Source organism: Marmota flaviventris, chromosome 10 (assembly GCF_047511675.1).
Source record: "Marmota flaviventris isolate mMarFla1 chromosome 10, mMarFla1.hap1, whole genome shotgun sequence".
In the NCBI taxonomy this organism is placed as follows: Eukaryota; Metazoa; Chordata; class Mammalia; order Rodentia; family Sciuridae; genus Marmota; species Marmota flaviventris.
The window spans coordinates 470,001-587,234 of record NC_092507.1 but is presented as its reverse complement, the minus strand read 5'-3'; the positions used below and the strand labels follow the sequence as shown (position 1 = coordinate 587,234).

General features: G+C 54.0%; 11 protein-coding genes and 3 long non-coding RNA genes across 21 annotated transcripts in view; 10 read left to right on the top strand and 4 right to left on the bottom strand.

Moving 5' to 3' along the window:
- Positions 1 to 267: 267 nt before the first annotated feature.
- On the top strand, positions 268 to 2,341 carry Fndc10 (fibronectin type III domain containing 10). Its single transcript, XM_027947448.2, has one exon. The coding sequence runs from the start codon at positions 268 to 270 to the stop codon at positions 940 to 942; it is 675 nt and encodes a 224-aa protein (XP_027803249.2). The 3' UTR covers positions 943 to 2,341.
- A 4,342-nt stretch (positions 2,342 to 6,683) lies between these two features.
- On the top strand, positions 6,684 to 7,967 carry LOC139707198 (uncharacterized). Its single transcript, XR_011708708.1, has 2 exons — positions 6,684 to 6,892; positions 7,478 to 7,967. It is a non-coding gene; the product is annotated as an uncharacterized lncRNA (long non-coding RNA).
- Positions 7,968 to 12,630: 4,663 nt separating this feature from the next.
- Ssu72 (SSU72 homolog, RNA polymerase II CTD phosphatase) lies at positions 12,631 to 37,876 on the top strand. Its single transcript, XM_027947498.2, has 5 exons — positions 12,631 to 12,981; positions 17,705 to 17,848; positions 35,264 to 35,403; positions 35,998 to 36,116; positions 37,472 to 37,876. Exons 1-5 carry the CDS (start codon positions 12,902 to 12,904, stop codon positions 37,571 to 37,573), a joined length of 585 nt encoding a protein of 194 aa, XP_027803299.1. The 5' UTR covers positions 12,631 to 12,901; the 3' UTR covers positions 37,574 to 37,876.
- Positions 24,955 to 25,502, bottom strand: LOC114102203 (small ribosomal subunit protein uS17-like). Its single transcript, XM_071617243.1, has one exon. It carries the CDS (start codon positions 25,479 to 25,481, stop codon positions 25,005 to 25,007), a length of 477 nt encoding a protein of 158 aa, XP_071473344.1. The 5' UTR covers positions 25,482 to 25,502; the 3' UTR covers positions 24,955 to 25,004.
- A 998-nt stretch (positions 37,877 to 38,874) lies between the features above and the next one.
- Positions 38,875 to 43,777, top strand: Tmem240 (transmembrane protein 240). Its single transcript, XM_027947655.2, has 4 exons — positions 38,875 to 38,978; positions 39,178 to 39,284; positions 43,201 to 43,409; positions 43,481 to 43,777. Exons 1-4 carry the CDS (start codon positions 38,922 to 38,924, stop codon positions 43,627 to 43,629), a joined length of 522 nt encoding a protein of 173 aa, XP_027803456.1. The 5' UTR covers positions 38,875 to 38,921; the 3' UTR covers positions 43,630 to 43,777.
- Positions 43,778 to 44,309: 532 nt separating this feature from the next.
- On the bottom strand, positions 44,310 to 63,456 carry LOC114102205 (ATPase family AAA domain-containing protein 3A). Of its 4 annotated transcripts, none has more exons than XR_011708707.1 (17): positions 63,141 to 63,456; positions 60,134 to 60,210; positions 59,451 to 59,552; positions 59,070 to 59,129; positions 58,514 to 58,583; positions 57,604 to 57,769; positions 57,310 to 57,379; positions 55,108 to 55,263; positions 54,561 to 54,617; positions 54,201 to 54,326; positions 53,854 to 53,978; positions 53,070 to 53,121; positions 52,712 to 52,782; positions 51,481 to 51,648; positions 50,113 to 50,221; positions 45,110 to 45,242; positions 44,801 to 44,885 (listed from the first exon to the last, which is right to left on the bottom strand). XR_011708707.1 is itself a non-coding variant. In XM_027947502.3 (16 exons), the coding sequence occupies exons 1-16, from the start codon at positions 63,343 to 63,345 to the stop codon at positions 44,718 to 44,720; spliced, it is 1,782 nt and encodes a 593-aa protein (XP_027803303.1). In that variant the 5' UTR covers positions 63,346 to 63,456; the 3' UTR covers positions 44,310 to 44,717. The 4 variants fall into 4 exon arrangements, 2 of the variants coding, with proteins under 2 accessions (XP_027803303.1, XP_027803304.1); XR_011708706.1 differs by lacking the exon at positions 44,801 to 44,885 and adding an exon at positions 44,892 to 45,000 and having other exon boundaries at positions 45,040 to 45,242; XM_027947502.3 differs by lacking the exon at positions 45,110 to 45,242 and having other exon boundaries at positions 44,310 to 44,885.
- A 2,656-nt stretch (positions 63,457 to 66,112) lies between these two features.
- Positions 66,113 to 70,517, bottom strand: Vwa1 (von Willebrand factor A domain containing 1). The gene is made up of 4 exons (XM_027947766.3): positions 70,388 to 70,517; positions 68,744 to 69,301; positions 67,437 to 67,715; positions 66,113 to 67,349 (listed from the first exon to the last, which is right to left on the bottom strand). Exons 1-4 carry the CDS (start codon positions 70,458 to 70,460, stop codon positions 67,012 to 67,014), a joined length of 1,248 nt encoding a protein of 415 aa, XP_027803567.2. The 5' UTR covers positions 70,461 to 70,517; the 3' UTR covers positions 66,113 to 67,011.
- On the top strand, positions 67,058 to 69,017 carry LOC114102328 (uncharacterized). 2 transcript variants are annotated; one of them, XR_011708705.1, is made up of 4 exons: positions 67,058 to 67,143; positions 67,444 to 67,724; positions 67,984 to 68,088; positions 68,606 to 69,017. It is a non-coding gene; the product is annotated as an uncharacterized lncRNA (long non-coding RNA). The 2 variants fall into 2 exon arrangements; XR_011708704.1 differs by having other exon boundaries at positions 67,984 to 68,092.
- Positions 70,518 to 77,118: 6,601 nt separating the features above from the next.
- Positions 77,119 to 79,156, bottom strand: Tmem88b (transmembrane protein 88B). Its single transcript, XM_027923701.2, has 2 exons — positions 78,881 to 79,156; positions 77,119 to 78,078 (listed from the first exon to the last, which is right to left on the bottom strand). The coding sequence occupies exons 1-2, from the start codon at positions 79,154 to 79,156 to the stop codon at positions 77,869 to 77,871; spliced, it is 486 nt and encodes a 161-aa protein (XP_027779502.2). The 3' UTR covers positions 77,119 to 77,868.
- A 3,663-nt stretch (positions 79,157 to 82,819) lies between these two features.
- Positions 82,820 to 85,753, top strand: Ankrd65 (ankyrin repeat domain 65). Its single transcript, XM_027947449.2, has 3 exons — positions 82,820 to 83,287; positions 83,387 to 83,921; positions 84,466 to 85,753. The coding sequence occupies exons 1-3, from the start codon at positions 82,983 to 82,985 to the stop codon at positions 84,931 to 84,933; spliced, it is 1,308 nt and encodes a 435-aa protein (XP_027803250.2). The 5' UTR covers positions 82,820 to 82,982; the 3' UTR covers positions 84,934 to 85,753.
- Positions 85,754 to 89,224: 3,471 nt separating this feature from the next.
- Positions 89,225 to 92,938, top strand: Mrpl20 (mitochondrial ribosomal protein L20). The gene is made up of 4 exons (XM_027947590.2): positions 89,225 to 89,370; positions 89,457 to 89,567; positions 91,469 to 91,546; positions 92,541 to 92,938. Exons 1-4 carry the CDS (start codon positions 89,284 to 89,286, stop codon positions 92,712 to 92,714), a joined length of 450 nt encoding a protein of 149 aa, XP_027803391.1. The 5' UTR covers positions 89,225 to 89,283; the 3' UTR covers positions 92,715 to 92,938.
- Positions 92,939 to 95,520: 2,582 nt separating this feature from the next.
- Ccnl2 (cyclin L2) lies at positions 95,521 to 104,357 on the top strand. Of its 3 annotated transcripts, XM_027947585.2 has the most exons (11): positions 95,561 to 95,865; positions 96,199 to 96,273; positions 96,410 to 96,519; positions 97,705 to 97,825; positions 99,146 to 99,210; positions 101,551 to 101,650; positions 101,828 to 101,932; positions 102,017 to 102,158; positions 102,822 to 102,930; positions 103,019 to 103,111; positions 103,333 to 104,357. In XM_027947585.2, the coding sequence occupies exons 1-11, from the start codon at positions 95,578 to 95,580 to the stop codon at positions 103,685 to 103,687; spliced, it is 1,563 nt and encodes a 520-aa protein (XP_027803386.2). In that variant the 5' UTR covers positions 95,561 to 95,577; the 3' UTR covers positions 103,688 to 104,357. The 3 variants fall into 3 exon arrangements, with proteins under 3 accessions (XP_027803388.2, XP_027803386.2, XP_071473343.1); XM_071617242.1 differs by lacking the exons at positions 95,561 to 95,865; positions 96,199 to 96,273; positions 96,410 to 96,519; positions 97,705 to 97,825; positions 99,146 to 99,210 and adding an exon at positions 101,084 to 101,158; XM_027947587.2 differs by lacking the exons at positions 101,551 to 101,650; positions 101,828 to 101,932; positions 102,017 to 102,158; ... (1 more) ...; positions 103,019 to 103,111; positions 103,333 to 104,357 and adding an exon at positions 99,739 to 100,703 and having other exon boundaries at positions 95,521 to 95,865.
- Positions 104,358 to 108,045: 3,688 nt separating this feature from the next.
- Positions 108,046 to 109,748, top strand: Aurkaip1 (aurora kinase A interacting protein 1). 2 transcript variants are annotated; one of them, XM_027947589.3, is made up of 3 exons: positions 108,046 to 108,633; positions 108,889 to 109,304; positions 109,434 to 109,748. In XM_027947589.3, exons 1-3 carry the CDS (start codon positions 108,582 to 108,584, stop codon positions 109,533 to 109,535), a joined length of 570 nt encoding a protein of 189 aa, XP_027803390.2. In that variant the 5' UTR covers positions 108,046 to 108,581; the 3' UTR covers positions 109,536 to 109,748. The 2 variants fall into 2 exon arrangements, with proteins under 2 accessions (XP_027803390.2, XP_027803389.2); XM_027947588.3 differs by having other exon boundaries at positions 108,052 to 108,633; positions 108,889 to 109,334.
- A 2,133-nt stretch (positions 109,749 to 111,881) lies between these two features.
- Positions 111,882 to 117,234, top strand: part of LOC139707197 (uncharacterized) — a 5,737-nt gene continuing 384 nt past the window's right edge. The window contains exons 1-2 of the long non-coding RNA XR_011708703.1: positions 111,882 to 111,971; positions 114,281 to 117,234. The exon at positions 114,281 to 117,234 is cut by the window's right edge and continues 384 nt beyond it. This is a non-coding gene — a long non-coding RNA (uncharacterized lncRNA). The remainder of the gene's footprint in view (positions 111,972 to 114,280) is intronic.

Sequence of the window (117,234 nt, the reverse complement as noted above, 5' to 3'; positions counted from 1 at the left end):
AGACCCGCCCTCCGGCGCCCGCGGGCCGCGGCCCGGCGAGGGTTAAGGGGGGCGTGGCGTGGGGCGCCCCGCCTCCGCCGCCGGGTCCGAGCGCGCACGGGGCGCGGGGGCGGGTCGGAGCGGGCGGCGGCGGAGGGCGCGGCGCCGGGCGAGTGCGGGCAGCGGCAGCAGCAGCAGCAGCGGCGGTGGCGGCGCGGCCCGCGTGACCCACCGCCGCGCCCCGTGCGCCCGCGAGCCCGCGCCCCGCCGCGCCGGCCCAGCCGCAGGATGCGCGCCCCGCCGCTGCTGCTGCTGCTGGCCGCCTGCGCGCCGCCGCCCGGCGCCGCGGCCGCCCCGACCCCGCCAGGCTGGGAACCGGCCCCCGATGCGCCCTGGTGCCCCTACAAGGTGCTGCCCGAGGGCCCCGAGACGGGCGGCGGGCGCCTGTGCTTCCGCAGCCCCGCACGCGGCTTCCGCTGCCAGGCGCCCAGCTGTGTGGCGCTCTCCTCGGCCGGCCGCTCGCTGCGCGCGAACGTCCTGCGCAACCGCAGCGTGCTGCTGCAGTGGCGCCTGGCGCCGGCCGAGGCGCGCCGCGTGCGCGCTTTCGCGCTCAACTGCTCGTGGCGCGGCACCTACATGCGCTTCCCCTGCGATCGCGTGCTGCTCGGCGCCTCCTGCCGCGACTACCTGCTGCCGGACGTGCACGACAGCGTGCGCTACCGCCTGTGCCTGCAGCCGCTGCCGCTGCGCGCCGAACCCGCCTCCGCCGCCGCACCGGAGCCCGCCGAGTGCGTGGAGTTCACCGCCGAGCCGGCCGCCATGCAGGAGATCGTGGTGGCCATGACGGCGGTGGGCGGCTCCATCTGCGTCATGCTTGTGGTCATCTGCCTGCTGGTGGCCTACATCACCGAGAACCTCATGCACCCGGCTGTCAGGCGCCCCGGCCTGCGCAGGCAGGCCTGAAGCGCAAGGCGGTCTGCCCATCTGGGCACAGCCTGCCCAAGTACGCCTGAGACCCCAGGCCCTACGTCTGCTCCCCTCCCTCCTCCTCATTCCCGCTCCCTCTTTAAGATCCCCACGGAGGGCCTGATGGAGACGAATAGGGAACCAGCCGGTCCAAAACAGGTACCTTTGCATCGTCACAAGACCTTCTCAGTCGGGCGTCTGCTTTCCAGACTCTGACTCCGAACTGGCCCTTGGGCCTGGGATGGGGTGCCAGCTGCATCCAGGTCTCTAGGCTTTCCAGAGGCCTTTACCAGGGGACCCAGGACATATAGCCCCTTCCAGCAAGAGCCAGTGGCACCTGGGATCATCACCCTGAACCTCCATCCTCTGCCAAGTCGTCGAAGACAGGCCATGGTCATTGCTTGGTCGCTTTGTGCTTTACAGGTTGGGGGAGTGGCCCCTTGGAGCCCGTGTTCCCCCCTGCCCTACCCCAATGGGCTTAGGTTAGCTTTGTGCCTTAGTTCCTCAGGCCCACCGCAGGAGCCAGCCACCACCCCACTGCTGTCCAGGGGGTCTGTGGCTCTGAGACTGGCTGGCTTTGCATGCTTCTGGCCAGAGTCCCCCTGGGGACACCCCCCTTCAAGCTTTGCGGAAGCCTGGGGCAAGGGTAATCAGGCCTCTTAGTGTCTTCTGTGGGTCTGACCAGCCAAGAGCCACGATGTAGCTCAGCAGGCCAGGCCCAGCATTGGGTTGCTGCATCCAGGGGTGAGTGTCCTCTAGGTGGGGGAGGCTGGTGATTCCCCAGGGCCAGGCCCCCCTTTCCTTCTATGTACTGCCTCTGATTAGGACTTTCTGTGGGGAGTGAGGGCAGGTGGTTGGAAGGATGGCATTGGACCCCAAGGGTAGAAGGACAGCTGCCAGCCTTGCCCAGCCGGATCTGCCACAGTGGTCTGGATCCTAAGCCTCAATCAATCCAGGAGACCTCAGTGGCCACAGTGTGACCAACTGCAGTACTCCCAGCTCTTTTCATGATTGGGGGTTGAGAGTCCAGGATCTGACCCCAGTGATGCTGCCCATCCACCCACCATGGACACAGGCTGGGCTTGCCCACCTCCTGGCAGATCTGAGCACCTGGCTGAGGTCACCCAGCCACCTGGTGTGGTTGGCACCCATGGGAGGGTGGCACTGCCTGGCTCTCCATGAGCCCCTGGCTCTTATCACCTGGACTTGACCCTTGCACCTCCTGGCCACTATGGCTAATTATCTTCCTACCCCAGGGACCACCAGCAACCATGGGCCCTGGCTGGTGCCCCTGCAGCACCCCACACCCTACCTCTGTCTACGCTCTGCCCACACCCCGCATGGCGCTGGTCAGGTTCCAACCTGGCGCCAATGTCTAAATGTCCATCATTCTCAGACCAAAAATACTGTCTTGTGTGTTTATTTGAGATGGGGAGGGAAGTGGGGGTGGGAAGGCTGGGACCTCTCCAAGGTCTTTTAGCATCAGTCTGGTGGCAGCTTCAAACCCTTTTCCTGCCTGAGGCTGGGCCCCAGGCATGGTGCACAAGCATGCTGAGGGCTGTCACAGCAGGAGGACAGGCATCCCACAGCCTGTCCTCCCCTGCTCCCCAGACCTTGGGAAAGCAGGCTGGCCAGCTGTGTTGAGTGGGGGAGGGGAGGTAGCACCTGCCGCAGTTAGAAATAGCCGGTCTCACCGGTGACCCACTTGAGCTGTGCCAAGCAGCAATTAGGTGCTCTCCTCATCGGGGCCTCCCTGTACAGTGCTGGAGCTGGGGTGGGGCAATGTGAAGGCAGAGGAGGGGCCTGGGGCTCCCATGGGAGCCCATCCTCTCCTTGGGGCCTGCACAGCCCTTCCCGGTCGGTCTAGACTGTCCTTGAGCCACACTGCTGCTGGAGGAGAGGCTGAGCTCTGCAGAGTGACTCATCCCCAGGGGCCAATGCAGCAAAGTGTCTAGACAGCCTAGCAGAAGTGGGAGGGGGTTCTGGAGAGCTGCCTCCTATCTTGGCTCCCTGGGGCCCAAGCCACTTTCAGCCACAGATGTTAGGAGGGGGAGCCCTTGGCAGCACCCTGTCTGAGGCACCCCAGTGTCCCACCCCCAGCTCACAGGTACAATCAGGGTCCCAAGCTTTGGGAGTTGAAGTTGTAAGAAGCCTCCTCAGGCCCTTGACCTGGCTTAATCTCCTGCCAGCTAAGTCCACAGGCCTGCCAGTAATACTTGCAGTGCCCAGAGGCCACTTTGGGTTTGCACAGATGGGCTTGAGCAGACCTGCCACTGCAGGAAACAGTGAGCAGGGTCCAGCCTGAAGCTGGTGTCCCAGCCAGCAGCATCTGCTGCTGAGCTCACAGGCATTCCCATGGGCCCCTCCTTTCCCAGGGGTCACTTCTTGGGCAGGTCCCACCATCCTCCCAAGAACACCCTGGTTCTTCCTGCACCCGTTCCACCTGAGAGGCTAGAGGTCCACCTCTGAGTCTACTGGAAAGTCCTCCAGCCCCATCCTCTAGTGGCCTCTTTTCCTCTCCCTGTCTCTTCATTTCTTTTCTTTTTTTTCATTTTAAACAAGAAGTTTATTTAAACAAGACGGTTGACTTGAAGGGAAAACTATCTAGGAATCTTTTTTAAGAGTAATTTACCCCTACTTAAAGACAGATTGCCCTACATGTAACAGCTACGTTCAAAAAAGTTATAAAATTGTCCTTGGTTTCACAATGATAAATGAAAAACATTAAAATTCTCCAATCGAACAAGGTATGCAAGGATTTTTATGTTGTTCAGGTTTTTTTGTTGTTTGTTTTTTGTTAAAACAGTGAGAGCAAAATAACTTACTGGAATATAAAGATAAGAGCTGAATGAGCATGCCACTAATGGAGAAAGGGGATGTTTTCACAGAACCAGTATTTTTCCCCATCCCATCTCCATTTGATGTCAATCAAAACATATCATTGGCCATTTAGTTTTAAAAAAAAAAAAAGCAATATGCTTGTGCACAGACACCAGTTACTTTATGTACAATAAAGGAATGGGGAAGGGGAAAATGAAAGAATAAAGAAAACTATACTGTAGTAGTCAGGATGTGGTGGAACCAAATTGCAGTTTTCTAATTGAGAATGTATTCTGTAAGAACAGAGTTCTGGAGTGAAGTAGCAGGTTCCCTTTTCAGTAGACACACATCAATTGTGTCTTCATCCTCCATTTCCAACTGTGCAGGTGTCTGTTTCATTAACTGGCTGCCCATCAAATCGGAACCTGATCTGCCTCATGACAAACCCTGTCGTTCACAATATGCTTTCTTTAGTTTACTAAGTTAATCTTAAACTGCACCACAGAACCATCCTGCCCCGCCACCTTCAAGTTAACATGATCGTTGTTCTCAGTCTTGACTCCCTCCTTGGGCTTTTCGTCGGACATGGCGGGCGCCGGGGTCTCCTCAGCTGCCGCTTCACAAAAGAGGTACCAGGTCCACACCGAACGAGCACACAAGCAGCTCCAGGAGCGGCAGAAGAAGGAGGCGGCAGCGGTGGACGAGGGAGAGGGCTGTCTCTTCATTTCTGACAGGACTGGGGATGCAGCTCAGGGTAGAGCACTTGCCTGGACTGGATCCCAGCATCACAAACGCAAAAAACAAATCTCTCTCCTCCTGTTTTGTCCCTCTCTCTGTCCTGTGTCTCCTGCCTCTGTGGTGATGGCCATCATGTCACTCTCCTTGTCACACCTCCATGGCTTCCCTGTCCTAGAGGTGACCTCAGAAGGTTCTGGCATCACCTCACCGGTGCCCAAGCTTCGTAACCTTGCACTTTCCCCCAAGGACTACAGTGAGTGGTTCCTGTGGGCTGCCAGGGATTTCAACCTGGCTTTGCCTTCTGGGAGCCCTGCAGCTGGGCTGCACGTGGAGTGTAGTGACAGAGTGCTCACAGCACATGCAGTTAGAAATAGCCGGTCCTGGGCTTGATCCCCAGAGCCACACAAAGCCACGCAACCTTTCAGTGCCTGTTTCCTCGTGTGTGAAATGGACACAGTAATCAAATTCAACTTACCAGCAGGTGGAGAAGAATTAATTGCAGCCATTATTCATGCCAAAGACCCCTGAGCTGCATCTTTGTCTGGCTCCTAGCTAGATGTGTGGCCCTTCTTGAAATTCTAGTACAATGTCTCCAGTGTTTTAATCCTTCTATGTCCAAAATAAAGCCTTGCCCATCTCCTGAACCTGGTCACAGTGTGTGTCCCTATCTAAGCCAACTGGAACCACCCACAGTCATGCTATGCACACGTGCTTGGTGCCAGATGACAGCAGTGACACCAGGATTCTGTGATGCAGGATTCCCTCCAGAAGTGCCACGTGTTCAACAGTCCAGCAGCCCCCAGTTACCAGGGACACAAACATCACCACATCCTTTCAGAGACCACAGTTCTACCCACAACAAACCCAGCTACTAGTCCTTGTAGATACTGAACATGAGAAATGTGGCCAGTGCAGCTGAGAAGCCACATTTTAAATAAACTTAAGTTTAAATAAGCATATGTGTTGATTGGGTGCTGGGTCCAATAGCACGTTTTAGATGATTGTCTTTATTGTTTCTCTGTGTGTGTGTTGCCTGGATTTAACTCAGGGACTCACACATACTACCACCGAGTTATAACCCCAGTCCTTACATTTTAGACAGGGTCTCACTAAATTTCCTAGGCTAGCCAGGAACTTGTGATCCTCCTACATCAGCCTCCCAGGTCACTGGGACTATAGGTGTGTACCACCTGTAACAGGTTTATAATTTTTCTTCTATATTTCTTATATTAAGAAATCTTGGCATAGCCAAAGAGCACAAAAATGTTTCCTTACACTCTGCTTCTGGTGGCCACCCTCATACGTGCTGTGAAGTGGGGAGTCCACTGTTTCAATATGTGATGGAATCAGGCTCATTCTGGGTGGATCGGGCTGGCAGGGGAAAAAAAAAACACAGAAAATACCTTTTTCAGGGTCCAGGACAGCTTTTCAGCCTGAATCACGCTCCCGTCCCGGAGGGCATGGAGAGCAAGGGAGGCAAGAGGCAGGCAAGAGAGCCAGCACACCTGAAACCCCCCTATTCATTGGGGAGAAGCCATTCATAGAATATTCCACCCAAATAAGGCAGGGGATTGGATTTCAGAGGGTGGAACCTTGCTTGGGGATGTCTGTGGTCAGCAGTTTGACTGACATCTTGAAAAGCCATGCCCACCTCAGGTAATGTGTGGGATCATAGGCAGAGCCAGAGAAAAGGCACACATACGTCGGACAGCCCAATCAGGCGGCAACGTAAGCCCGGTTCCCTCACATGCTCAAATGCACATAGCTCACACCCACAGCCCGCGGATGGCTTGCACCAGTCGACACATCACCAGCCCCATCCACAACACCACCCCTCGACTCTGGTGCTGGGGTACTCCCTATCATGCAGCACACGCCCACCAGCACACTCTGGTCCATAGCTGTTACACATGGCAGGTCTGTCATCCCTCACTGCCACTAGGTTATCTTTAATACCTGTAGGAAGGGTTTCCCACATTTGCTCTTTCAGAACTTGAGAGTTCTGCTTCCAGCCAAGATGAAGTAACGGATCAAAATTACCCTACCACATGAAACAACAAAAACCTCAGAGTTCCAAGTGCACAGGACTAAGGGGGTGGAGGGGTGGCCCTAAAGGACAGGCATGAGCTGAGTGCTGTGGCCCTGACTTACTGACCACAGGAGGTTTTCTTCAACTCAGGCAAAGAGTGGTCTCTCAGGATGGGGAGGACGGCACCAGGCTCCAGCAAGCAGGGACAGCTAGTGCAGAAGCCGACTGGAGGGAAGGAGCCCTGGGGGTGCCTCCGTGTGCCTGCGGGTGGGTACCCGTGTGTCTGAAAGTCCTCAAAGTCCATGAAAGCCAACACCAAGAGCTGGAGCAGGAGGAAGAGTGCCTACCAACAGCTGGAAGGTGAAGGCTCTCTGGGAACTCTGCTCTCACACACAGGGCTGCCTGAGGCTCAGGGCCACTCGTGTCCCACGGTTTCTGTCCTTTTCGCTGTCCCATCTTGGTTTCTATTTGTGTCTGCTGCGTTGCGACTGTCTCTTCACTGTACAGAAGCCTTAACCCCATCCAGCGCTTTCTCTCAGACACTGCAGCATGACCCACACAAAACAAGTCAATAAACTGTGCTTCGTGATACATTTAAAAACTTCTATTTTTGATAGGTATTGATGAGAATAAAAGTCACAGGGAGAAATTATTTACAAACCATGATCTCAGATCTACATATGTATGAGAAACGTGTATAATTGTATATATTTTAAAAAATAATACAATGATAAATGCACAAAAGAAGACATAGAAATAGTGAATAAGTACATGAAAATATGCTCAATTTCATTAAAAGCACACTATTGAGGTACCATGACATATTATTCAAATATCTAAAATAGAAAAGACAAGCCATGCTTGGGCACTGCTGGTGGAGTACAAAATGCTATGTCTAGCTTGGAAAGCACCTTGACAGTTTCTTTTGCTCTTCTTTTTCTGCAGTACCAGGGATTGAACCAGGGGCACACACATACCAGGCAAGTGCTCTATAACCAACTCACTGTTAAGGTCTGTAAACAAGTCAGGATGGCGCCTGGCATTTTGCCAGAGGGAGTGGTTTGTGAAGTAACGCCAGGGAGCCATTAAGTGTGGAGATTCCTTATTGGTTGACTGATGTATCTAGTTTATGTTAATTAGATAAGCTGTGTGGAATGTATAAATACTGCTCCTGTCCTGCAATAAACGGCTCCCACTCCTGCTGTATCAACGTACACAAGTTGTTCGTCACCCCCCGGTTATTCTGCTGCAGCCGGACTGCAGCAACTCACACCCCTCATTTTTTAAAAAATACTTTTTAGGGGCTGGGGTTGTGGCTCAGTGGTAGAGAGCTCGCCTAGCATGCACAAGGCACTGGTTTGATCCTCAGCACCACATAAATGTAAAATAGATATTTGTGTCCACCTAAAACTTAAAAAATAAACATTAAAAAATACTTTTTAGTTGTCAATGGATCTTTTATTTTTTTTATATGTGGTGCTGAGGAAAGAACCCAGGGTCTCACACACACCAGGGAAACGCTCTACCATTGAGCCACAACTCCAGCCTCCATCCCTTCATTTATTTATTTAGGTACTGGGGATTGAACTCAGGGGCACTCAACCACTGAGCCACATCCCCAGCCCTATTTTGTATTTGTATTTAGAGACAGGGTCTCACTGAGTTGCTGAGCGCCTTGCCATTGCTGAGGTTTGGCTTTGAACTCACAATCCTTCTGTCTCAGTCTCCCAAGGCACTGGGATTGCAGGCACGAGTCTCCACACCCAGCTTTCTCATTTTTGAGACAGGTTCTCAATGTTTTGCAGGCTGACCTCAAACTTGTAATCCTTTGTCCCATGCAAAATCCCGCTCCGCTGGGATTAAAGGTGTGTGCTATTGCACCCGGCTGATAATTCTTTTTCTTTTTGACAGTACTGGGTATTTAATCCAGGGACTTCAACATGCTAGGCGAGCTGCATCTCTAGCCCCTTAGCAGGTTTTTTTTTTTTTTAATTTTTTTTTTTTAGTTGTAGTTGGACACAATCTTTATTTTTTTATGTGGTGCTGAGGATCAAACCCAGGGCCTTGCATATGCTAGGCGAGCGCTGTACTGCTGAGCCACAATCCCAGCCCTAGAGTTTCTTTTTTAAAAATGTTTTTATGGCTGGGGATGTGGCTCAAATGGTAGCGTGCTCGCCTAGCATGCGTGAGGCACTGGGTTCGATTCTCAGCACCATGTAAAAATAAAAAAATAAAGATATTGTGTCCACATAAAATTAAAAAAATAAATATTAAAAAATGTTTTTAGTTGTAGATTGACACAACACCTTTTATTTATTTTTATGTGGTGCTGAGGACTGGACCCATTGCCTCACATGTGCTAGGTGAGTGCTCCATCCCTGAGCTGCATTCCCAGCCTTTTAACAGTTTCTTAAAATATCAAATGTGCACTAACCACCATGATTCAATATTCCACTTCTAGATATCAATTCAGGGAAATGAAGCATGTGTTCACACACATATATGTTCACTGCAGTCATAAAATATCTATCTGTGGTAGCCAAATACTAGACAAAGTGCAAATGCCCACCAACAGGAGAGTGGGTATGTCCACATCACAGGGTGCAAACAGCTCAGCAACGACAATGAACCAACTATTGATAATGGATGATCTGGGTACTACTGCTGAGGGTCAGAAACCAGAGAAAAGAACACATTTTTTTTTTTTGTGGTGGTACTGGGATCAAACCCAGAGCCTCATGCATGCTAGGCAAGCCCTCTAACACTGAGCTATAACCCTACTCCGAAAGAATACATAGTATGTTATAATAATTCTAGAAAAATGAGAATAATGAAATTATGGCATTTGCCAGTAAAAGGATGGAACTGGAGGCTGTTATGCTAAGTGAAATAAGCCAATCCCAAAAAACCAAAGACCGAATGTTCTCTCTTATAAGGAAGGGGATGCTAACACACAATAAGGGGGGGGGGGCAGAGGGAAAAACAGAAGTTCACTGGATTAGAAAAAGGGGACTGAAGGGAAAGGAGGAGGATGGGAATAGGAAAGACAGTAGAAAGAATTAGACATTACTACCCTATGTTCACATATGATTACATGACCAGTGGAACTCCACATCATGTACAACCACAAAAATGGAAGGTTATACTCCATGTATGCAAATTATGGCAAAATACATGCTCCAGTCATGATAACTGAAAATAATAAAAAAATTAAAAACTTAATTCTAGAAAATGCAACCTACAGCAACAGGAAGATCAGTGGTTGCCTGCGAGACACGCGGGTTGCATGAAAGGGAACACAAGAATCACAAGGAAGGATGAGATCTTCCCAGAATAATAGATGCATTCTTACATCTGTTTCACAGACGTACACATATTTCCAGAAACTTGTCAAGGATTGACATGCTTATTTCAGCCTTTTCCCCGATGGTTTTTATGGGGGGCTGCTAGGGAAAGAACCCTGGGTTTAACACAGAGCTGCTTCTCCAGTCCTTTTCTTTCAGGAGACAGGGTCCAAGTTGTCCAAGTCAGCTTGAAACTTGTGATCTTCACGCTTTAGCCTCCTGGGTCTCTGGGATTATAGGTATGTGCCACCATGGCCAGCTCTAGATCATCTCTTATCACCCGCCAAACAATCCTTCGATTTATCAAATATACCAAAGGATCTTCTCTAGCAGCCCTGTCTGTGTTGTTTTGCAGTACTGGGATTGATCCCAAGGGTGTTCTACCACAGAGCTACACCCTTAGTCCTTTTTCTGTCTTGAGAGGGTCTCACTAAATTACCCAGGTTGGCTTTGAACTTGCAATCCTCCTGCCTCAGCCTCCTGAGTTACTGGGGATAATAGTTATGTGGCACCTAGCCCAGTACCCCCTCCTGTATCTTCGTTCTTTTATTGGTACTTCATGGTCACAAGGGAAGGCCATATGCTGGGGGTTGTGGAAGGATCCTAAAGGGAAGAATGGGGCTTGTCTATGCTGGGGCCCTAGGATTCCCATGGTCTTCAGTTCAGCCAGGATTCGGCTGCCTGCCTGCTTAATTAATAAGCAAGTGATTATTATTTTTTTTAAAACATCATTTGCTTATTTCCTATGAAGATGAGCAGCAGAATCTGTCCAGCTGAGATCCAGGCGGGTGCCCTGGTTGGTCTGCAGGTAATACTCCCACCCATAAATGACTGATATGCTTTAGACTTTATGATCTGCATTCAAAATATTCAAATAAAACAGCAAAGGCGGGGAAGATGCCCTAATTCATCCTTCAACCTGCCAAATCCTACAAAGCACATGCTTCCTTATATCATTTCCCTAACTGTACCCTGGAGGTCCTTAAAGATTTTTAATACTGGGCTGGGGATGTGGCTCAAGCGGTAGCACGTTTGCCTGGCATGCGTGGGGCGCTGGGTTCGATCCTCAGCACCACATAAAAATAAAGATGTTGTGTCCACCGAAAACCAAAAAATAAAAACATTTAAAAAAAAAAAAAAAGATTTTTAATACCTGGGGCTGCAATTAGTTCAGTGGTAGAACTCTTGTATAGTATGTGTGAAGTACTGTGTTTGATTCTCAGCACCATATAAAAATAAAGATAATGTGTTCATCTACAACTAAAAAATTACAAAACATTGACACCTGACTTATTATGAGGGCACATGCTTGTGATTCCAGTGACTGGGAAGGGTGGGGCAGGCAAATGGCAAAAAATATCGAGGCCAGTCTCAGAGACATAGTGAGACCCTCTATCAAAATAAAATATGAGGGTTGGGCAAATACCCCTGGGTCTATCCCCAGGGGGGAAAAAAAAAAGAATTTGAACACCTGGTTCTCAAACACTTTCTTCCCCCAAACACCAAGAGCAATTATGGGAAACTTCTTTATCAAGGCTAGTTCCCCAGCACGTGGGGTTGAGTTCCTGGGCCTCCTCTCCAGAGAGCCTGTTTGCCACCGGTGTGTGCCTCCAGTTCCACCTTCCTGGGATATGAAGAAACTGGCCACCTTCTCCTCATCCTTGTTTCAAGCATGTGTTTTGCTCCAGAGGAGTTCCGGCATTCCACTGGGGTCCACGATGCAGTGCCATGGCATCTCTTCGTGGCAGTCGCTTTTAGCTATCACTGACGGTCTTATCCAGGTCTGTTCTACAGAGGATCACCACCCATCCTCGGCCCTCTTCGTTCTGTCGCACTTCCACAGCAAAACACCAACCCACTGCGCACTTCCTGCTGAATGCTGGCAGCAGGAGAACTCCGACCTGTTTTTTTTTTCTTTTTTCTTTTTTTTGGAGGGGGGGGTGGAGGTACTGGGGATTGAACTCAGGGGTACTCGACTCCTGAGCCACATCCTCAGACTTTTATTTTTCGTTTAGAGACAGAGTCTCACTGAGTTCTTAGCGCCTCGCCGTTGCTGAGGCTGGTTTTGAACTCGCCATCCTCCTGCTTCAGCCTCCCGAGCCGATGGTATCACAGGCGTGAGCCACCGCACCTGGCGACGGGTCTGGTTTTACCCTAACAACAGGTCCCCCAACCTCCAGCAAGCTCACAGCGTCTGCACAGACCCAACACGAGGACCCTGGCGGTCTGCCCTCCCAGCCGGACCTTTCACGGGTCATCTCCAGTTGTATCAGCTGCTCTTTTCCTTCCTTCCCAGCACAGGGGTCTCGCTATGTTGCTCAGGTGCCAAAATCCTGTCCTCAAGCGACCCTCCAGCCTCAGCCGGGACGACAAGCCAGCCTTCCGAACACGCCGGTGCCCGGGACGGGTTCTCGGAGCCGAGCGACGGGCGACTGCGTGGCAGCCTGGGGCCTGGAGGACGAGGAAGTTCTCCTAGGGCGGAGGCGGCGCCTCGGGGGCGACGTGAGGACGCACGAGCTCCGGGGCCTAGGACGGGCGGCTGCAGGGAGGCAGGAGTGAGAAGCAGGGCCCGATGGGGACCAGGGGAACGCGCGGAGCCCTCCCAGAACCGAAAACCCCCGACGTGTCGGTAGGCGCGGTCCCGACTCTTCACTCCCGACGACGGTGGCGAGAGCCGCTGACGTCTCGCGAGGGGGTGGCGTCTCGCGCGTCACTCTCGGCGCCGTCGCGGGAGTGTGACGTCACAGGCCGAGCGGCCTGCCGGCCCTGTGTGTCGGGAGCGCCGGCCTCCGTTGCGCACGTCCGGAACGCGCTCGGGGTTAGACCCGCTGTCCGACGCCGTAGGCTGCTCACGCCGGTGCTCCCTCAGAGAGAAACGGGCGCCCGAGGGGCGGGGCCGAGGGGAGGTGTCCGCACGCGCGACGTCGGCATCGCGGACTTCCGGTCGCCGCCATCTTGCTTGCGCGGAAGCCCGCGGCTGGGTGGGAGCCCGGGAGCGGGTTCGGCGGACGGTGCGGCCTTCGCCATGCCGTCGTCGCCGCTGCGGGTGGCGGTGGTGTGCTCGAGTAACCAGAATCGGAGCATGGAGGCGCACAACATCCTCAGGTAGTGGGTGCTCCGCCCTGGCCAGCGCACTCCCTTCCCGACCCCCGTCCCCACCAGTGCTGGCGGCGCGCGGCTCCGAGGCCCCGCGGACGGCGTCGGAGCGCGTGGCTCCCGCTCGGGCGGTCGGCGCGGGGACGTCCGTTGCGGAGCCGGAACGCTCGCGGCCGTCCGTCCGCCCTGACGAACCCGGAGGGCGGGTGCCGCCCGCCTGAGCTCGCCTCGGGCCCGAGGGCGGCGGCCGGCGTCGGGGGTCCGGAGCGAGGCCGGGTCTGGTGACGCACCGCGTCAGCTCGCGGTGGGACGAGTCTGGAAGCAGTGGTGGTCCGACTCGGCGTCTCGAGCGCGTGGGCGCTGCTGTCCACGTCTGCGGGTCTGCCCGGCCTCCCTCCCCGCAGCCTCCGGGCAGCGCGGGGACGCGGCGGGAGTTGGGGTCGGTGGTCCTGGCCTACGTCCCGTTACCGGCTCACCTTTCCTGGCCCTTGTGCATGTTAATAAAAGCTTATTCCTCCCCGACACAGGTTTTTTCGTTCAGCCGCTGAGAAGATGAAACATTGATCTCTTGTTTTAGAGTTAAAGTTCGGTATCAATGTCAACTGGAATAGTAGAGCGCAGTTGAAATCCTTTTTTTCCCGAAGTTACTTCATGTAAACTTTTATAAATATGTCTATCGTTTAGTTGTAGTTAGACACAATATTTTATTTATTTAAGATTTTAAGGGAAAAAAAGCCGCCGTTCCCTTGTGATGCTCCAGCCTGTGCTCTCCTGAGTGCCCTCTAAAAATCGGAAGGCCCCTTACGTCTTTTAGAGAGGCTGAAGGTAACAGGTGTAATCTGCTAATCTTGAGTTTAATTCTCCTACAGTTTACCACGCAGTCCACAATGCTCACTTAGTGTCTTTTTCTCTTTTTTCTGTAGATGGTGGTATGCTTTGAACCTAACAAATCCATGTGAAGACTGTTTTTAAGCCAGAACTGTGATAGAATTACATTGAGTTGTGTCTTCATGTATTTATTTATATATATGTTGCAGTTCTGGGTGATCAAACCTAGGGCCTCACATGCCAGGCAAGCATTCTACCAGTGAATTATGTCCCATCCTTTTTGTAAATTAGGTTTTGGGATAGGTTCTTCTGAAATTGATTAGATTGTCCTGGAACTTGGGATGATCCTGCCTCAACCCACATATTTGGGATTACAGGCATGTGCACCATGCCCATCTGGTACATTTAAGTAAAAGAGTGCAAAGTCCACACCCCTGGAAAACTATCCAAGGTTGATTAGGAGACCTCCTTCACTGATGATTCATTAACAATTTTGTTAATGAATTGAGACTTAGCAGCTGTGTTAAAGCCTATAGCCTTGCCAGAGGCAGGCAGTGAAGATTTAAGTCTGGAATGGCACCAGGTGCAGAAGAGCCCCTCCAAATAATCACCAGGTGGAAGTAAATTTTTCTGTTGCTTTTACCTGCTTCGACATCCTTCATATTTCCTTGTGAGTGAGTAGATGCACAATGGAGTGAAAGATGAAGAGAATGAAGATTACTTAGTACCACTTTGGGGTACTTCCTCCTGGGTATCTTTTTATATGTGTGCACACGTTTAGGGAGATGAAATAACTTGAGTAATCTGCTTTCCACTGATATATCGAACATCACTGGCTTTCAGTATTCATTTCTTCATTGTGATATATTAAGATTTATTCATATTGAATAACTGGGGTGGTTATGAAACTTATAGGGCTCCTGTCCAGGCGTTAATTTTATTACAAATCTCTCAACAGTGCATTTGGGCAATTCTGTCTTATTTATTTATTGGTACTGGGGATTGAACTAAGGGGTACTAAACTACTGAGCCACATCCACAGCCCTTTTTGGAAATTTATTTAGAGACAGGATCTCACTGAGTTGCTTAGGACCTCACTAAGTTGCTGAGACTGGTTTTGAACTTTTGATCCTCTTGCTTCGGCCTCCCAAGCTGCTGGGATTACAGGACAGTGCCACCACGGCTTTTTTTTTCCCCCTCTTCCTTTGCTGGATTGAATTCAGGGTGTTCTAGCACTGACACAGGGTCTCATTAAGTTGCCAAAGTTCATTTCAAATTTGTGGTCCACCTGCCTCAGTCTCCTATACTGAATCACTGGGATCAGAGGCATATGCCACCATACCTGGCTTTTTGTTAGATGCTAGAAGAGCTCATGAAAAGTTGTCTGTCTGTTTAAAGCACTGGTGATTGAATCCAAGGGTGCTTTACCACTGAGTATCCCCCTGTCCCCCCCCCCCTTTTTTTTTTTAACATTTGAGGCAGGGTCCTACTATCTTGCGAGGCTAGCCTAGAATTTTCAGTCCCTTGCTTTAGCCTCAAGAAATTGTTTTGAGGTAAGATTTCGCTTCATTTCCCAGGCTGGTCTCAAACTTCTGGGTTTAAGCCATTCTATCACTTCAGCTTCCTGAGTTCTGGCCGTACAGGTGTGTGCTAACATCATTAGTAGGAAGTCACATTTCAGAAAGTTTGTAAATATAAATAAATCTTCAACTTTGAGTGGGCTGGGGATGTGGCTCAGTGGTAGAGTACTTGCCTAGCAATAATGAGGTCCTGGGTTCAGTTGTCAGTATTGGAAAAAAAAAAACTGGGGATGTGGCTTAGTGTCTCTGGGTTCAATCCCCAATACTAAGAGAAGAATTCGATTAGTGCAGAATATTAGAAAAATACTGCAGGCCAAGTTTGTTAATTTGAGTATTTCCTTAGAATTCTGTACAATGTTCATTTTAGCTTTGTGATAATGATAAAGAGTTTTCCTTAATTGAACATTTTTTTCACAATAGCTTCTCTTGTGTGTGTACTGGGATCAAACCTAGGGTCTCATGTATGCTAGGCAAGCAGTCTACCACTGAGTTATATCCCCAGCCTTACAGTGACTTTTTTTCTTTGCACTGGGAGTAGAACTCAGCCTCTTCACACTTGATAGGCAAGCACTCTATCCCTGAGCTACATCCTCCACTCCTTTATGATATATTGATGTTTTTTTTTTTTCTTTTTTTGCAGTACTAAACAGTAAACTAGCCAGGCCCTGTGGTGCACACCTATAATCCCATTGGCTTTGGAGGCTGAGGCATGAGGATCGTGAGTTCAAAGCCAGCTTCAGCAACAGCAAGGCGCTAAGCAACTCAGACCCTGTGTCTAAATAAAATACAAGATAGGGTTGGGGATGTGGCTCAGTGGTTGAGTGCCCCTGAGTTCAATCCCCAGTAACCCTCCTACCCCCCTGAAAAAAAGTGCTACCCTTTGAGGCATAGCCACAGGAGTTGCTCCAGACCCATATACAGAGTCCCATTGTATGCAGCTTATGGTCAGAAGTTCTATCCTAGGTAACTTAGGCTCTGGGTTCAGTGCAGCCTCTGTGTTCTAGTCTACACAGGGTGCCCTGCTCCCTGTGTTTCCTAAGGCAGGACCTTGAGCTCAAGTCCTGGCTCTGCCAGGCCTTGGTTCCAGTCATTTTAGGGTAATCTTGTTTTTATGGGTTCATGTGTTCATAGTAAACATGCTTATTTTACAATTTCAATCCTTCCCCCATTGACTTGGAGACAGGTCCCTGCCTCCTAAAGCCCTATCCCAGCACAAAGCCTGTCTTAGGCAATAACCTGGTCCTGTTGGTTTAGATGAGCGAATGGCCCCAGACAAAGAGCTGAGGCAGGGAGGATCCTGACTGGGGTGGCTGAGGGAGAGGAAAGTGTTGCTCTGGGCCCCAGCACATGATAGGTGAATGCTCTACCTCTGAGCCCCCAACCCAGCCCCTGTGCTTTACTTTTAATTTTATTTTTTGAGTACTAGGGATTGAACTTTGGCACTCAGTCACTTGAGCAATTCCCAGCCCTATTTTGTATTGTATTTAGTGACAGGATCTCACTGAGTTGCTTAATACCTCGCTTTTGCTGAGGCTGGCTTTGAACTCTAGATTCCCTGCCTCAGCCTCCCAAGCTTACAGACTTGCGCCACCACACCCAGCTCTGTTTTATTTTGAGGCCCATAACCTCCTGGGTAGCTAGTGTTACAGGTGTATACCTCTGTACCTATGATTGCTAGGTTATTTGAGACTTCCTTTGTTGCAGAGGACTCTCATGGATGTTTAGGTCCGGTGGATCAGCCAGCATCAAGGGCACTGGGACTTTGCAGGGACAGTCTCCTAGGAGCAGATCAGTTTGGGAAGGGGTGCTCACAGCAAGCAGTCAAGTCTGTCCAGGTGTCTTACAGATCCTGAGAAGTGAATCCTGCAAGAGGTCAAGGCATTGGGCAGATGGCTCAAGGGTTCCAATGCACAGTTAGTCTTTTGAGTTTAGAGTAACAGCTTTCAAAGCTGTAGTGTTTGCATGTAGCCCTATAATGGCAGATTCTGTTCTGTAGCAATGAACTATATTCCCCGTTCTTTTTTATTTTCGTGACCAGATCTTGCTAAATTGTAGAGGCTTGCCTCCAACTTGAGTTCCTCCTGCCTCAGCCTCCTGAATTGCTAGAATTATAGGTGTTTCCACATTCCTGACTCAATTTTAAATAACGTTAGGTTAATATTTTAGAAACTTAATTCTCTAATGTCCACAAATGAAGCTGCTTAGTCTGTTCATTTCCATTTTATACCTACTCAGTTTTAGAATCTTGTGTCTGAATCCAACTGATTCCCTTTCTGCTTTGTGTCTGAATCCAACTGATTCCCTTTCTGCTTTGTGTCTTCCAGCAAGCGGGGATTCAGCGTCCGGTCCTTCGGAACAGGAACTCACGTGAAGCTCCCAGGACCAGCACCTGACAAGCCTAATGTCTATGATTTCAAAACTACATATGACCAGATGTACAATGATCTTCTAAGGAAAGACAAAGAACTGTATCCCTTGGGTTGCCCTTAGAGAACCCAGGGGGCAGCTGCAGGCAGGTGTGATTGGTGACAGGCATGTTGCTCTAACCCCCTCTCGTAGGGTCATGTTTGGGTGAAGTAGGCCCCTTTCTCTTTTTGCTGCCCACTGGCAGGTCCCAGTGCTAGGTCCATTTGAGGCAGTGACCATGGAAAGCATACTTACAGACAGATGTGAAACCCACATGGACATGGTGAGGCAGAGGCCCTGACATAATGTGAACAAAGGCGGCTAGGTGGAGAGATAGCACCACAGAGTACCTTGCACTCACACTGCAGGGCTCTAACTGCCCCCCTTTCAGGTGGGTACATGCATGTGCACTGACATGTAATCTGGCTGCTTTTAACGTCTCTCTGGTTCTTGGAGGACCAGATGAAGAAGGCCAAGTTTTCTACCAAATAAAGTATGTTAGGAGCAGATAATCTCAGGGCACTTCATTTCGGGGAGACAAAACAGGCTGGATCTGCTACTTAAGACTCATGAAAAGAATGGTAATTAAATTGGTTTTTATAAGTGACACCATAGCTATATAATGTTAAGTTGATCCATATACTTCTTCTTTTGTTGTTTTGAATTACTGGGGTGAACTCAGGGTGCTCTACCAATGAACTACATCCCCAATCCTTTTTTTATTTTTTATTTTGAGACGGTCTGGCTAAGTAGGCCAGGCTGACCTCAAACGTGCCATCCTCTGCTTCAGCCTCCTGAGATTACTGCTGAGATCACATACATGGCCATTATGCCTGGCAGTGCCCTGGGTTTTTTGTTTTAGTACCAGGGATTGAACCCAGTGGTGCTTAACCAATGAGCCACATCCCTCCCCCCTTTTTTTTTTAACTTTTTTTTTTTTTTAGTTGTAGGTAGTCATAATCCCTTTATTTTGTTTATTTTTATGTGATGCTGAGGATCAAATCCAGTACCTCACAAGTGCTAGGCAAATGCTCTTCCACTGAGCCACAACCCCAGCCCTCCCAGTCCTTTTTTATATTTATTTAGAGAGGGTCTTGCTGAGTTGCTTTAGGACTTTGCTGAATTGCTGAGCCTGGCTTTGGACTCACGATCCTCCTGCCTTAGTCTCCTGAGTCACTGGGATCATAGGTGCGTGCCATTGTGCCCAGCCTGGCCTGGGTTTTTGACCAGAGCATCTTGTGAACCTCCAGGCTGATTTAAAATTTCCCAGAACTGAGGATGTAGCTTAGTGGATGAGTGGCTACTGAGCATGTGTGCTGGGTTTGATCCTCAGCACCTTTAAATATCTGGACCTTCTTTTGTTATGCTTTTTAGTTCTCAGAATGGAGCACAAACATATTCTTTTTTTTTTTTAGAATTTTTTTTAATATTTATTTTTTAGTTATTGGTGGACACAACATCTTTGTTTTGTATGTGGTGCTGAGGATCGAACCTGGGCCGCACACATGCCAGGCGAGTGCGCTACCGCTTGAGCCACATCCCCAGCCCATCACAAACATATTCTAAGGAAATGAATATAAGTATCAAACAGAAAACTTCTTATCTTTACATTGGTATTAGAGTATTTAATAAACTGAAAAGTGAAACTGGGTGTGCTGGCATCTACCTGTGTTCCCAGCTCCTCGGGAGGCTGGGGTCGGAGGAGTGCTTAAATGCAGGAGTTTGGGGCCAGCATTGGCAACATAGCCAGTTCCTAAGTCAAAAACAACAACAAAAAAAATAGTATTTAATAAACTGAAAATGTTTTTTGTAGCTGGGAGGGTCCTGGAAGTTCTAGCAGAATGTAAATCCTGGTAATCACTGTATCTTCTGCCCTCCCTGCTCTCTTCTCTTCCAGCTAGTTGAAAGGCTGTTGGTGGCAATATTGGGTGAAACATGGGTATTTCCTGCTGGTGCCACTGCCTGGCCTGCGGAGCATTTGGGCATATGGAGTGTATGGTCCTGGGAGCTTCCAGGCAGAAGACCCAGCAAGGGTCTCAGAGCACATCCGGTGCTTCTCCTTGCTCAGAAGCAAGGAATCTGCATGAGGAGAACTGTCCCTAGGGGTTTTCAATGTTCTCTGTCTCCTCTACCCACATACTTGGATGAGGAGGTGGCCAGGCTGTCTCGGAAGAGCACCTCCCTGAAGTCATTTGGTGAGAGCGGCTGTCCCCTTTTTTTTTTTTTTCCTCTCAGCCTCACTAAGAAGCATAAGCCCCTTTCTGAGAATCTCGTTTTAGTTCTGGGTGCTTCCCTCAACTCTGGGAAAAGCTCAAGGTTTTTGTTACTTAAACACAAGTGTGCCATTAATCTTTTCCTGAGACCCTCTGCTTTTGAAAATTGTCTTCAACTGGCACCATTCATTTTTGAAACTCCTGTGCTCAATGAGAGAAATAAAAACAGGTAATGCACATGTTCACACTAACTTAATTGTTACAAATTCAGCTCTTTCATGTAGGAACCAACTGGCCTGGGCTCCTAGGTGGAATATCACTTAGCACACTTTACAAGGACCAAGGCTAGCTTCAGCAGCAGGTTCACTGGGGACCTGGTGAGGGAGCGATGCGTGTGCCTAGTGGTTCAAAGGGAGCTGCAGCACCACCAGGATTCGGAATCTCCTCCATAGGTCAGTTAGTCCAGAAGATGCTACACATGTGCTTTCCTCCCCCTACAGGTCTAGGGATTGAGCTACTTCACAAACAGCCTGTTTTATTTTGGGGCAGGGTCTTATTAAGTTGCTGCTGAGGCTGGCCTCAGATTTGCAGTCCTGCCCTTAGCCTCCCAAATAACTGGGATTGTAGATACGTGCCACCATACCTGGCTATATGTGGGCTTTTCATGGATTGCGGGGTGGTAGAGCTGGGGAAGCTCGTGGCCACCTTTGGAGCTTAGTGAAGTATTCACCTTGGGAACCTGTTTTTGTTTTGTTTGTATTTGGGGGGTGGGTGGGGGTTACTAGGGATTGTTGAAGTAGGGGTGCTTAGCCACTTGTAGCCACTTAGTTACAGTCCCAGCTGCTTTTTTTTCCTTTGTACTTGTAGATGGACAGGTGCCTTCATTTAGTTATACCTGGTGCTAAGGATCGATCCCAGGGCCTCTCACGCCAGGCAAGCACTCTGCCACTAAGCCACACCCCAGCCCAAGGAGACAGGATCTTGCTAAGTTGCTCACTTAGTTGTTGAGACTGACCTACAACTTTTGATCCTACCTCTGCCTCCCAAGTCACTGAGATTACAGATGTGCACCACTGTGCCTGGCTTCTGGGACTTTGTGTAGGAGAGTTGCCTCCTGTGGTCACCCCTTGGGATGAGGCCACCTTTGTGGGCTTCTTTGGGGCCACATCTCCATTTTCTAGGTTGGAGTAGTAGGGGCCAGATGATGCTTTTCTAAGTTCCTCCTAACGCTTGTGGTCAGGAGATGAAGGACACCTCCATGAAGTTCACTGTGGATGTTGGTGTGAAGCTGGGGTGGGCAGTGGCATCCTTTCTGATACAGGAATGGCACAGCTCTGGTAGGGCTCCTTTTCCACAGTGGGAATGGCTCAAGTGCAGGACAGCCTCTGTGTGGGTGGTATGTCTGCTTGAGGGGCACTCTGGTAGCATTACTTGATTAGGACCAATGTGATACATGCAAATAAAAGCTAAACACACATCTAGCAGAATAACCTGTCAGTTTGCAGAAGTGATGCTGGTTGTCTCCAGTGCAAAGCTAGAAGGGTATTTCAAGATGTGACCCAAAGATAAAACATGGCGTTCTGCCTCCACTGCTTCAGTCGGTGCCCCAGGCTTAAGTGCACTGGTATCAGTAGGACACCAGTTTCCAGACCCTCTGTACTTAAAAGGACTCCAAGGTAGCTGGGCATAGTGGCCACATCTGTGATCCCAGCAACTTAGAAGACAAGCAGGGGAATGGAAAAGGTCTGTGAAGTGTTTAAACTTTCGAGGGAGAGGAGGATGTGACTTGCAACAAAGCTGGGACTGGATTAGAATCCAGGGGTGCACCAAGGGGCTGATGACTGCTGTGGCCAGGACCTCACATTCCTTGTGTTCCCACTTCACAGAGTTCTTGATAATAGAGTAAATGAGAGCACACAGTTGCTGTTTTTGCAGTACTGGTGAGCGAGCACAGGGCCTCACATGCTAGCAAGTGCTCTACCCCTGAGCTCCATTCCCAGGCCATGGAGGGGCTGTGTTTTATCCTTCAGTAGATCTTGGCCAGTAGTTCTGGTGTTGAAGCCCAGGTGCCCCTGGACTTGGGGTGTGGTTGTGTCTGATAGACCCACCAAGTGTAGGTAGTTGGGCCTGGCAGGGCCTCAGTCAGCAGCAGTGCCCTGCAGTGTCTCATCCTCTCCTGACCACAGGGCTGGCTGGAATCTGAGGCTGCCCCTTCCTAGGATATTGAGACTTTGACCAGGCTGAGGACAGACCTGAGTCAAAGTAGTTTCTGGAAATTACATTACTTTTGCACCATTGAAAGCTAACCCATCAAAACAGCGGCTGTGAGGACATAGTAGGGCACACCAGTGATCCTAGTAACTGGGGCAGGAGGATTGTGAGTTCAAAGCCAGCCTCAGTCACTTTGTGAGGCCTTAAGCAACTTAGAACCTATCTAAAAAAGGGTTGGGGATGTGGCTCAGTGTTTAAGCACCCGGGTTCAATCCTTGGTATTAAAAAAACAGCCCATCTTCACAATTTGTTAAATACTTGAGCATAAAACAGTGGTTTTGATTTTGGTTTCCACATGTAGAACTGCTCCTGAAGGATTGAGACTCGATGCCTTCCTGTACATCTTGTAAACCTACTGGTGGGAATTAGGGTAGTAGGGCTGTATTTGCAGCACCAAATGGAAACCTTATTGAGCCAAAACTTAACTGGTGGTTTTGCTCACTTCTTCCTGATGAAGCCACACTTTGTTGGTTAATAGTTTCACCATTTTCCCTTTGGGAATTGCCCGCTCCTGGTATGGGTACATGGATCAGAGATAGAAAAATCTAAGTCCTCTGACCTCCAAAGACAGACAACAAAGAGTTCTAAGCAAGGCTCAGGTAGTCCCAGCTGCTCTGGAGGGTAAGGGGGGAGAAATATTTGCAGCAGCATGGGTGGCACAGCAAGTCCCTATCTCAAGGGGGAAGAAAATGTTCAGTGTCTTATATTCTGATTGTCATTTTAATGAGGGCAACAGTGTATTTTCTTTCTTTGGTACTAGGGATAGAGCCCAGGGGCCCATTACCACTGAGCTATATTCCCATTCACTTTTTATTTTTTATTTTGAGACAGGGTCTCCCTAAGTTGCTGAGGCTGGCATTGAACTTGCAGTCCTCCTGTCTCAGCCTCCTGAGTAAATGGGATCACAGGTATACACCACTGTGTCCAGCAGTTTAATTTTTTCCCCCTTGTAGCTGAAAATGGAACCCAGAGCTTTGTATATCAAGGCAAGCCCTTTAGCACTGAGCTATGTCCCAGCCCAGCAGTTCATTTTTGTAAAGAGTCACATTCAAAGTGTGCCATTCCATAGTTTTATTATTCTTGATGGTGGAATAATCACTGCAGTTGACCCCCGCTTTCCCCAGTGCTGGGGATCAAACGGGGACCTTGCACATACTGAACATGTGTGTTGTACTGCTTAGCTTAACCACCCCCCAACCCCTGATAACTGCTGATGTGCTTTCCCTCTGGATTTGCCTACTGTGGACATTTGGCATGAAGGCAAGCATATAACACATGGCCTCTTCAGGTGGCCGCCTATTACTGCTTTTGATGTTCCCAAGGCTCACCCATGCTGTGTGGCATGTACTGAAACTTTTTTTTTTTTTTTGTACTGTGGATTGAACCCAGGGCACTTCACCAATGCACTACATCCCAAACCTTTCCGTTTTTTATTTTGTTACAGTTTCTTGCTGAGTTGCCCAATCGGGCCTGGAACTTACAATCCTTTTGCTTCAGCTGCCTCATTTGCTGGGATCACAGGTGTGGCCACCGTGCCCAGCTAGAATCATGTTGAGTACCAAGCGTTGGGGAGCTTGGTGTCCCACTGAGGGGACACCAAGTCCCCTCAGTGCTGTTCTGAGCTCCCTCAGAGGTTTCTGGATTTTTCTTTTATGCTAGGGTCAGGTTTCAAAGTTAAGTTGGCTCCAGGGCCTTTTAATCTCTAGCTCAGTGAAAACTGGTTTATCAGACTTAATTGCAGCATGTCTGGTAAAGACATGAGTTGTTTCTGCTTGTAAAAGTGCGTAGTGGCCAATGAGGCCAAATGAAGTGCCACTGGACCCGGGAATGGAGTCAGCAAGGGGTCAAGAAGCTGGAAGAGGGGCTACAGGGCCTTTCTGGAGCATGGTGGTTGCAGGGAAGCTACCTGGGCAGCTCCACTCCTTCCGTGACAGTCCTATTGGCCATTCCAGAGGCTGTGTGGTACGTTCCTAAGATGGAAGAAAAGGGTCTTCTGTACACTTTTTGTGTGTGCGCGTGTGCTTGTGGGGTGCTGAGGATTGAACCCAGGTGTGCTCTACCACTGAGCTGCACCCCCAGCCCTTTTTAGTTTTTTTTGAAACAGTCCTTAAATTTTGTGGTCCGCTTTCCATGTAGCTGGGATTACAGGTATGCCTTGGGGGCTGCTTTCGTAAGTTATTTTATTAAAGCCTTTAGTAGATGCTTTATGATTTACAAAGCCACTTTCCTTAAAAAGCAAGTAAAAATGTGGCTCTGAATGTTATAATGTGATTTTAATTCCAAGCCTCAGTTGTTCCCTAAACATTGAAGTGTAGGAACAACTAGCACTTTTTCTTGGGTCAGGGCTATGTGCTTGAAGTGGAGGCTGAGCACATGAGCTGGCATTCCGACATTCCTTTTTGTTTAATCCTGTGGGTCTCTTGTAATTCACCTTTGGAATGTATATTGGTTTTTAGCTATTCATGTATCTTTCCTCACATCCTTTCAGTTCATTTTTTAGGGCCTGGGTTAATTTAGGTGTATACCCACTTTCTTTCTGTGTATATCTTCATATCTTTAGGTAAAAGGTTTTTTGTTGTTGTTGTTTGTGGTGCTGGGGATTGAACCGCGGCCTTGTGCATGCGAAGCAAGCACTCTACCAACTGAGCTATAGCCCCAACCCTTAGATAATTTTTTTCTTTTTTTTAAACAAAATAAGTTTATTTTGCTTTGGAGGGTGGGCAGGCATCCAGTCTTAGAACTTCTGGAACTGCTTCTTGGTGCCAGCTGCCTTGGTGACCTTGAGTACATTGAAGCGCACCGTCTTGCTCAAGGGCCTGCACTCGCCAACTGTGCCGATGTCACCAATCTGGACGTCCCTGAAGCAGGGGGACAGGTGCACAGACATATTCTTGTGGCGCTTCTCAAAGCGATTGTATTTGCGGATGTAGTGGAGATAGTCCCGGCGGATCACAATGGTCCTTTGCATCTTCATCTTGGTCACCACACCAGACAGGATCCGCCCTCGGATGGAAACATTACCAGTGAAAGGGCACTTCTTGTCAATGTAGGTGCCCTCAATGGCCTCTTTTGGTGTCTTGAAGCCCAGACCAATATTTTTGTAGTATCGAGGGAGTTTCTCCTTCCCAGTTTCTCCTAGCAGGACCCTCTTCTTGTTTTGAAAGATGGTCGGCTGCTTTTGGTAGGCATGCTTTGTCTGAATGTCCGCCATCTTCCCGGCTGCCTGAAAAAAAAAGAGTAGATAAAATGTTTAAAAAAAAAAAAATGCCAGGATCCTAAGTTTCCACTGCTTTGGTCTCATCCTGGGTACCCTCGTTAGGCACAGCATTTTGGAGGGAGTGTCCCTCTCTCTTACCTTCTATACCATCACTCATTTTGTAAACTAGGACCAAGGATCTGTTCTAAAACTTGCTCTTCAGAGGTCTCACCAAACTCCTCTTTGAAACTGTTCAGGGCGGTACTGGCTGGCAGTCTCCAGATTCCTGCCCTCTGGGTGTTCTCCCTGAAGAACCCCCCCTCCACCCACACAGTTGGTACTGAGCTACTCTGATTTCCCCTTTGACTTAAGTCCTGGGTATGTCCCCCTTGCTGAATTGCTGATCGGGTGGCCAGCCTAGCACACTGACCTGTGATCCTCAGGCCACTCATTTCTCATCTTGTTTTTGCTCTGGTTGGTAGCTGTGTTTTTGGAAACCAAGCATGGTGGTACACACCTAGAATCCCAGCTTCCATCCCTGGGCTAAACCTCCTGTATCTCAGGGGGGTGGAAAAAAGGTTTGAAAATGATATTTGACATGACTGTTCTCTGACTCGGGTACCACTTCCTAGAGGAATGCTCATCTAGGTTTTGCCTACACATTTACTTCATGGTTTTGTAAAAACACTCTTTCCTGAAGAAAAAACTCGGGTCTTGGGTGTTTTGGGTGAGGTCAGAGGTGGTGTTTGCCTGCTCATCTCATCTGATCAGAGGTCAGAAGTGGAACAGAGCTTATTGGCTAAGGTGGTTGCTGAGTCTGGACATGACATTGCCACACTGCCTGTCCACTAAGTATAAGGTAATGCTGACAGTTTCTCAGTGCCTGGGGACAGGAGGCACAAGGCCATTGTAGATGGGGGAGACCTCCTGACCACAGCCTCTGAGGCACCGTGTTGAGCGCCAGCTGCACTTGAGTGCCTAGTGGCTCTTCCAGCTTATGCAGCCTGTGCCGCAGGAAATACTGCTCGTCAGGATGAATTTCCTTCAGGTAGCCATTGCTTCCGAGCTTTTGGTGTAGCAGCCCTCCCAAAGGGACAGGAGCTGATGGCTCTTTGCTTCATGATGTTGATGCATTCTCCCTCCATATGTGCCCAGCCCTCTTGTGTCCCAGGGATGGAGAGTGGGTGCTGTCTCCCACCTGCCTAGACATACTTGGCCTCCCTTGTCCAGGATGTCATGGCCTACTCCAGCCACCCACACACTGGTCTTTCTCTTCTTGCCTGGGTGCTGTGCTGAGCTGCAGCCCATGCAGCGTGTTCCTGCAGCACTCCTGCTCAGTGGCATCATGATCATGAGTATCCTGTGTGACTTCAGCACCCACCCTGGAAACAGGCCAGCTGAGCTCCAGCCTGGCTTTTGAGGCCTTAGCTGTTTAAGGCACTAATGTGACCCTGTGTGCCGTGCTTTGGTGTCTGACTGGGAGAGGTGGGCAGCCTCCAGGATTCCTGTATCCTCATCCATCACTTGGCCATGAGAGGACAGCTGGCCCTCTGGTCTAGCGTGGCACGGCCACCCGGTTTGCTGTAGCAGTGCTTCACACCTGTGTCCCCTTTCGTAAGGGCCAGGCTCTGCAGGCCTGCTGGGCAGAGGAGCCAGCACAGGGCTCTAGGACAGTACCCACCTTTCTGTGAAGGAGTGTGGCTCCTTCAAGAATTTGATTAAGAGGAAGGGCAGCGGAAGCTGTTAGGAGCTGTGGTGGTCAGGGAATGGTATGGGCATGGGACTGAGAGGGATGGACACCAGGGGAGCCAGAGAGTTGCTCTGATGTCTCAGTGACTGAAAGTCTGCTTTGGCACAGCGTTTCCACATTGCACAATGGGCCAGCGCACCGTTCTTTGTGCCACCTGCATCATTTTGGCAGTGATGGGCACCTCTCTTCTGAATGACTCTGCACCCCACCTGTGGCTTGCCAAGGGTCTCAGCAGCCACGTGGCATCAAGCTCCACTGGGCTTTGTTTTGCCTGGCTGTGAGCTTGCCTTGCAAGTGCACTAGGAGCCAGATGCTCCAGTTGTGAACATCAAGAGTTCCCCTGTGCGAGCTGCCTGTGAGCCCTAAGAATCTCTCTGGTGCAGGTGAAGGCAGCTGAGTGCCATCCCAGCCCCATTCAGCACTCCAGGTGCATCATCACCCCAAAGAGAGAAACATTCAAAATCTGTCAGGGAAAGCTCTTGCCCAGACATGCTTTTGGTGTTCTTGGCACTTCAGTACCGAGAGGCCCTATCTTGAGTGTGGCCAGGCCTGGAGGACAGGCTTGGGGAAGGCCAGCATCCCTCTTTCTTGCTCTGATGCACTAAGCTCAGAGGTCTGCTGAGGTCAATCTTGTTTCACTGTCAGCTTTCCTTTAAAGGCCCTTACTGCCTAGGTCCCTAGGAGCAGCCCTGTGGGGACTGCTGTGACCACAACTCCTGTGGATGCGCTCTTCCCTTTTTCTTTAGGCAGCTCACCTTTGGGCACACAGCATTCTACAGCGGAGTGCACCTGGGGTAGCCAGGGAGGTTGCTGTGCACTTGGACTGTGCTTGACTTGTGTGTGTGATGCTGGGGATCGAACCCAGTGCTTTATGCATGCGAGGAAAGCACTCTACCAACTGAGCGTTTTTGTCCTGTAGATGCTTTTGGCTTTTTCTCTGAAGGTTGCCTCTGAAAATTCTTTTTTCTTTTCTTTTTTTTTTTTTTGGTAATAAACCCTAAATAAAAAAATAATTAGTATCTTCTGGGGGAAAAAAACAATTAGTGTAGTGTTTTACCTTTAACCCAGAGTGCACATGTATCCCCATCACTAGTGGAAGTCCCAAGCCCTGCCCCAGGCCCCTGCTGGCCAGCAGGATGCTACTTAGGTGATGACCCAGGCGGCATCTGCCCAGCCACACACCTCTGTGCAATGGGCATGGTGCTGTACTGGTCATGTTGAGGCCTCCATCTGTCTACCAGCTGCAGCACAGGGTTATCTGGGTTTGAACTCCTTAGGACAATTTAAGTCCTGTTCTGAAGGAAAGTTTAAAAGGTTAGGTAGGTTTTACCAAAACTGACTCAACGTTAAGTTTCTTTTTCTTTGAGGCATATAATGATGCTAACCCTAAACAGAGTGGAGAGAGGGCTGAGTATGTCAAACAAAAGATAGTATTTTCCATTGTATTTCCTTTCTATTTTGGTACTGGGGATTGAACCCCATAGGTGCTTTACCAGTGAACCACATCTCTACCCCTTCTTTATATATATATATATATATATATATATATATATATATATTTTTTTTTTTTTTTTTTTTAAATAGGAGAGAGAGAGAATTTTTAATATTTATTTTTAGTTATCGGCGGACACAACATCTTTGTATGTGGTGCTGAGGATCGAACCCGGGCTGCACGCATGCCAGGCGAGCACGCTAACGCTTGAGCCACATCCCCAGCCCCTTCTTTATATTTTCTTCAGAGACAATCTTGCTGAATTGCTTAGGGCCTCACTAAATTGCTGGGGCTGGCCTTGAACTTGCAGTCCTCCTGCCTTGGCCTCCTGAGTTGTTGTGATTATTTGGTGTGCACCACCTCGCAGGGCTATATTTTTTGTTTCTTTAAACTTTTTTTTTTTTTCTTTTCTTTTCTTTTTTTTTTTTTTATGCTAGGTCTTGAACCCAGAGACACTTTACCACTGAGCAACATCTGCAGCCCTTTTTATTTTTTATTTTATTTTGAGATAGGGTCTTGCTGAATTGCTGAGGCTGGTCTTCAGCTTGTGATCCTCTTGCCTCAGCCTCCCTAGTTGTTGGGATTACAGGCATGAGCTACCATGCCTGGCTTGATTTATTCTTTTATTTATTTCTTAATCAGCCAATTTCTTTGTTAAAATTTTATTACTTTTTTCTGTGTTTTCCTGAAAACATCTTTCATTGATTTTGGCCTAATAAAAATAACTGCAATGGTGAATGTCCATAATCCCACTGCTTAGGTAGCTGAGGTAGGAGGATCATGAGTTTAAGGCCAACCCGAGCCCTTTTAAAAAAATGCTTTATTTTATTTGTAAATATTTATGTTTTAGGTATAGGTGGACATGATATCTTTATTAGTTTTTAAGTGGTGCTAAGGATCAAACCCAGTGCCTCACACTAGGTGAGTGCTCTACCTCTGAGCCACAACCCCAGCCCTGCTTTGCTGTTCTTGTGATTTGGGAATAGGCTGTCATCAGCTTTTGTGATGCCTTGCCTTGTACCTTTGCTCCTTGCCTGTAGGATCCTCTCGTCCTCCCACGGGGCCCAGGGCAGCTGACAGAGGCTTTATAGAGCTATGGGTCATATACTTGGAATGAATGTGCTGCCCGTCATCTTCCTAACTTTTGTTTTTGTTTTTCCGCCTGAATTAAACCCTTGTTCTGACAGTGGTGCTGTTTGCACTTCCTGCAGCTACTGTGGCCCACAGTCTGCAGCTGTTCTGGGAAGATGGTGAGGCTACAGTGCTTTGCTTCCTGTTGCCAGCCCTGCAGGGAGCATGCATGAGCCTGTTTGTGGCCATTTCACTAACATGGAGTTCCCATGCAGAATCCCCTCAAGTCAAAAGGGCCAGAGACTAGAGCTTGTGGGTTTTTTTTTGGTGGTGCTGGGGATTGAACCCAGTGCCTTGAGCATGCAAGGCAAGTACCCTACCAACTGAGTTATATCCCCAGCCTGTGGGTTTGTGTTTAATGAGGGCTAGTCAGGCTGATGGTGTTGACACTGAGTCCCACAAGTTTTGTTAAAACATGACTGATAGTAGTGGAGTACCATTTCTGAGTCCTGCTTTTGAGAATTCTTTCCCCCAAGGGAGTTCCTAGTGGGCTCCCACTTAGGAATTCTTCTTTGTGCCTTTTTTTTTTTTTTTTTTTTTTGATCTTTATTTTATTTATTTGTGGTACTGAGAATCGAACTCAATGCTTCACACATGCTAGGCAAGTGCACTACCATTGAACCCCAGCCCCTATATTTTAATTTGATCAAAGTTGAAGTTGTGATGATAAGATTCAGAACTGCAGGTTCTTTGACTTGTCCCTGGGTGGGAAGGCACATGCACAAAGTGGATTCCTTGTGCAAACCTGCAGGCTCATCCACATGATTGTATTTGTTTTTGTGCCAGATAATAGAATCCTGGATTAAGTGTGACAGTTTGGGGAATGGTCAGCTACAAGGACGGTTGAGACGCTGGCAGAGCAATGGTTCCCTGCCTGCTTTGTTCTTGGCTCTCTCCTCTCCTTCAGCCTTCCTCTGTAGGTGATCTCTGCTCTGAGTGTGGCCATGGCAGAATGAACCTCCAAGGCTCCAGCAGGTGACTGGACCCAGCTGAGAACTTGGACTGAGTCCTGTGCTGGTGCCATCAGTTGTGAGTTTCAGGGCTGGTGTCTTACCTGCAGACCATGAGGGTCTCGTCTGCTTAGACAGCGTGGGCCTGCAGGTCTGGCTGTCTCGAGCAGGTGTTCTGATAAGGTACCCCAGTCAGTACAAGCGGGAAGGTCAGCCCCTTGTGGTTCTGGGGTGGCCAGTTCTACTCCCATTCGATGGGTGCTTGCAACTGCTGAGCACAAGGAGCCCACAGTTGATGTCCAACAGGGTGACTGGAAGTCAGCTTCCCTGTGGTGAAACAGTGTTAAGTCCTTTAGCTTCACTGGTGGTTACGGCCAAGTTTGATGTCAGCTTTAAAGTTATCTTGAATTAGAACTGAAGAGGTATGTGGACTCAGTAAAAGCAAATATTCAGATGATGGGTGCTGAATGACCCTGGAAGTGGGCCTGTGACGTGCCAGCCTGTCTTCTAGTTCTATGGGCATGGAGCATCCAGGGGATGCATGGCAGTATGTTGGCAGTCCTGTGACCTGTGGGGCTGCTGCTCTTTTTGTTTTTTATTTTATTTCTTTTCTTTTTTTTTTTTTTTGAGGAAAGCCCCTGAAGAGCTCCAGTTCTACCTTTGGTGTCCCCTGGCTCTGCTCACTGTGCTATTAGTATCTACCGAGCACAGGTGTTGAAGGGTTCATGCTCGGCATGGACTGGAAGGCTTGACTTGTTTCTTTGGTGGTGAAGGCCTGAGAGAGTTTTTAAATGATCCTGAATTTATTGTTATCAAGATAACATTTCAAGTCTTTTGGGGCCCTCAGAGTGAACCTAGTGGGAGCCTTGCTTCCCACAACCTCCCAGGCCAGGCAGGGTCCTCTCTGAAGGCTGCCAGGGGCAGTGTAAGGTGCTGTCTGTTCAGGAGAAAGCTGGATGATGGTCCCTGTTGTCTCCTCTGCAAACAGATGAGGGCCAGAGCGCACAGCTCCCAACCTTCAGAACCTCACTCCGTGATCTAGATTGAGCTACTGGGGTCAAATGCTATGGCAGACTTCCCTCAGCCTTCCTAAAGCTTCCAGGGCTTTGCTGGGAGCCCCGAGGCTTGGTCAGGAGTCTTCCCTCTCCATGTTGGGTGAGCACCAGCCCACACTTTCAGGGGCCATTCCTTTCTTTCTTAGTGAGGCCAAGGCGTTGGTAGGTGGCAGCTGTTTCCAGTTACCAGGTCATATGCAGCATGGGTGGAAGAGTGGGCTGCCCTACCCTGACCTCATCCTGTGTGTCTGCCCCCTGAACCCATTTTTTCTGCCCAGTGGTGTGGTTTTACTTCTTAGAAGTGTGTTAGCCTGAGTTAGGGGTGCAGCTCTGGTAGTGCGGCTGCCTTGAGCTCAGATTGAGGCTCAGTCTCCAGCAGAAGAACCTAGGTATTCACTTCAAATTGGGTGCCAACGTGCTTGATGCTTCTTACTGAATGTGGGGACACAGATGTCCTTTCCCACCAGGGCCTTCCTGTGATCGCTGCCCTGGAGTGCTCTAGGGCCCTGGACCCAGTGGTGGGGAGTTCCATGCTAGTGACCCCCGCCCCTGGTGCCAGGTGGACTCTGCTTTTGTCTTGGTGGGGTTCGTGGTGAGTCTGCCTTTACAGGTGCCTGCATTTGTCAGTGCTCACCCTCAGCGCTGTGTAGACCTTGTCTTCCCCAGATTTGTAGCTGACAGGGTGCGCTCCCTGGTGGCCCTTTGCTCAGTGGGCATCTCTCCATGAAACCTTGTCAGAGCTGCCTCACTTTGGCCTTTATTCCAACAACAGACTGTCTTGGTTGCACTCAGTTCTTACTTGTACACCCTTTTTTAAAAAAAAATTTTCTTTTTCTTTTCTTTTTTTTTTTTTTGGGGGGGGGGGGGTACCAGGGATTGAAGCCAGAAGCTTTCAACCTCCAAGCCATATCCACAGCCTTTTTTATATTTTATTTAAAGACATGGTCTCACTAAGTTACTCAGGGCCATGCTAAATTGCTGAGGCTGGCTTTTTTTTTTTTTTTTTTTTAATATTTATGTATCTTTTAGTTTTTTTGTTTGTTTGTTTTTTTAAGGTGGATACATTAGTTTGTTTTTATGTGGTGCCAAGGATCGAACCCAGTGCTTCATGCATGCTAAGCGAGCACTCTACTATTGAGCTACCACCCCAGCCCCTGAGGCTGGCTTTTAACTCATCATCCTCCTGCCTCAGCCTCCCAGGCCGCTGGGATAACAGGCTTGCACCACCGCGCCTGGCTTGTACACCCTTTTTCTTCCTTACCTGCGCTTATTGTTCCTGTGGGACCTGAAGTGAGCTTAGGGTAGACTTGGTCAAATGTGCCCCTTAGGCTCCTCCCAGGCATCCTACAGGACTTGCAGAACCCGCCTCAGCTTTGCCTCTCTCCGTTTGCCAGGAGCTGGCTGAATTTATTGTTATCAGGATAACAATTCTTCCCATTAAATAAATGCGGCCTCCTCTTTGACCCCTAAACTAGACATTTTCTCCTTAACAACATGAATCTTAATTTCATTTGTTGCCGCACAATGAAATTTGTGTAAATAGTTAGGCGATAGGCTAAGGAGGAAGGAAATTCTGTAAGGGTTCCTGGGAGACCTTGCAGGCCTGGTGGAGGAGCATGCCGACAGCAAAACAAAGCCTCAGGGCAGCCCACCAGAGCCCTGCTGTCCAGGTGGCAGGACTGTAGAGGCCAGGTGCAAGAGGAGCTTGCCCTACAGCTGCCTCCACACACCTGGGCCCTGCCTGTGTCCCTCCTGTGGGCTTGTCTCCTATGCCCATGTTCTAGAAGTCACACCAAACAAAACCGGGCCTTTCTCAAGCTGGTTTCCTTCCACAGACCTTCAAGGGCTTGCTTCCGAGCCTTTGATGGCTGTGTTTCTGCAATAATGGGTGTAAGTATAGTAGCAGAGCTACTTGGGCAGCATGGACAGGGGAAGTATGCTGCCTATCAGAGATGTGGATCCAGGGCAGCAACCCAGTCCAGGAGCAGATGAAGATGTCGGGAACCAGAAACACCTAGCAGGTCATGGTCAACTGTCTTTGGAAGTTAAACTGCTTAGATTGACCACTTATACATTTTTTTTTAGTAGCCAGTGGACCTTTATTTTACTTGTTTACATGTGGTGCTGAGAATTGTGCCCATTGCCTCAGACATGCAGGGCAGGCCCTCTACCACTGAGGTATAACCATAGCCCAACCACTTACAACACTAAAAGCTAGTTTTAGCTGGGCGTGGTGGTGCACATCTATAATCCAGTGATTCTAGATGCTGAGGCAGCAGGATCACTAGTTTGAGGGCAGCCTCTGCAATTCAACAAAACCTATCCCAAAATAAAAAATAGGGGTGTGGAGTGTAGCACAGTGGTAGAGCACCCATGGGCTCAATCTCCAGTACTACTACTACTAATAGTAGTAGTAATAATAAATAAAAGCTGTTTTTATTCTCCAGAGATAAGAATTACGTTTTAAGCTATGGGCTTGTTTAAATGAGTTGATAACTAAATGTATCACTCAGAATTCCTAAACTTTGGGCCTAGGTGTAGCTCAGTGGAAGAACACATACCTAGTACTGGGTTTCACTACCAGCAGCAGAACCCCTAGAATTTCTGAATAGTCAGTTTGCTAAAATAATTAACAAGGTGCTTGCCCTCAATGCAGTGGTGCAGATGAGCCCTTAGAACAAGGGCTCCATAGGGGAGGTAAGCTCTTGCCCTGCAGACCCCTGTCAGGCACCATTGGGAGGTTGGAACCGCCCTGCCTCAAGCATGGTGGACCTGGGAGGGTATGGGTCCAACTCCTTTACTGTCCCCTTGGGCTTAACTGGGCGCTGCATACTTCCTGGGCCTTGTTAGGCCTTTGCTATCTCTGTCTCCACTTGGATTGTAGCTGCTTTCTCCTGGACCTCTTACCTGTTGATTCTGTCAAGGGTTTTCTAGGCCTTCCTGCTACTGAAGCTTCCTTTTGGAAACCAGGGGTTTCCGATGTTTTTCCTGACATGACTGAGCTGCACCTGGGACTGGTTGGGCTGCCTCTGCTGAGGCTCCAGTTTCAGAGGGAACAAGCACTGCACTCTAGGATGGGGGTTAGAGCAGGAGAAAGTCACCAAAACACTACAGCTAATGCTGAAGGACAGCTCAAAAGGGGGTTCCATGTGACAGTGAGGAATGCCTCCTGGGAAGGGGTGAGCATAGGCCTCTGCTTCTGCCGGAGGGTTCAGTCAGAATGATGGGGCTGGCTGGTGCAGGGCTGCAGAGCTTGGGGCTTCCAGGGGTGACCCTGCCTCTTCTAGGACTAATGGCTTTGGTACAGCCCATTCAGTAGTACCCTGCTGACCCTAGGGGCCACAAGCAGGAAGGGCTGTAACCCTGGCACATTTGGGTTGAACAGGCTTTATCTAGAGCTCCTTAACTCAAGCATCTAGCTATACACAGAATGGTATTTTACACATGTTGGACAGAAATAAGAGAATCAAGCCTCGTCCAGAAAGGTTCCAGAACTGCAAGGACCTGTTTGACCTGATCCTCACCTGTGAAGAGCGGGTCTACGACCAGGTGGTGGAAGGTGAGAGCAAGGCCTGGGGCCACGGGCAGAGCCAGAAGCAGGGCTGTGTGCCACCTGCCAGCCAGGCTGACCCTGCATGCATGGGAGCTGTGCCCTGGGCACAGGGCTGCTGATTGTTGGCTCCTCCCGCAGAGGCAGGCCAGGCTATGGGCTCTTAGGTAATAGCAGGGGACAGTGGGTGCTTCCCCACTGACCTGCACAGCCCTGTGATGATGGGCAGGGTGACCAAGGAAAGGAAGAGGAAAGTGGGTAAGGGCACGTGTTTGTGGCCCTTATGCTAAAGTTCATCAGAGCAAAACCACCCACATGGCTGCTGACCTAAGCAAAAGATGCCTGGCACAGAGATGCAAGATGCCTGGGCAGGAGGAGGCCTTGGGTTGCATTTTGTTTGCTGATGTTTCCTTGAATCATGGCCTCTCTCTCGTGAGGTTCTTCCTCAGGTAAAGTCCCCGGGCCTGCCTGGCTGCTGTATCCTCAGTTGTACAAACCCTCAAGTTCAGGAGACCGACCAATGCAGGGCCCAGTACTCCAGCACATCTGCCACCTGGTTTCTGTTGAGAACCTCTGACATCTGTGTCACTTTGTCCCAACCAGATCTGAACTCCAGAGAGCAGGAGACCTGCCAGCCAGTGCACGTGGTAAATGTGGACATCCAAGACAACCATGAGGAGGCCACCTTGGGAGCCTTCCTCATCTGTGAGCTCTGCCAGTGTGTAAGTACCAGTTTCTGTCTGAGCTGTCCCTGCCAAGGAGAAAGAGGCAAGGCCCTCTCCTCCTGCCCAGGACAGGGCAGGGGCTTCCCATGGCTCGCCATGGCTGTGTGGCTCAGTTCCGGGTCCAGTTACAGCCAGTGCTGAAATGTCAGCAGAAACAGAGGCATGCACAGAACTGAGATCTAACCACGCTGCTTTGGCTGAAGCACCCACCCTGGTGTTCTGGTTCATCTGACAGAAGCTTGTGAAGACAGCTGTGTCCAGCAAGAGCCTCCAGCACGCAGGCCTTTTTGAAGATGGGGTGCCTCACCTCTCCCCTGTGCTGGATCTTGGTTCCTAAGTGCCCAGCAGAACCCGTGGCACTCCAGGTTCAGGTGGGGTCAGAAGTGCACCCCCAAGGCACCTCTGCAGCAGATGGGCAGGAACCTGTGTCAGGCAGGCCAGACATCTGTCCTTTCCTGTGACCCCTGGGTATTCTCCTAGCACTCAATGGCTTGTGCAGCCTCTATGATGGGACCTTCCCAGAGGGAGAGCCATGTGCCTGGTCTTGTCTTGTGCCCTTTGGGAGCTGTGCGTGTAGGAAATGATGGCTTAGCCAAGAGAGGTCAGTAGATACTGGGCTGGGAGTCCATTTGCTGTGTGGGACCCAGGTTCCTGCCCTCTGGATGCTCAGCTTGGCACAGCCTCCACTCCCAGCCTGCCCTATGATCCATTGTGGTTGCTGGAGCTCCAGTGGTTGTGCTTATGATCTGATCAGTATGCAAGAGCAAGCTGAAGAGCAAGACATGTCCCAGAAGTTGTGCATGCAACTTCTCCTTGGGCACATCGTCAGCTGAGTCACAGGGGCTAGCTAGGGGACTAGGGAGATCAGCCATCATGCCAGGGCAGCTGTGCTCCGGTGCCAGCCTGCCTCACTTTAGGGAAGGGGTTCTTCATTAGGGTACCTCTGGCAGTCCATGCCTGCATTTATGATTCTCACAGCCAGGAGGAAGGCTCTTGGTGACTCAGGTGTGCCCCAACTGGGAACAGGACCAGCTTCCCTGCTCAGTGACTTTGGGGAGGTACCTTCCTTGCCCTCTTGTCTTGCAAGTTGAGGACTCACTGGCCAAAGAGTGTGCTGAAGCACCAGGCTGGGTCCCCAAACCTGCCCCACTTCTGAACCTGCTCTATGCTCCTCCCAGCCTAGGGTTCTGAAGTGATCAGTGCAGAGGCCCCTCCACAGCAAGGCGCCACCAGGTAGAGTTAGGGTCAGGATGCTCCGTCCTGGAGGCCTGGTGCTGGGGAACCTGCCAGTGTCTTTGGCTCTGGGCATGGGCAGGGGAGGTGCCCCTTGCTCAGGGCTATGCTCTTTGCAGATCCAGCACACGGAAGACATGGAGAATGAGATTGACGAGCTGCTGCAGGAGTTCGAGGAGAAGAGCGGCAGGGCCTTCCTGCACACAGTCTGCTTCTACTGAGCTCCACCTCCTTCAGGCTCCTCCTCCCAGGTGTCTTTACTCGGAGGCGTTCTTGGTGGACGGTGTATGGACTGTACAGATAGGATGAAAAGGTACACAGAACCGCCAGATTAAAGACCATTCTCAACCCCACTTCTCTTTACCAAAAGTTACTGCCCACTGCCCTAGGGTGTGCCTGTTGCTCTGCCTTGCTCTCTTCTCCCCCAATTGCTGGATTGTACAAATATCTGAATAAAGCAACGAGCTGTATCTTAAAGAAAAGAACCTGGAATTACCCAATAAATAGATGCTGCTAGTTGTCAATGCTTTGTCCTGATTTCTTGGCCAGACCTTCCTCTTGCAGAGGTATAGGCCCCTGAGGACCTCCTGAGGGAGAGGGGCTGGGGAGTGCTGCTGAAGGCAGGACACACCAGCAAGATGGTGTTCTCTCAATGGCTCCCACCCCCAGAGCTGCGATCAATTGTCCTGGGTGTCAAGACTGTCCACCAGTTAGGTTTACTTCCAGATGACCCTACTGGCTGCTCTGGGTCCTGGAACGAAGGGTAAAGGCCGTCTAGTGTCATGTTGGGCCGGGCAAGCGGTTCCTGAGCTCTTGGGTCAGCCTTGTGTTGGGCGGTGGGTAAGGGTTTGGGGACCCTGAGCCTGGTTCCCCAGGGTCGGGGGCAGCCAGAGCAGAGCTGTGGACACAGGGCCTCCAGACTTGACGCCAAGACCATGCCAGAACCCATACTCCCACAATTCGTGAGCCTGGGGTCAGCCTTTCCTGCCCCCGCTCCCAGCCCGCCCCCGGCTCTCTGGCCCTACCTGCTACCACGTGGCCTTGGCTTTGAGTGACCTCCGGGCTCCCTGGTGACCTTGCCCCCCCAACTCCAGCCAGCATGTCAGCATCACCTCCCAACCCGCTAGTGGCGCTATCCTGTCCGACGCGGCAGAAGCCAACCAGCCTGCCCTGCGGCTCTCACCTGGGAACCAAGGACGGGGCATTCGCGGCGAGTCGGGCAGGGTCCCACGGCGTCACGCGCCCGGCGCCCGCGTCCCTTCCGCGCGGCAGGGGCGGGGGCGGGGGGGCGGAGACAGCGCGCGGGGCGGAGGCAGCTCTCGCGGGGCGCAGGAGGCGGGGGCCGCGCCGACCGCGGAGCGCGTAGCCGAGGGCGGAGCGCAGCGCGCCGCTGCCGCGACCCCAGCGGCCCGTCCTGCCGTGCGCCGCGCCTGCTCCCGGGCCGCGGGCTGCGGCGGCGCGCGGGCGGCGCTGACCTCTGCGGAGGCGGCAGGGGCTCAGCCTCGGGCCGGGGCCGGGGGGGGCGCCGGGGCCGGGGGGCGGCGCTCCGGCCCGGCCCGGCCCCGCCCGATGTCCATGAGTGCGAACACCATGATCTTCATGATTCTGGGGGCGTCGATCGTGATGGTGAGCGGAGGGGCTTCCCGCGCGCGCCCCCTGCGCCCCGCCCGCGCGCGCGCCTCCCCCGCCTCGCCGCCTTGTTTACCGGCCCGCGCGGCCCGCGCCGCCCTCCGCCGCCCCGCGCGCCCTCCCCGGCGGCGCTGCCCCCTCCCAGGCCCTCCGGCCCGGCCCACTCCTCGCCCTGACCGGTCATGGGTTCTTCCAGGCCATCGCGTGCTTGATGGACATGAACGCGCTGCTGGACCGATTCCACAACTACATCCTCCCGCACCTGCGGGGCGAGGACCGCGTCTGCCACTGCAACTGTGGCCGGTGAGTGCGCCCCGGCGCGGGGCACGGCACGCGTGATCACACATGTGCGCGGGGCCGGGGGGGCCCGCGCGGGCCGCAGAGCCGCGCCAGGCAGCGGGGCCCACCTCGGCCTACCAGCTGCTGGGGGAGGGGCTGCCCGCCGGGAACCGGGACTGAGGACCCCCCCCACCAGCCGTCCCCTGCCCTAGAGAGCCTGTAGAGAAAGGGCCGCCAGGGGGTGGCGGAATGGGCCGCCGGCCTCCTGGTCTAGGGCCTGGAGGCTGGAGAACAGCAGCCCAGTGTCCAGTGTGGTGGCCACCGTGGAGGCCCGGCCCAGCTCGGCCCAGCCCAGCGGGTCCTCCTCAGCGCCGCTGTGTGCGCGCGGACCTTCCTGTGAGCCAGGGCAGGCAGGTGGAGGAGGTCAAGGTGGGGAGGGCCGACACTGAGGAGCTCCTGGCACAGCCCCTCCGAGTGGAGAGGGGGAACTGAGGCAGGGGTGGGGCTGAGGCTTGCTCAAGGTCACAGTGAGCCCCTGCCACATGCCCCTGAGTGGCCTGTGCTCCCGTGCACGTGTAGTGATGGAGTCTTCCTGCCCATGCATGTCTGTACGTCCATGTACGAAATAAACATCTTCTCATGAGCCGCGCATGTGTGTACCGTCTGTGCATATACATGTGCGTACACACAGTGCACACACCGCATGCACTCATCCCAGAGAGGCCCTCCCGCGGTGACTGTTGTCCCTGCTGGACAGACGAGGAAGCGGACAGAGGTTTTAGAGGATGGACTCACCCAAGGTCATGCAGCCAGGAGGGGATGGGACTCCGACCACAGAACCTGCCCTCACCCTGCCTTGCAGGGCTGTTCCTAGGCTCTGTGGACATGTGAGGGTGGCGGGGGGGGGGTGGGGGGGTCGGGGTGCCAGGGCAGTTGCATGTCTCCCCCAGTGTGTCACATGCCTCCGGGTGCAGACAGGCATGTTGCAGGACAGCGAGTGTGCCCTCGCATGTGCTGGACACAGTGGGAGAGGTTGCTGGTGGGCACATGCTCCCTGAGAAATCTGGGTGCCACCTGGTGTGCCTAGTCTGCCCAGCATGGCCCACAGCGCAAGAGAGGCACGAGGGCACACCCCCTGCTTGTGGGCAGTGCCCGTGGTGGAGCTGAGACCCTCTCAGGTGGACAGTGTGCATGCCCTGGCCCAGACACTGAGCTCTGGGAACACACACTTAACAAGTATAGGTCATCAGATGTGCCCAGCGTGGCTCTGCCTGGGGCCGCACACGGAAGGGCTGCCTGGGTAGACAGAGGGCGTTGTTCAGAGTGTGTTTGCCCAAGGTGTGGGTATGCCTCTCGGGTAGCCTCCAGGACACATGTGGACTCATGTGGAAGAGGCGCCTGCAGAGTGGAGGCTGACTCGAGGCCTGTATTGCAGACCCCCGCCCCACTAGGCACACGGAGCGTCTCTGCGTGTGTACATGTATGTGCTTTGTACACATTTCTACCTATAGGATATGTAAATTCATACAAAGTACTCTTGTATGTTGACAGCATATATATGTGTATGAAAAGCACATGTATATAGAACAATATACAGTGCCGAGTGCTCAGAGGAATGTCAGATCGTCTCTGTGTGGGTGCAGCGACTATGTGCAGATTACAGGTTTGCATGTGGGGTATCCATGTATACACCATGTACACGTCTGCCACAACAGATTCTACCTGTGTACACACCGTGCAGAAAAAGCGTATACACGTTTGTGTCTCGTACATGCCTCTACATGGAATTTCATACAGAGGACATGTATGTGAATTCTGTGCAGCATGCACATTAGCAGGCAGCGTCAGTGCCTGTGCACATGGATCTGTGCACAGGACAGCACCCCACAGAGAGGCCGGCTCTGTGTACGTGGAGTGATGTGCATCCATGTGTGACATGCCACGCTCATGCCGGCGTGTGCTCAGTGCATGGATGTGGGGCTTGTGGGATTGTGGGACCCTGGTCCACAGTATACACACTGCGCTCTGTGCATGTGGCCAGTGTGTATACACGACATGCGTTGGGCCCTGGGTGGACACATGCAGCATGTGTGGCGCAGGCGGGTCACATGTCTGTACCTATCACAGACACATGTGCACACAGCATATCCCTCTGCCTTCATCTGGGAGACCTGAGCGCCCACCTCCATGGCTGGACCTGGAGTTAGGAGGAGGCCCAGGGTCGTGGAAGGGGCGATGCAGATGCCCAGGCCAGCAGCAGTCCCAAGCCCAATTGTTGGCACCCTGCCTGGCCCTGCTTTCAGGGTTCCTGGGGGTTTCCTGCCCAGCCACCTGTGTTGGGGGGAGTCAGAGTTCTTTCAGTGCCCCGGGGACCCTAATGGGTCAGGAAACATTTCCTCCCAGGGACTGGCCCAACCCCATGTTCTCTGTTACCATCAGTGATTTTCCATCATGACGACAGATAATGTCTATTAAGCTTGTAATCAGATGAGTGACAGCTGCCAGGTCAGTCATGGTCACTCCTCACAAGTGGAGCATGGTCCAGCAGCCCAAGCCCTGCCTACTGGGACTGGCCAGTGTGGATGAAGGGGCTGAGCCCCAGGAAGAGCAGGAGAGGTTCTGAGCGGCCTGGCTGGGGGCTGCCCCTTCCCTGCCTCTGGGTGGGAGGTGGACAGCATGGGCCCTGCTCAAGGAAGATGAGTCAGTTTTCTTTTGGGGGGAAGGTCCCTCTGGGTGGGGGAAGGAGGGAAGACCAGGCCTGGGCAGGAAGACTGCAAGGCTGATGGGCAGAGCCACAGGGTCTGCTGCAGCTTGTTGAGGGGAGGAGGGGGAGCAGGTTTGGGGAGCCAGGAGCTATTTTCAGCATGCGTTTGAGGTGTCTGTAGATCCCACGTGGAGACGCGCAGGCAGCTGAGCGCCCAGCAGACATGGAGGTAGCAGGGAGGAGAGTGGCTGTGAGGTTTGTTTGGCCGGCAGGAGCAAAGGACGGGGCCACAGACAGGACGGCTGGGAAGAAGAGGGTGCCACCAGAGCATGTTGTCCTGGCACTCTGGGCCCCAGGGCCACCAACCCCCTCTTCCTGGCTAGGATGTTCAAATCTGCTGTCATGGGGACCAGTTCCCCCTGCAGGTCCACCACTGGGAGTTCTGGGGCTGGAGGGCTCCCTGGAAGTGGGGCAAGCCACCAGAGGAAGAGAGGAAGCTGCGGTAGTGCCACCTACAGGCTTTGGAGAGCAGAGCCCCAGTCCTCGAGAGCCCAGTGCCTCCTGGGGGCATGGTGTGGCTTGTTTGAGGAGACCAGGGCCATGGTGGGTGCCTGGTTCAAGGGGAGGGGCTCTGGCGTCCATCCCACGGCAGTGAGTGGGCAGTGATGGACATGGGTGAGGATGTAAGAATGGGGTGTGGGGCAGAGTCCTCAAGACCTCCAGCACGGAGTGAGGCAGGGAGGCACAAGTTAGGGACCAGAAGGGGGGGGGGGGGCGCGGGAGTACCCCCGAGGGCATGGAGTGTAGACTGCTCTTAGGCCTGTGTATACAGGCCAGGGACCAGGTCTGGTGGGCACTGGCCCTTGGGCTCTGCTGGGCCTCGACAGTCCCCACAGTCAGCATGTGGACCAGGGCTCATGCCTGGGGCCCTCAGGAAAGAGGGAGGTGCTGGTTGAGGGTACATCCCCTAGCCAGACCCTCCCTAGACATCGTTACTGGCAGCAGGATCTTGGCCTCCCACCTGCCCTGACAGTTCTGCCTGGCAGCCTGGGGCTGGGGGGGCGGGTCTGATGACTCTTCCCAACCAGCGCACAGGGATGGCTTCAAAGAACTCCCTGAGGTGCCCCGTGGGAGTCACACCACCTGCCTCGGGGACCCCCAGCCTGCCCAGCGTGGACCCGGGGAAGCCAGGCCAGGTTTGGCGGGAGAGGTGCCAGCCCGCCCTGCCGCCCGCAGGCACCACATCCACTACGTGATCCCATACGACGGGGACCAGTCGGTGGTGGACGCCTCAGAGAACTACTTTGTGACGGACAATGTGACCAAGCAGGAGATCGACCTCATGCTGGGGCTGCTGCTGGGCTTCTGCATCAGCTGGTTCCTGGTGTGGATGGACGGCGTACTGCACTGTGCCGTGCGTGCCTGGAGGGCCGGCCGGCGCTACGGTGAGTGCCTCCCACCCGCCGCTGGGAAGCCCCGGCCCAGCCTGGCCGCCTGACCGCCCTGTCCCCTGCAGATGGCTCGTGGGCCTGGCTGCCCAAGCTGTGCAGCCTGCGGGACCTGGGCCGGAGGCCGCACAGGCCCTTCGAGGAGCCGGCGGGGAACATGGTGCACGTGAAGCAGAAACTCTACCACAACGGGCACCCGAGCCCACGGCACCTGTGAGCCGCGCCCAGGACTCAGGGCTGCTGTGCAGACCAGACCGACCCCGCGGAGGCCCAGCTGGCCGGGCGGGACTGCGGCCTCAGGCCCGGGGTGTCCTGGCCTGTGGCTGGCCGGGTTGTGGCTGCAGGGCAGGTCCAGCGGAAGGTGCTGTCTCTTCTTTTTATAAAGGGGGTGGGGTGGGGGCTGGGGTGGGGCTGGCCACCGGGCCTCAGGGCAGGACAAAAGGGCAGGCTCTGTCCTAGAGGGGCTGGGGGCCAAGGGGGGTGGGTCCTCAGTAGGGACAGGCAGGGACAGGTCTGGCCAGGGTCAGGACTGGACTCAGGCCACATCTGATTGAAAGCTGCTGTTTCCTGTGCACTGTGTTGTCCGTCCATCCATCCGTCCGTCCGTCCGTTTGGTCTGGAGTGGGGGGAGGCGCCAGGGACTACGCCGTCAGCACACGGGAGCATGTGCATGGGGCGTGTGCGACTGAGAGTGGTACAGGAGGGAGGACAGGCCCTCGGCAGCTATCAATAAGGGTGGGGCCTGGGCACCCCAGCACCTCACTGTGAAGCCCACCCTGCCTGGCCAGTAAACTCTCCAGAAAGCTCCAGCCTCTGCCTCTTCCGTCACCTGAAACCCCAAGGGCTGCAGAGGGGCCCCCACAGCCCGCCCCTCATATCAACCATGAGACACACAGCAAGGGTCAGTCAGTTTTATTAGATTTTGGAAAGAAGGGCCCCCCGCCTGCTGGAGGGGGCAGCAGCTTGGAGCACCAGACGTCATGGACCGGTGGCTATCTGGCTCTGGATCCACCCCACTAGGTCAGGGCTGGGCTAATTCTTGGCACAAACATGTGCAGGGCAGCATCCAGGCCAAGGCTGAGCCAGTGACCTCACTGCCCCTCTGGTCCCCACAGGCCCCGGTCCTGCTGGCCAGGCTGTAGCCCCCAGCCTTGGGTACCCAGCTCGCCTTGGAGGCCCAACCCTCCCCCAGCCAGCACCCCTGGCAGAAGGGCAGACTTGGGGCCAAGGCTGAAGGGGAGCTGGTGGGAAGGCACTGCAGGCCGCGTGGCTGCACTTCCCAGAGGGTGGGCCAGGCGTTCCAGCCTAGCTGGCCTGCTGTGGACTCAGGTGCGGGGACTCGCCAACCTGGGGCCTGGGGCCCTCCAGAGTCAGCCACTGCATCTTCTGCTGGTGCTGCTGGATGGCATCCTGGACCCGGGCGTCCATCATGGCCTCGGTGAGCACCCCATCCTCAGAGGCATACGCCATGGCCTGCAGGAAAGAGGCCAGCAGCCTGCACAGGGGCAACTCACTCTGCAGTGGCCTCCCAAGGGCCCCAGTGTGGCCTGACCCATGTCTACAGGGGCTCTGCACATCCCAGCACGGCCTCTGTGCTCTGAGACACACACCCGGCTGACCCACAAGCCCCTCCCAGGCAGAACAAATGCGAAACCCGCAGGCGACTCTGGGCACACAGGGGAACCCTGAGTGGTCACCTCTGGACAGGCTGCCACTCCTGCACTCCCTATCCTAAGGACATCACGGGGGTCCAGCCAGCAGGGGTCAATGGCGTCGCCGTAGTCACTGCACTTGGGTGGCTGAGGCTGCAGCTCGCCGGCAACAATAGCTCTAGAAGCACCAAAAGGGTCGGTGGGCCCCAGGGTGCGGCGGCTCGGCTGAGGGGTCAGGCCAGGGTGCAGGGACCTCACCGCACTGTGCTCGGGAGGGAAGGGGAGCTGGGGTGCCTGGAGGAAACTCAGGGCAGTCCCAAGCAGGGAATCCTGCCTCCAGGCCACCTGAGTGGGACCCTCACCCACAGCCTGGGCCCTCCTCCCAGACACTGGATTCCCCCCAGGGGCAGGCGTGCTTGGCTGGCGCTTGTGGGGCCGTGACTGCATGGTGCCACGAGGGCCGGAGTGCACAGGGCCCCTGCCTCACCTCCACCTGCTGCGGGAGCAGACCCCACCTTGAAGCCAGACCACCAAGTTGGGGAGGGAGCAGAAGGTAAGGTGGAAGCTGCACATGAGACTGGCAGGTGGACAGGGCACAGCCCAGCCCTGCTCAGCATGGAGCCTGCTGCGTGGCAGGACACAGCGACCATGCTTCACCCAAGGCAGGGACCTGCTGCACGGTAGGACAGACGGCAGCACAAGTCACGCTGCTGTCCTGACTTCCTTCGAGTCTATACTGGCCCAAGAGACACGTTCACCAGGGTACAGAAGCGCATGCCTGCAGCGGCCAAGGCAGGAGGCCGAGGCAGGAGGCCAGGAGTTCCAGGCAGCCCGAACAACACGGTGAGACCCTGTCTCAGAGACGAACAAACAAGCCAGGTGCAGTGGCCACACCTAGAATCCCAGTCACTCGGGAGGCTGAGGCAGGAGGATCACGTGTTCACCACACCATAGCAAGCCCCTGTCTCTAAATTACAAAGTTTTGAAAAGGGCTGGGGAAGCAGCCCGGTGGTTAAGTGCCCGGGGTCTGATCCCTAGTATGGAGGAGGGGAAAAAGAAGGAACAATGAAGCGAAATGGAGAAGAAGTGCGGCCACGTGGGATGCTGACAAGGAGGGTCCCTGCTGACTCCTTCCTCAAGACCAGTGCCACCCTGACACCTGGGCCAAAGACACCCAGGGGTGCAGCAGGCCAGCAGCGGCAGACCAGTGGGCATGGCCCCAGGGATGCAAGGGTGTTCCCGTGGGAACACTGTCACGCACACAGCAGAAGCCAAAGCAGGGCCAACACGTGGCACTTGGCCAGCTCCCTCCTTGCGGTCCTGAGGTGGCGGGGATGCTCCACCACTGAGCCACATCCTAACACTTTTTATCTTGTACTTTGAGGCGGGATGCCACCAAGTGGCCTAGGCTGGCCTGGAACCTGCCATCCTCCTGCCTCAGCCTCCCTTTCCTAATAAAAACACCCCACAGAGAGGTACAGAAAGAGACTTCTCAACACAGTGGGAGCACAGGTCAGGAGCCTGCCAGCTCCCCCAAGGCAGGCCGGCACACCACCACTGAGCCCCTCCACAGCACAGCACTGGAGCCCTCCCTGGCAACTGGGCAAGAAGAGTGGGCTGAGCCAGAGAGAAAGAAGCCAGTTGCTTCTGCTCCCAGACGCTGTGACCCTATGGGTGGCAGGGCTTGGGGGCCACTGAGACCACACAGCCCCAGCTCCTGCGAGGGCTCCCGCCCAGCACCATCCTGCACACATGCACTCGCCCGCAGATGTGTCCTAAAAACCAACCCATCAGAACTATCAGGACACAAGGTCAACACACACAGCAGCTGCAGTTCTGCACCCTGACAGAAATTCCAAAAGGAAGTAATTCCATTTATACAAATATAAAAAGGAATAAAATGCTTAGGAATTAATCAAGGAGATGAAAACCTTTACGGGAAAACCGCACAATACCACCAAATGGGACTGAAGAACACAGGAGGTGGTGCAAACAGCCAGGTGCGGAGCTCAGGCTGAGGCCAGAGGACTCAGGTTTGAGGCCAGCCTGGGCCTCTTAGCAAGACCCTGTCTCAAAATAAAAAACAAAGGGGCTGGGTTTGTGGCTCAGCGGTAGAGTGCTCGCCTAGCACGTGCGAGGCCGTGGGTCCAATCCTCAGCACACATAAAAACAAATAAATATACTGTTTCTAACTAAAAAATAAACATTTTTAAACCTAGAGCTGCTCAAGTATCTTTCTTTTGAGACAGGGTCTTGTTGAGTTGCTCTGGCTGGCTTTGAACCCAAGATCCTCTTCCTTACTGTGAAGACCCCTCTGTGAGGAAAGGGCGGTCTTCTCAAAACGGACGCTTGGAAAACTGGGTATCCGCAGCCAACGACACGAGGCTGCACGTCCAACTCACGCCCTCACAAAGCCAGAGCTGGGGTACAGCTCTGTGCCAGAGCGCTTGGCTGCTGTGCACAAAGCCCTGCATTCTTGCCAGTTATGCACCAAAGAAAAAGACCAGAACTATAAACCCCAGGGGAAAACCACAGGGCAGGAGTGGCCACAGTGGTACCAGAAGACTGCTAGTTCAAAGCCAGCCTCAGAAATACACAGACCCTGTCTCAAAATAGAAGAACGAGAGGGCTGGGGATGCAGCTCAGTGTTAACAGCACCTCTGGTGCAGCCGCTGGGACCTCCCCCTAAAAAGGAAGAACACAGTGACGGCGGGAGTCCGACAGACTGGACTTGGCATCGTCCTGGACGAGCCAAAGGCAGCAGAGCGAGAGTCGGCCTCTCCAGCACTCACCAGAGCAGATGAAAGGTGTGCCCTGAACAGCGGGGGAGGGGCTGAGACCCAGAGTACCCCAACAGCCAAGACTGAACACGGCCACCCGATCCCAAGTGGGCAGGGGACCTGAAGAGACATGTCTTCAAACAGGCACAGGTGGCGACTAAGCACCAAAAAGGATGCTGGTGACCAGGGAAGAGCAACTGAAGCAGCTCTGTGGTGCCCCCACGCCACCCAGAGAGGAAGCCCAAGCCACAGCCATGCCTATAATCCCATCAACTGGGGAGACCCAGGCAGGAGGTACCAAGTTAGAGGCCAATCTGAGCAGCTTAGAGAATCCCTCAGCAAGTCAGCAAAACCACCTCAAAATAAAAAAGAGAAGGAAGAGGAGTGTGGCTGAGGGACAGAGCACCCAGGTCAAGCCCTGGATGAATGAACACCAGGGCCACCAGCACAGGGCAGAGCTGCCCTGGCAACTGTGGGCACACCAGGCCCTGAGGAGGCAGGACACCCGCAGTGTGGCCACACACTGAACGCAGGGGTGCTGCGGCCTCCTGTTCAGGCACCAGCACTGGGAAGACCCACACTGCCCAGCATACACGCCGTCTCCAGCACTGAGACCCGGCCCAGCCCATGGGTGCAGAGACGTGGCCATGGGAGGCTGACTGTCCTGGAAACCAGCTCCCGCAGACCACGAGGCAACCACAGAAGTCCTGGTTGTCACAGCTCACACCCCGAGGCCCACAGGGCAACCCTGACAGGCAGTGGCCACGCCTGGTACCCAAGTGACTCGGGAGGCAGAGGCAGAAGGATCCCAAGTTCCAGGCCAGCCTCAGTAACTTAGCAAGACCCTGTCTCAAAGTACAAAGGGTCGGGGGCGGGGGGGAACACCAAATGCTGATGAGCTTGGGGAGAGACCAAGGCCCCAGAGAAGGTAGTCTGTGGGCGCTGCCACATGGCCCGGCCCAGCCCAGCAGCTCCACTCTGGGGTAGAGAACGGAAAGCCGGCTCCTGAGTACCCTCCGCCAGCTGGGAGAAGATGAGGAAAAGAAAGGGGGGCTGCCTAGCAGCTGGGGATGAGGGGGAGTGAGAGGTCAGAGGGCATAGGGCTTCCATCTGGGAGGACAGGAAGTTCCAGCAATGCACAGCAGTGATGGCCCCAGCAGATGCCATAGGCCTGCGCCCGTCAAGATGGTGCCGGGTTGGTGAACCTGAGGGTAAGTGCAGAGGCAGGACGCAGGACTCACTTCACACACACCGAGCTGAGCTTTGGCGCCCCAGGGCTGCCTCTGTGGACAGCCGTCCGGTGTGGTGAGCTGCTCCTACAACACGGGCCACAGCAGCATGCCAGGTCACCCTCTGCCAGATGACCCTCCCCAGGCCACGATGACCATGATCACACAGGCCTCGGGGCCTGCATTTGGAGCCTGGGCCTTGGAGGAGTCGTGGAAGTGAATGAGGCTGCGAGCTTGCCCCCAAGTCAGTGCCACCAGAAGACACCCCAAGAGCCGCTCACCACCCCCAAGGACACACCAGGATGTGGCCCTTGCAGGCCTCAGGCGCTGCTCTGGGGGACAGACCACAGCCTCAGAACCGGGAACACAACGTGGTGCCATGGTGCCACCTGCACCCTGCCGAGTACTCTGGTCTCTGGTTTGTCGACCACAGTACGTCCCACAGCACAGCCCTCAGCTGGCTAGACCCGGAGGTGGTCTTATCTGTAAGAGCAGCTGAGCACCCTGATGGAAGCAGATGTCTCTCTAGCTAACCTCTTGCACAGAGGTGACCAGGTGGGCATGGCACCCACCACGGCTTTCTCAGCAGCCACCAGAGGCTGTGATCTCCAGGTGCTCCCAGCACTGCGGGAGCTGAGCCGGGGTTAACGGGGGGCACCCTGCCCTGTGAGCCCTGAGCCACACATAGCCCACACACCTGCCCCCACTCTGCAGCTGACCTGTCGGGAAAAGCAGAACCTCAAGAGGGCTCATGCACAGCAGGTGGCTGTGAGGTTCCACCTGAAGTAGGTGCTCAGAATCTGTCCAGCTCCCCACCTGACGGGCTAGGTGAACAGCCCCTCGGCCCCCACCTGCCTCAGAGCCTCCCGTACGTCCGCCCGGGCACCCTGGCCTTCCCTAGGATGATGTGTTCTGTGTTCACAAGCCCTTCCAATGCAGCCCAGACAGGATGAGCCAATGGGGGAGCAGCCCCTGGTGAGGGGGAGTAGAGCAGGGGCCACACCCTCCATAGGCCTCAGAGCCCAAGAGCTCCACTCACCTGCCAGGCTACGGCCAGCTGGGCGATCTCACGGCCCGACATACCCTCCGTCAGCTGGGCGACCTCTGAGCACTTCCTGCTGTAGTCAAACTGGGCCAGTTTCAGACGCCTGTAGGAAGAGGTCTCAGGTGGTGCCCAGCCAGCCAGGGCTGCACACGGCACAGACTAGGGAGACGGGCATCAAGGCCGCCCACCTCATACCAGAATCATGGGCTGTCCTGGGCACCCCTTGGCTGCTCCTCTGAACATAAGCCAGGATCTGCCAACACCCGGATCCTCCTGGCTAACCTGCTATGGGGCCAGGCTGGGGCACTGCACCCCTACACCCCCACTTTCCACCCACTCCAGACCCAGCCCACATCTGCACACCAAACAGCCAAGCAGCAGGTGCCACTCCAAACACTTAGCCAGTGGAGTGCAGGCAGGGTCCTGGAAGGGCAGCGAACAGCATGGGGAGGCTGCACCTTCCATGTTTCCAGCAATGTCACCTTGGCCAAAGGTAGAGTGGCCATTGTGCAAGAGGTAGAGAAATGAGGTCATGCTGCCTGGGCCAGGAGGAGGTGGGGCCTGGCCAGCAGCAGTCCAGAAGCCAGCCCACCAGGCTGCAGAAGGTGAGGGGGTGGGCAGGAAGGATTCAGGTCAGGACATGGAAGGACCTGGAGCCAGGCGCTGCCAGCCTAGGCCCCTGGAGAGGCTGAAGGCAGAGCAGCCTCAGCTGACGGGGAACGTCCTGGATGCAACAGAAAGGGGAGCAGGGAGAGCCAGGGCCTTGCCACCAGGCAGGCTTTGCCCAGTGGCTTCGCCCTGCACCCAGCATCTGACAGTCATGGAGAGCCACACCCCACCCACGAGGCTCAGGGCCCCTCTGAGCAGCTCTTGGGAGCAGCACGGTGTACAGGCAGCTGGACTTGATCATCTGGCTAGGCCACTTGGTCAGCCATGGACTGCCATGACCACCCCTCTCCTCAGCAGGCACAAGGGCTTTGGAGTAAGGCTCAGGGAGCAGAGTTTAGCCTCTCCCCAGGGCCCAGCATTTTCCCTAAAGCTCCCAAGTGACCCGGGTGCTTCAAATAATGGGAAGGTAAGCGTGTAAAGTGGACACTAGATAGATCGGCTGCTGCCCTCAAGTAAAAAGGGGCTGGAGAAAAGGGCCAACGACCCCACAACAGAGCTGCGTATCCCAGGGCCCCAGGGAACCATCCCAAGGATGCCTGGTCCGAACAGGACCCCACCAATGGCCACAAGACCCCAGGGGAATGGAAATGCCACCAGGAGGTGGAACCTGCTGGACATGCCCAAAGGTAGGAGGGATGGGGTGGCTGCTGACAGCAGATGGCAAGAGGGTGGCAAGCGGGCCTGGACACTTACTGCTTTCCTTCTGTGGCTGGCTTAAGAACAAACTTGTCAAAATACATCCTCACCAGGCGCTCCCGCTCCTCGAGCCGCGGCAGGTGGAAGCAGACCATCTCATCAATGCGGTCACTGACAGCCCAGTCGAAGTCCTCAGGCTGGTTGCTGGCCAGGACCAGCATGAACCTGCAGGCAACAGGCACACGGGCTGAAGGCGGCAGGCAGAGGGCTTCTTGCTCCTCAGGGAAACCTCCGGAAGAACCACTTGGCACCTGGGGGCTGAGCCCAGGGACCCATGCGTGGGAGGCCAGGACTGTACTGCTGAGCTGCACCCACCCTGGCTGGCACTTCAACCAGGAAACCCTGGGAGCCCCCAGCAAGGCCCCCTGCACAGTGCAGGCCCCAGCTGCGGTGTCCGCGTTCCTGTTCTCGCCCCAGTGGGCTTCTCCAGTACAGATCCCAGACCAACAGGCAGCACCAGCAGGACACTTGTTCCCTCTTGCTGAAAGCCTCACTCTGCTGGGCAAACCAGGCCATGGTGTCCAGCAGATGCCTGGCCAGGCTGGGGACGGGGATCTTGACTGGGCCTGGCAGGAACCTCAGCTTGCCTCAGAGCATCCGGGCTCAAACAGCAGCCCCAGCTAGCAGGCGTCTGAGAATGCTTTGTGACCAGTGAGCAAGGAACAGGACGAGGGGACTTGGAAAGGTGTGTGGGAACACAGCACCCAGGCTGACGTACCTCTGGAACAGCCCAAGAAGCTCCTCCAAGTGAGACCTCTCTTTGAGGCCTGGAGGCTGCCCTGGGCCCCGAATCCCTCTGGAGGCCAAGGTCCTGTGCTCCATCCAGGATACGTGGGAACTGCTCCTGCCCTCGCTCCCACCCAAAGTGCCCACCTATGCCCCTGGTGAGCCTCCTGAAATCCTGAGGGACGCCAGCCACAACGGGGGTCTCAGCTTTGCCTCCCTCGAAGTCAAGTGGAAGATTGGAAGCCAAAGGGTGGGAGGGGTCATGTGAGTTGGTGGCCCTGCCTGGCAGAACCTGGTATGGTTTCTCTGTGACACTTGCTGCCCTTCCCAGACAGGGGTGTCAAGAACAGCCCTGACAGCTGCCCAGGCACCAAGTGCTGGACTCTGGACCCTAGCCGTTAGCAGTAGGCATGCCTGGGCAGTGCCCCCACTTCCCTTGTGAGGCCAAGGGTGACAATGCTGCAGGTACTCTGCCCAGGGCAAGGGGAGGTCAGGGGCTCACTTGCTGCTATGCTGGCCAGTCCTGTGCAGGAAGGCGTTGAGGGCAGCCCTGAGGTCTTCACTGATCTTCTCCTGCAGAGGGAAGGCTTTGGTGTTGGTCATAAGCCTGAGAAGTGGGGAGGGTTCTGCAGGCCACTCCTGCAGGGCAAGTGTGGGCTCAACCCCGTCTGAAAGCTGGAACTGCACTTCAAGCCCTCAAAAATGCTAAGAGGGCTGGGGCACTCAGTGGTGGCACATGTGCTTGGCACAGCCAGGGTCCTGATTGACCACGTCACCACAAAATTGCTCTTGGCTCCAGCTGCAAATGCCCAGAGTGCCCAGCATCCTCACATGGCCAGGGACGCACCCAGGGAACTCACTGTGGCTCTCTTCCTAAGAAAGGCGTCTGCTTCATCCACAAAGAGCAGGAGGCTGTGAACAAGAGCGTGCCACACGAGTGGATGCTTGAACCCACAAGACAGCCCCAGGGCCACAGGCTCTACCCACCAGGACCTCTAACACGCATCCAGTAGAGCCACGCAGCAAGGCCAGGGGAAACCTGCGCAGGCTGCCTGCAGCTTCCAGAGGAGCGGGTGCAGGGCCTGGTGCAGGGCCCGCCCGAGCAGCCAGGGAAGGTGCAAGTCCAGGGGACAGAAGAAGGGGGCACGCCTGGGGCGACTAGTAGGGCTGACCACGCCACCGCCAGACTATCCTGCTGAGGGGTCATGGCCTCAGATGGCTTTCAGGAGGTTCACGTAGGAACACCACCTGCACGCATGCACACCACCAGCACACACACTCAATGGAGCACCTGTGTGGGGCAGACCCTCCCCACCTGAGCTCACCCCTCACTTCTCTAATCTCTAACCAGTAGCCCCTTCGAACTGGAGGGGAAAGACCAACAGCCCATCCTCAGCATGCTGACGGACCCTCCGCTCTAGACAGACCCTCTGACAAGTCCCCACTGCTCAGAGGCTAGAGGCTGCTTGTGACCTGCACAGCATGGAGGGCAGAACACCAGGGGACAGTGGGTACCAGCAACCTGAAAGAGTTGCTTCCCAGCTCTGGAGGTGGAGTGGTGAACACGGCCGCTTTATAGAACAGCATCCCCGGGGTGGCCAATGGCCTGGGGACCAGGGACCTGCGCAAGGGGTACACTCTCACCCTCGCCGGCTGGTGTTGGCCCAGTCGAAGACCTTGTGCATGGCGGTGACACCCTCCCGCCCCATGGGGGCCACGTCCCCGCCTGTCATGATGGCGTAGTCCATGCCTGAGTGCAGCGCCAGTTTCTGGGCAGAAGGGGTGCAGGAAGGAGAGAGCACAGATGTTATACACCCTCTGCAAAGCCCACAGCCCACCAGCCACTCTGGCGCCTGAAAAGCCCCACAAGAAGCACTGGTGCTGAGCATCACAGTGGTGCTGAGAGGCTTGGGGGTCACAAATGGGGCACCTACCTGCAGAAAGAACGGGCCTCCTCACACTGACGGTGCCCCTGCAGTGGGTGTTCTTACCTTGGCAAACAGTGTCTTGCCAGTGCCTGGCGGCCCGTACATCAGGATGTTCCTGTACAGGCTTTTGTTCCTCTTGGTGTTCCTTGTTGCTATGGCAATGTCCCGCACCCGGGCCTCCAGGCTGGGCTGTCGGGGGAAGTGTGTTTGGAGACATCCTTGGGGGCGGGCATGTGTACACTATGCTGCAGTCTACTCCCCGGGGGCTAGTTTGGACTAGCTGAATACAGGCTGGCTCTAGCTAGCAAAGTGTATTTCAGAAGCCAAAGGCCATCAACAGGAGACCCGTGGGCCCAGCTCTGCTGACTTCTGCAGGACCTCATAGCCCACCCCGACCCACCCCACCCATGGTGACTGACTTACACTGAGAATGACACCCTCCAGTGCATCCTGGGGCTTGCTGAGGAGCCGCCTGCTAACCTGGGGGAGCAGAGATGCAGACATGCAAGGACCTCATTCTCGGAGCTGGGAAGCCAGACCCTGGGACACATGGCATCTGCTGGGGGTTTGGGGTGATCTGTGGATCCTTCACTGAAACTTATTTTCTTATCCACCTGCCCAGAATGAATGGAGGAGATCTGGGCGCAACCCATTTGGAGGACAGGCCCAGGAGCAGGAGGCTCCATGAACTGCCTCCTTCCCAAGCAAGACAGGCACTGGGGCCCAGGGTTCGTACAGAGCCAGCGGTGCCCTGGGGTGCTGGTCACCCAGCCTGCAGCACCACACTGACACAACAGGGCCTGAAGGCGAGTTCAGACTGGGAGAACCCTCCGCAGGGGGAAGCAGATGCTGCTTGGGCACAAGGGAGGGAAAGATGATGGTGTGTGATGTAGGCAGCACTTGCCAATCGTGGGAAGAGGCCTGACAAGGACACAGAGCTCTAGGGGGCAGGTGCCCACTGCAGCCATACCTGCACAGGGTGCCTCAGAGCATCCAGCACCGATATGCGGGAGGTTTCCCTCACCAGGGACGGCTTCCCCAGCCGCGCCTCCACATAGCGGCCAGCAACGGCAGTTGCATTCTTCGCTGAATAGACCCCGACAGCCAGCAGTGTCAGCCCAGCCACCTGGAACAGAGAAGCAGGCAGCACGCCCGTCAGCAGCCTGTACCTCCTGGGTCCCTAACAGGCCCGGCCCAGCCTCAGCCCTGCTCCCTAACAGCCAGTGCTCGAGTGCCTGGAACAGTCAGATCAGAACGCTCTTCACCCCAACCTTTCTCAGAGCTGTGTTCTCTGTGACCTGCACTGCAACTCCTCTGACCCTGAGGCTGCAGGCTGAGGACAGCCTTATAGCGCCAGGTGCCTATCACGGCCACAGCCTCCACTGCTTTTCTGCCCAATGAAAATGTTATAAGTTTACTCCTAGAAAACAAGACTAACCCCAAATGACTAATCCATATCATGCACACGCACACATACACACACCAGTCAACAACCAGCTTACTGGGAGCTCCCTTACTTCACAACATGGTAAGAAGGTACCTCCTAACCGGGGCTCAGGCAGAGCTGGCCCAGCAGACACGAGGCCCTGGGTTCCACCCCAACGCTGCAAGTGCCAAAACACAAGTCACAGAAGAAAAGAAGGGCTTCTTTCCTCAACAGACAGCACTGCATCTGTGCAGTCCCAGCTGAGTGGGCAAGGCTGGCCTCAGCCAGGCCCTATGACTGTGGACCCACAGCCATGCCAGCCAGACCGCACTCCAACGAGTGCTTCCCTGGGTGATCAACCCCTGCTACACTGAAAAGCCCTTAGAGACGGTGTGAGGAAGCAGCAGCCGTCCACCGCTCAGCATCAGAGTCCCTGCCCAGTGGAAGTAGGTAGGCCCATTCTGCAAAAGCTGCCAGGAAGAGCCAGGTATGGGGGAACACATCAACAACTCGGGAGGCTGAGACAGGAGGCTCACACGGTCAAGGCCAGCCTGGGCAACTTGGCAAAGGTCCTCTCAAAACAAAATACGAAAACACACTAGGGATGCGACTTAGTAGTAAAGTGCCTGGGGTTCAATCCCAGTATTTAAAAAAAAAAAAAAAAAATGGTGCCAGAAAGAAAGTTCTAGTCACATCCTTTCAGGATGCTGCAAAGCCAGCTCCAGTCCTCCAGTCTTCCAAAGCCTCAAACATGGCACTGCCAGGGCTGGATGCTTGTGCCCAGGAGCACATGCTGGGGGCCTGGTCCTGTCCACGGAGGGGAAGGGGCAGAACCTTTAAGAGGTGGGAGCTAACCCAGGAGTGGTGGCCACACTTGTAATCCCAGTGAATGGAGAGGCTGAGCCAAGAGGATCGTAAGTTCAAGGCCAGCCTCAGCCACTTAGCAAGGCCTTAAGCAACTTAACAATTTAAAAAGGGATTGAGAAGGGGCCAGGGTTGTGGCTCAGTGGCAGAGCACTTGCCTAGCACGAGTGACGCACTGGGTTCAATCCTTAGCACCACATAAAAATAACAACAAAAAAAATAAAGTTTAAAAAAAAAAAAAAAAGGATTGAGGGTACAGCTCAGTGGTCTAAAGTACTCCTGGGTTCAATCCCCAGAACCAAAAAAAGAGGCGGGGCCTAGGAGAGAGTCATGAGGTCGGGGGCTCAGCATCAGGAATGGATCAGTGTCTCCTGGACAGACTATCAGTTCTCTCCAGAGCAGGACATCATAAAGCAAGGCCACCCCCTGTGCCCAACCCTTCTGTGGGGGACTGGTTGGTTCCCTTTCCACTTCTCTGCTACATTGTGTCCTAGCCAGTGGGCCCTGGCCAGGAGGCCAGTAGTATGTCATTTGGACCCTAGCAGCACCAGAATCTGAAGCCAATAAACCTCTTTATAAGTTACCCAGCTTTGGTATTTTGCTAGAGGGGGAAAAAAAAAAGAAGACCAAATCGCTTAAAATCGATCCAAAAAGGCTCCCTCTCATCTAGCTGCACCTCCTCTCCCTGGCTGAGGAGGAACAGGAGCAACGGCGGCAGCAGTACAAGCAGAGGCAGCCCCGGGCCTTGCTCCAGCTCCAACACGCCCCGAGCACCAGGTGCTCCACCCTGTCAGCAGGCACAGAGTTGCAGCACACCAGAGGGCCCCCCAGAACACCCAGAGATGCCTGCCAGGCACACCTCTGGGGATGCATGATGCCTACCGTGGCTGTCACTTTGTCCCAGTCTGTCACAAAGGCACGGAATCCTTCACCAAACAAGGTGCCAGCCGTCCTGTTGGGGGAGAACAGCCACATGATGGGAAGGGATGTGGGACCTGGACACAGAGCTGGAGAAGGTCAAGGGCGACACTCCCCCGCAGCTTCCTATACTCTCAGAGGCAAGCCCTGAAACACAGGGGCAGAGAAACCCCACCAGCATGATGACCCCAGCTAGTGACCTTAGAGGGGCATCCCACGGCCAGCACCACACAGCCAGGGCTCCTGCTGAATGCTCACCTGATGGACTCCAGAATGGTCTGGCGGTGCTCAGCAGCCTTCAAACGGATCTGCTCCCGGGTGATGTCCGCATTCTCCCGCTCGGCCCTGGCCCGCGCCCGGGCCTCTGCCTCCACGCGCAGCATCTCGTTTTTGTGCCGCAGCTCCATCTCCCGCTCCACAGTGGCTGCCCCAGAAAAGGCAGGACAGCAGGGTTCAGCCTGGCAGAGCCAGCCTCTGCCCACAAGGCCAACACACAGACCTCAGCAAAAGTGATCCAGGAACAGTATAGAGTTCAGCGAAAAGACCCGCCTGGGGTCCAGCTCCAGCAAGCAAGGGAACCCCATGACCAGGCCATCCTTCTAAGGATTGTGCACACTTAAGGAAACAAGATGAAGCACAGAGGATCACAGGGCAAGCCGACTGACGCCGAGACCAGCTGTCGTGTGGCCAGACCCACGGGACACAGCCAAGTGCCCTTCTGTGCAGCGCCTGGGGGAAATGCCCATAGCCACGACAAAGCGAAACCCACATGGTGGCTTCAGGTCCCCCTGGCCCACAGAGACAGGAAATAATAGTCCTTTCTTCTGGACACACGTGCGTGCAACGCTGACACCATGGCCCACTCATAAATGCAGCTTCCACAGGGTGGTAAACACGGATTCCCACCCAGGCAAACCAGTGTCAGCACCCTTTGGAGAGGCACGCGGCCAGGCTGCAGAGGGGCCTCTACTGAGAGCAGCCCCACCCACGAGAACAAGAATCTGGACTGCCTGATGCACTGCAGAGCCCAGGCTTGGGATGCTGGCCTAAACTGGGACTCTTGGCACGCTGTTAAGATGCTTCTGAGGGACTGAGGGACCCACAGAGCCACCCCCCACCAGTGGACTCCTTCTTCCGGGAGCCTCCTCCACCCCAGCGTGACCCTTACCTCGCCGCATGGCTTCCTGCTTCTGCACAGACTCCTCTTGCTTCCGTAAGTTCTCCTCATTGAGAAGTTGCTGAGAAGAAGCCACAGAGAAGGGAGAAGCTTTCAGAACCAGAAAGCAGTGACACCAAGCCTACAGGCTGCAGCTGCTCCGAGCCAGAGAAACTGGGCGTTCACCAGAGGGGCTCACAGCCTCTATGACCTGACACAGGCCTCCTGGGGCAGCACGGCTGCCAGGACTCACAGAAACTGACACCAACAGCAGGGTGCCAGTACCCACAGGGGGAGAGTGGCACCCAGGTTTTGGTCTGCCCGACTCTACTCAGTCCCTCACTGACCTCCTGGTTAGCCAGAGCCCCTGGGTTAGGCCTCCTGGGCAAGAGCCTCAAAGCCCCTGGAAAGCCCACCTCTGTGCCCACACCTGTGCCTGTGTGCATCTGAACAAAGGTCCCCAGGACTAACCATGTGCTCTCCCATCCATGGACTAGCCTGACTAGCAGCCCATGAAGCTGCTGACCTCCAGGACAGCAGGCCCCTCAGGGAGATGTGCCCTGCTCACCTGCTGCTTCAGCTGGTCCTCGTAGCGTTGCCGGGCCAGCTTGTCCTGGTACTGGGCCCTCTAGAGAGGAAGGAACGATGAGGACACACCTTAGCTGGATAAACCAGCCTCGACAGCCTCGACCAGGGGCTGGGGCTTCAGGTGAGCTGCCTACCTCCCACAGAAAATCAGATGTGCTGGCGGGGGGGGGGGGGAGCTCAGTGTGGAGGGATCTACGGGCTTTGGGTGTTTGCACAAGGGTATTCCAAGGTGTTACAAGGGTAACAGCTGACACCCAGTAAATCCTTGGTTGGCTAGTGAAAGAGAGATCCAAAGCTGCACCCTACTCCCTCTCCTGGTCACCCCAGGCCTCCTGGTATGAATGACCGCTTGTGCCCTTACGGCCTGGTGCTGCCGGGTCTCTTCACTCAGGGTCTTCCTCCTTTCCTCAGCCTGCACACGGATCTGCTCACTCTTCAGCTGCTCCACAGCAGCCTCATACTCCTGTAGAACAGGGCCACTTAGGATACCTGGCTAGAGGCTGAAGGCTCCCTGCAGCCCTCTTCCTCAAGCTGCAGGGCTCTGGGGCAGTGGCTTCAGTGGCACACCCAGCTGGTCTGTGCACTTCTGGAAACGCAGCCTGGACTAATACCCCTACCTGAGCTCAGGCCTTGAAGGAACCCAGACCCAGCAGAGAAGCACCAGAAAACATCTGGAAAGGCCTCCAGGGAGCAAGACCAAACCAGATACAAATGATCGGTCCCACAGGGACACATCACCCTCCCCCAGGCTTATACCATGACTACTCCATAGCAGCCAGGGGCTAAAAGCAGAGCCTTCTCCAGCTTACATGCATGAAAGGATGCTGAGTCCCACCAAGTGCACAGAATGAAGCTAAGAATTCCAAGAAAGACCCCCTGCCCTCACGTAGACCAGTAGCCCCTCGCCTTATACCCGCTCTTTCAGGGGACTCTGCTGTGGGGACTCAGCCACACCCGAGGCCCCATCTTGGCCTCCCCTGCTTCCTTCCTGAAGGAGCGCCCAAGCTGGCATCTGCACCTGCCGTCTCCTCTAGGCCCTCTCACCTTGAGCTTAGACTGTTGCTCCAACTGTAGCGTCTGCTCCTGCATCTGTGCGAGACTCAGTGCCTCCTTGGCGTGGCCTGTGGGGTGTCAGACAGAGGAAATCAAGACACAATGTGGCTGTGGCCAGTGGGCAAGCACCCACTAATGTCAAGGGGCTTTCTGAGAAGCCACCGCATGCCTCAGCCTGAAGTGCTCCTGTCTACTTCCCAGTCCTGCCTTACCTGCCTGCCCTCAATCCTGGCCAGACCTTGCACACCCCTGCTTTCAAGGCTGCTGCCCTGTCCCCAAGAAAGCCTGGCACAAGGCCCTGGTCTCATCCCCAAGGATCTATCACCTTTGTAGAGTTACCGCAGAAAGGCCACCCCACACCCATTCAGAGCAGGCCAAAACAGCAGGCATTTCCCAAGTGGGCAGAATGCGGGCTTTGGCTAGAGTGGCCTTTAGTTATTCATATTACACATTTTTCTTAAGCTTCCCATACCTATGACCATGAATCTGCTATCAAACACACACAGGCAAGAAAAGGGACAAATGAAACCCCCGATGCCACAGTGACCTTGGCTTGCTCTTTGGCCCGTCGAATTCCTTCTATCCCCACATGCTGCCTACTTTTCTTGTTTTGGTGCTGGGGACTGAACCCAGGGTGCTCTTCAACCAAGCCACATCCTCAGCCCTTTTTATTTTTTGAGACAAAGTCTTGCTCAGTTGCCAGGACTGGCCTTGAACTTGCCATCCTCCTGCCTCAGCCTCTGAGTTGCTCTGAAGTCTTCAGAGTAAGCTGCAACTAGTACACGTTATGCTGTGATTACGGGAATATAGGCATGCACTGTCACACCCACCCTCTCTGTTAACTTCATTGAGGCCGTTTCCTCTCCTGACAGTGAAGCAATTATAGTTCTCCTTGGAGAATAAAAGAAGGAAAACCTCAGCACAGGACCGGTATCCATGTAAACTCCCGAGTCACAACCTAGGCCTGACAGTAGCTCACCACCTAAGACGGTTCTGTACCAGCAGCTTTGTCTCCCACAACACTCAAGCACCCACCCTGGTGGGATGTCTGAGACATGGTCTGGGGCATACAAAAGACTTTAGGTCCATAAACCAAGCTGGCATCTAAGAAAGAACCCAGAAGATCTGGGCAGACACTGGAAACAAGGTATCACTAGGTTGGGCTTTGAGGAACAAAGAAGGTAGTCAGACTGTGCAGAGGACCATTGAGGACAGTTCCTGTTGGCTTGGGAGAAGGCAGTGGGGTCAATACAGAGGCTTAGGCCAAAACATAGTAGACCCTGTGGCAAAGCCCAGGGGACCGCATGAATCTGGGTGAACAGGAGGCTTATGAGCCGGGAGCCTTCAAAGAGGGTGCCTGGCAAAGGGGCTGACAAGCAGACAGGCATGAGGCACCCTGGGAAGAAGGGCTGGGGAGAAACATAGCCATCATGGAGCCAGGAAGGGTGGTGAGAATACAAACGCAGAGTACAAGATGCTCGCAGAGGCTGAGGCAGAGCATCCCAAATTCAAGGTAAACCTGAGCAGCCTATCAAGACCCTGCCTCAGAATGAAATAAAAGATCTGGGGATGCAGCTCAGTGGTAAAGCACTTGTCTAAAGGGTACAAGGCCCTGAGTTTAATCAATAGTACTGCCAAAAAAAAAAAAGGAAAGGAAGAGGGAGAACGAAAAAAGTGGAGAATGCAAACAGATACTGAGGGAGCAGCAGCAGCCACAGCCACAGTTGCATCTGTTGGGCCAGAACCGAGGGCCTGGACAAGTACTCTCTAGGCAATGGACCCAGGCAGGTCGGATAGTGCAGAGGGCAGGGAAGCACAGACACCAAGAGACTTGTTCAGACACACCCACAGCTGTGTCCCACAGGCCTGGGTAACTGCCTGTCATAGGGACCAACTAAGATTCAGCTTGGAAATTCTGGGTATGGTAAGTGGGCAAAAACCCCCAGGAGTTGGGGCAGAAAGGTGCCCCCAGCTGAGTTTGGTCAGGGATTAAGTCTGCTATGGTATGAGATGTCCTGAAGCTTGTTCCTCACTCCAGCCAGCTAATAAACTAACAGATAAACTAAAAGATCACCTGTGAAATCGTCCACCCAGCCGGGCCTTAAGTGACACAATTGTGAACCAAATCTGAATGCACTGAACATTCCTTTGGGACTATAAGAGCCAGCCAGCCAGACCCAGAGACCAGTGCCCAAGACATTCTTGTAGCCTCCTGGGAAAAGGCAGAGGATTGAGACACCAAGTGCCAAGCCCTCTCCCTTATTATCAAGGTGGCTCTGCCTACACCTACTTCACACCAAGGCTTCCCTACAGGATCTTCCAGTGATAAAAGGACACCCTCTTAAACAAGTTTGAGACTACTGTATTCCTTTAGTCAGTATTTATTTGGCACTTTGGCGCACATGAAATTGCGCCATTTTGGTGTAAATCATCAAAACCACAGGAGAAAAGAAGGTGGTGGGAAAAGCCCTGGGTTTCGAGAGGGTATCAGTCACTGCTCACAACTGGCTCAAGGAGGTCACCAGCTGGGCCAACACCCTCTGGCCTGTGGCTTTACAAACGCTCCCGCACCCACCAAAACGCCAACGTTTCCCAATAATAAATGCAAAATCTGTTACATTCTCGTTAAAACGAAATAACTAAAATATGCTTTCCTTGTTAAGTGCAAAATTGCCACCAACCCCGCGCACAAGCATCTCCGGATCTGGCCACGCCCTGGCCTGCCCCACGTGGAGGCTGCAAGTTCGAAGGATCCCACGCGCCGGGCAGTGCCCAAAGCCCAGGGCCCAGGTGGGCACCCAGCACTTGCACGCTGAAGCCCCTGCTCCGGCCTGCTGGCGATAGCTGAAGGTGCAAAAGAGGAACAGGGCCTGGACCCTGGCACGCAGGACGGCTCGGGGCCGCCGACAGCCACCCAGTCTCGCCCGGTGAGGCGCTTACAGGGCCCAGCGGCTGGCGCCCGCGAGACCTCCCGCGCCCCGGCGCCCTCGGCACTCACGCGAGTGCTCCAGCTCGCGCGCCGCCTTGGCCGCGCGCTCCAGCCCTGTCGGGTCGAAGTTGCTCCATTTGTCCTTGGGCGCCTGCCGGTCTCCCGCACCGCGTTCGCCGCCGCCCTCGGCCCCAGGCTGTACAGGCGGCAAGGACAGCGGTGGTCCCGCGCCTTCGCCCTTGGGGCCCTTGTTGATGCCGAAGAGCCAGGACATGACCCGAGAGCGCTGCACGATACCGGGACCCCGGTGGACTGTGACTCCCACAACTCAGAGCAGCCGCCACGCGCCGCGGGCCGGCGGCAGGGCCAGTGCGCAAGCGCGACACACACCCCTTCCTCCCGACAGCGGAAGTGCGCGAGTCCGCGCGGCACGCAGCCCTCGGACTGGGAGAAAAGGCCGTGACGCCACCGGGAGGGCGTGGCACAGGATAAGGATACCAAGCTTGGACAAATTTGTCGGAACTGGTGGGCGCGCACGGTAGCACTGTCAGTTCGCAGCAACCGCGGGAGTTTCGGCCGTTGTGGGCGCTGGAGAAGCCCCAGCCTGGGAGAGACCCCCCCCCTGGACAGATATGGACGCCGGGAGCTCTGGGGACGCGGCTACCAGGGCAGGGGAGCGTGCGCCTGGCCGCGACCTCAGGGGACGAGGGAAGGGACCCGTGCTGCGAACCCTCCGCTCGCCCCCTCGGTGACCCGCAGCCTTCTGGCCCGGAGCGGCCCTGGAGTCTGGGCCCCACCGGGGCGAGCGGGAGCCCTGCAGGCATGAGGGTGCGCTGAAGATCTCCACACGCGGCGCACGCAGGAAGCCCTTAATAAGTTGACACTAGTGGATCCCAGGAAAGGCTTCGTCTTTCAGATGAAGGGCGGGCCTGGAGAGCAGTCCTCCGCCGGCCCCCTAGATGTTTCCGAAACCGCAGTGGTCTCTGGTTGTATGACTATTAGAATATCCCATCCACATGTTTGATACTTAAAATCTTATTCCATTTAGGAGGACAGACATACCCTTCCTAAAGACACTAAACAGAGAATCATGAGTGTGCTTTCTACCTGAAGCATTTCCATTTAACTGACAAATGTGAGGTGCTGCTTACGCTCTGCTATTTTGTTTGTGGGATCCCTTCTGACCTCCCCAACAGCTTCTCTAACAGGAGTCCTCCAGCATTAAAGACCTAGAGAGACCGCAGAGGTTAAAGATGCACGTTGACAGGCTGGAGGCCAGGAGAGGAGAGCCTGTGTGACACAGAACTCAAGAACCTTATTGAGCATTTGATCCAAACAGAGGGTGTGCAGCCCTCCCTGGGAGCACAGGCTAGCAGGAGTTGGGGCAGGATTCTCAAAGTGAATCCCACCTAATCAGTGGGGAAGAGGTCTGCTCCAAGAATGTGTGCAGCTAAAATGGTTTCTGAGTCCCCTACCCCTGACCAGATCTCAGAGTTGCACTGCAACCTGTTGCCCCCAGCAACCCAGCCCTGGGGCTCCCAGCACCAAGGCTGCAGCTACCAGCTGCCTGTTGACTTCCAAGGAGAGTGCCGGTGCAAAGCCTCTCCCCTTAAACCTAAAGCCCCTTTTGTGACAAGCACAGGTTTGCTGCTGACCATCAGTATCATTCTGCAGCTTTGTCCTGTTGGGCAGTGGTCTAGTTTCCAGAAGTGAGGAGCCAATCTCTCTCCTCAGCCAGCTGGTCCCTTCCTGCTCCTCTTCTCCTTCCATTTCCAAAAGGACTCACTGGTTCCAGACTTGCTCATGGCACCACAGTCCACCTGCAGGCCTGCCTCCACCACTGCTGGCATGTGCACTCCCCTCCTGTTCCTAATCCCCCACACACAGGCCCAAGCTCAGCCAAAAGAAAGGCTGCCCACGGGACTGGGGATACAGCTCAGTTGGTAGAGTGCTTGCCTTGCATGCACAAGGCCCTGAGTTCGATCCCCAGCACCAAAAACCAAACAAACAAACAAGAAAAGCTGCCCAGCCTGGCCAAGGTTCTAGGGTGGGGCCTTGGGCTACTGATTCCCACCCTAACCCACCATAGTAGGGTTCCTGTGACCTGCCAGCCCCTGGTGGCTTCTCCCCAGGTATGGTGGTTCATGAGAGAAAATAAGAGTAGTGGTAGCAGGCCCAGGACTATAGTGATTTAGGGCTGAGCCCAAACCTCACAGGCCCCTCTGGGCTTCCCCACAGTTGTATAGCTCATCTTCCTGCTCAGGGTTTATGTGTAGGTTAGCCATTGCCTGCTTATGGTGACCCCATGCACTGTCCTCTGCCCCAAAGCAGCCCCTGCCCCCAGCTGGAAACTCAAGAGTCTCCAGCACTGTCCCTATAGGGCCCTGAAGTGAAACCCATTAACTGGTGTACATACTTCCTGGCCATATGTATCATGGGTGGCCTTAGTGCTGGCCTTCAGCTGCCCTGCCCTGCCCAAACCTATGGCCTCCAAAGTGCCTTTGTGTCCCTGGACACTCTAGAAGGGGCTGTAAGGGGACTCTCTCAAGAGTTGCCTGTGAGGAGCCACCTGCCATGCCCACGACCTGTGGATCATGAGAGGCACCAGTTCAGGCCACAGATGCTCAATAAGGTTCTTCTCAGAAAACACACACACGTGTAGGGTCCAGAAACCACCGGCTCAACCCTGGCTGCCTGGGATTCACTAGGGTAGACAAAAGTGGGTTTAGTGGAGGCATGGCTTTGCCAGCAGTGGGTGCCCACAGTTGGGGGACTGGGCAGTTGGCAATGGGCCTGCAGAACTACTGGGCCCTCTGTCCTCTTGAGTTCCAGCAGTCTGCCCCTATCCAAACTGGATCCTGGGCCACAAAAGCAAGTGCCAGAGGGCTGTAGAAGTCCAGTTGATCTGTATCCAAGCACTGGAGTCTGGCCCCAGCTCCTCTCCAGATGCACCATGATCCTGCACACTGGACCTCTCACACTGCCCTGACCCGGGCTCGAGTATTGTGGCAGGAGCAAAGCATTCTACGGAGACAGCAGGCTCAGCATACAAATGATTTACTGTATTTTGGAATCTGGGTCATTAGTGGGGAAGAGAAGCAAGGTGAGCCTGGGCAGGTGATTCTGAGAAGAGGCCCTGACCAGTGGGGGCTACAGAAGCAGCCAGGTCCTCCCTATCCTTGGTGAATTTTCCAGAGCTCCAGGATAGTAGAAGGTGACAGGAGGTAGCCCATGACCCTCTGGGGTCAGATAGTGTTGCAAAGTATCTAAGGTGAACTCACCCAGAGCAACATTGTTCCCCCTCAAGGAGCTCTAGGGCCCCAAACAGGGGAGGCCCCCTGTGAGTGCTGGCCTTGGAGCCTGGCCAAGGCAGGAGTGGAGAGCCCTTGTCCCCACCGTCCTGAGCACCAGGTTCTGGGTCTATGCCTCCAGAAAAGTGCTTTCTTCATCCCAGGGGCTGCTAGCTGGGCCCACCTGGGGTCCTGGGCAGGGAGGCAGGGCCAGTGTGCCCAGTAGGCACTGCCTTCCAAGCTCAAGGGTCCTGGCAAAGACCATTGGGCCACACCATCAGCCTCCCAGTGCCCTCCAGTCCTTTCCTTCTTCAAGAGGCCTTTGGAGACATGCCTATGCCCGCTGCTCCTCCCCTTGCCCCACCCAATTTCTATCCTTGTGCAAGACCTCAGTGGCCTCGGGCACTTCCTCCAACTGTGCATGCTTGGCCTTTCACACCAGCTGGAGCCCAGGCCCCTGCCTCCCCTCCAGGGCCCAGGGCCAGTCCTGGGTCTGATGTTCTCAACTCGCCCTCAGACGCCCTCCCCACCTCTTTACCAAATGTTGGCAAAGGCCGAGAGTCAGAGGAGGCTGCGAGGAGAGAACTAGGGGGTAAAAGGCAAGGCTGGCACTTCCTCCCACCGGCTCCGAACCCTTCCGGGCGGGCGGCTCACCCGCCACGGCCCACTGCGACCCGGGGTGCTGGGCGCGGGGCTCGGCTGCGCTCACCCACCGGCGTGCAGGCCTTGGCGGACAGCGCCCTCTCGTGGCCCGAGCGAAAGGCAGCTGTCACCGTCACCAGGTAGGCGGTGCCGGGCGTCAGGCCCTGCAGCGTGGTGCTGTTTCGGCCAGCGGGCACGTCCACGCGTTGTGCAGCGCCGCCACTCAGTGGCCCGAGCTGCACATGGTAGCCGAGCGCGGCAACTGGGCCCAGTGCTGGGGCCCAGCTCACGCGGAGGCTGTGCGGCCTGGCATGCGAGATGACGATGCGCTCTGGACCGGCCTCGTCTGCGGGGGTGAGGGGTGGGGGTCAAGCGGAGGGGCGTTCCACCCCAAGAACCCCTCCCCACGGCGTATTCCCACTCCGCGCCTCACCTGGCAGGGTGCGCACTCGCAAGTGCTGAGGCTTCAGGAGGTGCACGTTGGACTCGGGCAGCAACACCACATCATATTCTGAGTCAGGGTCGAGGCCGGCCCAGGTCCAGTCGGTGGCATTCCCAGGCAGCTGCTGGCGTCTTGTGGCCCCCGGGCCGGCACTGGGCACCAGTTCCAGCACGTAGTAGCCGGAGTCGGAGGTCAGTAGGGGCGGCCAGGCCAGGCGGAAGCTGTTGGACGTCACCTCGGAGGCGTAGAGCTGCTGTGGCTGCATTGCATCTGTGGAAGGTATGCGAGGTCAGGGGAGAAGACACCTCGAAGGCGCCAGCTGGTTGAGCTCTGGAGGATCCAGAGAATAACCTGTAGGTCACTGGAGTGGTGAGCAGGTGAATGAGGCTGGGGAAGCACATTCAGATTCTGACCTTCCTCTCCCGATGCCTGGGTGTTGGGGCCTGCCAATCTTCCCCCTCAGACTCTGCCCCCAGCCCCAGGAGCCACCACCCCACTCCCTGATTCTGAAGGCAGCCTTTTCTCCTTTCCTCTCCAGGCTCAGCTGCCAAGGGCCACTAGGGGTCAGATGTCCCTGGGGAAGACTTTGGGGGAGGACCCTCTACCCCTTCCCAGTCCACAAACCCACACCTTCCTGCTCAGGGTAGGTGAGTAACCCAAAGGCAGAGATTTGGTAAAAATCCTGGGGTGGTGGCACTTTTCTGTGGCTACAGCAAGCCTAACCAGCCATCAGGCCCCTCATCTCCAGCCCTTCCCCCTTTGAGGCTTGGCTGAGGGGGTGATCCAGGAAAAGGCCCCTGGATGCTGCCCCACCCTGCGGCAGACTTCCTGGTCTGGCTTCATCACCGGCTGTTCTCACAACACACTTGCTGTACAAACCAACACAGGTCCTTCCGTGGCTGTCCTCACCCAGAACAGGTAGGGCTTGAGCTCTGGGAGGCAGACCCGGCCTTCCAGGTTATTCCCTCTTGGATGGGGTAGGCCTGGTGATCCAGTGGGCCTGGACATGCACAATGCACATGCTGCCACTGGTGTCCTCAGCCCAAGGACCTCCTTCCCTACCCTTTCCACTTATCCCCCACATCCTACCAGAGGTAGCCCCCAGTCCCCTGGAGATCACCTGGAGGTGACCACTAAGGTTTGCTCCCGTCTCTCCACAGCCCAGGGGTCTGAGCATATGAGGGCACCTGGTTGGTTTGTGTTCCTGAAGGTGCATGGAGAAACGAAGAGTCATCTGCCTCCCATTCCCACCTTGGGGCATCAAGCACTTGAGTTCTGAGGGCTCTCCTCCCACCTACCAAGAATGGAGCCCCGCAGCTCTTGGGCAATGATGTGCAGATCATCCACATCAACGAAGTGCAGATGCTTCTGAGCAGGGGCTGAGGCAGCTGCAGACAGCTCTAGCAGGTTGCCACGGCCCGTGCTGACAATGAAGACTGTGACGCCCTGGTCCTTGAGCTCCTGCATTGGGGGGCCCACAGGGTCGCTGGAGGCACCATCTGTCACCCACACCAGTACCTTGGGCACCCCTGGCCGGGCACCCATTGCCTCAGCAAACAGCTGCTCCCGGGCATAGGCCAGTGCCAGGCCAGTGTTGGTGTCGCCCATTCGCTGGGCTGCAGCACGGATGGCGTCCTGGACAGCCTGGCTTGAGTTGTGTTGGTTGAAGGGGAACTCGGTGTGTGGCCTGCTACCCACATGCACCAGGCTGGCACGCAGGGCCCCAGGGCCCAGGGGCAGCAGTGCCACCAGCTGCCCCACAAACTCCCGTACCCGGGAGAACTCGTAGTGTGATACGCTGGCGGAGCTGTCCAACAGGAGCAACAGGTCCCCCTGGGGGGCCGATGCCAAGGGACCTGGGGAAAGACGAGGGTCAACCCCAAATGGTGGCCCCAGATCATCCCACACCCAGAGCAGAGATCCCTGAGGCCCGGGCTTTCCTTGAGCATGTGCTCACCCTTGCCCTGAGGTCCAAAGGGTTGTACCTCAGGGGAGAGGGTCTCTGGACCAAGCAGGAGGCTCACACTCTCAGTGCATTCCAGATCTCTACACAGGCCATGTGACCTAATGCACCCTGGGCTGGCGCAGGTCCCCGTGCAGAGGACTGCTAACCCTCCAAGACCCTACATTCCCTTCTCAGCAGACATCCAATGTAGGTGGAGCCAAAAGCCGGGGCGTAGGCCTCCCTGAAGGTCTGAGTCTGGGGTCCACTCCCTCAGGCTGGAATTCAGCCACACAGCTCAAGCGCCAGGTAAGGCATTCTTTGGGCATGCACAAGGCAGCAGGGGAGGGTCGGGAGCACAGCAGGGATGGGGAGGCAGAGCTCTGAACACAGCCCCCCCCCCAGCCCAGATGGCCAGGCTGGAATCGTGACCCCACTTACAGATGACATCACCCCTAGCCTGGCCCCCATCCTTAGCTCCATCTGGACCCAGAAAACAGGATACACCCCCCAGCAGCCTGAGGGCCCGCCCAGCTCCTGGCAGGCCTCCCCTTCCTCCCGGCACCCTGCGGGGTGGGTGTGCACGTGGGCCCCTCCACCACTAAGCCACGGGTGGGGGGAGTGGGGCGGGAGGGGGGAGGAGGGTTCAAGGTGTCCTAGGCCTGGGGTTTCCCCAATGCGGTCGGGCGATTCCAACCTCCTACCACCTCTACCGAGGGCCCTTCGGAAGGTAGGGAAACTGAGGCGGGACGGCCTCTCCCACAGACTTCTCCCCTCCGGGTCCGGCCCGTGGACCTGCCGGCGGGGCATGGCAGACGCCGGCCTCGCCGCTCAGTCGTGCCGCCTGGAGCACCTGGGCGCGCCCCCCACAGGTGGCTGGGGTGCTGGCTCGCTCCCAGCTCAGCTCCCGAAGCCGCCAGCCCACCCGCCTCGCAGCCAAGCGTGGGCAGCGGGAACGAGGGGTCGTCAAGAGTCAGAGCCCTGGCCCCGCCGCACTCACCGCGCTCCGCGCCGCTCCGCGCCAGCGCCAGCCGCAGGCTCAGGGCCAGGCTGAGCGCCGTCCAGGGGAGCATCGCGCGCGGTGGGATGGGGCGCTCGGCCGCAGCTTGTTGCTGGCTTGCTCCGGGACAGCGGGGCGCGGGCCTGAGAGGGCCCGCCCCCGGGAGGCCACACCCACGACCACGCCCACGCCGCGGGCGCACGCACTCACCCATGCGCGCACCCCAGAAACGACCTGCGCGGACTTGGCAGGGGAGCACTCACGAGCCATCTGGACAAGAGGGGACACGCAGCACCAACCCAGGCACCACCGAGGCACGCACTTGTGGGCATGCACACACAGGCTCTCCCCTCTCCCGGCTGTAAGGCTGTGGGGTCGCCCGCACTCCAAACCCTTTGCCTGTGATTCCCAAGTGTTGGGGGCCCCTGAAGCCAAACCCCAGGTCATGGCTGCACCTTGGCAACAAGGCTGAGGGATAGGTGTCCCTAAGGACTAATCAACAGGAACTGGAAGGGCCTTACAGTGGGGACAGGAGCCTGAAGACAAGACACAGGAACAGGAGACAGTTGGTCCAGGCCTTGTCCTGCTCCGTGCCCATAATGGCCCTACTGCTGGCCTCATACACTCTACCCAAGGAAGGGCCCGAGGCCACAGATATAAGACCCTAGCAGGACTGGAGGGGCCCACTAGACAGAGCTGAGCCCTGTAATCTTTTTTTTTTTTTTTTAATATTTTGTAGATAAAATGCCTTCATTTTATTTATTTATTTGTTTGTTTATTTATTTATTTATATGTGGTACTAAGGATTGAACCCAGTGCCTCACACATGCTAGGCAAGCGCACTACCACTGAGCCCCAGCCCCAGCCCCTGGGTTCTGTAATCTTGACTAGGCCCAGAAAGGGGATGCAGTGTTCCCGCTGCAGCCCTCCTAAGATCCCTTCCTGTGGGGTAACCATGGAGTTGAGTTTGGGGACACACATGTGGCAGGGGTATGTCTGCCAGGATGTCCCTCCCTTCTCACCCTCTGCAGGAGGATGCTGGTGGGGAAGACGGATGGGACTTAAAATGGTTTTCCTTCCTCCCTTTCTGGCAGGTGAGACTCAGCGGCGGGACTAGGAGGATGGCCTGAGCTGGGCTTTGCCTAAAAAAGGAAGCGCGCAGCTGAGCCCCAGGAGCTGGCGGCAGGAACAAGTGAGAACTGTGTCCCTGCCGCCATCCCCCACCCCCTTGCCGGGAATCTTGGCAGTGGGTGTTGGCTCTGCTCCACAGACCTCAGGCCTCAGCACCGACCAGAAGCTGCTTGGTGCGTGCTTCCGTGGGGGGAGCAGTGGATTTGGGCTCACCCAGTGGAGTAAGCCTCCCAGGGGGTCTCACATGGCCCCCAGCCCCTAGCACACAGGGCTGCCCTGGAGACGGGCACTGAGCAGAGACCAAACAAGGTGGCAGCACCGCCGACTGCTGTGAGGCACGCCCAGGTAGACAGTTCATCCTCAAGCTCTCCTGCCAGAGAGCTGGGCCACAGTGGATCCGCCCTGTGGGGAGGCAGCTGCTAACAGCGGCCCAGGCCCACAGTCACACCTCAGCCTGCCTGGCTGAGCTGACGGGAAGTTTCCGTCCCTTCTGGAAAATTGAGCGGGTCTTCTTGCTGTGACTCAGGCCTCAAGGAAGCAGCGCCCTCCTCCAGCCTGACATCAGAAGGAGAGGGGCACAGGAGGCCCAGCCTCCACTGAGTCCTGTCTGCCCAGCCTCTACCCAGTCACTGCTGCTGCCCCACCCCCTGGGGACCCTCCCCATCAGCCCTACTCTCCTACTCAATCCAAGCAAGCCTTATTCCTGTGCCCTGCCCCCCAGTGCTCTCCCTACCTCCAGAGGAAAACTGTGGACAGATGGGATCCCAGAGGGTGAGGGAGTTAGCCTGAGTTGTGGTGGTCAGGGCCAGGCCTGGGCTTTAGGCAGACACCAGAGGAAGCACAAATAGAATGATCCAGAAGCCTCTTCTCTGAAGGGAGCAGGGCCCAGTTGGTAAAGGGGGCAGAGACATAGACAAAGGCAAGGACTGGCCAGGCCAAACAGCAGGGCCCATCCCCCAGCCCTCCACCTTCCCAGGTGCAGTCTCTGCCTGGGCCTGGCTTCCTGGGGACCCAGAGGAAGATGCAGCAGGTGAGGCTGAGAGCACCTTGCTCCCACAACCTTGGCCCAGGCGCGGGGAGTTGCTGTGTCTCACTTCCCAGAGCTGGCCCAGCTGCTTATCTGCAAGCAGGTGGGGGGTTTCCCTGAACTGAGGGACACTGCTCTCAGTAGGGCATTGCCCCTGCCCCCACTGAGGTCCTGGAGAAAGCTCCCTCCTCCACACAATCCAGGCTTCTGCAGAGAAGAAGGGCCCTTTGTCCCCAGCTCACTGTAGTCATGTTCAACCCCAGAGAAAAGGGCATCTCCTGGGGCCTCTGACCCCACCCCTGACCCCAGCTGAGGGCAGAGTGGCCTGGGCCCCCACCCCATTGCTGTGAGCTGCTGTTTGTCAGTTGTTTGTATCTACATGCAAACCCACGCACACATCCACGGGGGACACAAAAACAGGAAGTGGCAGGAGCAGCTGCATGGGCCCTGGCCAGGGGAGTGGGGTGAGGCTGTGTCCGGTGACCCTGCCTCATCCAGGCAAGCAGTGGGTAGGGGAAGGGGCAGCCAAGAGCAGCAGGGCCCTACAGCTCCTTCCCACTGCCCCCCCTTCCTCTAGACTTGATTCTCGTCCGCCTAGGGTTAGGATCATGCCAGGCAGGGCCCAAGACCAGTCCTGGGAGCTGGGGGTGCCTGTCTCACCCCCAGAGCCCAGAGCTGACACCTCTCCCAGTCCCTGCAGTGAAGGTAGCAGGGAAGAGGCATGGAAGGGTGAGTGCCAGGCAGTGTTCCTCAAACCAGCTTCTGCACTGGGGACACCAGCTACCAGGCAGAGCCCCTCCTCCCAGTACCACCAGACTAGGCGTGAACAGGCGATGCTGTGCTAGCAGGGACAGGACAGCTTGTTCTCCCTGTAGAGGATGGGGCTCTGTGAGAGCAGAGAGTCAGCAGGGACCTGAGGCAGAGCTGCACAAAGGAAGAGCCTTAAAGGCAGAGGGGGGACAGTGAGTGCCAGGGCCTGGGTGGGGGTGGGCATGCCTGCCAGTAAGGGGACATGGGCTGGCGGACAGCAGGACAGCAAGGGCAGAGCCCGTGTACGGCCTTCAGGCAGCAGGGAGGTGATGGGACTCCAAGTGCATGGTGAAGGCAGTGCCAAGGAAGGGCAGAGGGCTGATCCCAGGCCCCGAGGGAGACACTGGGTAAGCCGCCATCAGAGGTAGGGCAGGGACTCAGTGAGAGTCTGGATTTGGGTGTCCAGAATGTGCCACCAAACAATAATGTGCCTTTCTGAGGTGGGCCACCCCAGCTTTGGTCCTCTTGGCTGGCATGCTCTTCTGTAGGTGATTGCCATGTCCTGCTCCATCCTCAGGTAGGGTCCAGGCAGGTTCGCATAGCACCCAGGGGCTCAGATGGAGGAGGAAGCAGGAAGGGGCAGGCCTGGATCAACACCTTGAGGGCAGCCTCCCTAGTGTCGGGGCCCGGGAGCAGGGGCTTCACTCTGCCTCCTCCTTCCTAGCCCACCCTCTCCGGCTCAGGCACTGCCAGCATGGTGCCCAGCCCACGTGCCTAGGTGGGGCATGCCTCTCACGAGCTCAGAGCTGAGGCTGGAGGAACAGTGGGCTAAGCATGGGCCCTCCTTGCCCCTCAAGCAGGGTGTGCCTGCAAATATTTTGTGAATAAAATATACAACCTTATGGGGTTGGGGTTGTGGCTCAGTGGTAGAGCGCTTGCCTAGCATGTGTGAGGCACTAGGTTCGATTCTCAGCACCACTTATAAATAAGGGTCCATCAATAATGGGAAAAAAAATACATGCTTAGGCAAGGTGGGGACCTTGCAGAGCCCTCCTCTTACCCTCATCCAAGAAGAAAGAGGATAGTAGGTAGGACAGGACACACCCACACATGCACACTCTAGCTTTCTCTCAGGAAGCAGGGCCTTTAGCCATAGGGGAAAGAGTTGTGTCCCCACAAACGTAGGTCTCATCTGGCCCACCCACTGGCTTGGCTCTGCAGCCCTGAGGGACTGGAGCTAGTGAAGGGGTGAAGCTCAGACCTGGGAACAGTGAGGCTGCTCCAGACCTTCAGGTAGGGGAAAGGGCTCCAGAGCAGCCAGCAGAGGAGAGCGAGGCAGGGCCAGGGCTGGGGACCAGGACCCCGGAGGAGGAGGTTTCTGTCATAAGCTCATGCTGGGAAGAAGTTGGGGGACAGAGATCTGTGGGACTCCGGGAAGAGAGCTAGGAAGTGAATACCTCAGGCCTGAGAGGGGAGTCTGGGCTAGAGAGCCAGGTCCCTGCCCCTCAGGAGAATGACAAGGAAGACTCCCAGGGCCGTGCCCAGGACCCAGAGAGGGCAGAGCTGCATTCAGCTCCAGGCAGGCAGCTGTAGCCCCTCAGGCTCTGCTGGCCTGGCAGCTGGCTCAGCTTTGCTCTCCAGGGCTAAGGCCTGGGTGGAATCCTGGGCCTGCCTCCAGCATGCCCAGCAAGCATCCTACCACTGAGCCACATCCCAGGGCCAGCTGGAGGCTGTCAGGGGTTTAGAGGGAGCCTGGGAAGCTGGGAAACACCTTTTGAAGAACTCCCTGCCCGGGTCAATGGTCAGTGACTAGCGACCAGCTTAGCAGGAGGGGGGCGCTGAACTAGCCACTTACCTCCCCACCCCCACCAGGCCCAGCTGTTGTTTTGATGATGTAGGGCCAGGCGGATCCTCAGCCAAGGGTATCCCAGGAGACTCCTTATTGTCAGCCCCTGGTGGCAGCAGTCAGAGCCTGCCCAGCCTGGGCAGGAGGGGAAGGAAGGCGCCCTCAGCCTCGGGAAAGCTCTTGTACGCAGGCTGGCAACTGGCCAGCTCTGTCTGCTCAGGAAAGACATCAAAGCCAGACACAGATGAAGGTTGGAAAACCCCAAGACACCCACTGGACCCAGCCCAGCCATACACTGGTCTCTGCTCAAGGCCACTGTGGATCCAACACTGGTCACAGGCTGAGCCCTGCTGGCAGTATGACGTGCTGGATTCTTTAAAAGGATTTTCAGCTACCATAAGACTCTGTTAAATCACAGTGAGCAGTCATTTTTAATACACTGTTGGACTTACAAGGAAAGAAATATCTCAAATACCCCCCCACACACACAATTAGACATTATAAATCAGCAGACAGGTGCAGTGGCACACACTTGTTTCCCAGCTATTTGGGAGGCCCAGTTGGGAGGACCACAAATTCAAGCCAGTCTGGGCAACCAGCAAGACTCTTGTCTCGAAAGACAGAGGGGGGGGGGAGAGGGAGGGGGGGAGGGAGGGAGAGAAAGAAAGAAAGAAAGAGGGAGGGAGGGAGGAGAAAAAAGCTGGAAGGGCTGGGGTTGTGGGTCAGTGGAAGAGCACTTGCCTAGCACGAGTAAGGCACTGGGTTCAATTCTCAGCACCACATAAATAAATGAAAAGCCTATCAACAACTAATAAAAATATATTTTTTAAAAAGGGCTGGAGATACAGCTTAGTGGTAGAGCGCCCCTGGATTCAATCTCCAGTACCATAAAAACACTAAATAAGCCAACAAACAACTAGAATAATGAAAAGAAGTCCATGATGCAGGGAAACTGATGGGAAAGCAGACAATTCCCTGGATACAGGGATAGAGAGTCAAGCACTCTCAGGGGAAAAAAAGTGTGGGTGCTATGCACGGGAGATCACTAAGCCAGGACCCTCAGCAGAGCCTAAGATGGTCATTTCCCATCTCTGAAGGAAACTGTCCCTAAGTTAGGACTTCAGATCGTTACAGATATGGGCAGACATCATAAATTACCAGGGGCTGGGAGTATAGCTCAGGGGTAGAGCATGTGCCTACCATGTACAGGACCTGCACCCCTCCAAAAAAAAAAAAAAAATCCACCAAATTTTCAAAAAAATACTAGGCTATTACTGAACTCAGCAGAAAAAAATAAATAATAGATTTGGACACTCTTCCCCCCAAACACTAAGCACTAGGAAATTGGCATTACTAAGTATAGCATATATGTATGAATGTTTAAGGAATCTAAGCTGGAATCCAGAAACCACGAACAAAGAAGCCATCAAAATTATTTAGGCTGGGGTTATAGCTCAGTGATAGAGTGCTTGCCTAGCAGGCAAAACTCCCTGAGTTCAATCCCCAGCACCACTAAAAACAAAATAAAAACTGATTTTTAACTGAGGTGGTGGTGCTTGCCTGTAATCCCAGCAAGTCAGGAAGCTGAGACAGGAGGATCTCAAGTTCAAAGGCAGCCTCAGCAATTTAGGAAGAACTTAAGCAACTCAGTGAGACTCTGTCTCAGAATAAAAAAAAAAAAAATTAAAAGTTCTGGGGATGTAGCTCAGTGGTGAAGCATCTTTGAGTTCAATCCCCAGTAACAACAATAACAAACCAAAAAAGATAAAATTGAAAAAGGACAAAATATAACTTTAAGTCTGATAATAACCTAAAAGTAAATAGGTTAGGGGCTGGGGATGTGGCTCAGGCGGTAATTACGCGCTCGCCTGGCGTGCGCGGGGCGCTGGGTTCTATCCTCAGCACCACTCTCTCTCTCTCTCTCTCTCTTCTTCTTTTTTTTTTTTTTTTTTTTTTTTTTTTTTTTTTTTGTTTTGTTTTTAAGTAAATAGGTGAGTTGATCAGCTGATTAGAAAGGATGAATTTCAACGAACTAGAAGAAGGATATGAAGAAATTGTTCAGACTGCAGACCAGGCACATGCAGATGGAAAATACAAAAGGGGGAAAGAAAACAGTGAAAGAGTCATAAGGACGAGATATTGGTTGAGAATATTCCAGAACTGTTATAAGATATGAATCCGCAGACATGGATCTCAAGTATGAGACCAGCCTCAGCAATTTAGCGAGGCTGTCTCAAAACACATAAAGTGAACTGTGGTAGAGCACCCCTGCTGGGTTCAATCCCAGGACAGCAGAGGACAAACCCACCCCCGGAAACATGCTGGTGCAGCCGCAGAACGCCAAAGACGTCCAAATTATCCACGAAGAACGGACTTCTTTCTCTCTTTCTTTGCGGCCTGTTTCAAGGAGAACTTCCGAAGACAGACTGAGCCTGCTGACCCCTCCAAGCCAGCTGCTGCTGGCCACCCACTGAGGTTCAGGCGGGAGTGGGTGTCTCCAGGCACAGGTGGGGCGCAGGGGCTGGGCCTCCGGAGGCAGCAGCGCTCGGAGGCTGCCTCCGGGGGTCCCCTTCTGCCTCTCCTTCCCAGCCTCTCGGCAGCGGGGGTCGGGGTTCCGGAGGGTGGGGAAGGGGCCGCCAGGGTCTGGCGGAGTCGGTGTCATCGCCCGCGCCCCGCCCCGCCCCGCCCGGAGCTTTAGGGGGCCTCCCGGGAGTCCGGGAACCGGCGTCACGCCCAGGCACAGAACTGCTCCTCGTGGGACCCCGGGTTCCCCGCTGGGGACGGCAGCAGCAGGCGGAGATGTCGGATCAGGCGGGCGCGGGCGGCCGAGGCCAGCACGAGCAGCGGCGGCAGCGAGAGGAAGCCCAACACGATGAGCGCAGCGGAGCCGCGATCCGAGAGCAGCGCGCGGCACCTGGGGCCGGGCGCGGGGTGGACCTGCGGACCACCCCGCGGAGGGTCAGGAGGGGCGGGGCCAGGCGGCGGGGCGGGGCCGGCGGAAGTGGGGCGAGGACTGGGCGGGGCCAGGCGAAGGGTGTGACCGGGGGCGGCGCCTGGGCGGCGCCAGGTGAGAGTTGGGGTGGACAGAGCTGCTGTGGGCCAGGTAGTGCTGAGGACCGAAAGGGAAATTCGAGACCTAGGTGGAACCTTGATAGACTCAAAGAATCGCCCCTGAAGTCCCACTTTCGTTTTCTTGTCCCCATCTGCCCCCTCCCCCCATGGCCCTTCCCTGTGTTGGCAGCAGACCTTGAACCCCTGCCCGGTTGTCACCAGCCAGCACCACTTCTCCCTCCCCCATCATATGCTACAGAAGGGGACAACAGGGTCCATCTCTGTTCACCCTCCATTCCCAGACCACGTCATAGCCCACTGCACAGGTGGAGAAGCCCAGCCCAGGCCAGGAGGGGTCTGGGAAGGACTGGGGGGAGGGCCAAGGGCGAGAAGGGGCTGAGGACTAGTGAAATTTGACGATGATTCCATCTTCTCTTCCTGGAACCCGCCTCCCCTCCCCACCTCTACCCGGCTATTCAGGCTCTGAATTCCCTGGGACAAGCTGGGAGGCCTCAGGTGGGGAAGAGAACTGTCCCCTGGGAACAAATAGAAGCCTTCTCTGACTGCAGCCAGTGAGGGACTTGGCAAAAAAGGGGCTCCCAGGGAGGAGCCATGAGTTCCAGGGTCCTTGAGCCTCTGCAGGACCCCCACTTCCCAGGGACCCCTCCCACAGAGGGCCCAGGCTCACCCTGGAGTGGCACAGGAATCCCAGGTAGACGATGCCAGCTGCGGGCAGCAGTAACAGCAGAAAAACGGTTCCAGGCAGCAGCAGATGGAGCAGGAGCACAGCCAGGGCCCTCCCAGGCAGCAGCAGGGTCTTGAGACCTCGGATGGCCAGACCAGACCACCCTGAGCTTCTCAGGGCTGAGGTGTGATGGTCAGGAGGCCTTTGAGGCAGCATGGGTGCCGTGTCCAAGGTACCCCCTCCCTCATCCTCTTCTGTCTCCCTCTCCTGATCACTCATGCTCTCCTGGCAGCGGACCTGGGGGGCTCACAGTTGTGGTAAGGTAGCAAGACCAAGCTCCCCAGGATCAGACTAGAGACCCTTTAACCCTCCCCAGGTTCCACCCCCATCCAGAGTTCACCAACCAGATGGTGGACACTGGCCCAGGTAGGTCCAGCCCTGATGACCAGTCTCCGGGGCCACACCCCTGTCTGTTTCACCTACTGCCAGGTGAACCACTCTCTGCCAGGTGCCTGCAGCCAGCTCTTGTGTGCTTTAGTCAGGCCTTGCCCAGCTGTCCCTGCAGCTCAGCCTGGCCCTGGGGCCCTCCTCCCTCCTGTCCGCCCCTCCCACCCCCACTTCCAGCTCCCCTGCACAATGACTTCGTTTCATAGATCCTGTCACAGCTGCCACCTAGAGGCCAGACACCCACCCCACTTTCCTGCCCTAGCTCTGCTGGTCCCTCATCTCAAAACCCAGACCCTAAGCTTTAGTGATGTGGAAGATCACAGTGCCTACTTTGTAGGGCAGGTCATGAAGGGTGCCTGGAAAGTGCTCAATGTGAGACCTGGCACACAGTAGGTGCTCAGTAAACACCAGCTAAGATATCGAGCATCCTATGTGTGTGAGTCCAATCCATCCTGAAAGTGGGCCTAACACAGACTTTCAGATGATGGGAATACATGTTCTCTTATTGCAAGGGGGAAGAAGAGTGTCTCCAGTCCCGCTGAAAGCCTTACTGGATTGCCCCTGATATTAGTAAAGTACCCTAACACTCGCCAGTCTTACGCAACGTGCAGCTCCAGCACACACTGACCCGACACCTTTTCCCACAGGGGGCTTTTCATTCCTAAGTTTCCTTCTAACACTTTTCAGCCCTCTCCAGCTAGCCAGCTTCCTTCAAATCAAAGGGGTAGGGGTATGACATCAACAACAGCGAGCATGTGACATGCTCCCATTAGGACAGCTGAGCCTCCCCTGCCCCAACACACAAGGAACTCAATTGTTCCGCTGGCACACCACACGCACCACGACGCGATAGTGGCTGTTTGTATATTCCAGTAGTGACTTTGGGGTAAAAATGTTGCAAAACAACTCTTGCTGGGCAAACCCTCTGCCAGTGAGCTACATCCCCAGCTGGCAGAGCATCTCTCTAATGAGTTCATCTTCTCTTCAGGGCCGTTCTTCCTTCAACCAACACTGAATTGCTGCTGTGTGATGAAGGCCATTTTTCTGTTGCTATAACAAAATACCACAGACTGGTAATTTGTAAAGAAAAGGTATTTATTTGGCTCATAGATCTAGAGGCTGGGAAGTTCAGGAGCATGGTGCTGGCATCTGGCCAGGGCCTTATGTTGCTTCATTCATGGCAATGACAGAGCAAGCCTGATAGGTCAGCGCTCTCTCTCTCTCTTTTCTCCTCCTCCTCCTCCTCCTCCTCCTCCCTCCTCCTCCTCCTCCACCTCCTCTTTTTCCTCTTCTTCCTCTTTTTTCCCTTCTTCCTCCTCCTCCTCCTCCCCCTCCTCCTCCTCTCCTCCTTCTCCTCCTCCTCCCCCTCCCCTCCCCCTCCCCTCCCCCTCCCCTCCCCTCCCCTCCCCCCTCCTCCTCCCCTCCCCCTCCCCCTCCTCCTCCTCCTCCTTCTTCTTCTCCAGTGCTGGGAATACAAATCCAGGGCCTCACACATGCCAGGAAAATGCTTTACCACTGATCCACTTCCCCAGCCCACTCTCTCACAAAGCCATTAATTCGATCATGGAGGCCCTTCCCTCATGACCTCAACTGATCCTAATTAGCTCCCAAAGGCCCCAGCTGCAAATGCCATCAACGTATAACTGGGAATTAAGTGTCCAACACATGCACTTTTGAAGGACACATTCAAACCACAGTTTGGTGCCAAGAACTGCTCTTGGCTCTGGGCTTCAAAGGCCTGCCTCCCAGAGGTGAGCCTGAGCTGGCATCCTGGCAGCCTTGCCTGGACCCAGAGGCAAGGCAAACCCAATCCACCAAGGCCTGGGCAGAGCTGGGGAAGGCAGGCTGTCCAGGGAGCCACATGAGGCCCACTGTCTCACCTGCCTCCTTCTGGGAGGCTGGCACAGGCAGTTCTACATCCTCCCTTACTATGATGAGGTGTGGGTCTTTCCACTGATCCCCAGGGACAACTGCACCATGCAGGTGACTCCTTAGCACAAGTGCCCTTATCCCCCTCAAATTTGGGTCCTCCTGTGGGACGAAGGCCAAGGGGCGGATGCTGAGACCAAAGCTCCTCTTGCTTTGGGTGTTCACATCAGTCCAGAGCTCACTGCTTCTTTGCTGGCCAGCCTGCTGGGGTATGCCCTCATGGATTGTCCACCCTAGAAGAGGAAGGCAAGTCATTAAATGAAATAAATATCCAGGCATGGTGGCACACACCTGTAATCCCCACTGCTTGGGAGGCTGAGGCAGGAGGATCACAAGTTCAAAGCTGGCCTCAGCAATTTTGCAAGGCCCTAAGCAACTTAGTGAGATCCTGTCTCAAAATAAAATATATAATAAGGGCTGTGGATGTGGCTCAGTGGTTAAGTGCCCCTGGATTCAATCCCCTGGTACCATGAAATAAATAGACCTTAGACCTTTGTGTTGTGATAAGTGCCAAAAAGAAAATAGGACAGGGTTGAAGACAGAGACTGCTTCAGCTCCATGGTCAGACGCCAGGTGTTATGGGGGTGGAGGGGACAGCTGAGTGGACTGAGGTCCCCAGGGGAGGATCCAGGTAGGTTAGGGGTGGGAAGGGGCCCCTTACTTTTTACCTGGGGGCACCTGGAAGGGCTGCCTGCTAGCGAGGTAATGAGGGGCCAGGGTACAACCCTCCAAACACCTCATCCTTTGCAGCCTGGGGGTAGTGGGGGTGGGTGTAATGGGCAGCTCCAGAGTTGGGCTGTCTCCTGTTGGCCAGCACAAGTCTCTGTAGGGGAGAAATGCAGAAGCTGCCACTAGAGTTAGTCTTCCTGGACACAGGCCCAGCTTCCCCTGCAGAGCTCTGGGCAAGTGACCAGCCTACCCCCCCGCCCCACCCCAGCACCCAGAGTCAAGATACCCACCTGAAGACTTTGCTCTGGCAGGATCACTTTCCACCCCAAGACAAGGTGTTTAGCAGCTCCTGTGCCAGAAATACTCCCCACCCACTTCCATCCTCTCTTGCCCAGGTGTCTGCCTTCCATGACTTTCACTGACCCCACTCAACCTGCTCTCCAGGGGTTTCCCTCCCTGTCACCCCATGCCACTCTCTGTCCAGGTGCCGGTGGTGAACAAGAACCGCACCTTGAACTCTTCCCCAGCTCTGACCCAACTCAGGAGAGGTGGCTCCATCCTCCATCCTCAGGTCCTTTTAGCCAGTAGAAACAGTAGGGTCAGAGCAAAGGTGACTGGGGGGCAAGTCCAGGCACATCAGAGGCCATGTTCCTTGTGCAGGTTGTGGGGGGAGGAATGTCACCCAGGAGCATGTTCCTGTTTGCGCTTCCCAGACTGCCCTGGTCTTGGTTCCTGGCAGGAGGTCTGAGGGAGGCCAGGCAGTCTGCAGGGGGTAAGGGTGCTGGGCAGGGGCTGCAGCCAGGCAGGCAGAGCTTCTCCTTAGATTGCTGGGTAAACCGCGCCAGTGGCTCCGCCTGGCCCAGGAAGAAGTAGGAGCTTCTCTTCACCCCTGGCCTCTCAGGTGAAACTCCCACAACAGCCTGCAGGAGGGGTCTTGTGAGGACAGTCACTAGGCTGATCCTGGGCTAGAATCAGCGTGGAGGTGACCCCCCAGCCAGAGGACAGAGCCCCTGGGGAAATTCTCCCTGGAGGTAACTCCAAGTCAGAAGGCCGGGTTTCCATGGAGAGGGTGTGTGCGTGGGTGCCTCCACCTTGGCATGGGACACCTGGGCCCACAAGGCAGAGCCTCCAAGGTGAATACTCTCCCCAGGTGGATTCCAGCAGGCCTGAGCCTATGGAGCAGGAAGGGGCGGAGGCTGCAGAGCAGGAATTGCGGTGGATAGAACTAAGCTCGGAGGCCCGGGAAGCCAGGACAAAGGGGCCCAGTGCCCCCCAGAGCCAGGGGAACCTGCTCCAGGCTGTGTGGCATGGTCCTGCCACCTTGGTGACGAAGCTCCTGAGGCAAGGGGCCAGCGTGGAAGAGAAGTAAGCTCTGGGACTGACTGGGATTCCTTCTTGGGGAGGGGCAGGATAGGGTCTGGTCAGCAGACTGCCGGCGCCCGGGACACCTTTACTTCATTGCAGGGACCGCTTTGGAAGGACCCCTCTCCACCTGGCTGTGCTGCGTGGCCACGCGCCCCTGGTGCGCCTCTTGCTGCAGCGCGGGGCCCCAGTGGACGCAGCGGACTGCGCGGGGCACACGCCACTGCACGATGCCGCCTGGCAAGGGCACTCGCGGGTGGCCGAGCTGCTGCTGCGGCGAGGGGCCCCGGTGGCTGCACGCTCGGGGAAGGGCCTCACGCCGCTGCACTGGGCCGCGGCACTGGGCCACACGTTGCTGACCGCGCGCCTACTGGCCGCTCCGGGATTGGGCCCCGAGGCCACTGACGCTTTCGGCTGGACCGCAGTGCACTGGGCGGCCGCCGGCGGGAGGCTGCCGGTACTCGAGCTGCTGGCGGCAGGCGGGGGCGCGGACCTGGACGGTGCCCTGTTGGTGGCGGCTGCGGCCGGGCGCCAAGCGGCGCTGCGCCTCCTCATGGCATGCGGGGCGCAGGTGGACGCCCCCGACGGCTCCGGGGTCACCGCGCTGGGCTTGGCGGCCGGCCTGGGCCGCCAACAGGTGAGTCCCGCTTTCCCAGGCAGTAGCCTGGTGCCCGGAGGGGGCGCGAGGCAGGAAGCTCCAGACCGCACTCCCCTCACCGCGGGGTGGGGCCAGGCGGACACGGAGGCTGGGCAGGTGGAGGCGGCGCGAGCGCAGGAGAGAGGCACCTAGGGGTGTGATCACCTGAGCGCCGTCTTGGCGGTGCCTCTCCTCCTATGATCTTGCCATCTCGTGGAGGCCCTGGAGACCCTGGCTTGCATTGCTACTTCGTTCTGGTGGCCGACAGCAACAAACATTTATCTAGTACCCGGTCTGCAGTTGAGACCAGGTAGCCCCCAGGCACCAGAGGAGGACAGGAGGCACAGCAGAGTCTGCATATGATCTCAGCCATTTGGGGAAAGCGAAAGTCTCCAAGCAGAAGGGCTGCAGGCTGCCTTAGGTTCTGGCTTATTGACCAAACAGAAGGTCAGAACAGGTTAGGGCCAGGCAAATGTCTCCAGGTCCCAGCCCTCACCCACTTGTGTCAAGGCCTGCTCATGCCTTCCCCTCTCCTCCTTTCTAGGACATTGAGCTGCTCCTGGGCCATGGGGCAGACCCAAGCATCAGGGACAGGCATGGCCGCGTTGCACTTCACAGGGCTGCTGCTGGTGGGCATCTGTCTGCTGTCCAGCTGCTGGTGGCCTGGGGAACTGAGGTAGATGCTCAGGACTCACTGGGCCTCACACCCCTGCACTATGCAGCTCTGGGAGGCCACATGGAGGTTGCCAGCCATCTCCTGGACAGGGGTGCACAGGTCAATGCTGCTGGCTGGCTCCACAAGACCCCCCTGCACCTTGCTGCAGAATATGGCCACAGTCCTACTACGGAACTCTTGCTGAGCCGAGGGGCTAGTCCCACTCTGAGGACACAGTGGGGTGAAGTGGCCCAGATGTCTAATGGGGGGCTTCCCCAGGTGCTGCCTGCCTTTCAAGGGGAGCAGCAGATGCGTTCAGGGCATACAGCCCTGCAGGTCCCAAGCGACTCTCTGTAAGACTGAGCTTCCACACACAGTGGCACAGAAAGCTCCTCAGCCCAGAGGTGCCCAGCTCCTCTCTTCTGGACTGAGATCACCTGCCTAGGTGGAGAGAGGGATCAGATGAGAGGTTCTTGGGGGTGGGGGGAGAGAGCCACGTAAGACTTGGTCACTGTCTGTGGCCAGACCTCAATGTTCCCATCTCTCAGTTCCAGCTTTCTCCACACTCTTGGGTGAAGACTGAGTCACAGCAACAGGTCTGACCAAAACCTGATGGTCTCCCCTTGTCTGTCCACCATGGAGGCATCCCCTCACCTGTTCCCGTGCATGGGGGTATTCTATTTTCTTAGATTTTGTATTTTCCTGATCAACCAAACTAATGGCAGAATTGTTCCCATCACCCCTTTCACCCCTGCTCTGTGCCACCTCCTCAGGAATTCCCACAGGCCAGGCCAGTTTTCCTGCTCACTGCCCAGGGCCAGGTACAGGCAAGCAGGGTCAGCTCATCTGTGCCAGGGCCCACTGGAGTTATCCAGACTAGCCAGTTCTAAGCTGTGTGCCATGCTCTGCCCCTCCAGTGGGCACTCAGCAAGGGCCGGTCCTTCCTTCACTCGCCCTGCCTCTTGAGCAGAGCCTGCTGCTCCCTGTGTGCCTTGCTTGGCCGCCAGGGCATGGTACACTTCCCCCTCTGGAAAATCTAACTACAGGGCTGGGGATGTGGCTCAAGCGGTAGTGCGCTCGCCTGGCATGCGTGCGGCCCAGATTCGATCCTCAGCACCACATACAAACAGAGATGTTGTGTCCGCCGAAAACTAAAAAATAAATATTAAAAAAAATTCTAAAAAAAAAAAAAATCTAACTACAACAAAGTCTTCTTTCAACATCATTTGCTTCTCCATGTCTTAATTCTGTCATTTCTGTGAATTTGAACTCCCATGGGTATAACGCAGATGGGGACGGTTGTTAAGTACAGCTGGACATGGTATAACATCCTGTAGTGCCAGCACTTGGGAGGCTGAGGCAGGAGGACTGCTTGAGTTTGGGTGTTTCAGGTCAGCCTGGGAAAGAGAGTGAGCCCCTGTCTCAAAATAACAAAAAAGTAGTTTTTATTTATTTATTTAGGTATTGAACCCAGGGGCACTCAACCAGTGAGCCACATCCCCAGGCCTATTTTGTAGTTTATTTTATTTTTTTTCCAAGCCAAAGTGTATCCAGCTTTATTAAAGATAAATTTCATAAACAATCATGGTATTTCAGGCAGGTCATGGGCAGACAGTTGTTAACAGTAACAACAACTTTCAAACCCCCTTCTTGGATGGACTACCAAAATCAGAAAGCCACTATAAAACCCAATGAAGTCTTCATTTGATGCTCTGAATAGGGAAAGTTTAGAGTGAGGGTTGACCTTTCACATTTAGCATGTTTAACAACTTTTCACAAGCCGACCCTGACTTTCAGGAAATGAAATGAGAATGGGAAAAATTATTAATCTGAAGATCCACAATCTAGAAAAGGAACTGCTGCTCTTCTGAGGGACACTATTCTCAATGACGTCACTGGAAAGTCCAGATTGCCCCCCCACACTGGTAAAACCCTTTGCTGGGAATCAGGTCCCAACAGGTCTGAGTTTAGAGGAGTTAAGTCCGTGCTGATGCCAGAGAGGGGGAGGAGGACATACAGATGAGTCTGAGTTTTTCCATACCACAAGGCACTTGTGCCAAGGTGGCTGTGTGTGCCAACATCAGGGAATCCCTTCCTCTTGGGAACAAAGAGGAAGTCTCTCTAAACTAGAAGGGAAAGGTGTGTTTCCCCACAGCAATCCAGCTTTGGAGACATTCTACTAGTGACACATGCTCCTTCCCCCCAAAAACAACAATGAAGTGTTCTGTGTGCTAACAACATAGCTTAAAAAAACAGTAAAACAAAATTCTGCACCTTTATAAAACTTGATAAAAAATAGTATTTCAAACGGTACAGCCACCAGAAGTCCACAGTTATCAGAAAGGCACACACTGCCCTGGCGTCTCCAGCCCCTCAGCTGTCTGTGCCTGGTCTGTTTGGGCATCTCCATCTTCTTCAGGGTTTCCCTTTTTCCCTTTGGGTACTTCTCTCCCTTCTTTGCAGGGGCTTTTTTAGGCTTGGGCTCTGGCTTTGGAGGAGCAGGTTAGCGGACAGCCTTGCGGATCTTCTCTGTGGTTGTCTTTCACCTGGGCTTTATCTCCTTTACATCCCCTTCAGCCTTTCTCTTGGGCATGGTGGCGATGGCGGCGGGATGCTGGCTCTGGACCAGGGGATGCAGCGGCTGGCTTTGGTCAGTCCGAGGTCGTTCTCGCCTCTTCTTCTTCACACTGCTCTTATTTTTATTTAATTTAATTAATTAATTAATTTATTTATTTATTTTTAAGATTTCCTCCCTGGAGGAAGAAGGGGACCCAAGAGGTGGAATCCATGGAAGGGGGAGGTCTTCCCCCCCCCTTTTTTTTAGAGAGAGAGAATTTTTTTTTTTAATATTTATTTATATATTTTTTTTAATTATCGGCAGACACAACATCTTTGTCTGTGGTGCTGAGGATCGAACCCGGGCCGCATGCTATATCCCCCGTCCTGCTTTAACTCTTCTTAAAACTATATCCCCAAAAGGATATAGAAGGCCAAGTTAATATGGTACAGGTGATAGATTAGAAAATCACCAATGGATACTTAGATTAGTGAGTGCGAGATCAATGAGGGATGGGAAATCTACCTTATCTCAGAATGTCATGGCCTCGGAGGGTGCTGCTCAGATTTCCACCTGTCTGCCGCTGTGCTGCAAGCCCACAGTTGCATTTCAGCTAGGGGCACAATTTTCTCAGCTGGGATGCTGAGCACAGATGGGCACCAGGGACTGGCCATTTTCACCAGATACAGGGCTTCTCTATCTGGCTGTCTCTGCTTCAGCACCACTGGGTTAGCAATATGCTTCAACAGAGGCGCCCAGTCATGAGTCCTTCTACAGGCATCAGGCGCACACCTCAAATGCTCACTTAATTCCACATCTGCTTACCAGAAGGCCTGGAACACACAAAGTATTTCTTCCCAAGTCACTTGCCAGTTACAAATGTGGACACAGTGGAGAAGCCTCCCAAACATTAGCCAAAAAGCAGATATCACCAAGTGGGACAGAGAGGGTCTCAGTCTCCCAACACCAGGGAGTGATCAGGATGCAATAGGACTTCATGGCGTTCTGCCAAAAAAGTACAGACTGATTTGGATCACCAGGAAAAGACTCAGGTCAAGGGAGATGCTGCAGAACAGTCTGTTCTCTTCAGGAATCCCAGGGTCAGGAAAGACAAGACAGGCTGAAGGAATATTCCACATCAATACTAAAACAGACATGACAGGGCTGGGCTGGGGCACAGTGGCAGAGTGCTTGCCTCACACTTGTGAAGCACTGGGTTCAAGCCTCAGCACCACATAAAAATAAACAAATAAAATAAAAGTCATGCTCTCCATCTACTACTACAAGAGCGGTTTGTAAGAGCAGTAGAGCACTCACCTAGCAGGATCAAACCTTGGGTTCGATCCTGAGCACCACATACAAAAAGTAAGCAAATAAATAAAGGCATGTTGTCCATCTACAACTACAAACAAAACAAACAATCAAAAAAAGAAACTATATCCATGTAAAAAAATAACAAAATGGGCTGGTGATAGAGCTCAGTTGGTAGACTGCTTGCCTTGCATGCGCAAGGCCCTGGGTTCAATTCCCAGCAGCACCAAAAAAAAAAAAAAAGCAACAAAGAAATCACACACTCGCAGTTCAGTATTTCTGTTTTTGTTTTTGACTGGAGACTGGGCCAGGGGCACTTGTCCACTGAACTGCATCCCCAGCCCTTCTTATTTTATATTTTGGGACAGCATCTTGCCAAGTTGCCCAGGGTGGCCGGGAGCTTGCGATCCTCCCGCCTTGGCCTACGGAGTCGCCGGGATCACGGTGAGCTTGTGTCTGTCGGGATTGTCGCGACCCACGCGGACTGCGCCCGGCTTATGCAGTCTGTATTTTGCCACAATAAAAAATGAAGTGGTTTGCAGGAAAATGAATAGAACTTGAGGCCATCCGGCTAAGCGAAATAAGCCGAACCCAGAAGGTCAAGGGTGGCAGGTCGAAGCGGGCTACCCCTTCAGCGCGCACCGTCTGCGTCGCTGGCCGTGGCAGGCCGTCGCCCCGACCAGAGGTGGGCTGCTGCCGGGGGTTGGGGGATGGCCGCGCACCGCGGAACCGAGAAGGCGAGCGCGGAGGCGCCCCGGAAGGCACGAGGCGCACCGGAAGTCCTCGGCGCCGCGGACCCGGAAGCGCCTGTGGGTGCAGTCCTGCGCCGGCTGCCAGCCATGGTTTTCCTCACGACGCGACTCTGGCTGCGGAACCGCGTCACCGACCGCTACTTTCGCGTCCAGGAGGTGCTGAAGCACGCGCGGGTAAGCACGCCCGCCTGGGCGGCGGGGCCCGCGGGCCGGGGCGCCCGCCGCCGCCTCCTCACCCCCGTTTCCCGTCCTCGCCCTAGCACTTTCGTGGGAGGAAGAACCGCTGCTACCGGCTGGCCGTCAGGGCGGTGACCAGAGCCTTCGTGAAGTGCACGCGAGCCCGCAGGCTGAAGAAGCGGATCCTGCGGACCGTAAGCGCGCCGCCCATCTCCTCCTCCTCCTGGGCTTCGGTGTCCTCCCCGTCGTCGTCCTCCTCCGCCGCTGCCCGGCGGTCCTCCTTGTTGCCCTCCTCCTCGGCCCGGCCGCACATCACTCCCACCCCCATCCTCCCGAACTCTGCATCCCACCTGCTTGTGTTGTGCCTCGCTGTTCATTGCTGGGCTGCACGTATCCCAGGAAGCTTTGCAGAGGGTCTTTCTGATACGTCGAACTGTAACCCCCCTTTAGTGTCCCTCTAAGAAATCAGCTGAAGAAACAAAAGCAAGCCCGCGAGAGGCCTCACTGGCCATAGACTGTGGTCCCAGCACTATAACTCCCTGCCCCCATTCAGAATTATGCCTTTGTGGGGAGGTGGGTCTGTGCCTCAGGCTCCTAGGTCTCCAGCCAGGCCCAGAGTGCATGTGAGGTGCTTTGAGTACCTGAGCAGTGTGGTGCACAGGAAGGGGTGGGACACTGGCTGCCCCAGAGGAGGGCGGAGGTGCTCACAGCCGGGAGGGTCCTGAAGAGGGGGCCCTGGATAGCCAGGGTGTCACCTGAGGACTTGTTAGAAGTTCACATTCTTGGGCCAGGGATGTGGCTCAGTGGTAGAGCGCTTGCCCAGCATGCGTGAGGCCCTGGGTTCAATCCCTGGCACCACATAAAAAAATAAAATAAAATTAAGATAAAAATCAAATAAAATAAAGGTATTATGTCCATCTACAACTAAAAAATATATATATGCAAAAAAAAAAAAAAAGTTCACATTCTCAAGTCCTGCCCCAGACCTGCTGAATCAGAGGCTCTGGGCCTAGCATTCTGGTATTTTCATTTTATTATTGTTACTGAACCCAGAGGTATTGAACTACAGTTCCAGTCTTTTTCTTCTGAGATGGGGTCATTTTAGCTGGGAGGGTGGGGGGTGGGGGGGTGTACCAGGGACTGACCTCAGGGGCACTCAACCTCTGAATCACATCTCCAGCACTTTTTTGTATTTTATTTAGAAACAGGGTCTCACCAAGTTGCTTAGTGCCTTGCTTTTGCTGAGGCTGGCTTTCAACTTTCAATCCTCCTGCCTCAACCTCCTGAGCCGCTGGGATTACAGGCATGCGCCACATTACAGGGTTCTTGCTGAGTTGCTGAGGCTAACCTTGAACTTGTGAATCCTCTTGCTTCATCCTCCTAAGTCATTGGGATTTCAGGTGTGAGCCACCACACCCACCTCCAGTGTGTGGTCTGTTTTAAATCTCTAGGGAGCCTTATATAGGTCTAAACTTGAGAACCACCGAGCTAGAAGAGCAAAAATGGGCTTGAAGACTGCTTTAAGATATCTAGGAACACCTTTAAGAAGAGACATCCCTCACACACCCACCTTGTTTAATGGAACAGAACAGAGGCACATACCATTCACCAGAAACTGCCCACTGCGCTAGGTCCTGCCCAGTGGTCCGTGTGGCTCGTCTTTTAGGTTTTTCCCTGCTCACTTCTTAGTCTGATACAGACCCCACTACTCCTTGCCATCCAGGTTCTCTGAGGACCTCGACTGTTTGCTCTGCTCTCCGAGTCTGTTTGCCTCCCTGGAGCGTCTTGACTTTCACAACTGCCTTTGTGGGCACTCACTCACTGGCTGTAGGAATTTAGCCACACTGCTGCAGAATTTGTTATCTTTGTATTCATGGTGCATGTATTACAGCTTGTTATTTAGAATTGAACTTGTTTGGATGAAGCAAATCAGTCTTTGCTGTTATTTGTGCTGCAAGTCTGTTTGCTGGAGGAAAAAAAAATACTATCCTCCTGACTTTTACAAGTACTCTTTAGTGCAGTAGAGCCTTTACTAGAAGAATGGACAAAACATTCAACAGTTGATGTTAAGCATCTCTACGTTTTCTTATTCCAGCTCTGGATTAACCGAATTACAGCTGCCTCCCAGGAACACGGTCTGAAGTACCCGGCATTCATTGTCAACTTAATTAAGGTACAGTTTAGAGGGTCCTGCTGAGGTGCTGAGCATCTGTAGGAACCACCCCTCAGGCTTGAGCTCCCCTGGCAGTTGTCTCCCCAGCATAGCCCTGTACCTTCTGTTCTGCTTTCTGTTCTTGAGGTGGAACTCTGGCAAGGGCTTATCACAGTTGCTTCTCCCTCGCCCTGCTGGTAGCAGACCATGTTGGAAACAGGACATGGTACTGAAATGCAAGCCCTAGTGTTTCCTCATTATGAAAAAGAATAAGACTCATCCTTTTATTTTTTTCATTTAATTTTTTTGGCACTTGAATTTTTTTGGTACATTTAATTTTTTTTGGTACTTTTCCAGGGTACTTTACCACTGAGCTACATTTCCAGGTGTGTTTTTTTTCCCCCCCTGGGGAGCATAGGGTCTCTCACTAAGTTGCTGAGGCTGGCCTAGAATTTGCCATCCTACTGTCTTAAGCCTCTAGAGTAGCTAAGATTACAGGAATGGCCACTGCACCTGATGGCTGTCCCTTTTTCTTCTGCTTCTTGGACTCACTGGTGGTTTCTGAGATCACCTCCAGTTCTTTTTCTTCTTTTTGGGGTACTGAGAATCAAGCCCAGGAACTTGAACTTTGGTGCTCTGTCACAAGCTGTACCTTGGCTAGGTTGACTTCATGGGCTGATTTATGGGTTGGCCTTGACCAGGAGACCTAGTTGTTAAAGTGATGACTACTGAATCTAAACATGGTCCTTGGTTCCCTGGGCTGGCACTGGAGCCCTCCCTGTCCTTGATCACATTTATCCCATAGCACCTATCTGTGCTGTGCAGACAGACCTTCTGCCAGGCAGACTGTGCCCTGGGCCAGGAAAGGAGAAAAATCTGGTGTGCTGACAGGAGGAGGGCGGCTCAGACCTTAGGCCTCTGAGCCGTGTCTTTCCAGCCTGACTGAAGTGGGGTGTTCCTGCAGGCCACTGGAGTAGCGATGCTGACTGCAGGCTTCTGCTCTCTCTCTTCCCAGTGCCAGGTGGAGCTCAACAGGAAGGTACTTGCAGACCTGGCCATCTATGAACCGAAGACTTTCAAATCTTTGGCTGCTTTGGCCCAAAGGAGGCGACAGGAAGGGTTTGCTGCTGCCTTGGGGGATGGAAAGGAGCCTGAGGGCATATTTTCCAGAGTGGTGCACTACCACTGAGGGCAGCAGCACAGTGGATCTGGACAAGGCTTTTTCCTTGGAGGATCATAGCTAAGATAGGAGCTCCAGGAGTTATGTGATAACTGAGTGAAGTCTGAGTTTGATTTGTCTTTTGTGTTCATTGCCATTTCAATAATAGGTCTTGCTTTCTCTGGGTGGGACAGAGTCACAGAATGTCTTATGTCGTATGCAGATCATGTGCATAAAGCTTTTATAGTCTTTGATTTTGTTATATTTTCTGTTACCCAACAAACACCTTGATGTGTGCTCTGAGGTGCCTGTGTACATGTCATCAGTGACCACATGGACAGTGGGAAAGACTGCTGAGCAGGAGTCCCGAGTGGTAGGATGTCACTGACCATGCTGCTTCCTTCTGCAAATTAGGGATCTGCACCAGGCCTCTGAACTTTGACCCCACAGTTACCTGATCTACCCTAAGTTTCCCCAGTCCCTACTCATCCTGGCCAGGTTTGACCTCAGTCTCCATCCTCCACTAGTCTCTTCCTTATGTATAGCAGGAATCCTGTGGCTCATTTCTTCAGACACTCCAAACACCAACCTTTTCCCCTCCCATCTCCTTCCATGCTTCCCCAAACCAGTAGAGATGGGAGGGACATTCACATAGCAAGCAGGTAGCACTCCTGGCTCAAAGCAGGAACTTCTGATCTCTATGGCCTTGGAGGGCTTTTAACAACACACACACTGCTCCCATAAGTCCAGGTATTATGTTCCTGACAAACTCACTAGTAGGAGCCACTTCACAGCAGCTCCACACCATAGACCTGTCCACTCCTTCCAGTAGTGAAAGATGTGTATTTAAGCTGCCCAGGACCAGCCCAACCCTTTGTCCTCAGTGACCCAAAGCCTTTGTCATCTGGGTTTTGAGCAACGCATCTGCACACCCCCTCTCTAGCTCTAATCTGCTGTCTCCACTCTGGTCTCTGCTTCCTTCCCATTATAACTCAAGAGCTCTCAGCAAAGCTGGTTTCTAGAACCAAAATTCCAATAGGTACCATGACCCCCAAGGTTTTCACCCCATCTCACTTCCCTTTCCTTCTGCACCAGGAAAGCCCTTGAAGCTCTTTACCAATTACTGCCTTCTTGCTGGGGACTCCCACATTTATACAGGCAGTGGCCCAGGCCTGCTTGTACTGCTGACCTTGGAGGGCTATCCCTGCTCCCAAAGCACACCTTTCTTCCCTTCCAATTGCAGCCACACTGCCCTTTGGTGACACCATCCTTCATCTCATGTCACCATTGCCTGGGAGTCATTCCATGTTCTTCCTTGTACACAGTACCTACTCCAGCCCCACATGGAGCCAGTCAAGCCCTGGCCATTTACCTCCTAGATATCTTTGTCCACTCTCTTCCACTTTCACTGTAGGCCAAAATCATTTATGGCCCACATTACAGCTTGAACCCCCCTATGAGGCCCTTCGTCCCCAGCTTAAGGGTGGACACTACCATAGGTATTTGGAAGACAAGGGCCAACTTCCATCTTTCCCAAGATCTGGTCATGTGCACAAGTGTTGAATGCATTTCACTTGTCAGTATGGTACTGTGGTTGAGCTGCTTTTATGCACTTCACACTAATAAAGGAAGATGGGAATGTGGCAGACCGCCGTGGCCCTGCTCCAGTTTCCTTTCATTCTGGTGCAAATTTGGGTGCCAGGGCCTGATCTGAGTGGCTGGATTCATGGTTCAGAGGATAGGCAAGCAGCCCAAGTAGGACCAAAGAAAATCAAGGTCTGCTCTTTTCCTGGGGTTGGGTGCAACTGCAGACAACAGGGGAGACACCCTGGCGCTGCCAACCTTGGGAGTAGAGGGGGTGGGTGGAATGCAACCGTGTTGCCCAGAGCAGTCCGAGTGCAGAGGAGAAATTGGGTCTCAGTTGCCAATGCTTGAACTGAAATAAGAAGTCCGCCCACGTTTGGATTTGGGCGAGAGCCATTGGGAGCCTCGGTTTCAGGTAGTCACAGGCAGCTCAAGTGTCTAAATTGACCCCATCCAGGAACATTCTACCCTCAGATCTACCCCCAACGTCTAAACCAGCATCTCTGGGCTTCCCCACCGGTCTCCTAAGCCTAAACCTGGTGAAAAGCTCAGGGTAACAACAGGAATTAACACACCTGATGCCCCTCCACAGCGGCGCTGAGCAGACCCACGAAGGCCTGGGGAATCAAGAGTCAAGACAAATGCTTCACGAATTCTGTAGGGTCAAATAAGCAAGTCCCTTCGCACCCAGCGCTGGAACCTCGCACCTCTTTTCCCCCCGCTACCCTGTGCTTGCATCTGCCGCCAAGCGCTCTGTAGGGTCATCAAATCCGACAAGTTCGGTTCCCTGTTACCCGTCCACCTCCTCGTGGGCTGAGGTTTGAAACAGGAACCCGTGAGGTCCAGGACCCACAGGTGCATCCCCAACTCGAAGCCAGTAGGGTGGAGCACTAACTACCAGGCAATCGCCCCGTGTTAACTCGCACCGGCTCCATGCACAGCGTCGTGTTCCGGAGACTGCAGGGGAAGGGTCGTCCCTTCCCAGCTTCCACCGAGACCCGCCTCCTGGACGCCACAGGCTTCTGAGATGCAAGCCCCTTGACCCAAGCCTCTAGGAGCGTCTGGCCTCTCAAGGCAGACTCGCTTCCGGGTCGAGCCGGGCCGTGGAGGGTTCTGGGTAACGAGCCCGCTTCTCCCGCGCGAGTTCCGGCGTCGACGCCTGACGTAAGGCTGACGGGCAATTCACGCAACCAATAGCCATGAGGCAGCGACCGATCACAGCCAATTGCATGGGGTTGGGCGGGGCGGCCTGAGTGTCGCGAGGAGCCGCCCTGCCGGGAAGGGTCCCGAAAGGAGTCGGCGGCACAAAATGGCGGCGGCGGCGGCGGCGGCCGGAGCTCCGGGGTCGGCGGTCCCCGGGACGGCGGCCGGCACCCCGAGCTCGGGGGGCGCCGCGCCCGGGTCGCAAGGAGTGCTGATCGGGGACAGGCTGTACTCTGGCGTGCTCATCACCTTGGAGAACTGCCTGCTGCCAGACGACAAGCTCCGCTTCACGCCGTCCATGTCGAGCGGCCTCGACACCGACACGGAGACCGGTCTCCGCGTGGTGGGCTGCGAGCTCATCCAGGCGGCCGGCATCCTGCTCCGCCTGCCGCAGGTGAGGGCGCGGCCGCGAGGCTCGCGGTAACCGCCGGCCCGGAGCGGCCGGGCCTTTGTTGGCCGATCGGCCCGCGCTGCGTCGGTTCCGGATCCCCCATCCCGCCCGGAACCGGGCCCGACCCGGCGCCGCGCCCCAGACCCCCGGCCCGGCCCCCAGCCGGCCGCGAGCCTCCCCAGGGTCGGGGCGCCGAGACCGCGGGCCGCCGGGAGCCTTTGGGTCGTGGAGAAGGGCTGAGTTTCTGGCCCTGAGGGGAGTCCCACGTGACGGGGTGACTTTCAGTGCGGAGCTCTGGAGTCTGCGTCCAAAAGTGACGGAAGCTTCCCCGTCTAGGTGGCCATGGCTACGGGACAGGTGCTGTTCCAGCGGTTCTTTTACACCAAGTCCTTCGTGAAGCATTCCATGGAGGTAGGCCCCCGCCCCTCCGGCCTGCGCCGCCTGCCGGGTGGGCGCGTCCTGGGCCCGGGAGGCCCTGTGCGGCCCCTCAGCCTTGGGCGGACCCCAGGATGGGAACAGACCGCTGCGTCTCCATGCTTCCTTTCAGCATGTGTCTATGGCCTGTGTGCACCTGGCCTCCAAAATAGAAGAGGCTCCGAGACGAATTAGGGACGTCATCAATGTGTTTCATCGCCTTCGACACCTGAGAGAAAAAAAGTGAGTCTTTTCAGAGTTGTCACAAGTGTCCAGTCACTACCGTTTCTGTGACAGTTCCAGATGGGAGGCTGTGTCCTTGTGGATGATTGCTAGTGTGCTCCCATCAGCCAGGATCCCCTAAGGAATGGAGGAGGGCCCACCTCAGTTCACAGCTGTGATGTGTTGTCTCTTGTGTGGCCCTGAGTGCTCCAGAGCAGGGACTTGTCTTCACCACTGTCAGCATCTGGGGATTGAACCCCAGGGTGCTCTAACACGGAACTACATCCCAGTCCTTTTTTTTTTTTTTTTTTTTTTTAGAATTTTAATATTTATTTCTTAGTTATCGGCAGACACAACATCTTTGTATGTGGTGCTGAGGATCGAACCCAGGCCGCACGCATGCCAGGCAAGCGCGCTACCGCTTGAACCACATCCCAGCCCTTTTTTTTTTTTAGTTGTCGTGTGTGTGTGTGTGTGTGTGTGTGTGTGCTGGGTATTGAATCCAGGGCCTTGGCAAGGCAAGCACTGTGCCAACTGAGCTATATTCCCAGCCCCCAATATTTTATTAGTTGTCAGTGTGCTTTTATTTTATTTATATGTGGTGTTAGAATCAAACCCAGCACCTCACACATGCTAGGCAAGCGCTCTACCACTGAGCTACAACTCCAGCCCTCCCCAGTCCTTTTTTATGTTTTGTTTTGACACAGGATCTCACTAAGTGAGACCTTGAACTCGTGATTTTCCTTCCTTAGCTTTCAGTTTGCTGGTATTGCAGGCATGTACCACTGAGCTCTTAACTTTTAGTATCTGTGCAATGAGATCTTTAGACCTCGTTGCATTCAGGCAGTGTTTGTGTATGCACCAGAATGCCTTTTATCAACCAGGATGGGGCAGGTTGTAGAGAAGGGATAAGTAGGTTGGCTCTGGAGTTGGAAGCCTGTTCTATAATTTTGTTAAAGGAAGTGAGTCTTCATCTAGTGTCTTGTGCGGTGATGTTTATATTAGATTCCTCCCTCTTGGAGGTGATAGTGTACCCTGAAAGGTGTTGCTTTTTTGTTTTTCTGAGGTTTTTTGTTTTTGCAGTGCTGGGATCAACCTGTGGCCTCACTTGTGCAAGACAAGTGTTCTACCACTGAGCCACAGGTGCAACCCCAGAACATCTTATTTTGTCTGATCTTTATGTGGCCATGTTCTTTGTCCTTGCAGGAAGCCTGTGCCTCTTCTTTTGGATCAAGATTATGTCAACTTGAAGAACCAGATCATAAAGGCAGAAAGGCGAGTCCTCAAGGAGCTGGGCTTCTGTGTCCACGTGAAGCACCCTCACAAGGTGGGTATAAGGTGGTTTTCACCCCCCATGTCTCTGAGGCTGAAAGCCCTGGAGATGACCTATGTCCCTGACTCAGTTTTCCAGGTCATAGCTGTAACCTTGCAAGTGATTAGCCTTCTTGTGCTATTAATTCTAGTTGCATTTTAAAAGAGTTTTGGAAATTGTGGTTTTTAGGTTTCGTTTTTCAAAAAAACAGTGGTGAACTTGTAGAAATAAAATTTGTCAGCATCCATTTTTCTTTCCTGAACAGTTAGGTTTCTAAAGTCACCTTAGTAATAGCCTCACTTTCTTTTATGGGAGAATGGGAAGAATTCTGAACCTTTTTGCTTTAAGATGAACTTCAAGTTTTGCAACCTGCATTGGTTGGTTAGGAGCATGCTGTTGTATTTTAAGTTTAATCAAAGCACTGTAGGCATTTCATGTACTAAACAAACAAACAAAAATTGTTTAAAAAGATTACCATTGCCAGGTGTGGTGGCGCGTGCCTGTGATCCCAGCAGCTTGGAAGGCTGAGGCAGGAGGATGACAGCCTCAGTTACATAGTGAGGCCCTAAGCAACTTAATGCGACCCTGTCTCAAGATAAAAATAAAAAAGGGCTGGGTGTGGTGGCGCATGCCTGTAATCCCAGCGGCTCAGGAAGTTGAGACAGGAGAATTGTGAGATCAAAGCCAGCCTCGGCAATGGTGAGGCACTAAGCAACTCAGTGAGACCCTGTCTCTAAATAAAATACGAAATAGGACTAGGGATGTGGCTCAGTAGCTGAGTGCCCCTAGGTTCAATCCCTGGTACCCTTCCCCTTAAAGCAAACAAAGAAAGATTACTGTTTATACTTTCAGTCTTACCAATTTTCATTGGTGAATTTCATTGTAGTTTCTCTCTTGAGTGTTTGATTTTCTGACATTTATTCAGATTCTTGGTAAATTATCTACCAAGGACTTAAATGCTTTTCTTCACTTGCTGGAATTATTTTGTGTCCTGCTCTGTATGTTCGCTGCTGGGGCACACTGATGTTTAGGGCAGGCCAGTCTCGTTTGCGGAAAAGTTGTGGCGATGAGAATGAACATGGGCCACGAGAGAGGCACAGCCTTCTGTGCCACAGGGTGTGGCTCGTCCTGAGGTGCATACATGCTGCCCTGCTGCAGAAGCAGGTAGCAGGTGCACCTGCAGGAGCTCCCCTCCAGCTGAGCCATTTGCCGGACGTGACCAGGAGCCATCCCTGGGATCTAGATTGAGGTTCTTTTGCTGCATGGATATCCACAAGATCTGAGTTCTCTTCTCGTGAGGTTCTTGGTAATAACTGCCTGACCCATATCTTCCAGATAATCGTTATGTACCTTCAGGTGTTAGAGTGTGAGCGTAACCAACACCTGGTCCAGACCGCATGGTGAGTTGACCTTCCTTGTCTCACGAGACCAGCAAGGGCAGTGCAGGAATGTTTACTTGAGGCACTTGGGCAGTGGGTAGTCGGTCCCATGACTTGGTTGTGGGCTGGAGTTGTCCCCGTGCCCAGTGATCTGCCGTGTAAATGCCTGGCAGCCTCCCAAAATGACAGGCACTGGTGTAACGGTAGGTGGCCCATCCCTGCCCCTGGATTCCCTAAGTTCCCTGCCTTGAAGAGAGCAGTCAGTGGGCTTCCCCTGGGAGCCATTGACTGGGCACAGGAAATTTCCTGGGAGCTGCATCCTGTGGGAGAAAGTGGGGATGAAGTTTTATAAGAATTTTGGGCTGGTTCTAATAGGTATAGGCTAGAAATGAAGCCTGAAGTATCAGTTTGATTTTTGGGGTGTTCTGGCCCTTTTCCCCCACAGAGTTAAGTCTATAGGGTCATATTGCTGACTGAATTGTCTGGTGCTGTGACTGCTTTGCAGAGAACCCATTTTGACTTTTCTTTTCTGTACTCTTTCAATCAAAGGGTAGCCTCTGAGGGTAAGTGACTAAGACTTCTCCTCTGCTGTCCAAGCGCTTTGGTGCAGGGACAGCGGCCGTCTCCAGCCAACCCAGTGCAGGCTCTCCACCGAAGGCTGGCTCTAGACTGGTGGTATGCGTACGATAGTATAGTCATGGCCGACTGCTGCTTGTGGTTCTCTGACGATTGTGCTTCTTGTTGATCCTGTCGTGCTTTGGTAATTGTATCGATTAGAGTTGGTAATGTCTTGACTTGGGCTTTGTCCCCTTAAAACTGCTGTACCTGTACAATAAAGATGCAGTACCTTTCTCTAAAACATCTGTGGGAAGCTGTAAGAGCTGAAATGACAATTGGCCGATGGGAATTGAGGCTGTTGGTGTGGGACTGTACCATTACTTCTCCAGGCCCTGATGTTGCTCTTTGCAGCAGCTCAGCTGGGCTCCCTTCAGTAAAGGTGTGCATCTTTAAATTACTCCTTGGACTCTTTACAAAAATGTTGTAAATTATTTCAAATATAGCAATAAGTTTATATGTTTTGAGGGTTTCATTTGTTTTTAGAACTTAAAAGTTAATGGAATAATGTTATTTATTGTTTGAATACTGAAATTTGTTATTAGAAACAAAATGTTTTGCCAACATCTGGGCTGTTTACCCACAGTGGCTCTTGGACCAGTGGCTACACTGCCACCACACTGCCTTCCCTATTGAACACTGGAGCCAGCTCCTCCAGACCAGCCGCCTCTTGTAGGCATCTGTGGAATTTATTGTTTAGCATCTGAATGGGTTTGGATGTTACCTACTCTGGGTTTATTTAGGGGAAAGATATCGGGTGGTATCCCTCAAGTCTCCTGCCTGTGGTGCACCTGTGCCATTATCTGAGCATGTTGGGCAGTGAATGTATGACCTCTTCAACTGTTTTCTCATGGAATTACTTGTTTCTGCAATATTAATAAAACCAATATTTGGTTTGATTTTAGTCTATAAGTTTTTGAGAAATATACCTAAAGGAAAATATTAAAAATATAGTCAGTTTTATGCAAAGTTTTGTATTTTTATATTTTCTAAAGTATGATAAAGTTTTAAGAATGTACTTACTGTGTTGAAACTTTAAGTATTTTTTAGTATTTTGTTGCTGCTGTCTGATTTTATGAATGTTCATTTTAAGACTCCTTGTTGAAATGGGACAGTTTGGAAACGTTCTTTGGTAAGCCCGAGAAGAGGACTCCCTCGGGCATTGGCCTCCTGCATGACGTTCCCATACACCTGAACTGCACCAAGGGCCTTTCCCTTATGCAAGTGGACTCCTTCGTGGAAGCTATGGCTCGGTTATCTGGAGAAGGACCAGGCCGCAAGCACTCTCCGCAGAAAAGGAACACAGGACAGCTTGTCTCAGCTGCGAGGCTTCGTGCTCAGCCTGTTCATTTGAGTTTGCATGTTTCTCTGCACTATGGATTTTGAGCATTTAGATTTCTTTAATCAAATACATTTTAACCACTAAGTAGTGTTTTCTTTCTGAGGCATTGTGCTTTGCATGATAGCAGGCCAAAAGCTGAGGGAAAAGTGAAGTTAAAGTCGGTTCTCGTTCATAGCAGCCCGTATTTCTGACATTCAGCCAGCTTTTTTCCCCCCAGTAATTTCTCTTTCTGTCCTGTATTCAGAAAAAGCAGCTAAAATGTTTCTCCATTAACTCCTGGGATTCACAGGACTGTCTAGGTCTCAGTCCTAGCAGTAGACCACGTAGAGGTGTAGCTACCTTAGGTAATGCAGACGGTGCTGTGGTTGCCAGGGTCCACAACTCTTGCTGTGCCTTGGTTTCAGGAACTACATGAACGACAGTCTTCGCACAGATGTCTTCGTGCGGTTCCAGCCTGAAAGCATCGCCTGTGCCTGCATCTACCTCGCTGCCCGGACGCTAGAGGTCAGTGCTCTGCTGCACGGCATGGCTCTCTCCACTTGTGGTGACATTTGTTTACCTGCTAAGTTGCTCAATCTGCCAGAGCTGCTTGCTGCAGCAGGTTGTTCTTAGCTGCTTTAAGAGTTTTTTTGGCCTTGAAGTTGCTGAGAAAATGTGATCTGATGGTGTTTGTGTTCACAGATCCCTTTGCCCAATCGTCCCCACTGGTTTCTTTTGTTTGGAGCAACTGAAGAAGAAATTCAAGAAATCTGCTTAAAAATCCTGCAGCTTTACACACGGAAAAAGGTTCTTTTGGATATTTTTATGTAATGTTCATCTGTGTTTGGTTAAAAGCATCTGGTTCTGAATAAAGGGATTATGGCTTTTCAGGTCGACTTAACACTCTTGGAAAGTGAAGTGGAAAAGAGAAAACATGCTATTGAAGAGGCAAAGGCGCAGGCCAGGGGCCTGCTGCCTGGGGGAGCCCCAGTAACGGACAGCGCTACAGGGTTCTCACCTGCCCCCAAGCTGGGTGAGTATGTCAGGTCATATGCTGCTGCAAGGGTGGAGCTGGTGACCCTCCTGGGCCTTCATCCTGGGAATTGAGCCTGTGGTGGGTCTGGGCTACAGAAGTGCTGGAATCCCTGACTGACCATTGGTGATATCTAAAATGAGATGGGGGACTGGGGTTGTGGCTCAATAGTAAAGTGCTCGCCTAGCACGTGCGAGGCCCTGGGTTCGATCCTCAGCACCACATACAAATAAATAAAGGTATTATGTCCAACTAAACTAAAAAATATTTTTTAAATAAAATCAGATGGGGACCCTGAAGGGTTTTGTGTTTATGTTTTTGTTAGCAAGCAAAATGGGCAGACAGCCTTTCTGAAATGCTTTGGTTTAGTCTACCTACCCAGTTAGCTTGTCATTTGATGAAAAATTGTATACTCTATGACATAGATCGTGTTACCAGGCCCTAGAGATAAGAGTGGTGCTCACTGCCTCGTCCCTAAGGAAGAACCTAGACAAAGGGCCTTCTGCGTCTTCCTGGTGCATGCTTAATTTCTGAGTCCGTGCTGGAAGTTAGAATCAGTGTGTGTGTCTGTCACCCCACAGAAGTGGCCTTTTCTTTCTCTGCTAATGGGTTTCTTACTGGCACAGTTCTCTGTTGGTTTTTAACTTAAAATTGATTTGGTAGAATCCCCCAAAGAAGGTAAAGGAAGCAAGCCTTCCCCATTGTCTGTGAAGAATGCCAAGAGAAAAGTGGAGGGCAGGAAGAAAGCCGAGGCCGACAGCCCCGTGAACGGGTGAGGCACCCAGAGCCGCTCAGGTGGTCGCGCCAGGTGTGGGGGTGGAGACACTGTTGGTGTGTAACTGCTCCACTCCTGTCTGCAGCTTGCCAAAGGCACGAGAGAGCCAGAGCCGGAGCAGGAGCCGTGAGCAGAGTTACTCAAGGTCCCCATCACGGTCTGCTTCTCCCAAGAGGAGGTGCGTGCCTGGGGCTTGCCTGTGGGTCTGGTGATGATGGGTGTTTCCCCAGGGTGGTAGGAGGGGATGGGCTGCCCCTGAAGACAGTGGCTCTTACCCTGGGGTTTCTTGTTTCTCTAAACCTGGAGGTCGTGCCTCTGTCTGCCCCTGTGGGTGTGTCCCGGCCTGGCTGGGACAGGCACTCACGCATGTGGTCCCAGGTGTGTTGTCCTTCCTCACAGAAAAAGCGACAGTGGCTCTACGTCTGGCGGGTCCAAGTCACAGAGCCGCTCTCGGAGCCGGAGTGACTCCCCGCCAAGGCAAGCACACCGAGGTGCTCCCTACAAAGGCTCTGAGATGAGGGGCTCCCGGAAATCCAAGGATTGCAAGTACCCCACCCAGAAGCCACACAAATCCCGGAGTCGGAGCTCATCCCGATCTCGAAGCCGCTCACGGGAACGGGCAGATAATTCTGGAAAATATAAGAAGAAAAGTCATTACTATAGAGATCAGCGGCGGGAGCGTTCAAGGTCATATGAACGCACAGGCCATCGCTATGAGCGGGACCACCCGGGACACAGCAGGCATCGGAGGTGAGGTGGGTCCTGCATGGGTGTCCTGGATCCTCCCATGGGGCACATGTGGCTCAAGTGGCCCTGTGGCCATGATAGTTTTTGGAAAACTTTTTTGACTCTGGACCTTGAGATGCATTTGGAAATGGATTTGAGGGGATGGCAAGGTCCCCTTAGGGTGGCCTGGGGCATGGCACACACCTGTCCCAGGTGAGGTCCTCCTCAGCTGAGCCCTGTGGGCGGCTCCTTGGGAAAGCAGAGGCACACATCCTGTTGGCGTGGCTGGGTGCTATCGACAAGCTGTTCCTTCACTCCTGTACTGATGCTCAATTACGTTAAGCCAAGAAAGATGATTTTTAGAACCTTTGCCTATATTAGGTTGTACTTATGTACATATTTTGCGGTGTTTCACAATGAGAAAATGGCCTTAATAGCCCTTTATTCTCTATCCACGTTGTAAATAAACATGTGTTTAATACAAGGAAAACTATGTATGAAAACTCAGAACTGGAATTCTGCCAGCTTAAAACTTGTGTAGAGAATTCTGATTTTTAAAATGTGAAGGTATTTAGGTCTGTGTTGAAAGTCGTATATTTTTATCTGTGCAATGCTGTGTGCTGGCCACCAGCTCCCAAATAGAGAAGTTTCCTATATATGCATTTTACGTGGTTGAATAAACAGTTTTCTTCTCAGGATGCTTGGGATGTTACAGGCTTTCTAGGTTGTTATTCTGCTTGCTTGTGAGCTGCTGTGGCACATCTGAGCTACCATCCCTGCTCCCTGCTGTCATTAAAGTGTTGGATTTTGTAGTAAGCCCCCTTGCACCTCCTGAAACCATTTGCCCTTTGAAAGGCTGCTTTTGGAGGGTTGTAGGAGGGAAGAGGTAAAGACAAGAAAGTACTGAAGGGCCCTGGAGCATATCTCAGCACAGGATAACCAGAAGCAGGCATCTGGCAGGTGTCCCCAGAGCTGGGCCTTGCCGTGTGCAGGGCCATTGGGCAGATGAGATTAGGCCTGGAGCTGTTTCCTGTTCCTGAGGTGGATGGTGCCATGTCTCACCTGGGCCTGTCATTTATCTGGTTTTGGCTCTTCTGTCAGTGGTTACCTTCCTAAACCAGCACCTCAATTAAGCACCAGAGAGGTTGAGATTCCATGGATAAGGACAGCCCCACAGGTATCTGAGAGGAAGGATGTGTGGTGTTCCTGCCAGCCTAGGCCTCTGTGATTGCCTGGCAATGGCAGATAGCACCTCTGCACTGTCTGGTAAGCATGTGGCTACTCTGGTGCCTGAGCTATGTCCACTCCAGCATATCATGAACCTGATACTCAAGCCTCATTCTGACCCTCCAGGGAGCATGTTGAGTGTTGCAGCTGTAAGACATGGCCACAGCTTCAACCTCCTTCCTCAGCTGCTGCCCAAGGCCCCCTTCTGGGCTCAGCAGCAAGGGCACAAGACATCATCCATTGGGACTCTCAGCAGCCCCAGTGCTGAGAGGAAGTGCTGGGGCTTGGAGTAAGCTTGGGGTGCATTTTGCAAGCCTTACAACATGCTGGGTTTCTGGAGATTCCCTGCCCCTCCCCAGGGCACACTGGCACCTGCTCATGGCCCTGGACCTTAGCAAGGCCAACACAGTGGTCCATCTTGTAGCCAGCCAGGGATGTGTGAGCTCTGGCTACCTAGGATGGTTCATCCTGGTGGCCCTGCCTGGTGAGACTGTGGGGCCAACTTTTCCCTCATCCTGTGAGGAGTCCATGCAGCATGGGATAAAGAGACCACTGCTTCTGCTTTGCTTCTATTGATACCTGCCACTGAGCAACTGTACTATACTGATACCGGTACAGAGTTATACTGAGGGATGCTGGTAAAGATCAATAGGTGACTCCATGGCTGATTTTTAACTTGCCAACACAGTTTATTTCAATGAAGTAGCTACTCTACAGTGTTTCCATGACTATTTTTAATACTCAAATGATCTTATGGTTATAGATAAAAGTATACAACTATGCCAGGTGTGGTGGCTTATGCCTGTAATTGCAGTGGCTTGGGAGGCTGAGACAGGAGGATTGCAAGTTCAAAGCCAGCCTCAGCAAAAGTGAGGTGCTAAGCAACTCAGTGAAACCTTCTCTCTAAATAAAATACAAAATAATGCTGGGGATGTGGCTCAGTGGTTGAGTGCCCCTGAGTTCAAACTCTGTTACCAAAAAAAAAGAAAAGAAAAGTACACAACTAGGAAGCAATATGCCCTGTATTTCCCTTTTGTTACAGTTTGTTGGATAATGCTATGTTAAAAGCAGGGTATAAAAGTGAAAATGAACAGCTAGCTGTTGTGGTGGGATCTGGCATGAGCTGACTGCAGCACTCCACTGCAGGGCTGTGGCGAGGCAGCAGGCACTTTGCCTGGTTTAGGTTTCTGTAGCCCAGGACTTTAGGGCTACTCAGCTCAGGCTACAGCGTAAGCCCCAGCCTGGCCTACCCTCAGCCACCGGCATTGATGCCTTTCCAGCCTCCAAGCCAGAACTGCAAAATTTCTACAAAAGTTCTGAAGAAAACCTTTTCCTGAAGGCAAATGGGTATTTTGGGGAAAAGAAATGCATGCAGTAATTGAGACTAAAGAGTTCCATTGATTAAAACAAACACACACACACACACGCAAAATTAGAAGTTAGACCTGATGGCACGTGCCTGTAATCTCAGCTATAATGTAGGAATTGAAGCAGGAGGATTGCAAGTTTGAAGGAAGCCTGGGCAACTTAGTGAAACCTGACATGACACCACAATGAAAATTGTGCTGGCAACTTAATGTTGGCTGTAGAGACACCTGGCAATATAGCTCAGTGGTAGAATGCTTGCCTGGGTTAGTCCCCAATGCCACACAATAAAAATTAGAAAACAGCACATACACACCAATCCTCTCATTTCCAATCTTTATGAAAAATTGATCTCCCTAGTCAGGTTCTAGCACCTCTAGCTTGGCAGGGGCTGTTCACATCCCTACAAGTGTTCTGCCACTGTTGTGGGAAGCAGCCAATCAGATCTGGCAAGGGCATTTTGTGGGGTGGGGTGGGGGAGGCATTAGCATCACCTGTGACTGAGGATGTCCCAGCCCTGCATGTGCTGCATGGCCAAGGTGACCAAGCAGCTAGCTTCTCTGCTGCAGGTGAACCCCTTCCCTTTTGGCCTGGGGTCTGCTATGGTACAGGAACCCTCACAAGCTTGGCTGAAAGCTAGAGCCTGGCTGGTTCCTGAGATGGGGAAAGTGGGTCCTCTGGCCTCATCCAGCCTCCTCAAGACTCACAGACTGGAGCTCTTGCACTGTCTCTCCCATTAGTCCCTGCCTCTCCGGAGGTACTCTTATCTACAGCCCAACTCCTCAGAAGTTTGGAGGCCAAGGTTGCCGACCCCCAGATTCTTTTTGCCCTTGCCTGGACTGTTATTAACATTGATGACCTGGTTTTCTGCATCTTCCTGGACCCTGGTTAGGTGAAGGAAGTCCACACCAAGGTGAGGACTGGAGTTGAGGGCACCAACCTGTCCTTTGTGACAAGACCAGTTACTAGGATATGCTGTGTGACTGAGGTGAGAGGTGGGTTCCCAAACGTGGTCAAAATCTTCCTGCTTGGGAGTCCTGGGCAACTCCTCTAGGAGGCAGGAACCTGTGTTGTTTTGTAACCTCAGTTACAGAGCTTGACCTGGCGCCTGCAGTTTCTGTCCTCACTGGCCTATCTTCCCTGCCACTCGCTCCTTAGCCAGGATGGTGCCTGGGGAAGACCTGCTTGGCTCTTCCTGCTAAGAATCCCTAGACGTCCCTGCAGCAAGGCCAGCCTCAGCACCAGCCACCTCTGCAGGTTCACTGCGGGATCCATGCTAGCCAGCAGGCCTTTGTTGAGGTAGATGAAGTGGTGGCCTGGCAGCCCGTGCGCTGGAGCAACGTTAAGGTGTCAGCCAAAACCAATCCTGCAGAACTTGCTTTTGGCTTATGGTCTGATTTTTCCTTCGGAGCTTCCTTGCGGACGCATTAGATGCACAAAGGAAAAGGAGTCTGTCAAGCCCTAGGGGCAGCGGGAGCTGCCAGTTAAGAAAGGGCCCCGGTTCCCAGTGTCCGGGCGGCGGCAGCTTCGACCGAGTTACCGCTGGTTCCACTAGTCCCGTCTCGCCCACAGCTGGTCCCCAACTCCGGAGGGAGCTCAGCCCCAACAAAAGCAGCCCTAGCCACTTCCGTCGCTCAGAGTGTGGCATTTCCGTCGCCGCAGCCTTGCGCCCGCCGCAGAGAACCCGAGCCAGGGCGAATCCGGAGGCGCCATGAGGCGGCGCATGCTCTGTAGACACCCCGGCGTCGGGAGTGTAGTTTCCTTCCGCTGGGACGAGGCGGAACTGACGTATGCTCCAGGGCGGCCCTTCGAACCGGAAGTCTTCGCCTACTGAGCCCCGTCGGGCCTGTGCCGCCGCGAACTCCGGCGCCGGGCGGTCGCCAGGGGCAACTGGGCGTTGGACCCACCGGGGAGCCGGTTTGGCAACGGACCGGAAGTGCCGAGCGCGGCGGTGAAATAGTCTGTTCGAGCCGCCGGGGTCACAACCTCTGAGGTCGCGAGGCTCCGGCGGGGCCGTGCTCCCAGGCCTGGGCCCTTCGGTTCGTTCGGACGTTGATCGCCCCGTGCTGTTGGCTTGGGTGCCCGCGGGAACTGAGGTTGGGGCGGGAGGGCGGCTGGCCGGAGTGGCGGAGGCGGGGTTCGATCCGGATTCTGGACGTCCGAGGGGCCAGCGGCTTGTGAAGGCGACTCCTCGTTGCGGGCCAGAGGGACCCAGAGTGCTGGGAAGCGGAATTTGCGCGGCCTGCCCCGTCCGCGGCTCGCGCTTGACCCCAGCAGCCGCCTGTGTTCCAGCTCCCCTGAGCACCTGGGGCCGCCGCCTCCCACAGACCATGTTCCTGCAGCGCCTGACTTTTCAGCTGGTCAGGTCCCTTCCCTGGGCAGGTAAGAGCCCTGAGGGTTGGGATAGGTGCCTGGGTTAGGAACGCGTTTGTCACAGCGGCCCAGCTCACCCTCAGCTGGAGGTAGGATGTGGCCATAGGCTTCCTGTGAGAACATCACTGGGGTTTGGAACAGGAATAAGGTGCAGGTCATCCATTCTGGGCCTGGGGTGGACTTGCTGCCCAGGCCTGGGTGGTTGCAGTGCTCCTGTCTAGTGTCACCTCACCAATGGTAACTATGCTACATTGTTTCTTGCAGGCTGCAGTCGGCCGTGGCCTGTCTCAGGGGTGCTGGCCAGCCATGCCTGCCGGCCACCATACACCTTGCAGCCCACTGGCCAAAGTAGGGCTGTATCTCTTCCTGGCAAGGGGTCCCAGTTGGAGCTTGAGGAATTGCTGGTGCCCAGGAAGATGGCCATCAGCCCTCTGGAGAGCTGGATGACTGCCCGCTACCTCTTGCCCAGACTGGATACTGGGGTTCTAGTATCCGCTGCTCCCACTCAGCACTATCAGTGTCCACCCAGTCAGGTGAAGGGGGAGGCTAGGCAGGGGCATGAGGGTATCTGGGATGCCCCTCACATGCAGTGCAAAAACGTGCTGAAGATCCGCCGGCGAAAAATGAACCACCACAAGTACCGCAAGCTGGTCAAGAGGACACGGTTCCTGCGGCGGAAGGTACGGGAAGGACGCCTAAAACGGAAGCAGGTGTGTCAGGGCACCTTCTTGGGCTTAGGGGGAGTGAGTGACTGATAGTGTGTCTCTTTGCCAAAAGTCAATTGGTGGTCACTTTCTTTACCCTTGCAGATCAAGTTCGAGAGAGACCTGAAGCGCATCTGGCTGAAAGCTGGCCTGAAGGAGGCCCCCGAGGGTTGGCAGACCCCCAAGATCTATGTGAAGAATAAATGAGACTGTTCCTACTTGTCCTGGACATCTGCCTGTCATGGGGTTCTGGGCTGCCCTGGACTTTTCTGCCTGGCATGGGCTCTCTTAAGATGGGGGCCACTGGCCTCTTTGTTGGAGAGTCTCAGGGCCCAAGGGGTCCAGTTATCTGTCCATGGCCCTCACTGTCTTGCCTGACCTTGCTGAATAAATGTCTGCCATAGGCAGCTGTGCACAGCCCAGGATTGGGGGACTCAGTGCACACACAGATGGCAAAGTGCTGAGGGACAGGTTGACAGGGGTGACTAGAGTATATTTTGTGGATGGAGGTGTGGGTGGGGCTTGCTGAGGAGGCAGGAAAGGCCCTGGTTTTCCTAGACATGGGAATGGTACCCTGAAGGTTCCTAGGTCCTCTGAGTCCTTCTGCTTGGCTGAGATAGCCATGTCCAGCCATAGGGGCAGGCACTGGCATGGCTGTCAAGTCTTCCAGGTGCCTTTGCCTAATTTCTCATCCTCTGACACTTCCCTGGGTTCTCAGTGGGAGTGGGGACTGATTAGGTGGAGGGCCTAGAGAGTGGTTTGGAAGGTTTAGGGTTGGGGGTGAGAATGGGATGCTATTCAAAGAGCTGGAGAAGCCCAGAGCCTTAGTTTGAGACAGAGGGCTCATGATTCCCAGTTCCCTCAGGTAAAGGGAAAACATCACCCCCAAGAGTTGTCCCAGAGGGACCAACCCCTGCACTTATGCATCAAGCTGTGGAGAAGCTGGACTGCAGGCAGGGAGCCTGGTTAGCGCACCAGGAGTGTGTGGGGGCTCATCCGCCTTGCTTCCTGCCCTCTCATCTCTGATTTAGATGCCAGGGATACAGACTTGTGTGTAGACTGCAGCCTCTGTCTGCTGCCCACTTCAGGGCCAGGACACCTCGTGAGGACTCTCGGGGCTTCCTGATTTTTGGTCACAGAAACGTGTCTGGGAATCCAGGTGTGGTGATGCATACCTGTAATCCCAGCAACTTGAGAGGCTGAGGCCTCCTGGGCCTTCAGGGCAGAGGTTCTTAACTGAGCCCTGGGCCACATCTGGAGACACTCTTGGTGGTTACATTGGGGGCTGAGGCCAGGGATGCTGCCAAACCTACGAGACAGGGTGCCCACCACAGAACCAGCCCCAACCTCAGCAATTTAGGCCCTAAGCAACTTACTGAGACCTTGTCTCAGAATTTTTAAAAAGGGCAGTGTGTAGGAATGTAGCTCAGTGGTGAAGTGTGCTGGGTTCAATCCCCAGTACCCCCCTCCCCACCAAAAAACACAAACTTTGGGGTTGGGATTTTGGCTCATCAGTAGAGCACTTGCCTCACATGTGTGAGGCACTGGGTTTGATCCTCAGCACCACATAAAAATAAATAAAGGTATTTGTCCATCTACAACTAAAATACATACATATATATATATATATATATATTTTTTAAAGGGGGGCGGCTGGGGTTGTGGCTCAGTGGTAGAGTGCTCGCCTAGCATGTGGAGGCCCTGGGTTTTATCTTCAGCACCACATAAAAATAAATTGATAAAAAAATAGGTTTTGTGTCCAACTACAACAACAACAAAAATATTTAAAAGAAAAAATAAAACATTTTTGAGACCTGGGCTTAAGTCCCGGCAAATTGGGTCTCAGGAGAGGTGGGAGCTTCGAAGTGGAGGGGACATTGCACAGGTGACCCCACTTTGTCCTGGGAGCCAGGTAGAGAGAAGCAGGGTCATGTCCAGGTCCCTGTCAGTATCGCCTGTCAGGGGCTTTGTAAATAGGCTGACCACAGCTTGGCGGCCTATGCTGGTTGCCACAAGGGGGCAGCAGCCTGATCTCTGGCATTTCCTGGGACCAGGCTGAGGACCAGAACAGCAGGCAGGAAACGCCCCACAGGCCTTCCAGCAGGGTCACAGGCACCTTTCTGGATCTAGATTTCCCCCGCAGTGAGTGGGGCTGGGGTCCTAGGACCAGGTTGTCAGCAGTGGAGCCTCCCCTGGGTGAAGCAGGGGATTCCCTTTGGAGTTAGTCCTCCTGCCTGCTGCTGGTGCTCTTGGCCAGCGCCCAGGGCTGCCAAGCAGCTGCTCCTGGTATTTCCTGCCAGCCCCACCACAGGAGCTGCCCTGCAGCTCACCCCACCCTTCCTTGCTGTGGGAGAAGTGTGGTGTAGAGTGGGCTGTCTGAAGCCTGAGCCTCGGGCCTGGTGGGGTAGCCTGTGGGAGTAGCACACCAGGTGGCCCTCCATCCCAGGTCCTGCAGTGTTGGCCAGAGGTGGCTCCAGGCCACTCTGCCTCCTGGGCCTTCAGGGCAGAGGTTCTTAACTGAGCCCTGGGCCACATCTGGAGACACTCTCGGTGGTTACACTGGGGGCCGAGGCCAGGGATGCTGCCAAACCTCCGAGACGGTGCCCACCACAGAACCAGCCTCAGACGTCAGCATTGCCAAGGGTGAGCTCCCACGTATCTCTAGTCCCCTCCTCCTCTCCACCCTGCCCCCTTGAGTGGGGCCTGGACTGCAGAGGTTTCTCTGCCTGCGGCTTGGAAGCCTTTGTATCCTGGCTACTGCCTCAACAGACAATTTGGGGATTTTATTTTTATCGCCACAGCTGCTCTCAGGCTTCAAAAGGTTGTTTTCTCTTCCCCTATTTGGCCTCAACCCTGCTTCCCAGCTCCTCCTTCCTTTTTGTCATCCCTGGCCAGAGGTGGGCTAGGTGCAGCAGGGTGGAGCCTGTCCAGCTGCCTGGTCTGGCTATCAACTGTCCTCATCCCCTCTCCTAGCAGCACTCCGGCCTTGAGTTCCAGCCAGGGCCAGGGCTGGTGAGGGTGATGTCAGGCACATTCTGACCCTGGGCTGGGAGCTGACGTCCACCTCAATAATGGGGCATCTGCATGAGCTCAGGCACCCACTGCCCCACCTGTGCCTGCATGGCCAGCGTCCAGTGAGTGTTCACTGAGCTGGGTCCTGAGACCTGCCTGACGGCAGTGTGATGGCTCCTTGTGCTCACGTGAGCCTGGCCCTCCAGCCAAGGCATCCCCACTTAGAGGCTCCTGTGCTGGGCCAGGCATGGATGTGTGGAGCAAGGCCTGCACCTCCAGCCAGTCTCGCTCCCTGTGGTCTGGGGGAGGGCAATGGGTCCTTCCCCTAAGGCTACTTCCCTAGGCTGGGCCAAGGCCCGCTGAGCTCCCTCAGAAAGGGTGCTGGAACGGGTGCCTAGGGCTGGAGATATCTGCTGAGTTTGAAACCCATCCAGTTGTTCCACTGGCAGGGGAGCAGCAGCCCGCAGCATGGGCTGCAGAGCCCCAACGTGGGGAGTCAGAGTTGGGGTGGGGGCAGAGGCTATGGCCCCACAGCTGTGTGGCCCACCCTGGCTGGCTCTGTTGCTTCTGTTTGATATGGTGCCACCAGGCTTGTGTGAGGACACCATCCAGTGGAGACGGCTGCTCAGGAACTCTTGGTGTGGCTATGTCGGTGATTTGTTTTTCTTTTTTTCTTTTCTTGGTACTGGAGATTGAGCCCAGGAGTGCTTAACTACTAAGCCACACCACATCCCCATCCCTTTTTATCTAGAGACAGGGTCTCGCGGGATTGCTGAGAGCCTCGCTAAATTGCGGAGGCTGGCTTTGAACTCACGATTCTCCTGCCGCAGCCTTCTAAGCTGCTGGGATCATAGGCGTGCACCATTACTTCTTACACTTTCGGGTCCCTCCTCAAACCCTCCTTCCTGCACTGTGGGGCTGCCAGGGACAGCCAGGGTGTTCTCTCAGCCTCTTCAAGGCGTCCCTGCTGTCCCCTTTCCTATGTGGTCCTTTTCTCAGGGCTCATCCTGTGGCAGCTCATTGAGGAAGTGTGTAATGGACACATCAAGTAGAGTCCCTTCCACCTCAGGTCTGCACCCAGTTCCTGCAGGAATCATTTGTTGCTTAGCAGATCATAGGCAAGGACCCTACACGCAGAGATTGAGGTGCTAAGATTCTGTTTGACTCAAAACTTGATTATTTTATTTTAATTAAGTAATTATTATGGTGGTGCTAAAGATAGAACCCAGGGCCTAACATTAGGCAAGTGCTTTACCACTGAGTTACACTTCAGCCCTTTTTATTTTTTATTTTGAGACAGGGCCTAGTGAAATTGCTGAGGCTGACCTTGAAAATGTGATCCTTGGCTGGGTGCCATGGTAAATGACATGCCTCTAATCCCAGCAGCTCAGGAGGCTGAGGCAGGAGGATCCTGAGTTCAAAGCCAGCCTCAGCAACTTAGCAAGGTCCTAAGCAAATCAGGGACTCTATCTCCAAATAAAATACAAAAAAAGGGCTGGGGAGGTGGCGCAATGGTTAAGTGCCCCTGAGTTCAATCCCCAGTACCAAGAAAAAAAGAAAGAAAGAAAAAATGTGATCCTCCTGTGTCAGCCTCCCAAATCTCTGGGATCACAGGTGTGCACCACCGCGCACTGCCAGGTAGTTCTTTTAATCAGTTCTTTTTGATTAAGAAGCCTTGATCAAATTAGTCTGGTTTTGTAATTTCTATGTGAAGCAACTGTGTGTCTTTCCCCTGACTTTGTCAAAATGTATAAAACTGTAACAGTATCACAGCTCCTGGAAGAATTAGCTTCTGTTTATGAAAGCTTAATGAATTTTGCTTTCTTCGATTTCCTAGTCTGTTCAAGAAGTCAGGCAAGTTACCTTTATTCCCCACAAGATATTTGAGGTTGTATTTCTTTAATTATGGAAAATTAAAATATCTGACATCTTTTATGAAGGATCATCCCTGGGAGCCTCGGACAGTGCTGCAGACAGTTTGATATCACTGCCAGGTGGGCGCCCCCAGGGGTTGTCAGCAGCCCCTCCTTCATGTGCACTGGGTGGTGACGGGCTGCTCCCCTCCATCTGCCTCCCCTTGAGTCTGGGCATGTGACCTGTCAGACACTGTGGGACCTGCAGCGCCATCAGTGGAATGAAGCCAGGCCTACACTACTGCATGAGAGGAGGCCTCAAGGTAGGACACAGGACACAGGGACAGAGGGGGCCGGCAATGGAGAGAAGCTGTCTGGGATCCGTCCCTGCCAACACCACAGGGAGCATGGACAAGCTGTCCCCACCAAGTCCTTGAGAAGTCCTGATGGGCAGAATCTCGAGCGGCAGCAGGTGGTTGGCCGCAGAGGCACGTCTGGCCCTCCTGTCCCTTGTGTGTGGACTCAAGCTTGCTCAAGCTTGGTTGACTCACTCCCTCATGCAGATCAGCATGGACTTGAGGATGATAATTGCACACTTTGGGTTATAATCCAACACTATTTCATTACTCAGATACTTTGTGTATATGTGTGCGTTACTGGGGATTGAACCCAGGGTGTTCTGCCTCTGAGCCACATCCCCAGCCTCCCTGCACCCACCCCCTTCTCTAATAATTTTTTAAAAATATTTATTTTTTAGTTTTCGGCAGACACTACAGCTTTCTTTGTATGTGGTGCTGAGGGTCGAACCCGGGCCACACGCATGCCAGGCGAGCGCGCTACCGCTTGAGCCACATCCCCAGCCCTCTAATAATTTTTTGAGACAGGGTCTTGCTGAATTGCCCAGCCTGGCCTGAAACTTTTGATCCTCCTGCCTCAGCCTCCCAAGTTGCTTGGATGACATCTAGCTCCTTGCATTTTAACAAGTGCTTGGTGTTGTTCTGGAACAAATGCCCATGAGTGAGGGCCACCCAGGCATCCTGCAGAAGGAGGAAGTCCAGGGTTGTGCAGTGTGCGGCTTCCTGAGGACTCACTGACAGAAGTCTGGTCCTATGTGGCAGCAAAGCCAACTGGACCCCCAGCTTGGGTCGGGAGGAAGGTGTGGTTACCAGTTAGGACAGAAGTGCCACCATCCTGTCTGGGATGTGCCTGGCTTGTCTTAAGACAATATGGAGGACCAGGAGCACCCTTCAGCTGGGGCCCAGGTGCGGGGCTCCATATGCCATCCTAGCAGTTCTGTCTAGGGCTTGCTGGGAAACAGGAAGACCCGTGAAGACACTCCCACCCAGGGCAGTGCAGTCTGACCAGTGGAACCCATTGGTGACATGGCCCATCAGCTCTGCTGCTCTGAGATCTCTGCTCACACCTGCCACAGTGTCAGCCTGTTGTCAGCCTCGAGGTGTTAACAAGGTTTGTCTTGTGGTGAAGTTCACAGGAAACATCTGAATAATTTCTAAAGATGCCAAAACCCACAAAAGATTACAGAAAGAGTGGGTCACTATTTAAAGAGTGCTTGTTTTACAGTCAACTTGTATAGTGATGTGAGTCGGATACATACAGGTTGTCTTGTCAATTTCTTTTTTGGAGGGGCGGTTACTGGAGATTGAACCCATGGGTGCTTTACCACTGAGCAATATCCACAGCCCTTCTTATTTTTTATTTTTTGAGAAGGGATCTGAGTTGCGGAGGCTGGCTTTGAACTTGCTATCCTCCTGCCTCAACCTCCAGAGTTGCTGGGACTGGATATGGTGTGCCACCATATCCAGCTGAGGTATATAGACTTTCGTGTGGTTAAGACTAAAACCAAAGGTTTAGATTTGTTATCTGACATGAGCATTCATGTAAACACAAACACATTCTGAGGAAGGCATGCTACTCCTGTTCAACTAGGAGGGCGCACGCAATAGAAAAGAAAGCCCATCCTGAAAGCACAGGTTCTCAAGGTGCTTTCCTCCACCCTGACGCCGCCAGGCCCCCTCCAGCCACGGGTGACTCCCCCAGGAAGGGATGTTTCTCCCTGGCCTTCCCAGATCCTTCACTGCTGTGCTGGTTTTAAATATTGGCACATTAGAACCATGACAGTGGCCCTCCTTCCCTGCGTGAGGGTGACACTGACTGGTATGTCTCCCCAGCAGTGCCTTCTGATTTTGCCTGCCAAAACTGGAACCCAATTTCCAATATGCAAAATGGCATGTCTCTACGCCTTGCCTGTCTGTGGGGGCCCCCATGCGACCCCAGCTATACCAAAACCACCTGCCTGGCTGTGCAGGGTGAGGTGGTCTGCAGACACAACGGGAGGGTCCTGCCATCTGCTAACCACTACCCCACAACTTGGAGAGCTCCCCTGTTATGAAGCCCCTGCCACAGGGAATGAAATAGGAAGGACTGCTCAGCCTTCCTGAGCCGAGGCTCGGAGCCACACCCCATGACCACGTCCAGCAGCTAACTCCTTAGGCAGGCATGGACATGCTTGCTCAGGTGCTGAGGCCACCCACAACTCTCATGCTGGCTTTATCTCTGTGTCTAAATGCTCCTGTGGTTTTGGTGACAATCAGAACAGACATGAGCACATCTATGATCTCAGGGCTGGGTGGTAAAGCATGCGGCTCAGTGGTAAAGCATCCCTGGCTTCAATCCTCTGTATGAAAAAGCCTAATAATAATTAATATTTTTTAAATATTTATTTTGTAGGTGTAGATGGACACAACACAATGCCTTTATTTATATGTGGTGCTGAGGATCGAAGCCGGGTCCCACCCGTGCTAGGCGAGTGCTAGGCAAGTGCTCTACCGCTAAGCCACAATCCCAGCCCAGCATAATTATTATTATTTTTTTAAAAGAACTGGCCGCACGCATGCCAGGCGAGCGCACTACCGCTTGAGCCACATCCCCAGCCCCCAGCATAATTATTTTTAAAGTAACAAGAAGAACACAGCTCAAACAAAGCAAAACACAATCAAATAAACAGAGCCATGAATGGTGGC

What these genes read in the sequence shown, in the direction of transcription:
- Fndc10 (XM_027947448.2), top strand. Translation starts at nt 268, where the DNA reads ATGCGCGCCCCGCCGCTGCTGCTGCTGCTGGCCGCCTGCGCGCCGCCG.
- Ssu72 (XM_027947498.2), top strand. Translation starts at nt 12,902, where the DNA reads ATGCCGTCGTCGCCGCTGCGGGTGGCGGTGGTGTGCTCGAGTAACCAG. An exon ending in GAGGCGCACAACATCCTCAG is followed by an intron (nt 12,982 to 17,704) that starts GTAGTGGGTGCT and finishes TGTGTCTTCCAG; the next exon opens with CAAGCGGGGATTCAGCGTCC. An exon ending in CTAAGGAAAGACAAAGAACT is followed by an intron (nt 17,849 to 35,263) that starts GTATCCCTTGGG and finishes TCAAGCATCTAG; the next exon opens with CTATACACAGAATGGTATTT.
- LOC114102203 (XM_071617243.1), bottom strand. Translation starts at nt 25,481, where the DNA reads ATGGCGGACATTCAGACAAAGCATGCCTACCAAAAGCAGCCGACCATC.
- Tmem240 (XM_027947655.2), top strand. Translation starts at nt 38,922, where the DNA reads ATGTCCATGAGTGCGAACACCATGATCTTCATGATTCTGGGGGCGTCG. An exon ending in TGCCACTGCAACTGTGGCCG is followed by an intron (nt 39,285 to 43,200) that starts GTGAGTGCGCCC and finishes TGCCGCCCGCAG; the next exon opens with GCACCACATCCACTACGTGA. An exon ending in GAGGGCCGGCCGGCGCTACG is followed by an intron (nt 43,410 to 43,480) that starts GTGAGTGCCTCC and finishes TGTCCCCTGCAG; the next exon opens with ATGGCTCGTGGGCCTGGCTG.
- LOC114102205 (XM_027947502.3), bottom strand. Translation starts at nt 63,345, where the DNA reads ATGTCCTGGCTCTTCGGCATCAACAAGGGCCCCAAGGGCGAAGGCGCG. An exon ending in GCAAGACACTGTTTGCCAAG is followed by an intron (nt 53,979 to 54,200) that starts GTAAGAACACCC and finishes CCTTCTGCCCAG; the next exon opens with AAACTGGCGCTGCACTCAGG. An exon ending in TTCTTAGGAAGAGAGCCACA is followed by an intron (nt 52,783 to 53,069) that starts GTGAGTTCCCTG and finishes TTCCCTCTGCAG; the next exon opens with GAGAAGATCAGTGAAGACCT.
- Vwa1 (XM_027947766.3), bottom strand. Translation starts at nt 70,460, where the DNA reads ATGCTCCCCTGGACGGCGCTCAGCCTGGCCCTGAGCCTGCGGCTGGCG. An exon ending in GCGGAGCGGCGCGGAGCGCG is followed by an intron (nt 69,302 to 70,387) that starts GTGAGTGCGGCG and finishes GTCTTTCCCCAG; the next exon opens with GTCCCTTGGCATCGGCCCCC. An exon ending in GCTGCGGGGCTCCATTCTTG is followed by an intron (nt 67,716 to 68,743) that starts GTAGGTGGGAGG and finishes TACCTTCCACAG; the next exon opens with ATGCAATGCAGCCACAGCAG.
- Tmem88b (XM_027923701.2), bottom strand. Translation starts at nt 79,156, where the DNA reads ATGAGTGATCAGGAGAGGGAGACAGAAGAGGATGAGGGAGGGGGTACC. An exon ending in GATTCCTGTGCCACTCCAGG is followed by an intron (nt 78,079 to 78,880) that starts GTGAGCCTGGGC and finishes GGTGGTCCGCAG; the next exon opens with GTCCACCCCGCGCCCGGCCC.
- Ankrd65 (XM_027947449.2), top strand. Translation starts at nt 82,983, where the DNA reads ATGGAGAGGGTGTGTGCGTGGGTGCCTCCACCTTGGCATGGGACACCT. An exon ending in GGGGCCAGCGTGGAAGAGAA is followed by an intron (nt 83,288 to 83,386) that starts GTAAGCTCTGGG and finishes ACTTCATTGCAG; the next exon opens with GGACCGCTTTGGAAGGACCC. An exon ending in CCGGCCTGGGCCGCCAACAG is followed by an intron (nt 83,922 to 84,465) that starts GTGAGTCCCGCT and finishes CCTCCTTTCTAG; the next exon opens with GACATTGAGCTGCTCCTGGG.
- Mrpl20 (XM_027947590.2), top strand. Translation starts at nt 89,284, where the DNA reads ATGGTTTTCCTCACGACGCGACTCTGGCTGCGGAACCGCGTCACCGAC. An exon ending in AGGTGCTGAAGCACGCGCGG is followed by an intron (nt 89,371 to 89,456) that starts GTAAGCACGCCC and finishes TCCTCGCCCTAG; the next exon opens with CACTTTCGTGGGAGGAAGAA. An exon ending in TCATTGTCAACTTAATTAAG is followed by an intron (nt 91,547 to 92,540) that starts GTACAGTTTAGA and finishes CTCTCTTCCCAG; the next exon opens with TGCCAGGTGGAGCTCAACAG.
- Ccnl2 (XM_027947585.2), top strand. Translation starts at nt 95,578, where the DNA reads ATGGCGGCGGCGGCGGCGGCGGCCGGAGCTCCGGGGTCGGCGGTCCCC. An exon ending in CGACACCTGAGAGAAAAAAA is followed by an intron (nt 96,520 to 97,704) that starts GTGAGTCTTTTC and finishes TTGTCCTTGCAG; the next exon opens with GAAGCCTGTGCCTCTTCTTT. An exon ending in CTCACCTGCCCCCAAGCTGG is followed by an intron (nt 102,159 to 102,821) that starts GTGAGTATGTCA and finishes TTGATTTGGTAG; the next exon opens with AATCCCCCAAAGAAGGTAAA.
- Aurkaip1 (XM_027947588.3), top strand. Translation starts at nt 108,582, where the DNA reads ATGTTCCTGCAGCGCCTGACTTTTCAGCTGGTCAGGTCCCTTCCCTGG. An exon ending in CAGGTCCCTTCCCTGGGCAG is followed by an intron (nt 108,634 to 108,888) that starts GTAAGAGCCCTG and finishes TGTTTCTTGCAG; the next exon opens with GCTGCAGTCGGCCGTGGCCT. An exon ending in GACGCCTAAAACGGAAGCAG is followed by an intron (nt 109,335 to 109,433) that starts GTGTGTCAGGGC and finishes TTACCCTTGCAG; the next exon opens with ATCAAGTTCGAGAGAGACCT.